Genomic DNA, 144,179 nt, shown 5'->3' on the forward strand with positions numbered 1-144,179 from the left:
AAGGAAGAATATTATTGGGCATACTGTTCTGTTATATTAATGTTGGATTCTGATATCTAAGCTGATGAAAAACCTTGCTTTTCTCAGTTTGATCTGTTAAATTGATAGGACCCTGAGGAGTTATGAAGCTTTTTATATCAATAGACCAGAATCTCACCACAGAGTAATACTGAGGTAATTTTGCATTGTCAAAAGTTCCAGTCTTTGAATGAAATGTTACCTAATGGCTCAGCTCTGTTTTGAAGATTAAAAGTAAGTAAATGAGATGATGGTGGACTTAAATGAAATGATGTGTGAAAATGTGGGGAATGAATGTTTGCGATGGTTGATGGGGTACTTTGAAATAGGTTACTTTGTCTGGATGGTACTTTGCACCAAGTTATCGCAGCTGTGTGGATGCAGGTATATGCAGAGTATTTCATTGTGACCGTACACTGTTCATTGTCAAAAGACTAAGATCTCAGGAGGTGAGTCCCTTGCCACAGGATACTCAGCTACATTTGTGGCTGCTGTTTATGTAGCAGATGCATTTGGGTTGCTGGTCAATGATGACCCCATGGAATTAATCTTCGGAGTCTCAATGATATTTATGCACTTGATTGCAAGAATAGATGGTTAGACTTGGCCTTGTGGGAATGGTTATTGTTGACACACTTGGCTAATTGTTGACACATTTGGTCAAATGCTGCCTTTATGTCAACAAGAGCAATCACTCTCGCCTCACCTGCACAATTCAGCTCTTCGATTCATGTTTGGATGAAGGTTGAGATGCGATCTGCAGCCGAGTGTTTCTGGCAAAACCCAAACTGAGCCTTGGAGAGCAGGTTTTTGGTGCATAAGTACCACTTGATATCATTGTTGACAACAACTTCCAGCAATTTGTTGATAACTGACAACAGACAAACCAAGGTAATTTCCCCTATTGTGAATGAAGGAACTGCAGATGCTGGTTTCAACTGAAGATAGACACAAAATGCTGGAGTAACTCAGTGGAACAGGAGAGAAGGAATGGGTAACGTTTCGGGTTGAGAACATTCCGTGGGACAAGATTTAATTGCATTAGGAAAACAAAGATTTATTATGATAGACGGGTCTGAAGAAGGGTCCCAACCTGAAACGTTACCCGTTCCTTCTCTCCAGAGATGCTGCCTGCCCCGCTGAGTTACTCCACCATTTTGTGTCTATCTTCCCCTATAGTGAGGTGGACACCAGTGTTGTAACCATATTAGAACAACTTGGCAAAAGAGGTTGCAAGTTCTGGAGTGCAATTGTAATGTAATCTGGTAAAATTACCTTTACTGATGTTCCAGCTGTTTCTTACTATCACATGGAGTGAATCAAAATGGCCTAAGACAGTTTCTATGATGCAGAGATTGCAGTAGTCAGGATGACTCATCAAAAAGCATTTTGACCTTTCCTTTGTCCACTTAGCTCTATCAAATTGCTTAACATTTGTAACTGCTGAAAAAAGCTTGAAGTTTATTAGTTTTATTACATCCATAAGGTCATTCTTACAATCTTCAAAAGAGTGAAACAACATTGTGGGAGGAATTTCCCATATATACATATATGAAATGAGTTCAGACAACATTTTTAAGAGCTCTTTAAAATGGTTCACAAGGTACACGTTATGTACATGGACATATTGTAAATCAAGGCATGGAAGCATTAAGTGGGAACGTTGTCATATACTCATTACCACGCAGTAACAAGCTGCTATGGGCATTGCTTATAGTCATTTGCAACAGTCATTTGTCCAGATTTCTAGCTTCTCTTTCCAATGCAATGTATGGCAACATTTTCCTTTTCTGTTATGGGTAAAATTCAATTTCTGGGGATGCAATAATGCAAAATTCAGGCGCTTGGCATCACTGAATTAACTGAAATTTCATCCCTCTGGATATCCCTCATAAAAGGGAGAATTGAAGTGGACTTGTCTAGCCTAATTTTGTATTTATGTTTCTGATTTTTATTGTTTTGTGGATTGTTAATACACACAAATATATGTTGTAGAATTATACACCTATTTCATTTCAGTTATACATCTCTGCTTTGAAACAACCTGCTCAGTCAGGTAGTTAAAATGTCAAAATCACAAGGTTTTATAGCATGCCGTTGCATTCCTATCCAGTGGCCTTTTAGTTCAGAATAATCATTGTTCATAGGTTTTTTTTAAGTATCTGAGGGCTTCCATAATTTTAAAAGTCACAAATGATTGATGCCATCAGCCTTGTAAAGCAAGTTTAACAAAACAGATCAGGTGAGATCATGGGCAAAGCATTAATTATAGAGGCCAGGGTAACTTTTTATAATTGCTATGAGGATTCCTTGTGCTCATGCTTTGGGTATTGCAAGATACCTCTTAGTCTCCATGGTCCCAAGTTTGCCTCTCTCTCAGCTTTGTATTGGCAACCACGCTTTGGTTCCCAGCACTCGCGTAATTATCTGCATCCGCCTTCTGCCTTTTACTGCATTCCTGCTGGCTTTGGGCAGAAGCCAATTTGATATAATTCAAGTGATTCAGATCTCACACTTAACTCTCCAACAGTGTTTCCTGCTTGTTGCAAACTGAAGCCCAGCCTAAATAAATGCTGGAAAATTGACAAAGAAGAGGCTCAACGTGCTTAATGATATATACCTCACTGCAAAGGACATAGTGATTAGGGCAGATGAACTGAAGGCAGTGTTGGAAGCACGAGTATGGTTCAATGGTCCGTTATTATCGCGTGTACCATTTAAGGTACAGTGAAATTTGATTTCCCATATAGTCATACCAGAAAAAAAGCAACAAGACACACAATTACATAAAAGTTAACATAAACATCCACCACAGTGGCTCCCCCACATTATTCACGGTGATGGAAGGCAATAAAGTCTTATTTTCTTTCCTCCTTATTCTGCGATCAAAGCTCCCGCAGCCAGCGATTGAAACTCCTGCGATCGGGGTAGTTGAAGCTCCCCCAGCTTGCAGCTCCCGAAGCCAATCCCTGACAAAGGGACCGCCAGCTCCACGATGTTAAGTCTGCAGGCTCCCGCGGTTGGAGCTCCCAAAGTCGATCCCCAGCAAGAGGCCGCCAGCTCCTCGATGTTAGGCCGCAGCACGGACGGAGATACGATTCGGAAAAAAACTCGCATCTCTGTCGAGGTAAGATATTTTTTAAAGTTTCCCCCAACCACCCATCCCCCCCACCCCCCACATAATACAAAGCTAAAAATACACTAAAACACACATTTAACACATACTAAAAAACACCAAAGAAAGAAAAGGACGAGACAGACTGTTGGCGAGGCTGCCATTGTACTGCGCCACCTTTGGCGCTACTAAAACATGGCTTAAAATGCAGCCGGAAAGGCAGCTTCATTTTTAAGATGAGACTAGACCAAGTGGACCCGTTGGGCCCATTCCTCGTAGAGGGGGGACAGGGAAGGGGAGAGGGTGTCGTCACTGAGTGAGCCCTATTCCCCCCTCCCCGTCTCCTGATCCCCACTTCCCTCCCTCCCCCCCACCCCCATTTTCCTCTCCCTCCCCCCACCCCCACTTTCCCCTCCTCCTCACCCCCACTCTCTCCTGTCCCCCACACACACACATAGTACACAACCACAAAAACACGACATCACATCTACAATTAAGAAAAAAACAACAACAAAAACACAAAGACAAATGGACCGCAGGTAAGCCGCAGCTGCTAGGGCAGCGCCGCCATTTTGAGCAGGCGCTCAAATTTATAAAATTTATGCTTTGCACAAACACACATACACACGGACAGAGAGTTTTAGTAATATATAGATGGAAGAACTGAGGATAAAATATAGACAAACTATTATGATTGGGAGAAAAAAAATGTTAGAAAGATCCTCAATCTGTGCCAAAATATCTCGATTCCATGTTCTGTTAAACTTGCTTTGTCATCTTTTGTGCGGTACTTAAACCCTACTGAAAGTCCATATACACCAAATTTGCTCGTTTTGCTTATCTAACCTGTGAAAACTCAACTTCCCCAAATCCATGGTGAACTCTGTCTACTTCTATTATTATTTTCACAGTGCTCTTTTATCATTTAATAACATTTTTGCTTCTGCTGATGTCACGTTAACTGATCTAATAATTTCTCTATTTGTGAAACCATTCCAAAATCTGTGGAGTTGTGGAAGATGACTGAGCATCAGCATCTGTAAAGACAAGGCTTTCAAACATTTTGGTATGCAAGTCATCAATTCCCAGGGATTTATCGAATTCAGTCCAATTAATTATTCTAATACTTTTTGATGACTTATGCTAATTTCTTCCAACTCTACATTCTTCCTAGACATGTTGTTCTCTACGACTTTCAGAAGATTTTTGTGTATTTATTCAGTGAAAACAGGTCAAATATTTGTTTTAATTTCCCTGCCATTTCTTCATGCCTCAATAGCAGTTCTTCTGTTTCAATCCCGTCATGGATTCTTATTAACGTTTGCTAATCTTTTCATCTTTAGATATCTTCAAAATCTCTATGGTCTATTTATTTCTTGCTAAATTAGTATCATATGGAAAGGAATAAATGCAATATCAAGTAAGCGAATATATCACCAGACCAGTGAAAGATGAGAGCAAAAGTAGGGGATCTGACCATCAGTTAAGGGAGTTTTATTTGAGGATCAGACTGCTAATGTATTATTTTTATCAAAAATAAACAAAATAATTACTTGTCTATTAGTTTCACTTTTGTGAGCAAGTTATTAGAATCGGTTGTGAGAGATTTAATTGATTGATACTTTATTGTCATGTGTACATGGTACAGTGAGATTCTTTGTTTGCGTACTGTACAAGCATGCAAGAGTAAAGGGCGCTGACAAAGTTACAAAAGTATTCAATATAGTCCCTCCCTTTTCTCTCCCCCCCCCCCCCAGTCCCTCTTTGTTCTTGCAAGGCCTCCCCATGCTGGGTCCTGTTTGCTCTCGAGCCTCCCCCCCTCCACACCGGGTCCCTCCTTGTTCTCGGCGGCGTGTTCCTCCACCGACCACCGGGACTCATGCGGACCTGTCCCCAGCCGATCGTCGGCACTCACGCGGGTGAGGGCTCTCCACTTGCACACGGTCCCTCTTGCTCGCCAACATCTCTCCTCTCCTCACCGGGACTCACCCTGATCAACTCCGCGCCAATGGCCGGGACCATTCCTGGTCAGCTCCTTGCCAGCAGCTGGGTTCAGAACCAGCTTGAACGGGTGATCGATGATGGGCATGGACTAGGTGGGCCGAAGGACCTGTTTACATGCTATATCTCTGTAGGCTTTTGGATAGGCACATGGAAGTGCATGGAATAGAGGGATATGGATCTTGTGCAGGCTGATGAGATCAATTTAACTTGGCATCATGTTCGGCACAAATATTGTGGGCTCGTTCCTGTACTTTTCTGTTGTATGTTCACTTTAGACTTTAGCGATACAATGTGGCAACAGACCCTTCAGCTTACCGAGTCTATGCCGACCAGCGATCACCCCGTACACTAGCACTATCCGACACACTAGGGACAATTTACAATATTTACCAAAGCCAATTAACCTACAAACTTGTACGTCTTTGGAGTGTGGGAGCAAAAACCTGAGCACCTGGGAGAAAACCCCAAACGTCACGGGGAGAACGTACAAATTCCGTACAGACAGCAACCAGTCAGGATCGATCCCGGGTCTCTGACGCCGTGAGCCACCAACCATGCTTTACAGGCAAGCATTGTTCTATGAAATAATGCCAGGGAACAGTCTCAGGTAACCAATTATCCAAACCGATTTGATCTAACTGTTCAGCACCACGGTCTTTATTCACAAGGAACGGATCAGAGGAATGGATAGGAACAATTGTTTGTGGAGGACAGGGTACGTGGAGAGGGAAGCTGCCAACAGCCCAGGTTCACAGCATCAACCTTTGTTTCTAGATTGAGCAAGGACAATTGGGTATGGATGTGCTGAGGCAAGGTTTATGAGTGATTGGTATAGTCAAGTCAAGTTTACTGTTATATGCACAAGTACAGTGATGAACAGGTACAGTGGGAATCTTGCGTGCAAATGCATCATGGCGGATTGATACAAACAACACACAAATATATATATGATACATAATATTCTACAACACAGTACAAAGATAAAAAACTGCAAAAAAAACAATACATTCGTGCAAAATACAGTGAGAAAACAAGTCCATGATAGTGTAGCAGGTGTCATAGTGTTCCTTAGCTGAAGTAGGATATGGTTGTGCAGATCGGATCGGTCGTAGGAGAGTAGCTGTTCCTGAACCTGATGGTGTGGGACTTTAGGCTTCTGTACCTCCTACCTGAATAGCAGCGAGAAGAGGGCATGGGTCGGATCATCGCAATCCATAATCATGATGTATTCAAGAGAGAGTTGGATATAGCTCTTAGGACGAATGGAATCAATGGATATGCGGAGAAAGCAGGAACGGGGTACTGATTCTGGATGTTCAGCCATGATCATATTGAATGGCAGTGCTAGCTCAAAGGGCCGAATAGCCTACTCCTGCACCTATTTTCTATGTTCTATGTTTCTATGTAATGATAACTGTAAGATATTACGGCTTCAGCATGTAGATAGAAACAAGCACTTGTTTTCAGTACGCGCTGTTGCCAGTGTGGGTCTTCTTTTTTTCCACAAAAGTACACTGTGCATACTCACACATATTCACGAGACTGATAAGATACAGAATATATCACATGACACAAATCATACCATTATAGTACTGTTCTTAAAGTTACAGTTACCATTATATACACTATACTGCTCTCCCCTTGTGAATTAGACAAACAAGAATAATTTTAGAAATGTAATCTAATGGCTGGTTTAGGCACTCTTTCTGATCTCCTGAGTGGTTTAGGGGGAGTGTCAGGTTGTGGTTCTAAAGGAGAGTCAAGTTCAGGATCATTTACCTTTGTCTCTACTTTCTTTGGAGATTCTACTCTTACATCTTAACTTGGAATAATACCAAGTCTGACAGATTTGCTTCTTCGTCTATGCTTTGCCCTTGCTGGAATCATATGGTTATATGCACACTTCTAACACGTCCTCCAATTTCTACCAAATACCTCCGGGTACCACACACTTCAACTACTGTTCCCACCTCCCATTTGCTTGTTTTGTAATGGGGCTGAGAACACAAACCTGATCCTGTGTATTGAACCTATGCTCTTTTTGACTTCCACCATAATGACATTTCTGATCAGATTGTTTGTGTTCAACCTTAGGAGATAGGTTAAGTGGAACCAAACTCAGTCTAGTTCTGAGCCTTCTTTTCATGAGAAGTTCAGCAAGCGTATACCATGTGGTAGTTGTGGCATGGTACGATATTTCAGTCAGAAACTAGTTCGCCGCTGTGACATTCTGATTTTGAATTCCCTTCAAGAACTAGTTTCTTGAGAGCTCCTTTGACGATACTGACTGACCTTTTGGCTGCGCCGTTAGATGCCGGATGGTAAGTTGGCACAAAGGTATGCTCGATATCGATACCATTTAGCTTTGTGAAAGTTTGGAAGAGTGCAGCACGAAATTGGGGGCTATTGTCAGAGACAAGCTCTTCAGGTAATCCGTGGCACGCAAAGTCAGACCGCAATGCGTCTATTGTTCTTTCTGTTGTTGTGTTTGTACCCATATGTACCACCTCAATCCATTTTGAGTGGCTATCTACCAAAACAAGAAAATTATTATTCCTATGTTCTCAAAAACCCACATGAACCCTCTGAAAAGGTCTAGTAGGCCAAGACCATGTTTGCAAAGGGGTTTGGGCAGGCCTCCTTCTACAATTCTGACAGGTGCTACATTTGCTTGCCATTGCTTCTATGTCACTGGCCAATACATGCAACCTCTAGTTGTAGACCTCATTCCCACAATACCTGTGTGTTCACGATGGAGTTTTTTAAGTAATCTTTGCTTTAAACAATTGGGTAATACTTCTCTGTGACCCCATTTAATACACCCTTGCAATGCAATACAATATATCTTTATTGTCATTGTACAAGTACAATGAGATTAAGAACAGTTTATGTTGTCTATTGTGATAAGGTTTTAGTTCATTAGTACATGGTTTTATTTCTGACCATCCACAGAAAGTTTTTTCGTATACTTGTTTTAGCACTGTGTCCTTTTGAGTTTCAACAGCAATTTCAGCTGCTGTGTCTGGCAAGTCATTGTCCACTGCATCTGTGATGTTGATAGCACCTTCAGTGCCCACATCTGATCCTTCATGAGGCAAATGCGACAATGCATCAGCGATAGCATTTTCTTTTGAGCTGCGGTACTCAATGCTGTAGTCATACTGTGCCAGGAGAACTGCCCTTCGTTGAGTCCTCAAGGCTGTCATTGTAGGTATTGCTGACCGAGGACCAAGAATAGCGAGAAGTGGCTTATGATCAGTAACCAGGGTGAATTTCCTACCTAACAGATACTGATGGAATTTCTTGATCCCAAAAATGATACTAAGGGCTTCTTCCTCGAATTGTGCATAATTGTGCTCACTCTTGGTGCGTGCCTGATGAAAATGAGATAGGCTTTTCTTGTCCATATTCCATTACATGTGAAGTCACAGCTCCTACCCCACAACTAGATGCATTACAAGCTAACTTTAACTCGTGATTTGTATCGTAGTAAGCAAGTAATGCATCACTGGTCAAGCTCTTCTTACATACATCACAAGCATTTTGGTGCTCTTTGGACCATTCCTATTTTTTTAATCATTTTTCAACAACTTGTGAAGAGGAGCTAGCTTTGATGCTAAATCGGGTAAGAAGCGTGAGTAATACTGTATCATACCCAGGAAGGAGCGGAGTTGAGACACATTCTGTGGTATTGGTGCGTTTGCTACAGCTTCAATCTTTTCCTTCATTGGTTGTAGTCCATGTTGATCCACTTTCAAACCAATATACACTACTTCAGTCTTTAAGAATGCACATTTGCTTTTCAACTTTATATTGTGATCATCGTGCCGTTTCAACACTTCACTGAGTATCTCCAGATTCTCCTCCTCAGTAACAGTCGCAATCAGCACGTCATCTTGATTGCTCAAACAAAGTGATATTTCTTGCAGAATCTTGTTCATTGTAGCTTGGAAGATTTTTGGTGCTGACTTCACACCATAGGGTTTTGTGTAGGAATACAGCCCTGTGTTTATCGTGAGGTACTGCTGGCTCTTACGATCAACATTTAGCTGAGCATATGCATATGACAGATCTAGCTTAGAGAATACCTTGGAACCAGCAAGTTCAGCATAAAAATCATGTGAGGTTTGTAGTGGATACTGTTCATCATCCACAGTAATGCCTGGTTGATGGTCACTTTGTAGTCTCCACACAATCTCACTGTGTTGTCTGCTTTCGGAACCACTACTATTGGAGTAGCCCAATCACTGCGATCTGTTTTAATCAGTACACCGTTTGTCCAACTTTTTGATTTCAGCTTCCACTTTACTTCTCAGCGAATATGGCACTGGTCGCAATCTACAGTAGACAGGTCCCACATCGGGCCAAATCCTGACGTGTGCTTGCTCACCCTTCATGCCATCGTAGCTGTCATTGAACATAGCAAGATGTTTCTGCATCAACTGATCCAGTTGTGTTTGCGCTTCGACTTGGAGTACAGATTTCTAGTCCACTTTCAGTAAGCAGAGCCAATTTTTGCCCATCAACGTTGGCCTACTGACATAACTTGCCTTCGTGTGGTACATCACAAACCATCTCTCCACATATCTCCAATGCTTCTCCAGAGTACATTTTCAGCTGAACATTTGTTTCTGTGATAGGTATATTACTAATGTTGGATTCATAGATGTCTTTGCTTATAATTGTGCAATCAGCAGCAGTATTAGCATCAACAGTACACATAGTAATGTATTGATTGTTTACTTTGACCTTTGTCTGAAAGTCTTCTTTTCCAGACCCACCATTCAGTGTATAGATGCCGTACAGTCCAAGTTCATTACTCTCTGAGTGTTCTTCGAGGTTGTGAATCACACACATTTGGTTTTCTCGAGCCTTTTGTTTTGCTTTATCCTGTGATGGTGCTCTGCATGCTGATGCAACACAGCCTTTCATTTGACAGTTATAGCACTTAGAGTCCTTGAACTGGCACTTATTTGCTTTGTGTTGACCATTGCATCGTTAGCACATATCTGTGCTTTTCCCAGAACTGGTGCGAAGACCTTTTCCCTGTCTTGTCATGCTTGGGTTTTGGAACTGCCTTTTGACTGTTAACTGTGCCAGCATGTGTTGGACAAAACCCATGTACACTTTCATATGCCATCTCCATGGCCAAAGCAGCTTTGCATGCAAAATTAAAGGTAAGGGCTGGTGTGTTCAGTAATTTTAATTGAATTCGCTCATCCAGCATTCCACATACAAATCTATCAAGCGAAGCTCGATCTAGAAATGTCGCAAAATTGCAGTGTAGTGACAACTTCTTCAATAATATAAAGTACTCACCCACAGTCTCACCAGACTTCTGGTTTCTTGTGTGAAATTTGTAATTTTCTGCAATATCTATGGGATTAGGGTTGAAGTGAGCATCAAGTTTTGAAAGAACTGTCTCAAATGAAACATTCCTTGCTTTCTCTGGGGCTAGGATGTTGGTGAGAGTTTCATAAACTTCAGGACCAATTTCAGTTAATAGAATGACTTTCTTTTGTTCCTGGATGGTCTTGTTTTGTGCCCTTACCTGCACTTGATCATCATCCTCTGTTTCTTCAGCTACAATAATGTAATTTGCAATATAAAACATTTCCATTTGCTCACAGTACGAGGTAAAGGCTTCACGATTCTTGTCAAAAGTCCCTAGTCGGCCTATGTATCCCAAGGACGCAATTTTGCCTCGTAGACACAACACAAAGATAGCCTGACAAACTCTAGATGATTTGTACAGCTGCTTTAAACTACAGTCCCATGCATAGAAGGATCTGCGGCCTATCGTGGCCTGTTCACAAACAACTGCGACACAGCTTTGTATTTGCTGTTTAAAATGTTAAAACAATACTGCATATTGCAAAACAGTCCTGTACTGTATTTAAAGGTTGAGTTGACAAACTCTATCCGATCCTCGTCGCCATTGTAAGATATTACGGTTTCAGCATGTAGATAGAAACAAGCACAGGTTTTCAGTACACGCTGTTGCCAGTGTGGGTCTTCTTTTTCTCACAAAGGTACACTGCGCATACTCGCACATATTCACAAGACTGATAAGATATAGAATATATCACATGACACGAATCATACCATTGTTCGTAAAGTTACAGTTACCATTATATACTCTACAATAACGCTGCCTTTTTGAGGCAGCACCTCGTGCAAATATTTTTGATTTTGGGAAGGGCTGTGGCTATGATGTCTACTACTCTGTGCACCCTCTTGCATTCCTGTGCATTGGAATGGCCATATCAGGCAATGATGCAACCAGCCATCATGAGAATGGACCTATACCCACATACAGTGCCCTCCATAATGTTTGGGATAAAGATCCATCATTTATTTATTTGCCTCTGTACTCCACAATTTGAGATTTGTAATTGAATAAATCACATGTGATTAAAGTGCACATTGTCAGTTTTTAATAAAGGCCATTTTTATACATTTTGGTTTCACCATGTAGAAATTACAGCTGTGTTTATTCATAGTCCCCCCATTGCAGCGCACGATAGTGTTTGGGACACAGCAATGTGATGTAAATGTAAGTAGTCATGTTTAGTATTTTGTTGCATATCCTTTGCATGCAATGATTGCTTGAAGTCTGCGATTCATGGACATCACCATTTGCTGGGTGTCTTCTCTGGTGATGCTCTGCAAGGCCTGTATTGCAGCCATCTTTAGCTTATGCTTGTTTTGGGGGCTAGTCCCTTTCAGTTTTCCCTTCAGCATATAAAAGGCATGCTCAGTTGGGTTCAGATCGGGTGATTAACCTGGCCACTCAAGAATTGACCATTTTTTAGCTTTGAAAAACTGCTTTGTTGCTTTAACAGTATGTTTGTGATCATTGTCTTGCAGTAGAATGGACTGCCGGCCAATGAGTTTTGAGGCATTTGTTTGAACTTGAGCAGATAGGATGTGTCTATACACATCAGAATTCATTATGCTACTACCATCAGCAGTTGTATCATCAATGAAGATAAGTGAGCCAGTACCTTCAGCACCCATACATGCCCAGGTCTTAACACCCCCACCACCGTGTTTCCCAGATGAGGTGGTATGCTCTGGAACTTGGGCAGTTCCTTCTCTCCTCCATACTTTGTTCTTGCCATCACTCAGATATAATTCAATCTTTGTTTCATCTGTCCACAAGACCTCTTTCCAGAACTGTGGTTGCTCTTTTAAGTACTTCTTGGCAAGCTGTAACCTGCCATCCTATTTTTGCGTCTAACCAGTGGTTTGCATCTTGCAGTGTAGCCTCTGTATTTCTGTTCATGAAGTCTTCTGCGGACAGTGGTCATTGACAAATCCATACCTGACTCCGGAAGAGTGTTTCTGATCTGTCGGACAGGTGTTTGGGGATTTTTCTTCATTATAGTGAGAATTCTTCTGTCATCAGCTGTGGAGATCTTCCTTGGCCTGTGAGTCCCTTTGTGATTAGTAAGCTCACCAGTGCTCTCTTTCTTGTTAATGATGTTCCAAACAGTTGATTTTGGTAAGCCTAAGGTTTGGCTGACGTCTCTGGCAGTTTTATTCTTGTTTCCCAGTCTCATAATGGCTTCTTTGACTTTCGTTGGCACAACTTTGGTCCTCATGTTGATAAACAGCAATAAAAGTTTCCAAAGGTGATGGAAAGACTGGAGGAAAGACTGTGTACTGAGAGCTCTCTTATACCTGCATTAAGGAGGCATTTAAACACACCTGAGCAGTTACAAACACCTGTGAAGCCATGTGTCCCAAACATTATGGTGCCCTGAAATGGAGGGACTATGTATAAACACAGCTGTAATTTCTACATGGTAAAACCAAAATGGATAAAAAATACCTTTTAATAAAATCTGACAATGTGCACTTTAACTGCATGTGATTTTTTTTCTATTACAAATCTCAAATTGTGGAGTACAAATAAATAAATGATGGGTCTTTGCTCCAAACATTATGGAGAGCACTGTATATCATTGCATCTGACCCCAACCTATTATAGACATTCCCTTTCCTCTCTCCACTCCCTCTCTTTCGCAATGTAAAATATTTGATTCCTAACTTTTATCTGTTCTGATGAAAGATCTTTGACCAGGAATATTAACTTTGTTTCACAGTCCACAGATGCTGACCAACTGCTGCATGTTTCTATATATTTTGTATTTTTATTTGAGTTCATGAAATAATTGTGTACAGTTGGGTTGCAGCTTCAATCCTTAAAATATTACTTTACAAGAAGGAAGTGATTGAATGCAGATAATGCAGAAGGGATTTATAGGGGTGGTGCCAGGACTGGAAATTATTTTATTTGAGGAAAGTTTGAATAACTTGGGATTGTTTCCTTTGGAACAGAGAAGGATGAGGGGTGTTATGAGGCTAACATAGAGTCAACAGGAAGGATCTACTTTTCTTAGAAAAGGGATTAAAAAAAATCAGAGGGGCATATATTTAAGATAAATTGTTAGAGCATTAGGATAGAGATGAGAAATAAAATTCACCCAGGTAGAGTCTGGTGCTCTGCCTGATATGGTGGAAGAGACAGAAGTCTTTACTATGTTTCCAAAATATTTAAATGTTCACTTGAAGAGCCCTGACTGAGCAGCTAATCCTGGCCAGTTAGGTTGTGCTTTCTTGTCCAGCATGGGGCATAAGCCAAATGATCTCCCTCTGTTGTTCATTTTCATTGAATCTATTAAAGCACTTTCTATTCTTTACTACATTTTATATGTATAAAAAAATGTTTTAGAATCTTTTTATTATTTTTATTTTGTCTGATTATAATTTGACATATTCTCTGCTTCTAAATAACTACCACTTTTGTTAAACTCCCTTTGATTATTTTCAGTCTATATCCTGTTTGAACATTTCCCATTGTTTGTTTTATCTGATCATTTCTCTCATTTCCTTTCCTTGAAAATTCGGCCATAATTTTGGTTATTTGCCGGTCAAATACTTTTATCTTCAACTAATTTCAAAGGTTCAAAGGGCATTTTATTGTACTAATTTCTCTCTTATTCAAATTTTATTTAAACCTGCTTAATTATGAGTTCTCATTCCTACATGTTTCCAAAACTTTACATCCTGTTATTTCCGCAAATAAATATCCATCATTTAACCCTTTCTAGTTGGACTGAAAAAATACTCAATCTGGAAATTACTCTGAGATGCATGAGCTAATTAACTTTTTATCTGTTTTTCTGTAAAGATTTATATTTTACCTAATCTTATCTTCAACATCCTTTTTAATTTATTAGAATTTTCTACACTCAGCTCCTGCTGCCTGCTCCATTCCTCATGGAAAGGATTAGAATCTGCTGAAAATGTGTCTGGGGTGTTGGTGTAAAGGGCCTGTCCCACTTAGGCGATTTAAGGCGACTGCCGGACACTGTCAAAGTCGTAGCAGATCGCCAAACTTTTCTTTTACCCGACGACAATGACCACGACAATGCGAAGTCAGGTCAAGATTACACCGTCTTCGGAAACATCGCAAAATTCCCACGCTGTCAATGCTTCTCCGGCGTCCTAATTTTCGCTGAAATCACTGACAAGTCGGTAAGTACTTGAGAGTTTTGAACTATGACATCTTGTATGAGTTACTTAAAAACCAAGCATCACTGTAACAAGGCATAAACTGGATTTACTTCCAGTTTACTAATAGCTGTATTAAAAATAATAATTTTAAAAGTGGTTAAGTGGATTTTTGTGAAAGGTATGTGGGCATTCTTTGAAAATGTACGGGAGATGCATATCTGGTTTCTGGGTTGCATATCTGGGTTGGGAGCCCACTTTAAATGTAATGGCTGATGGCCATAAACATCGCAAAATTTTCACGCTTACCTGACCGTCAAACTATCGCCTCAAATCTACCTGTCAAATGTCCTGATGGTAAATAAATTGGTTAAACACAAGCATTTTATGGTATTTTGAAATGACTTTACTTATTTTAATATAATGTGCTTCTAAATGCATCTAAGAGAACCTAGCAAACCTGGGGACAGCAGGCGACAGCGCCCGCAATAAGCAACGATACCTGGCAACAAACCAGCTGTCGCCGAGAAATTTCACTCTGGATGATTTCTCAGCGACGTGCTGAGATCCACTACGATTCTTGGAAGACTCCTCACGATCATGCCCGCGACACCCGGCGAACTGTCGGCGACTAAAATCGCCTAAAGTGGGACAGGCCCTTAAGTCAGGTGGGATGATGGATTCCCTTTCCAGCAATTTCTTCGCTCTTTGGGCTTCTCTGGTTCGAAACGTGAGATGAACCCGGTTTGAGTGTACTAGTGAGACCATCAATGAACCACACCTAGGTTCTGACAGTAGCATTGTTCTTACATACAACAAGCAGATTGTAAGACGCAAAGTCTGCTTCTATCATTTTTCAATCTATCCCTCATCTGCCACCCTAATCGGGCCAAGAACCAGAGGTGTAATTAGTTTCTTTCTGAATGAGGTGAAATATGGTTTCATAAGTTCACAAGACATAGGAGCAGAATGAAGCTATTTGGCCCATCGAGTCTCCTCCTTCATTCAATAATGGCTGATTTATCTTTCCCTCTGAACCCCATTCTCCTGCTTCTCCCCATAACCTTTATCACCTTACTAATCAAGAACCTATCAATCTCCGCTTTAAAAAGACTTTGACTCCACAGCCATCAGTAGCAATGAATTCCATAGATTTACCAACCTCTGGCTAAAGAAATTCCTGCTCATTTCCTTCCTAAAGATATGTCATTTTATTCTGAGGCTGTGCCCTCTGGTCTTAGACTCTCCCGCTAGTCGAAACATCCTCTCCACATCCATTCTATCCAGGCCTTCCATTATTCGGATTTGAAATACACTGTCTGAAATCCCACAAAACCATTTGCACCTGTTCTGCTGCATTTCCACAATGCTGTTGAGAACACCGATCGATCATACTCCAGCACTTTGTGTCTTTTATTTGTTAATAAGCATCTGCAGTTCCTTGTTTCTACTTGAAAATGCAAATATTACTCTGTCTTATAGATGACATGCTATTTTTGTTGCTTTGTCTCCCTTTACATCCTCAACTATACAATATGCAGTGGGAGAATCTGGAGTCATATGTAAGTCTTTGAAGACTACCAATCCGAGACCCTAGATTTTCCTAATTTATGGCACCCAACCTGAAACAGTACAGCTGAAATTGGCAACTCTTGAGTTCCAGGATGACTGGATCTGTAACCCACCATTTTATGATAGATTAATTCAGTTGCATGCTCCTCCTTATGTTTTTAACATCACATTACAGAGAGAGGCTGGAAGTAGCTCCACTATCAGGTATGGTACCTTTTCACAGCTAACTTGGAATGTTCCTGGAAATAAAGTCAAGAATGTAACTGTCTTACAGTTCTGGAATTTGCTGGCTGTTGTCCAAAACCAACTACAATGTACAACAACCACAATCTCATGTTCAAAGTTGGTCAAGAACTACGCATCTCTGATTCTTTACTAGATAGTATGGTAGGTAAGCAAAGGCTTCAGCATAACACAAAGGAAGGTTACCTGGCATTTCAGACAGTGTGTTCAAAATCACAATAATTCACTTTATTTGGTAACTTCACCTTACTTCTCATCCTTTTCTAGATCACCCTCTATCATCTAGTTAAAGATCAACTTGCCAGTGAAATTTTTTACTATTTAGTCTTTTTGAATCGTTCATAGTTTTAAACCCTTGTTGAAATTGTTATGAACTTGAGGAGATTAATTCTTGTTTTTCCAGTTCACTGAAATCCCTCCTGAGCATAATAATATTCTGGCTGAATCACAATCATCAATTTAAGGTTCAGTGCTACTTCCTTGCCAGTATATTACACATATAAAGCTATAGATCCTTTGTCCTTTAACAGTTTAGTTTGTATCAGCTTATCCAATCTCTTTCAATACTTTGTGTAAGTGATATCCCTGACTTTTCTAGCCATAGGAATCCAGAATACAGGAGCACCTGTAGGCCAATCAGCCCTTTGATCCAACTCTGCCATACATTAAGTGCACACCGCCTGGATAACGGGCCTTCGTGGCCAGGTTAAAAACTCAACACCTATAACAACTGGGACTTGACAACTGGCCCGTTGCCCTGGCAGCATTGCAGGGTTGGCCTGGCCATGTGTAGCCATTGGCATCCTCCTGCGCTGCTCCACTGCTCTGTGCTATGGCAGGCCGTATCTAGTCCACGAGCTAGGCCTCTTGGAGAGGCACCCAGGCTGCTGCAGGCCCTCCAACCGCCGACTCCGCCGTCGAGGTGAACTGCACAGCCTCCCGCAGCCCATGCCCTTACTGGCCTTCTATTCCCAATTCCACGGCTGACGTCATATCACCACACTGCAGGTTGTGATCGCACTAGAGAGGATGTAGATGAGATTTATAAAGGTGGTTGCCAATACTGAATTCCAGTTATAACATGTAAAGGTGCTGCCTTTTTGAGGCAGCAGCTCGTGTGGATGTTTTTGATTGTGGGATGTAGCTGTGATGGACCAGGTCGAGTCTACCACTCTGCGCATCCTTTTGAAACTGAGATCTAAATCTGTTTTACTTAAGGAAGAAGAATTTAAGAATTTAAATTTGCATCCCAGGGTGTTCTGTGGAAATTCAGCCTGGTTGTTAATAATCTACGTAGTGTTACTTGACCTGTGGCAACAACTTCATAGTAGGTTAAGTTATGACAGCGCTTGGGTGACGAAAACTGGTTAACTATTACATTCACAAATGCAGGATTACCAGTCGGTTAAAGTACAATAGGGTGTCAACAGCTGGAAATCAGTATCTGGAGGAAAAGTCAGCGTATTGCAGAGAGGAAATAAAGAATTTGGGGAGTTGGCCTTCCGATAGTCGTGGGAATAAAAGGCCAGGAAGGGATAGGCCACAGAGAGAAATGTCCATAATGTTAACACTTGGAGAATGAGGTAGTATAGCATAAATCTAACGCTAACAAAACTTCAAGCATCCAAAGTCTGATAGCTCAAAACAAATCTTAACTTTGGATTAATAGTTTGAAACCCCAGCTCTACTGTTTCAACAACCATTATTTTTCCAGAGGATATGTGTTTGGGCTCTATTTCTTGATATGAGTTGTGGTATATCTCTTTACAGTCCATAAAAAGGCTGATATATGTTGAAAATAAACTTAGAGAAGCTGGGAATTTCAAATGCTTTTCTTGGCAAAGTTATGCGGACTGTGAAATGTGTATTCCTATGACCAATGCAACATCATGAAGTGAGTAAATGGTCAGCAGGTGTCATTGAAGAATAGTGTGTATTAATATTACTTTACAATGCATCGGGACTGTACTCAAAAACAACTATATACAGTATATCAAACAAAATCAAAGAGACACAAAGTAATGGAGTAACTCAGTGGGACAGGCAGCATCCCTAGAGAATATGGATAGGTGATGTTTCGGGTCGGGACCCTTCTTCAGATTGATTGTTGGGGGGTGGGGGCAGAGATAGTGTAAGAGGTGAAGATAAGTGACGGAGTGTTTTGGTAGACAGATGGCTGGACAAAGGTCAGGGATAAAAGAATAGGTGTGAAACAAAAGGATTGAAATGTTGTGAATTGTCAAGCCAGAGGAAGGAATAAAGATGGAGGGGGAGAAATGGGTGCAAGTCCAGGTGGGGGGGGGGGGGGCACAGGGGAGGGGGGCAGAGGAGAAAGAGGGTGTGTAAGGGAGAGAGGGGGTGGATGTTAGAGGCCCTAAAGTTGAAGAATCTAATGTTCATACTGCTGGGTTGTAAGCTGCCCAAGTGGAATATGAGGAATTGTTCCTCTCGTTTGCGTGTGGCCTCACTCTGGCAATGGACGAGGCCCAGCGCAGAAAGGTTAGAATGGGAAGGGGAGTTCAAATGGTTAGCAGTGGGTAAAATGGGTATCCTGTGAGCCTTGACATATTGAGTGCAAGTGCTCAGTGAAACATTTACTGGTTTCGCTGATGCACACAAGGCCACATCAGGAACACTGGAGGCAGTGTCCTCCCCTTCCCTTTCTCCCCTCCCTCGCCTCCCTACCCTGTGCCCCACCTGGACACACACCTATTTCTCCCCTCCCCCTCGTTCCTTCCTCTGGCTTCACAATTCCCAACTTTTCAGTCCTTTTGTCTCACACCTTGTTTTTTTCATCTCTGGTCTTTGTCCAACCATCTGCCTATAAAAGCCTCCCCCTCCCCTCTCCTGTGTTCACATTTTTTTTTAGATTTAGAGATACAGCACAGAAACAGGCCCTTCGGCCTACCGGGTCCGCGCCACCCAGTGATCCCCGCACACTCACACTATCCTACACCCACTAGGGACAATTTTTACATTTGCCCAGCCAATTAACCTACATACCTGTACGTCTTTGGAGTGTGGGAGGAAACCGAAGATCTCGGAGAAAACCCACGCAGGTCACGAGGAGAACGTACAAACTCCGTACAGTCAGCGCCCGGAGTCAAGATCGAACCTGAGCCGCCGGCGCTGCATTCGCTGTAAGGCAGCAACTCTACCGCTGCGCCACCGTGCCGCCACATATTACCTGCCATGATTTGTCCTGCCCCTCCTTTCTTCCAGCTTTCTTTCCTTCCCTTCCCCGCCCCGACAATCAGTCCCAACCTGAAACGTAACCTATCCATGTTCTCCTAGGATGCTGCCTGACCCGCCAAGTTACTCCAGCACTTTATGTCCTTTTTTATAAACAAGCATCTGCGGTTCCTTGTTTCAAAATCCGAGAGACATTACAAAATGTATTTCTGTTTTAGAGGAGTTCAGATTTATAACACATAAATTTAAAATAAAAGGTCATTTAAGTCATGCCAGAAAGACATTACATATACAAACATTGGGAAACTGTTTTTCCCAAAGACAATTTAAGACAAATCAGTTGATAACTGAAATTATTTTATTTTATTGGATAAAAGCATTAAAAGTTAGAGAACCGAGGCAGGAAATGGAGGCTCAAAGGACTGTTGCATAAAGTCAGAGCTTATGGGATCCTTGGCAAAATGGCATATTGGATCCAAACTCAGCTTGTAAATTGGAGACAGTGTAATGGTGAGGAATTGCTTTAGTGATTGGAAGCCTGTGATCAGCGGTGTATGACAGGGATCAGTTCTGGGACATTTTCCAATTGTTATACACATTAATGACTTGGACATATGTGTGGGAGATATGATTACTAAGTTTATAGCTAGCACCAAAAATGGTGTTGTGGATTGTGAGGAGGATAGGCTTCCTGATTTGATCAGCTAGTAAATCGGACAGAGCAAGAGCAGATGGAATTTAATCCTCTCGCGTCAGGGTCCGGCAGTAGACAATAAAGAACACAAGACACACATTACAATTTTTAACACAAACAGCCATCACAGTGATTGCTCCAGGCACACCCTCACTGTGATGGAAGGCAAAGAAAAGTCTTATCTCCTCCTCATTCTTCTCCCGTGGTGCCACAAGGCGATCGAGGCTCCCGACTTTTGAAGCCCCCACGCAGGGCGATAAGGGGCCTGCGAGCGGGTCAATCAAACCTCGCACTTCGGGGTGGTCGAAGCTGCTACGGCTGGAGCTCCCGAAAGCCGGTCGCCAGCCAGGGACCTGCGAACTCCAGATGTTGCGGTCTGCAGGGCGCACGGCCGAAGCCTCCGAGATGGTAAGTCCAGGCCCTGCGACCGGAGTCTTCAAGGTCGATCCCAGCTGGAGGCCGCCGACTCCACAGTGTTAGGCCGTAGCACGAACGGAGACACAACACGGTAAAGGTCGCATCTCCGTTGGGGAGGAGATTGGAAAAAAAGGTTTCCCCCACCCCCCCACCACCCCCCACATATACAGAGTTAAAAATAAATCAAAAGAAACATTTAAACGATAACAAAGACAAAAACAAAAAAAAGACAGAGAGACTGCCGGTGAGCCGCAGCTGCAGAACGCAGCCACGCCCCCACTATAATATCCTAGTTTGTCCTTGATGTTCTTCTTAAACAAAGGCTATTTTCCAGTCTTCAGGGACCTGGTCTGTCGTTAAATAGGATACAAATATCTCTGTCAAAGCCCAACAATCTCCTCCCTTGCTTCCCTCAGAACTCTGGGATAGATTCCATTGGGACCAGGCGACTAATCCACTTTTATGTTTCTCAATGCACCAAACACCCCCTCGTTAATATTGACATGTCCTAGAATAATCAACATACGCAAATCTTACCATCATCTATGTCCTTAGTCTCGGTGAATATTGATTAAGGATCCTGCCCACTTGTTCTGGGTCCATGTATAACTTCCCTCCATTAACTTAACCCTTTCCCAAGCAACCGTCTTGCTTCTAATTTACATATAAAATGCTTTGGGATTCTCCTTAATCCTATTTACCAAGGACATTTTATGGTCCCTTTGATTTAATATAAACATAAAAATAAAAAGACAAAAAAAACAGGGATAAGCGAATTAAATAACTGGAATACCGATCAAAAAGTAAATTTAAAGAGGTTTGGAATATAGAAAAGTATTAGCAAGCAGTGACATTTAAGGAGAGAGTTATTGGCTCGATTGAAGAGCAGCACAACTTCAATTGACACCCTCACCAACTATTTGGGAACAAACATGGCACTGATGTTGATTTTGCAACTACTTAGCACTTATGTCCATTGCTGCCAGAGTTGTGATGTGGACCTCCAAAACATATTGATATCATTAATGGAATACTATGTCAAGACCACTAACCCTCCAAGCAAGCTTTATTTTAGAAATCCTCTGCGGTCGTTGTTTAAAAAAAGTAAACAATATGTTATTCCATTTAGTGAAGAATAAGGGGTGGGCCATTTAGAACGGAGATGAGGAAAAACTTTTTCACCCAGAGAGTTGTAAATCTGTGGAATTCTCTGCCTCAGAAGACAGCGGAGGCCAATTCTCTGGATGCTTTCAAGAGAGAGTTAAGCCCCTGTCCCACTTAGGCGATTTTTTAGGCGACTACAGGCAATTAGGCTGTTGCCACATGGTCGCTGGCGTGTCGCATGTATGGTCGTGAGTAGTCTCCAAAGAGTCGTAGCATTTTTCTGGTCGCCGCTTGATTTTGAAATGTTTAAAAATTTTCAGCGACTGTTGGTTTGACGCCAATGAGCGTAGCTTGACGTATCCTGACTTAGGTGCTGTCGTAGGTTGTCGCCAGGTGATGTAGGTTGTCGCCGGTGCTGACTTTGGTGAATTCCATTGGCGATTACCTACATCAACCTACGTCAACCGGCGACTGGTACCGGCGTCAAAACCGGAGACGAAAATGACGTGAATTGTCTTCAGTTGTCGCCGACAGGGTCGTAGCTTGTCGCGGATAGACGTAGATTGACTTCAGTTGTTGTAGGTTGTCGCCTGCGTGGTCGTAGGTTGTCATAGGCGTGGTCGTAGGTGGAGATCCTAAAGTCGCGACGATTGGGTCGCCGGTTGTAGGTAGCTTGCCGTAGCTTGACGTCGACTAGGTGGTAGGTTGTTGTAGCTTGTCGTAGACAATGTCGTGGGGGGGTCCAGTTGCCGTTTTTTCGGCGAACTGCTACGACTATCGCAGTCGCCAGCAATCACCTAAAAAAAGCTTAAGTGGGACAGGCCCCTTAGGCAGACCTCTTAAAGATCTCTTAAAGGCATGGTGGCGCACCGGTAGAGGTGCTGCCTTGCAGCGAATGCAGCGAATGCAGCGCCGGAGACCCGGGTTTGATCCCGACTACGGGTGCTGTCTGTACGGAGTTTTCTACGTTCTATGGGGAGAAGGCAGGAATGGGGTACTGATTGTGCATGATCAGTGATTGGCGGTGCTGGCTCAAAGGGCCGAATGGCCTACTCCTGCACCTAATGTCTATTGTCTATTGAAGGCCTTACAGGAGATATCAGGAGAAAGGAAGGACTTGATCGTGGGTTTGGCTTGATCAGGAGGTCAAAAGAGAGAAGTAGGAATATGAGTCCTGCCAGAGTAACATTGGCTGTTTCAGGAAGTATGACAGGAGAACAAGGAAGCCTTGTGACTACAGAGCATGGATTTCCAATGGTGTATTTGAGAATCTGTACATCCTCATTGTCAGGCCATGGAGTTTTAAGTGTGCACAACAATCAGAGGCCCCAGTAATTTTCAAGGAGTATTGCATGCATTTCTGGTCACACCATAACAGAAAAGATGTGAACGCTTTGGAGAGGATACAGTGGTTTACTGAATGCTGCCTGGATTAGAGGGTTTCAGCTATAGGAGGGTTTGGATAAACTTGGATTGTATTCTCTGGAATTTTGGAGGTTGATGGGAAACTTGATAGAGGTGTATCAAATTATAAGAGCCGTAGATAGGGTAGACAGTGAGAACCATTTTTCACAGGGTGAAAATGTCCAACACTAGCTATAAGGTGAGAGGGGGGAAGATAAATAGGGGGGGGGGGCAGGTTTTTTACACAGAGAGTGGTGGGGGCCTGGATCACATTGCCAGGGGAGGTGGTGGGCAGATACGATAGTGGTGTTTAAGAGGATTTTAGATAGGCACATGGAAGCGCAGGGAATAGAAAGATATGGATCATGCACAGGCAGATTAGATCAATTTAACTTGGCATCATGTTTTGGCACATGCATTGTGGGCCCCTTTCCTGTCCTGTTACAGTTCTATGTTCTATCAAGCTCATGAACCAGTGAGTTTTGGGGTAGTGTGGGATTTGGGCCCCAGTGAGTTCTGGGGTGATCCGGATGTCAAACTGTCAGGATTTCCGATTTATTGCAAAGTTGGCATTTTACTGTAGATTAGAATACTCTCCATAAATCTGCCACTGATACAATTGTAACACCACAAATGCTGCTCAGGCTGCAATACGGGTCAGGCTGCATCCCTGAAGAACATGGATAGGCAACGTTTTGGATCGGGACCCTTGATACAAAGGTATATGTGACAGTGAAACTGTCAAATTACTATTAAAACCTGATGACTAATGTCCTGCATGGACAGAGATGTCTGGACTGGACTGAATCTGGCTTATACTTGACACTCAATCCATTCCAATGTGGTTAACTATTAACTGTTTTTGTAGCAGTGTTCAGAAGGTCCATATTCTTGTTGGCAAGGTTACTGCTTGTAACTGAGCTCTAATGTGCTTCTATTAGTCTTGCAAGGCCATTTTCGAATCTGAAATGTAGGCAATGGAATCTAACTACAAATAAGTAAGCCATTTATCTGTTATGTGGATTTTGCATTTGACCCACAGCAAACTACCTGTAATGCAGCAATTACAATTTGCTCAAAATACTCTATTGAACTTCTGCTTGCAGACATTATGGCATCTTGCAATGTCACTGATCGGGTAACTGTAATGTCATCTGTGTCTTCTAGATCCAAAAGATGTGAACCCTTGGGTTGCATAACGACAGAACCTGGGAAGACCCACTATGGATACCTCTCAGCCTTGCTTTCTCCAATCAAATCAGCTCACGACTACAATGAAAAAAAAGCATCCTGTGTAAGTTAGCATAAGATGGCAAAAAATACTGAGAGCCACAGTCCATGCATACCTCAAAGACTGGGAAATCAATATGCAGGGAAAACCGGCAGGGTGCCTTGAATACCATGGGAATAAATGAAAATGTGGAAGAATGCACACTACATTGTATTTGCAGCGCAGATGGTGACAAGGAATTTCAAATAATCCTTTAAATAAATGGTCTGAGTATTATGATGCAGTATGGTACTGTAGCAGAATGGGATGAGAAACCTTCATCCAAGTTGTAATCTACTGTATCCAAGTTCTGTTGCCTAGGAGCAAAGCTGTACTATACATGGAATGTAGAACAGTACAGCACACAAACAGGTCCTTTGGTCCACCATGTCTGTATCAAGATAAAGTGATCTCATCTGCCTGCACATTATCCAGATTCCTCCATTCCCTACATATCCATGTGCATGGACAGGAGAAGTGCCGGAAGGAGAAGTGTTGGAAGTACTAGGAGAAATGGGTAGACAAGTGAGATGGTGAGAAATGTATCCCTCTGTTTGTGAAGAGAGGACATAGGCTTAACATAAAGATTGGTGATTTGAAAAGATATTTGTTTCACTCTGAGAATGGTGAAATCTGGAATGAACTGACCAAGGGGTGGTGGAGGCTAGTACTCTCACAACATTTAAGAGGTATTTAGTCGAACACTTGGCACAGAAGGTTACAAGTTACACAGCGGCCCACTTGATAAACACCCCATCCACAACCATTCACTCCATCACTGACGCACAGAAGCAGTAGTTTGTATCATCCACAGGATGCACTGCAAAAACGCATGAAGACTCTTTTGACAGCATCTTCCAACCTCATTACCTCAACCAGCAGGAGGGACATGGGTAGTGAAAGCATGGGGATAACACTACCTAGAAGTTGGGCTCCCAATCACACATCTTTGGCTCACCATGTCCATGTCAATCATCAAGTACCCGTATTTACTAATTCTGCTCAAGAAGGCAAAGAAATTAATCTGCATGCTATTCTATATTCTATGTGTCTGGTATATTATCATGGAGGGCTACACCAGAAATTGGCAGTGCAGGGTCATGATCAGAGCACTGGGACAAGCACATTCTGTTTAACTACTACATCCATTTACAAAGAAGTTGAGGACAAATAAACAGGTTCTTCCCCCTCCAGAATTACATGCTCCGCCTCTGATTTAGCACTCTAAAGCGAGTTATGGGATAGCTGCCCAAGTAAAAGTGCAACATAGAAAGATTTGTAAGCTGCCTGTGTGGTTCAAAAAAGCATCACAAAGTCCCTCATAGGGATGTTACAATAAATGGTATGCATAATATGGAAACAATAAGTGCTATGAAGACAAGTGGAGCAGACATTATGGTGGCTACTTAAGAAAGTGAAGAACATGATGACCACTGCACCGCACCTGAGGACAGGCACCAGAAGTAGAAAACAATTGGATTTGATGATGATAATGTAATTTCCAAAAGGATGACAGGATGATCATGGTTTGAAATCATTGGGAATCTGGATGAAGATGCTTTCTGCAATTTGAATTGACACCAGCTTTCTAGAGGTGATGGACCTGTTTTCTAATTGTGTTGTGCACTAATTTGAGTTTGAAAATATACAGCTGGAAACAAGACCTCCAGCCTACAGAGTCCATGCCGACCATCGATCACTAGTTCGCACTATTTCTATGTTATCCCACTTTCTGAGAAAATGAGCCATAGAAGGGATAAGCAGTCAGAACTTTTTTTCCCCCCAAGTTGGAAATGTCCAACACTAGAGGACATAGCTGTCAGGTGAGAAGGGAAACGTTTGATGGAAATGTGCAGGACATATTTTTTTACAGTGAGTATTGGGGGCCTGGAACATATTACCTGGGATGGCGATGGAGGCAGATATAATAGTGCCGTTTAAGAGACTTTTAGATAGGCACATGGAAGTGCAGGAATAGAGGGATATGGATCATGTGCAGACAGATGACATCACTTTAACTTGGCACCATGTTTTGGCATAAACATTGTGGGCAGAAGGGCCTGTTCCTGTGCTGTACTGTGCTATGTTCTCAGCTGCTTCCTACACACTCGGGGACAATTTAGAGGCCAATTAACCTACAGATCTGCATATCTTTGGGATGTGAGAGGAAAGCAGAGCATCTAGAGAGAATCCACATTGTAGCGGCCAGCTTCTCGTCTATCTCAATTAGCTCCCAAGCTGGCACTTGCATAGACCGGGTCAGCGATAAGCGTAATAACTCGAACAACTAATAACAGAGATCCTCCTAGACGTTTAATAGTCTTCTTTATTTGAAGGTGCAATAAACATATTGGCATATCTCTTGTCATCGACTGGTTATTAATTGCTAGGTAAAATTCCATATCTTGCCACAGTCTATGCGATCGTTACGAATTGCCAGATATAACTTCGACACAGTTTGTATTAATCTTCTAGTTAATAACACTTACAGGCGATTACATCATGGCTGATAAATCTTTTGGCGGAGCTTCTAGCTGACCCTCTGTCAGCACCTCCCAGCTCACACACTCTGCCAGCAAGTACCCAACTGCCTGTACTCTGGCTCCACCCAGCCCCTACGTAAGCATTGCATTAACTCTATAGTGTCCAAACTACAGCAGAATCCAAGGTAATAATATTAATAAGCAAATATAACTAATAACTGCAAAATGGCTCCTACACACGTGGTCACAGGGAGAACATGCAAACTCCATACAGCCAGCACCAGCGGTCCAGATCAAACCTGGGTTTCTGGCACCATGAGGCAGCAACTCTACCGGCTGCGTCACTGAGCCGTCCTAATGTTTTTCATTTGCAGTCTTTAGGTCTTGTTGAATTTATATGTAATTTATGTACAATTTATGTTTATGTGTGTTGTCTGAGTCAATGTGTGAGTGATGCTGCTGCAAGCACAATTTTCTTTGTGCCTGTACCTCACCATACTTGTGCATATAACAATAAACTCAACTTGATTCAACTTGATTAAGCTTGTCAATGTTTTGGGTTGGTACCCATCATCTGGACTGAAAGAGTAGAAGGGAGAAGTTCAGTCTAAGAGGTGAAGGACAAGCAGTAGGTGGATCCCATGGAGAGGTTGACAGATGGAGTCAGGTGGTGAAGGGATGGGTGGAAAAAGGGACAGAGGCTGGGAGACGGTAGGTGGAAGCAACAAAGGGCTGCAGGTGATGAAATCAGACAGAGATGCATAAAGGAGATGGGGTGGGTTGATGGGAACAATATGAGGAAGGGGCCAATGGAAGAGGGCTTAGATTTAGTTTAGTTTAGTTTAGAGATACATCTTGTAAACAGGTCCTTCGCCCCACCGAATCCACACAGACCTTTGATCACCCTTACACTAGTTCTATGTTATCCCATTTTCGCTTCGAGGGTGTGGGTGGGGCACTCTCTTCATCACCCATGGATCACCGTTGATGATTAGGAAGGATGGTTTACAATCAGGAAATCCAATTTGAAACCAATGATGTATAAAGGCAGATTTGCATTGTTCTCTCTGGTGGGTCAGAGAGTGAGGGGAGACCTGATAGAAATATATGAAATATGACAGGCGTAGAAAGACAGTCAGAATCTTTTTTTTCCAGGGAGGAAATATCCAAGACTAGAGGACAAACCTTTACGATGAGAGGGCAAAGTTTAAAGGAGATGCATAGAGTAGATTTTTACAGAGTAGTGGATGCCTGGAACATGTTGCCAGGAGTGGTGGAGGCAAATACTATTGTGCTTTTGGATAGGCACATGGATATGTAGCAAAGATAATAGAGCAGAGCAAGATAGACCACTCGACTCTAAAAACCGTAGTGTGTCATGGCGACATTTTAGTAGGCAGAAACTTGCAGAAACATTTTTAAATAATTTTTTTTTAAATCTGTGAATTGATAGATGAGATATATACTGCATTTTTATGGTATCATCACACATACTGTTCCTCCAAAACACTGATTACACTGCGAGAGGCATAACGGACGGCAGGTTTTGCCCACTAAAATCGCGGCCGTTCCGCTCCTTTGCGTACACCAGTATACGCAATTTCGACGGAGTGGTTCATCTTGCTCCTCCAATATCTTTGATATGTAGGGAATGGAGGGATAAGGATCACATGCAGGCAGAAGGTATTAGCTTGACATCATTTTTCTTGTAGATATTGTGGGACAAAGGGCCTGTCCTGTGCTGTACTGTTATATGTTCAATGGGAGTTGTTGGGGAAGCATTGGTGATATGGGGAGGATTTTGATCAGATACTGGTGCGTGAGAAGTTGACAGGCAATTATTAGGGGTTTAGTTGAGTTTAGAGATATAGCGTGGGAACAGGCTTTTTGGGCCACAAAGTCCACGCCGATCAGCCATCACCCATATACTAGTTCTATCCTATTTATTACGGCCAGCTTCTCGTCTTTCTTATAAAGCCCAAAAGCTGCCGTTGACGCAGGATAGGTGAACGATATCTTCTTGTCGCAAATAACCAACAATAAAGAGATCTCCACGACGTTTCAGTTAGTTAGTCGTTTATTTGAAGTTGCAATAAATACATTGGCATATCTCTTGTCATTAAACTGTTATTGATTAGTTTGGTAAAAATCTAATATCCTACTGTCGATCCTTCGTGACTTGTACGAACTACCAGACCTTATATCCAGTAGGCACTTCTTGTATTTTCTTTGGCCACCAAAATCTCATTATGTTAGTAAGCTCTTATAGTTAAAATCCTTCTTGCCGATCTTCCATCGGCAGGTTCTTGGTGTAAACTGAAACATTACATTGGTGCTGGATGATCTCTGGCTCCGCCCAGACCATACGTAAGCATATTATTAACCTCTTAGTGTCCAAAAATACAGCAGGATACAAAGTAATATAACATACTAAAATAACTAATAAACGCAAAATGGCTCCTGCACACCGGCCCCTAATTGTTCTAAGTGTATAACGCAACAATTACTAATAAACATTAAAAGGAGCCATATAAACTTCATACATAATCAAAAAGCATGTACTATATATTGGCATCTAATTTACTATAGTGATTCTTCATTCTTCAGGATCACCAGTCTTTGCGGTACTCAGGTATCAACTTCCAGGAGCAGACATATCTTGGTTATTGGTCTTTCAAAGATGTTGCTCTTAGTCTGGAGAAGAACTGTACGCACAAAACCTTGTGCGTCTGGTATAGTCTCCAATACTCTGCCCATTAGCCAGGAGCTATGTGGTGCAGTAGAATAGACCACCAGAACAATGTCCTTTGTGCTAACATATCTCTATTGTGATACGTCAGTAGCATCCCTTATGAAAGAGATTCTGTTTGCTACAAATGCTTGAAAGCGTTTGGTTTCGTTGTTGATGTACTTAAACACCGTTATGCTATCGGTCCAGAAGACAGATTTGTCCAGTTGAAGCTGTAATTCCCTATAAAAGGGTTTGTACAGTAGGGTTTTCAATCATTCTGCATCTTGACTATTTGAAAGTGATGCCATGAGAAACTACTCTGAAATACAGAGGGTCATCACGACGGCCCAGAAGATCATCGGCTGCTCACTGCCCTCCCTGGAGCACCTGTTCAGCCTACGCTGCCTCAGTAGAGCAGGCAAAATAATAAAAGATCCATCCCACCCCGGCCACCGTCTGTTTGTTCATCTGCCCTCTGGTCGACGTTACAGGTCGATCAAATCCCGAACAAACAGACTTAAAAACAGTTTTTACCCCAGGGCCATACGAGAACTGAACACTACCTTTGCACTAGGCAACACCGTTAAAAAATCTTGTACTTAATATAATTGTATTTAATTGTATTTATGTATTTATTTGTTTTTGCATTTATTGCATATATGTTTGTACGCACCGTCAGGATTGGCTATTTTTTAATTTCGTTGTACTCGTTGCAATGACAATAAATGAATATTATTATTATTATTATTATAACTTCATACATCAATTTTCCGTCAAAATGTCAAGAATTTCCTTTATTGATATACAAACAATTTTTTTTAAAGGTTGATAAGAACATACAACAGTGCATACAAAAAAATTGTAATAAATTTCAATAAATTTCAATAAACTTCAAACTTTAAAATTCAAACTTTAAACAGAATATAAGTACAAAAACGTACAAAACCTAACATAATTTATGGACACATTACACTGATGGATGATCAGATCAACTCCACACTTGGAATTCGCCAAAGTCAGCACCGGCGACATCCTTAATCACCTGGCGACAACCTACTTCACCAGGCAACAACCTGGTGACAACCTACGACAGCGCCCACGTCAGGAGACGTCAAGCTACGCTCATTGGCGTCAAACCACCAGTCGCCAAAAAATTTAAAGCCACAAAATCCAGCGACGACCAGAAAAACGCTACAACCCTTTGGAGACTACTCACGACCATGCCCGCGACACCCCGGCGACGACAGCCTAGTCGCCTATAGTCGCCTAAAAAATCGCCGAACTGGGACAGGCCCTGAAGTTTCTCGCTTGTTCTTTTGTATATTGTTCCAGGAAATGATAACGGTCACTGTCATCATCAGTCTTTCTTTCTACTCCTCTTTCAAATGCCTTGATAAAAAGTTGATACTGCAAAGGATCACCATCATACACAAGAATGTCTCTTGGTGGTAGAGTGGAAGATTTTGTTTAGTCAGAAGAAAGGTGATTTCATATTGCCTATGCCATACACATCACCTCGGTCTCCATCATAATGTTCAGGGGGTCTAATACGAGCATGCCCCTGCTCACCTCTTTGTTCCTGAGGCCTTGCTCTGGCCCCTTCTATTGCCAATTGTCTTCTCTTCTGTACTTCTTCTTCTTTCCTCCGCTGGTGTTCCATCTAATTGGCTTCTCTTCCGTTCTTCTTCCATTTCTAATTGCTGTGCCTCAATCTCATGCCTCTGTTCCATGAAGGCAGCTTGCCCTGCAAGAACAGCCAGTTCGACCTCAGCCTCCTTACGAGCAGAGCGCGTTGAAGATGCACGAGATTTGATGCTCAATTTAGAGTTTGAGATATTTGAAGCACTATCTTCAGGTCTGATGGAGTCTACGTCTACACCACTCTGGCATGAGGCGCTCTCGACATTGGAGGGTGTGGTCCTATGACCAACTTGGCATATCCACGCATCAACTTCCTGATCAAATTCATCGAGGGCGTCCCTTACCTGGTGCATCCATTTGTCTTGCCTTTCAAGTTCTCCCGCAGATGGTTGTAATAGTCTCAATGCTTCATATTCTTCATTGATTTCATCCTTGAGGTGGTTAAATTGAATTATGTTGAATCGTACATAATGTACCTTTTCAGCTGATTTCATTAGTTCTTTAGTGCTTTCCATTAACTTGTCAGCTTGTTTATATTTACTTCTTTTTTTCATGTTTTTCATAGGCTAAATTCAGACCTAATAGAGATGTAAGTTTAGAGGCTCTTTTTTCCACTTTAGGCCTTGTACCGATGTCGCCACCTTATGACTGAACATCAGATTTAGTTACAGGCATGCTGTCCTTCTTGAAGACGTGCAGCTGTGTTCTTATCTTCAATGGAATGCCAAAGAAGACTGATAACTAGCCACTCTTTGTGGCTCGTATTCCAAGCTTTTTAATACCAGTTACGGAAAACAGCTTTCCAAAAAGGCTTACTGCAATTAACAGGGTTTCTTATAAACCAATTTAACGCAGATATCGATTTCGTATCTTCAAAGTTTTAGCGACATACAATCCTTCTAGTTTCAATCGCCACACAACTTCAGTCTCTTTGCGAGCTAATAAATTTCAAATCACTCCAGAGACAGATTTATGTTTCAGTCACTGAGGATAGCTGGTTCTATTCTTCAGTTGAGAAACTTTAGCAAAAAATCCCTCCAGGTCAGTAAGCTCTCACGCTTCATCGATTCTGAATAGTAAATTCAAGCTGAATCACTCCAGCTAAGGTAGATTTTGATGATATTACAGCCAGCTACTCGTCTTTCTTATAAAGCCCCAAAGCTGCAATTGACGAAGAATAGGGGAATGATAACTTCTTGACGCGAATAACTAACAACAAAGAGATCTCCACGACGTTTCAGTTATTTAGTCGTTTATTTGAAGTTGCAATAAAACATATTGGCATATCTCGTCATTTACTTGTTATTGATTAGTTTGGTAAAAGCGTAAACTGAAAAGATCTCTGGCTCCGCCCAGACCATACCTAAGCATAGTATTAACCTCTTATTGTCCAAAAATACAGCAGGATACAAAGTAATATTATAATAGACTAAAATAACTAATAAACACAAAATGGCTCCTACACTATTAATTAGGGATAATTTATAGAATCCAATTAACCTACAAACCTGCACGTCTCTGGAATGTGGGAGAAAACCGAAGCACCAGAGAAAACCCACACGGTCACAGGGAGAATGTACAAACTCCATACAGACAGCGCCTGTGGTCAGGATCCAACCCACATCTCTGGCGCTGTAAGGGAGCAAATCTATTGCTGCATCACTGTGCCGCCCAATGTTAGGGAGGTTTTTGTAAGATACCAAGGAAGAGGGTTGCCTATCAAGAGCAGGGGCCTCCAAACTTTTCAGCATGAGAGCCACATTATATATTTGGCACATTTTTGCAGGCCGTAGGAAAAAATAAAGAAATGTCAGTTTTAGAAATTTAATGAACTCAAATAAGTAAAACAAATGGAAGAATTTCAAGCCATCTGGAGTACATGGCAGCTTCCGGCACATGCTAGTAACACATGCAACAGGTACATTCTTACCTTAAAAAAAACGCCAAAATGGTCAATTTTTGTGCTGTAAAAAATGGGGAAGAAGCTGGAGGATCCAGGAGAGGAAGAGGAACCGGGAGAAGGGCTGCAAAGCCCGTGGACACAAGAAGCAGCATGGAAGACGTCTGGCCAGCCGGTGGGAGGAGAAAATGCGACTGGGAAGGGAGGCAGAAGAGCAAGGTCGAGAAAAAGAGGGCCGCCGACCGGCCGGCGGGGGGAGAAGAAGAGGAGGAAAGGAAGGGGTTGAGCGACCTGGGAGAGGAGCAGCAGGCAAGACCCGAGCCGAGGGGCCTGGAGGTCTACAGGGGCAGAAGCAGCGAGCGCTGGAGGTCGGCGACCCACCTGAGGACGAAGGCCCCAGGCCGTGCTCGACGACCTTGGAGGAGGAGGCGGTGGAATAGGTGGTGAGGAGAAGAGGAGCCGGGGAGAGGCCAAACGGCAGCGGAGACTGAGCAGCAGTGAGAGCTGGGCTAGGCGCTGGGAGCCATGGCAGACCAGGCCACGGCTCTGCTCGGCGGCCCCAGCCTCGAGGTGTTGAGCGCGGGCCAAGTGGAAATGAAGCCCGGCAGCCCGGCTGATGGAGATGGCGAGCGGGGAGAAGGGCTGGAGGGCCAGCAGGAGCGGCGAGGATCCGAAGAGCCGCAGGAAGCGAGGCGCAGAACAGGGGCGCTGAGCCTGGAGGAGCGAGGAGCGCAGGAACAGGGAGAGGTGTCGGGAGACTCGGAGCGCCAGGCGGGAGCCAGAGATGCGCTGATGGAGAAGACGGGGGAAGCCAAGTTGCAGCACGGAACGTGTTAAAATCTCTTGGCGGACCGGATAAAATCTCTTGGCGGGCCAGATATGGCCTGCGGGCCATAGTTTTGAGACCCCTGATCAAGGGTATTGGTCGTAAAAGGTTGAGGTTTGCTAGCAATTAATAGGGTTGGTGATGGGTGCTGGAAAGGTTTGATTTGAGAGGACTGGCCATCAGGTGGAGGGAAAACGATGATCAGCAGGGAATTAGTGGGGTTTGGATTAGGTGGTTGAGGCAGATCTGCTGATGTGGAAGTTAGTAGGGAAGGGCAAAGTGGGGTTGGGCAGCCGCCAAACTCGAGGTAACTGGCAAATCTTAAATTAGGGGTGCTGTTTGGATATATTGGCAAAAAAGGACTGGTGATTTGGTAGGTTAATTGGGGAAAATTACTGAATAGTTGGAAGGCCGATTAATCGTAAGGATAGGGGATGAGGCTGGTGTTCTGGGCCTTCCTAAGATTACACCATATATCAGTTATGTGGATGAGGCTCGACCGAATCGCCATCCACTTACATGATTAATTCCAAAAATATTTTGGAAAGCTTTAGTCATACTTTCAGTCATTTAGTACAACTCAGTCGCATTGCTGCCACTGTTCTAACAGGCTTGATGTTAGACACAAAATGCTGGAGTAACTCAGTGGGGTTGGGAGCATATCTGGAGAGAAGGAATGGGTGACGTTTCGGGCCGAGACACTTCTTCAGACTGACTGACTGAAGACTTGATGTTACCTGTTTAACAAAAACAAAGGGCTGGAGGAATTTGGCGGTTGAGGCAGCATCTGGGGAGTGAATTGATACTAGAGTTCCTCTAGCACTTTGTTTTCTAAAAATTCCAGCATCTGCAATCTCTTGTGTCAACATTATCTCTTAAAATACATTTTGAACCCAAACTGAATAGAATAATTCCCAAACCTAGTGTCAGTGTCTTCAATGTCAATTTTTCCGCACACCACCAGGCGACCGGCGCAGGGAGGATCAGCACTTTAAAAAATATATAATATTCCCCAAAATAATTTTAATCAATTATTTACGAAAATGATATGTACAATACAAAATACAAACAAACCCACCACTATGATACCCCGGAAAAGGGGCAGGCAGCCAGCTCGGGCAGAGCCCTCTTCCGTCTGGCACCGTGACTCGCGGATGTCCAGCTTGGCCAGGCCTTGGAGCAACCAAGGGAGGATCAGCACTGGGATGAACAGCACTGGGAGGACTGGTACAGGAAGGATCAGCACGGGGACTAGCGATGGGAAGACCAACAACACTGGGATCTGCTATGGGAGGATCAACACTGAGAGGACTGAGTAAAGGTGTCAGGGGTTATGGGGAGAAGGCAGAAGAATGGGGTTAGGTGGGAGAGATGGATCCGCCATGATTGAATGGAGGAGTAGACTTGAAGGGCTGAATGTCCCAATTCTACTCCTGTCACTTATGACATAATGCGGGCCAGCATTGGGAGGACCGACGCTGGGAGGACCGTCGCTGGGAAGACCAACACCGTCGCAGAGAGGACCGACGCCGACGGCGGCGCGTCCAGCGTCACCTCTCGCCTCCCCCCAATCGTTGACCTCGCTGGTTCGCGCGGTGCACTCCGGGAAAGGGGAGCCGCCATGTTGCTTCCGCAGATTCGTCAGAAAGTGAAAAAATATTTTAAATGTTTTAATATAATGACACCTCTTCGAGCAACGCCAAAATACAATTAGAATTACAATCACATGCATTTATATCGAAACTCATGGATCACCGAACTCCAGGTGAGAATTGGCGACCGAGTCATTTTCTGTTTCTTCTCTCCTTTTTGAAAGGTAAAAGTAGCGCGAGCTCCCGACGCCGGAGTTCGGAGCAAAAAATCCCCCGGAGCCGCCAAGAAAAGTTGGGATTAATTGTTTGCATTGACTGGCGATACATTTTAAAAAGTAAGAGTTCGGACGAATATATGAAGAAAGCGAAGTGGACGAAGGCCTGTGGCCCCGGGCCGCCAGACCCGCTATGTCCAACACAGGGACAGGACACGCAGATGCTGGAAACCCGAGTGAAACACCAAGGGCTGCAAGACTCAGCGGGCCAGGCAGCATCTGGGGCGGGAGAAACAGAGTTAACGGTCCACACTCAATGCCTTTCAATAGATTCTGTTTTCAAAATTTTCTGGTACCTGCAGTTATTATTTTTTTTATCGATTAAAGTTCTTAAAATGTTTAGGCGCAAAATGCCGGAGTTAGACACAAAATTATCTAGGTCCAAGGGACAATAAACTATCATCATCACTGAACGAAACTTTTTATGAGTAGGAAGGAACTGCAGATGCTGGTTTACACCAAAGACAGACACAAAATGTTGGAATAACTCAGCAACATCTCTGGAGAGAAGGAATGGGTGACGTTTTGGGTCGAGACCCTTCTTCAGACTCCTTTAACGTGTTGTTTTGCTGTTCATTCCCACTCCAGTCCCACATTGCCGATGTTGTCATGCTCGCAAACCCTTGTCCTAGCTAACAATTATCTACATTTTTCTTGATCTCTCGTCCCTTTTTATCTCTCATTTTCACACCTTACCCTTTCATATCTCTAGATTCCCTCTCCCCTGACTCTCACTGGAGAAGGGTCTCGACCCGAAATATCACCCATTCCTTCTCTCCACAGATGCTGCCTGCCCCGCTGAGTTATTCCAACATTTTGTGTCTATCTTTGGTGTAAACCAGCATCTGCAGTTCCTACTCATAAAAAGCTTAGTTCAGTGATGATGATGATACTTTATTGTCCCTTGGTAGAGAAAAATTATTCGTTTTTGCATACAAAGTACACAAAAGAGTCGCCAGAAAGGCACGGATAGTTACAAAAAGTACTCATCCCATCGGAAAGCCATGAGTTTAATTTGCATAAATCCTCTTTAACATAAAATCAGATCAAAATTTGAGACAGGGCCATGCAGTTGGAGATTTTCAGCCAGGTGACTTATAACAATAGAAGAAAAGGCTTCAGGAAACTAAGGTGGAGAAATCCAGCCAAAGTTGCAGAACTTGATAGCTGAAGGCATAATTGTCAATGGTGAAGAATCTAAAATTGGGGAAGGCAGCAGTGGTAACAGTTAAAGGAAATTTGCTGTCTTCAATAGAGGTGGAATAAATGACAGATTGGATAGAAACAAGTGAGGACATTAAAATAGAATCATAGATAAAAGAAGAGCTAGAGCTGATGTAAATTAGTAAACTGAAGAATGACAGTGAACAAAACATGGTACTTCACATACAAGCAGTGAAACACCTCCCGGGTGGAGGAATAATCGACATTCCAGGTCAAGACTGCACCAATTTCTGCCCCCAACCCACCCCAGTAGATGCTGCTCGGACTGATGAGTTTCCCCTGCAGTTTTTATTCGCCCCAGATTCCAGTATCAGCAATCTTTTGTGCCATAGAGTCAAACGGCACAGAAACAAGCTCTTCGGCCTAAATCATCCTTGTGATCAACATACCCCACCTAAGCTAGATCCATTTATCTGCATTTTGTCCATATCTCTCTAAACCCTTCATATGCATGTACCTGTTCAAATGTTTCTTCAATGTTATTATACTTGGCTCAACTATTTCCTCTGGCAGCTTATTCCATATTCTTAGCAAACTATGCCTGCTAGATGATTCTTCTACTCTGAGAACAAGACTCACAGTACCTCAGTGCATTCACAGTATCTGTTCCCCTCTTGAATATTTATACCTCTTGGCTGACGAGAGAAAAAGAAAGAAATAGAGGCATCGATTAAGAATGAAAAGGAAGCATGGGACAGGTCTAGGCAGCTGGGATCAAGTGTATCCCCGGAGGAGTTTCGGGACCTAAGGAGCAAAGTAAAAAAGGAAATCAGAAGGGCAAAAAGGGGCCAGGAGGTAGCTCTGGCAGATAGCATTAAGGACAACCCCAAGAGATTTTCTAAATATATAAGGGTGAAAAGGGTGACGAGAGAGAGTGGGACCCCTCAGGAATCAAAGCGGTCAACTCTGGAGCCACAGGAGATGGGCAAGGTCCTCAATGAGTATTTCTCCTCTGTATTTACCGAGGAGAAAGACACGAGGAGGAACTTAGGAAACCAGAAAGGAAATTGCGGGAGCTTTGGTTGAAATGTACGAGTCGTCTTTAAGTACAGGAGAGGTGCCGGAAGACTGGAGGATGGCAAATGTGCCTTTATTCAAGAAGGGCTGCAAGGAAAATGCTGGGAACTATTGGCCAGCGAGCTTAACATCTGTGGTTGGAAAGTTACTAGAGAATATCCTGAGGGATAGGATATACAGGCATTTAGACAGACAAGGACTGATTAGGGATAGTCAACATGGTTTGGTATGTGGGAGGTCATGTCTCACAAATCTGAGTTTTGTGACGATGTGACCAAAAAGGTCGATGAGCTCAGAGCTGTAGATGTATATATGGACTTCAGTAAAGCATTCACAAGGTTCCTCATGGTAGGCTACTCTGGAAGGTTAGATTGCATGGGATCCAAGGAGAGATAGCTGAATGGATAGTAAATTGGCTTCATGGAAGGAAGTAGAGGGTGAGGGTGGAAGGTTGCTTCTCGGACTGGAGGCCTGTGACTAGTGTGCCTCGATGTTCGGTGCTGTTTGTCACCTATATCAATGATTTGGATGAGAAGATTAGCATGTTTGCAGATGATACAAAAGTGGGAGGTTTTGCAGATAGTGAAGATGGTAGTGAAAAATGGCAGCATAATCTTGATTAATTGGCCAAGTGGGCTGCGGAATGGTTGATTGAATTTAATGCAGCAAAATGTGAGGTGTTGCATTTTGGGAAGTCTAACATGGGCAGAACCCACATAGTGAATGGTAGAGCTCTGGGAAGTGTGGAACAAAGGGATCTAGGAGTGCGGGCACATAGTTCCCTGAAGGTGGAATCGCAGTAGATCGGCTGGTCAAAAGGGCTTTTGGCACATTGGCCCTCATAGGCCAGAGTATTGAGTATAGAATTTGGGAGATCATGTTGCAGTTGTATAAGATGTTGGTGAGGCCACATTTAGAGTATTGTGTTCAGTTCTGGGCACTGGGTTATCGGGAAGATGTCGTCAAGCTGGAAAGGGTACTGAGAAGATTTAGAGAGGGTCTGAGCAAAAGGCAGAGGTTGAGTAGGCTGGGACTCTATCCCTTGGAGCGCAAGAGGTTGAGGGGTGATCTTATAGAGGTGTATAAGATCATGAGAGGAATAGATTTGATAGATGCACAGTCTTTTGCCCAGAGTAGGTGAATTGAGGTCCAGAGGACATAGGTTTAAGGGGAAGGGGAAAATATTTAATAGGCATTTGAGGTGTAACCTTTTCACACAAAGGGTGGTGGATGTATGGAACAAGCTGCGAGAGGAGGTAGTTGAGGCAGGGACTATCCCAACATTTAAGATGCAGTTAGACAGGTACATGGATTGGACAGGTTTGGATGCATATGGACCAAATGCTGGCAGGTGGAACTAGTGTAGCTGGGACATGTTGGCTGATGTGGGCAAGTTGGGCGGAAGGACCTGTTTCCATAAAGTATCACTATATATGACCTCAATATGATCACCCCTCATCCTCCTGCGCTCCAAGGAATAAAGTCCTAGCCTGCCCAACCTCTCCCTGTAGCTCAGGCCCTCAAGGCATGGCATGATCATCGTAAATCTTCTCTGCACTCTTTCCAGCTTAATGGCATACTTCCTGCAGGGTTAGTTTAGTTTAGAGATACAGCGCGGAAATAGGCCCTTTGGCCCAATGAGTTTGCGCTGGCCAGAAATCCCCTCGCTCAAACACTATCCTTCACACACTAAGGACAATACAATTTTCAAAAGCCAATTAGCCTACAAACCTGTTCGACTTTGGAGTGTGGGGGGAAACCGAACATTCAGGCAAAATCCTTGCAGGTCACGGGGAGAACGTACAAACTTCGTACAGACAGCACCCGTAGTCAGGATCGAACCCGGGTGTCTGGCTCTGTAAGTAAGCAGCAACTCTACTGCTGTGCCACCGTGCCCCAGACTGCTACAGGCCCCAAAAGACCACCTCAATCAATGGAACAATCTGGAGGTGTCGACCCGCAAACGCACATCCTCACCACAAATGGCCTCTGTACTCCTGGACGCGAGAGGCAAGCCCCTTCCCCAACCCGCTCACCAGTATCATTCCTTTCCTCTCTCTATTTTCTATCCCTGGATGGAAAGATCAATTACTGAAGGATATAGCTTCAAGGAGAGAAAGGCAAACTCTAAAGCAGACGAGTGGTGCGTTTTTTTTTACACAGGGTGGTGAGTGCTTGGAATATGCCTCCGGAGGTGGTGGTGGAGGTAGATATATCAGAGTTGTATGTAAGATTTTTGGATAAGCAGGGGATGAAGGGATATGGATTATGTGCAGGCAGTTAAGAATTGGTCTAGACTTCGTCTTCGGCACAGACATTGTGGACCGAATGGCCTGTTCTTGTGCTGTACTTTTCTATGTTCTATGCACAAGTGCAGTGAGGTATAGGACTATTGAAGTTTTGGTTGCAGCAACATCCCGGGCACATGGACCAACACACAAATACATAAATTATACATAAATTGCATTAACATTATGCATTAAATTGCATTAACAGCAGGATAGTAAAAAGAAAAAAAGGCAGTAAAAAAACATTAATGCAAAACACATTTAGAAAAATAACAATAAAAAGATGGCAATACATCTTGTGTTAATTTTGAAAATATACCAAGGCATTTTTAAAAAGGCAATTGTACACCATGAGGTCTCTACACTTTGCTGGATTTCCTCAGTGCGATCAGTTTGTCAGAACGGTCCTGTCTCCATGTCGTTTGACGGTGCTTATCCTTTCCCTTTATCGTTGATCTAGTCATTCACCACCCAGGCACATGACTTTATCTAAATCCTTTGTGGTTTAAAACACCTCTATGAAGTTTCCACCTGGTTTTCTCTGTTCTCAAGAAAATAAACCCAGCTTCTGTGGCATCTCCATGTAACTAATCGCAGAGCCCTAGAATGAGTCCAAAATGCTACTCTGGTTCAAAACTGTATAATTCTTAAATGAGCATACAATCCTCCAGGTGCAGCTTATAGGGTTTTGTCTGCTATGCTTCTGATTGCCATGCCGAGGTACCATTTGCTTTATTAAAGTTTAAAAAAAAACTATCTTCCATCTTTAAAGAATGTGCACAAACAGGATTTCTTCCACCCTCTTTAAAATTCATTCATTTAACTCGTTTCGATCCCCCATTTTCCCAACCAACATCATTTAATGTTGAGTTTTTGAAAACAACCTGGGCTTTTTAAAAACAACAATCTGCTGATTGGTAGATGTCACCAACCTGCCACTTTGCGTTGCATCAAATATTAATATTAGTCCCAATGTTCTTCAGGAAGGACGAGAAAAGCTCACCCAGCATTCCATAATCTTGGAACACATTATTACTTTGGTCCCATTGTTATGGATCTACATATAAAGATATGTAAAATCATGAGGGGAGTAGATAGGGTGAATGTCATACTCAGGGTAAGGGGAATTAAGTGCCAGAGGACAAAGGTTTAAGATAACAGGGGAAAGGTTTAATAGGAATCTGAGGACAACTTTTTCACTCAGAGGGTGGTGCCAGAGGAGGTAGTTGAGGCAGGTATTATAATAGTATATAAAATATACGTGGACAGGTACATTGATAGAAAAGGTTAAGATGGATATGGGCCAAATATGGTGAACTGGGACTAGCAGAAATGGGGCATCTTGGTCAGCATGGCCAAGTTGGGCTGAGGGTTCTGTTTCCGTGCTGTATGACTATTGATTCTAACATGCTGATCACGGCTCTTAGTGGCAGGAAAGTGAAGGAGTTATGAATGGAAAGCTTCAAGCTGAGTTTTCTAGACAGCTTTTTAAATATTTTTTAGTGCATAAAGGGAAAGATGAGGGAACATGCGCCTATCTTGCAGGATGGTGGGGGAGAGTCAATAGCATTAAGTTCCTGGGCATGTACATTTCTGATGATCTGTCCTGGAGCCACATTGATGCATTCATAAAGAAAGTTCACCAGTGCCTCTACTGCCTCAGAAATCTGAAGAGACTTGGCATGTTGCAAGATATTCTATCGAACTTCGGCATGTGTTCGATGAGAAGCAAAGTGACTAGTTGCATCACAGCCTGGTTTGGAAATTTGAACGTTTGGAAATTTGAACGTTTGGAAATTTGAACGTTTGGAAATGAAGGAGGCTGAGAAGATGATGGACATTGTCTTGTCCATCACTGGTACTGATCTCCCCACCATCAAAGGGACTGACAGAATGCACTGCCTCAAGAAAGCAGCTGATGTGACCAAAGCCACACAGCGCCTTAGCCATGTTCTCTTCTCTTTGCTATCAGAAAGAAGGTACAGGAGCCTGTGAACTGTTACCTCCAAATTCAAGAACAGCTTCCCATCAACTTTTGAACCACCCTGCACAATCCAGATCACAACCCTACCTCAACCTGACCAAATCACCACAGACTTTGCACTACTATGGTTGCTCTGGATACTTTGCATTTTGCGCTATCATGATCTATTTTAGAGTAACTCAAAATTATTTTGTATTGATTGCGGTTGTTGCATTTCATGTGGCTGTAAAACTACAGCAAGTAAGAATTTTACTGTTTCAGTTCATATCTGCTGCATATGACAAGCACTCTTGACTCTTGAAGTTCACAGCTAGATTTCCAGACAATCTGGATCTCCAAATAATGTGAAATTACTCTTTAACAAAATAATTGATAACGAATCTTAATATTCTCTGACAGTTAACAAATGTTTACTTTTTCTTTTGCATTCACCTTCCCACACTATTGTCCAGAGCCGGTTTCAATCTTCATGTGCAAACTATGCAACTTGTTCTCCCCATGTCAAGACGAGCTGTTGACTCATGTCTCCGAGAAACATGCAGAGGAAGGGCATGCACCTGATGATCTCATTGTCCCATTACGACCTCTTCTGTCATCTGAGAAGGCTGAGAGAACTGAAGGAGGTAAGATCCCAAAGTAATCATGTCTCACTGTGTTCACACAGTATATTTACTCTCGAATAATACTTAATTTCTCAACGTATTAAGGCTGCAAATAATAGAACCAGTAGATCATGAACTCTGTTAAATCAATCAACCTGCTGAGTTTGGAGTCCCAACACTAGATTAAAGAATCAAAGGCAATTACAAACCAATACAGTTTTCACTTACTGTGAAACAATTTATATCTTCTTAGAATACATACCTACAAACCTTTCCTATCCATGTCCCCTGTCTTTTAAATTTTGTTATAGTACCTGGAAACTTGTTCCATAAATTTTGTTATAGTACCTGGAAACTTGTTCCATAAACTGCATGTAAAGTCCTATTAATTTTTTCCCCCTTACCATAAACGAATGCCCCCCAGTTCATGATTGCCCAATCCTGGGGGTAAGATTATGTGCGTTCACCCTATATATGCCGTTCCTGATTTTATTCATCTGTTTAAGACCTCAGTCTCCTATGCTCCAACGATTGAAGTCCCAGCTTGCCCAACCTCGCCTTATAATTCAGTTCATTGAGGGCTGGCAAACTTCCTTTTTTACACTCTTTCCAGCTTAATGGCATCTTTCCTTTTGCAAGTTAACCAAACCTAAACACAATACTCCAAATGCAGTCTCACCATCATTTTGTACAACTGCAACATAATGTTCCGATTTCTCAGTAACCTAATTTAGTGTTTAGAAATATAGCGCGGAAACAGGCCCTTCGGCCCACCGAGTCTACGCTGACCGGTGATCACCCCTTACACTAGCACCATCCTCCACACTGGGGACAATTTACAATTTTTTACCAAAGCCAATTTAAACTACAAACCTGCACATCTTTGGAGTGTGGGTGGAAACCGGAGCACCCGGAGAAACGCGGGTCACGGGGATAATAAACAAACTCTGGACAGACAGCACCCATAGTCGTGATCGAGCTCAGGTCTCTGGCGCTGTAAGGCAGCAACTCTACCGCTGCGCCACCATGCTGCCCATGATGAAGGCTAATGCACCAAAACCTTTCTTCAGCATCCTGCCTATTTCTGTAACACCACTTTCAGGGAACCATGTACATGTACTCCTGGATTATAGACAATAGGTGCAGGAGTAGGCCATTCGATCCTTCGAGTCAGAACCGCCATTCAATGTGATCATGGCTGATCATTCACAATCAGTATCCCATTCCTGCCTTCTCCCCATACCCCCTGACTCCACTATCATTAAGAGCTCTATCTAGCTCTCTCTTGAAAGCATCCAGAGAATTGGCCTCCACTGCCTTCTGAGGCAGAGAATTCCACAGATTTACAACTCTCTGACTGAAAAAGGTTTTCCTCATCTCCGTTCTAAATGGCCTAGCCCTTATTCTTAAACTGTGGCCCCTGGTTCTGGACTCCCCCGGCATTGCTCTGCTCGGCACCATTCCTGAGGGTCCTATCTTGGGCCCAGCACCAACTGCTGAGGCACACAATTGTCACAGGCCTTCACTCTATTACCCTCTGTTTTCTACAATCAAGGCAAATATGTACCCACTTAGCTATCTCCCTGGATCCCATGCAATCTAACCTTTGTGAGCAGATTGAACTGAAGACCCATATGCTCCCTCAGATGAATGAAAATATTTCATTGCATTATTTCAAAGAGATAGCACCTGTGGCACAATGGTGCACAATAGTAATCAACTGTGTCCGATCCTGCCCTTGGGTTCTGTGTGGAGTTTGCACGTTCCCCCTGTGAGTGTGGGTTTCCTCTGGGTGCTATGGCTTCCTCCCACCTCCAAAAGATGTGCGGGTTTGTAGGTTAATTGGCCTCTGTAAATTGTCCCTAGTGTGTAGGGAATGGACGAGAAAGTGAAAGAACCAGCATGAACGGATGATCGATTGTTGACATGGATTCGATGGACCAAAGGGCCTATTTCCACACTGAATCTCTAAATTAAGCAGTTTTTTTTTAAGGTGTCACAAAATGCTGGAGTAACTGCAGATCAGGCAGCATCTAGGAGAGAGGGAATGGGTGACGTTTCGGGTCGAGGCCCTTCTTCAGACTGATGTCGGGGGGGGGGGGGGAACAAAGACAGGATATAGGTGGAGACAGGAAGATAGAGGGAGAACTGGGAAGGGGAGGGGAAGAGAGGGACAGAGGAACTATCTAAAGTTGGAGAAGTCAATGTTCATACCGCTGGGCTGCAAGCTGCCCAAGCGAAATTTGAGGTGCTGTTCCTCCAATTTCCGGTGGGTCTCACTATGGCACTGGAGGAGGCCCATGACAGAAAGGTCAGACTGGGAGTGGAAGGGGGAGTTGAAGTCCTCAGCCATCGGAAGATCAGGTTGGTTAAGGCGGACTGAGTGAAGGTATTGAGCGAAACGATCGCCGAGCCTGCGTTTGGTCTCGCCGATGTAGAGAAGTTGACATCTAGAGCAGCGGATACAATAGATGAGGCTGGAGGAGGTGCAGGTGAACCTCTGTCTCACCTGGAAAGACTGTTTGGGTCCTTGGGTGTAGTCGAGGGGGGAGGGGGTGGTTTGGGTAGGAAGGGATAAGTGGACCAGGGAGTTACGGAGGGAACGGTCTCTGCGGACCGCAGAAAGGGGAAAAAAGGTTTTTATTAAGATTGGTTATTGTTTGAATTATCTAGTTGCTCCCCAATTCCCAAAGATGGTCCAGATAATTCCTCGCATAAACCCCTGTTTGGCCACCTGGGGAGTTCAGATTAAACAATTCAGGAATACGACCTTTACTAAGGATTCCCTCTTCTATTATTTGGCTACCTTGTCCCTATAGTGGATTGTATTTATCCCATTGCCACACCAACAGTTAGTATATTACAATTTGATATGGGTCAGGTATTTTTCCTGGGACATTATTGGCAAAGCATTAAGCTGGTGTGGGTGTCTACTTTAATTCCATTGATGTTTAACGGCTAAGAAAAATGTATCCACTTAGAGGGATGCAAAAGGTAGTGAACTTAGTACCTAATAAGGCAATGGCCTTGCATCGATGTCACAATCAGCATCGAAAACGATGACCATATCTGGACCCAAAAACGGTCCGTGTAACCAGGTTCAGCTGATGTCACAATGAGCAGCTGGTTTGTATTGTAAGCTATATAAAGATGCAATTTACCTCAAAATGCACACACTGTGAACATCAAGCTTGAACGTAGCGATGGGTTGCGGCAAGCCACGGCGAAGAACAAGGCGGGGCAGGAAAGCAGCAGGAGGAGGAGGAGGAGCTAAGTCAGCAGGACGTAGGGCAGGAAAATCGGCAAAGATTTGTGTGGCTGCGGGGGGTCGATCACGTGGCCGTCGCCGCCGTGGCGGCGGCGGCGGCGGCGGCGGCGGCAAAAGTGCCAAAAGCAAAAGAGGAGGCTGTGGTGGAGGTGGAAAACCAAAACGAGTTGCCAGACGAAAAAAAGCAAGTCGCAAATGTTGAAAAGATGGAATAATTGTAAAAGGCCCAGAACAAGAAATATAAACATGAAGCAGAACTGACTGTTATAAGCAAACATCTACCGGCCTAGAAGACAGCCCATCATGACTTTTACTGTACCACATCAATGTACAGAAAAATAAAATTCTCAAGTAGCTTGAGAGTTCAAAATGGATATTAGTTTTGTGTGTTTCATGGTATGAAACTATTTAACCAATGATTCTCTATTTAGCAAGCAAAACATATTCATGTATAACGTGAGATTTTACTTTCAAAGTGCTCGCATGCAGAACGGCTTTTCTTTACTCCTGAGATGCAAGTTGGCAGTGGCATGGATGACGTGGGATAATTGGGGTACAATTGTTGGTGGTATATTGACCATCAAAATGAATACTGTGGAATGCCTCTGGTCAGAAAGCGAACAACTTTAAGTAGTTGGGGCTGCCATTAATATGAGTTAGATATAAAACACACATTAACCGATTAACAAAATGGTGGAAAGCACACAAATGTACACAGCATTACTATTGTGCTCTGCTACACAATTTCTCAGAAACTAATTCATTACTTTTAAAAGACAACATGCAAAAAAATCCAAATGCCGATCTCTCTTTACACCAACGACTCCAAAAACACTCCACAGACTCCTGTCAAGCTTCTCAAGTTTGCGGATGGCACAACCCTGATTGGACTGATCCAGGATGGGGGATCTGCCTACAGACAGGAAGTGACATAACATCCAGGTTGTTGCGATGGCATCCTGGTGCCATCGCAACAACCTGGAGCTCAATGCTCCTAAGACAGTGGAATTGATTGTAGACTTTAGGAGAACTCCCCCTCCCCTCCCCCCACTCACCATCACCAACACCACAGTCGTCACATCTGTGGAATCACTTAAGATCCTTAGAACCATCATCTCCAAGACCCTTAAATGGCGGGCCACCATCGACTCCACAGTCAAAAAGGCGCAACAGAGGATGACTTCCTGTGGCAGCTGAGGAAACAGGCAATGATGGTCCAATTCTATACTGTCATCGTAGAGTCTGTCCTCACCTTCTCCATTATGGTCAGGTTTGGCTCAGCCACCAAGCACGACATCCGGAGGCTGCAACGAATCGTTCGATCAACTGAGAAGTTTGTTGGCAGCAACCTTCCCCCCATTGACGCACTGTACACTGCAAGGGCCGGGAAGCGAACAGGCAAGATCATCTCTGGCCCCTCTCACCCTGGCCACAAACTCTTTGAAGCACTTCCCTCTGGAAGGCGACTCCGGACTGTCAAAACAGCCACAGCCAGACATAAAAACAGCTTTTTTTCTGCGAGTAGTACTACTACTTAATAACCAAAAATCTGGAGTCTCTTTTTGTTCTGGTTTATTTCACTCACGTGTTTAAACTGAATGGTGTATTCTTAATGTTTTAATGTTTTATGCTTTACTTCTTAATTGTTTACTGTACGTCCATGTTGTTACTTGCGAGCGGAGCACCAAGGCACATTCCTTGTATGTGTACATACTTGGCCAATAAACTTCATTCATTCATTCATTCAGAGCTCCAAGATGAATTGTCCAATGTTGGGTAACTAACCAAAACAACACCCCCCCCCCCGACCATCATTTTTCTCCCTCTCTCTTGTGCCCCCGCGCACCCATTTCTCCCAATATTTCATCTGCCTTTACCTTTGTCTTACATTGTCAAGCTTATTTTGAATCCAATCAAAATCACCATGGATCCCATATGACCTGATAGTCTAGCCTACCACAGGGGTCCTTGGCAAATACCTTAGAAGTAGGGCATAACGTCAGAAGGTTATGCTTTAGTTGCATAGGTACTTTGTGGGATCTCACCTGGAGTACTTTGCAGAAAATTGTGATGCAGGCTTTTTTTACAGGAACACCACCCCCCTCCAACCCCACCTCTTCTGGCTACTCAGGAGTGGTCTGTAATGTTTAGCTGTGTATATTGTTTCTAGAATCATCTTATTCATGGTGGCATGAAAATGTTTGCGAATATCTATGTAATCCTGGCCAATTCTGACTATTTTGTCTCCTGTGTTAATATATAGTAACAGTAACTGCAAAGAGAAAGAGGGGAAGACCCAAAGGATCAAAGAAGAAATTCTACGCTGAAACAGAGGAGTTAGGAGATGCCAGTAACTGTATTCTGAGTACAGTGGGTAAACTGGACCAAGAGGGGGAAGACTTGGAAGGGTCAGACAGTTTGGATTGTAGGAAGTGCAGTCGGAAATTCTCGAATAGGAGGCAGCTGCGGAAGCATCGTTGCTTTGTTGTACTGAAGGATGACGGAGGGGAAGAGGATGATACTGAAGATGGTAACACTTGTTTATGATTGATTTCATATTTTACATTTACATTGTAGGATTTCTGTTTTAATTTTTTTACGAGATATGTTTTGATTTTATTTGTCACTAGACCAAGTGGATCCATTGGGCCCAAACCTCTTCTGCATTGGTGCAGCACCCTCTCCCCCCTCCCCTGTCCCCCCCTTCCTTCCCTCCCTCCCTCCCCCTTCCCTCCCCCTTCCTCTATCCCCTCCCCCGCTCCACCCACTCCCTCCCCCCTGCCTCTTCCCCTTCCCCTCCCCCCACTTCATTCCCCTCCCTCCAACCCCCCCTTCCCCCCACTCCATCCCCCTCAACCCCCCTTATCCCCCCCATCCCCCTCTCCATCCCCTCCCTCCCCCCCTCCCTAGGAGATAGATTTAAACTTTAAAATGTGAATAACTTTAAAAATATAACACCGATTTCAAACTTCTTCCATTAGCACCAAAGAGACGACGATGAGTAAGGTGGGCCTAAAATTGTCGCGCTATCCTGCACCGTTTTGGCTGTAGTTCAGGAACAAACAAACAAACAAACAAACAAACAAATGAGAGTTTTAGTATATAGATTTAGAGGTGTGAAAGATGGAACAGGAAACTCTACATTTTCACTTTGAGAAATAGTTGAGTTAACTAATTGTAACAACTTCAAGTCTCATTTGAAAATCTTCTCCACTTAACTATGTGAGTGCGAGAATCCCAATCTAACGACCCATGTTCTTGAGGCTTGCGGGTACTTGTAAGACATCCAACCAAAATTAGGTTAATATCTAAATCACCGTTGGCTTTTAAAAATGTGAAAGTTGAGATTGTTCTGCTTCCCCTCAATAATAATTTGATTGTAATAAGCAAGGCAATCATCATGATTATGATCATTCTTTTTCTTTGAACTTGCTTTTATACCATTGCTGAGAAGGAAAATTACTTAGCTTTTATAGAGTCAGACAGGCCCTTTGGCCCAACTTGCCCACACCGACCAACATGTTCCATCAACACTAATCTCACCTGCCTGTGTTCGGCCCATATCCCGATAAACCTGTCCTTTCCATGTACCTGTCTAATTGTTTCTTAAATGCTGCAATAGTCCCTGCCTCAACTACCTCCTCTGGCAGATCGTTCCATACACCCACCACCCTTTGTGTGAAAAAGTTACCCTTCAGATTCCTTTCCCTCTTTCCCCCTTCACCGTAAACCTATGTCCGCTGGTTCTCAATTCCCCTACTCTGTGCAAGAGACTTTATGTGTCTACCTGATCTATTCCTCTCACGATGTTATACAGTTCTATAAGATTACCCCTCATCCTCCTGCGCTCATTGCACTTTGTGCTTGTAAATGCTGTGAGCTGTGTGTTAAAGCATGGCAGGGATCTGCAGCCTGCACAAATGACCATTAACACTTGGCCTGCAAATAATTTGATTGCAGAGGCAGCATAATTTCCACAACTTTTATATTATTCCTTTCTGTGAGGCATGGGTGCTTGCGCAAATTGTAACATCTGTACATTTACCTCGCTTGGGACATTGCTGAAATAAAAAACACTGTTACATTTCAACATGAGGGTCATTTAACTATTTGACCAACTCCTCTATTATGCTTCAAATATACTTAAGTTCTAGGGTACAAAATGGTTAAGCAAAGATATGAAGCATAAGATTGTACCTCTTTTGAGGAAATTCTTGTCTCGTAGTAAGTTCCCATGAGCTGTGGAAGTCCTTGTGTGTGGCTGGTCTATGAGGACTTGGCCATGCTTGGTTTTGCTCTCATTTAGAAAATGTGCTTGTTCTCTTGGTTTGTGTACAAGCCAAGTAATTGAGAGCATGATCAGAAGTGATTAATGGTGAGTAAAAGGGAAAATGAGGGAGGAGAAACAAAAAAAAAAACGGTAATTGCTCCAAAGTAACATGGGACATAAAGACAAATTCGACTTCTACATTATGGAGAATGCAAAAAATTGTCAAGATTGTCATGATCAAGATGAGAATTTGACACACTCTATTGCTATCTCCCTCTCTCCCCAAACCCCCCAACCTGTCTTTCTTTGTCTCCCTTTGTCTCTCATTGTCCCTCGCTGCCTCTCACTCTCTCTGTTTCTTTCGCTATCTCTTGTTCTCTCGCCCTCTCTACCTTTATCGGTATATTGTAAATAGCTGCGGTCTGTGGAATTCTCTGCCTCAGAAGGCAGTGGAGGCCAATTCTCTGGATGCTTTCAAGAGAGAGCTAGATAGGGCTCTTAAAGATAGTGGAGTCAGGGGGTATGTGGTGAAGGCAGGAATGGGGTACTGATTGTGAATGATCAGCCTTGATCACAATGAATGGTGGTGCTGGCTCGAAGGGCCGAATGGCCTACTGCACCTATTGTCTATTGTTTATTGCTCTCGTGCTCTCTCTATCTCACTGCATCTCTCTTCCCCAACCCCCCCATTCCTAGACAAAATGGACCCTGAAGTAGAGTTGGCTGATGAAAGAGAGAGGGCAGTAAAGAGATCACGTTGGCATAAAAGTGAAAAGTTGACATATAAGGATACTGATCAAAACGCGGGAGGAAAGAAACCAATTATCAGCGTGGTTCTCACAGCACATGAAGCTATTCCAGGTGAGCAGCAGTGAACTATTTATGAATCCCCTTGGCTTATCTCTGTATTTTCCTTGCATAATGTATATTGTATCACAAAATGCTGGAGTAACTCAGCGGGTCAGGCAGCATCTCTGGAGAGAAGGAATGGGTGACGTTTCGGGTCGAGACCCTTCTTCAGACTGATGTCAGGGGGGGGGCAGGACAAAGAAAGGATATAGGTGGAGACAGGAAGACAGTGGGGGAATTGGGAAGGGGGAGGGGAAGGGAGGGACAGAGGAGCTATCCAAAGTTAGAGAAGTCAATGTTCATACCGCTGGGCTGTAAGCTGCCCAAGCGAAATATGAGGTGCTGTTCCTCCAATTTGCGGTGGGCCTCACTATTGTATAATGTACATTGAATATCACATCTCTAAAAGCCTAATTTGAGATGGTCACGGTTATAATGTAACCGTTAGTGGTAATCCTTGCAATAGCCAAAAATGCAATGCTATTGGTGAGTGATGGATGTGGAAATATTCCAGCTACAGCCAACACCTAACCTATAACTCAAGGACTAAGACCTTTTCCTTTGCTGAGACCATGGAGCTTGTTGGGACACAAAATTATGAACATGGAACAAAAACAAAAAAACACAAATAGAAAAAAGCCACAAAATGGTGAAGTCACTCAGCCGGTCAGGCAGCACCTTTGAAGATAGCTGATGTTTCAGGTCAGGACCTTTCCACAGACTGATTGCAGTGGGGGTGAGAGAGCTGGAAGAGGGACGGAACAAAGCCTGGAAGGTAATCGGTTTGATACATTCGGGGGGAAGGAGGGGTTCATAGGCAGCTGGTGGAGATGAGATGACAAAGTGTGACACAAAAGGATTGAAAAGTGAATTGTGAAGCTAGAGGAAGTAATGTAAGTGGAGGGGGGGGGGGGGAGGTGCGTCCAGGTGGGGCAAGGGTGGCGGGTGGAACCTCCCCCCCTGTGTCAACCTAATACCTTCCAGCCTATTGCCACCTCTCTTTGAGATGTCATCTCCTACAATCAGTCTGAAGAAGGGTCTAGACCTAAAACATCACCTATCCATGGTCTCCTGAGAGATACTGCCTGACACAGAGTTACTCCAGCAATTTGTGCCTTTTTTTGTAAACCAGCATCTGCAGCTCCATGTACCTACAATTGGAAAAAACATGAATTGTGATTTTTGACTAGATTTATGTATATTCCCATGTGAAATTTTGGTAACATAACAATTTTAGAGAAAGGAAAGTGAATTAATATGTAGGTGCTTGAATGTCTGGAATGACTGTAAGTGGTTTGCAGTGTGAGTTTTGTACATAGTTGAGCTCTTTATGTTTAAAGAATGAGAAAAGCAATAAAACAATCAAATGGGAGTAAATACTCCAGAGGCAATATGACAAAGGCTATTCTGTACAGCTCAACAATCCCTAGAATCCTCAGACTGCATTTGATTCCAGAATTTTTGTCTCATAAAATTTCAAATCAGTAGGACTTCAAATGTTGACTGCTGTGTTTAAAGGAGTACACCATGTTTTCTATTTCATTTTAAAATCTGACCTTGGATGGAGAATGCCTAAATTTAAAAGAATCGGTTAACAATAATGGAAATAAAAGAACATAGCTCCCAAAGATCAGTTGATTTCCATTCCAGAAAATTTTAAGAAACTGTTAAGAACATTGCAAACTCCTCATTATAATCTCCCAAAATTCTCAATTCAGGAAATGTTATTTAATTTGAAAAATTGCCCATATCCCTTAGTTATTTAAGAAAGCTGAGCAAGGGAAGACTGGGAATTAAAATCAATTCATCTAACAGCTGTTGTTGAGAAAATGTTTTTATAACTAAGGATTGAATAACTGAATATACTCTACATGTTCCCAGAGCCAGCATAGATTTGTAAACTGTAGTCAAATTAAAATGATTTTCTTTAAAGAAGTGCCAGAATGTTTTTAAAGAAGGAACTGAATTGATAAAGGACTATCCAGGGATGGTATTCATATTGACTTCTGATGCATTCATTTATTTTCTTTTAAACAGTGCTAACTAAATTAGAAGCTCATGAAATTGAAGACAATTGCAGGGCGGAATGGTGGCGCAGCAGTAGAGTTGCTGCCTTACAGCGCTTGCAGCGCCAGAGACCCGGGTTTGACCCCGACTACGGGTGCTGTCTGTACAGAGTTTGTACTACTCCCCGTGACTGCGTGGGTTTTCCCTGAGATCTTCGGTTTCCTCCCACACTCTAAAGACGTACAATCGTTAATTGGCTTGGTATAAGTGTAAATTGTCCCCAGTGCGTGGAGGATGGTGTTATTGTGCGAGGTTTGCTGGTCGGTGCGGACTCGGTGGGCTGAAGCACCTGTTTCCGCACTGTATCTCTAAACTAAGCTAAATAAATGTGATGATCAGCACGATTCAAAGAGTAAATACAATGGGCAGTTTTGCCTCATTAGCAGGTGAATAGTGGGATTACACACATATTTATGTTGCAGCTGGAACTATTCATCACATCTGTAAGTAAATGAGATGATCGTAAAGATGGGATACTATTACGTAGTGGCAGAAATTATCTGATTAAATGAATAGTAAAGCTGTATAACTGATTTGCAATGCAAGCAAGTGTGAGGTCATCCACGTTTGGCTGGGTCAGACCACAATACAGTTGATATCCAACTGTGTGCATAGTTAATTAAAATGAATTATAGAAAAGACGAATGAAATGCTGGCCTTCCCAGGACAGTTTGGTTTAGTTTAGTTTATCATTGCCACACGTACCGAGGTACAGTGGAAAACGTTTTGAGGTGTGCTATCCAGTCAGCATAAAGACTACATGATTAGAATCAAGCAGTCCACAGTGTACAGATACAGGATATAGGATGTCACGTTTAGTGCAAGATAAAGGCCAGTAAACTCAGATTTATGATAGTTCAAAGATTTCCAATGAGTTAGCGCACACCGTGAATGTGCTGTGAATAGTTCTCAGCATAACACTCTAGATCAAACTATTTGGCAGATGCATAGGATCGGTTTAATAGAATGATACCTGGGCTGGAGTGAAATTATGAGGAGATTTTTAATGTTTTCACTGGAATTTATATGAGTATGGGATGACTGGCTGTTTAAAGGAATTGACAAGATAGATAACTAAAAACTATTTTCCCGAGCAGAGATAATTTTGTGATTGAGACAAAAATTTAAGCCAAACCTTTTCAGGGATGAAGCTATGAAACACTTCTTCACGTGAAGAATGGTGGATTTCTGGAACTCTCTTATTCATTTGCAATTGAAGCTGTATAAACTGTTACATTTAAGTTCAGAAATGGTAGATTTTTATTGGCAGAACTAGAAGTGCTTTGGGATGTGGGGCCAAAGGCTAAGTAATGGCACCAGGCCACAAATCAGCCAGCACTTCACTGCATCATGCAGACTGATTTGAGGGGATAAATGCCTATTGCTGTTCTTCTATCCTGAAAGTGCTATGGCCAAATTCTTGCCTCGCCTTGTAACTATTAAACCTTGTAGAATGCAAGAAAAAATACAATTTTTCTGTATTCCAGGTGCCACAAAAATTATTCCCATCGAGGCTACTCCAGCTGAGAAAACTCCAGCAGCTGAGCCTGAAACGATTGGCCAGGACACAGCTCTGCGGAAGGGTTACCAAGAATATGCTATCCAACAGACACCTTTGGAGCTGACCCAGAATTCTTTCAGGCGAGTCCACTTTGCAGATAAAATAGTTTTGGATTGCAAATACCATTTACCTCAAATAAGTTTACGTCTTATCCACTTTTCATGAAATTAACCAGAAAGGACCACAGCCAAGTCAGCTGTGTACCCTGTCTGTACTCAATCTTCCTAACTCCAGTATGCATTGATGGGTGTGGGAAGGATTAATGGAACTTTGCTGATGTTGTTGATGAGAGGGGAGATGTAGAAGAATGGGTCACTGATACTGAATCCCAGGGAGAATGATATATACAGTCCACGTTTAATCATTCAAATCATAAATTGCAGGAAAGAACTTTATAAAAGAAAACAAATTGTCCAATGTATACAGCTCATTGGTGAAGAAAAGATGATTGTGGTCCTTGTTCCCAAAGATCATCATCTTGGTTTCCTCATGTCATATCAAAACTTGTTGTACATTAATCTCATCCTTATAGGATGGGTAAAAGGTAGCCAGTTCGTAGGTTCCTTAAAGGAATCCATGATAAATCAGATGGGGCTTTAGTTGGAACACATATGGTACTACTGTAGTTGATAAACAATTCGGCTAGGCTTCTGATAGAATTATGTGTTCAGAATTAGCTTTCCACATTTGGAAAGGATGTAGAAGATGCCCACAAGGTTGATCTTCAGTTTAAAGTTGTACGGTTACCCAAACAGTTTTGAAGAACTGAACATATGTACTCCAGGGGTGTAGACTTCGAGATGTTCAATCAAGTTTCTAAGATAACTAAACCAAGTGGTCTAGTTTGGTTGGACCCAAACCACTCCTGCATTGGTGCAGCAACCTCTGCTCCCCCACTCCCCCCTTCCCCTCTCCCCCCACACACCCCTCCCCTCTCTTCCCCTCCCTCCCTCCCCCCTCGCCTCCCTCCCCCTCACCCCCCTCCTCCCCCCCGTCCCCGCCCTCCCGGGAGCAACCCGCGGTTGCCATAGCAACCCACCTGCCGGCCTGGGCGGCCACTATTGGTGGAGCGGGGGGGGGAGAGTCCTGTCCCGTCCCGGTGCGGGGAGGTTCAGTGGTAGACGGCGGTGGCTCTCCCATTATTGCTGAGCCGCTGAACTCTGGGCGGCGTGGGGAAGGTGCTGAGCTGGCCGGGGAGAGGAGAGGAGATGGGGGATCCGAGGGCAGGCCCAGGCCTCGGCCTCCACCAACGCCCGGCCTCACTGCTGCTGCTGCAGCCTTTCCCATGGCCCACCTCAGTCTTGCGGTTACCCGGTCACGTCCAGGCCCAGGCTCCGGCTGTTTCCCCCGGCACCAGGCCTGGCTCTTCCGCCACCAAGAGACAGGAGGCCGAGCCCTACTCAACGGGCCCCAACTGCGCAGGCGTGGACGCGTTTGTTCTGCGCATGTGCGGATGCCGTGGCCATCTTACATAAGTACCAGATCAACAAAGCCCCAACTGCGCATGCGCGTTTTTTTAAACTATAAAATGTGAATAACTTGTAAAAATGTAACACCGATTTCAATTAAACTTCTTCCATAGGACCATGGGACGAAGGTGAGTAAGGTGGGCCTAAAATTGTCACGCTATCGTGTACCGTTTTGGCTGTAGTTCAGGAACAAGCGAACAAATGAGTGTTTACTATATAGATTTGACGGCATTGGGCCTGTACTTGCTGGAGTTTAGAAGGATGAGGGGGGCTACATTGAAACTTACTAAAGTTTCAGTAAGTCAGTGGATATTTTTAAGGCAGAGATAGATAAATTCTTGATTAGAACAGGTGTCAAGGATTTTGGGGGGAAGGCAGGAAAATTAGATTAGGAGGCAGAGATCAGCCATGATTGAATGGCGGAGTAGACTCAATTGGCCGAATGGCCTAATTCTACTCCTATAACTTGTGAACTCTTGTGCTTCCATCACCATCCCCAGAAGTGCGTTTTAGGCACCCAGCACTCTCTGTGTAAAAAAAACATGCCCCAAGCATTTCCTTTAAGTTTTTCCCCCTAACCTTAAAGCTATGCCCTCTAATATTTGACATTGCCACCCTGGGAAAAAACGTTATGATTGTCTAACCTATCTATGCCTCTCATAATTTTATAAACTTCTATAAGGTCTCACCGCATCCTCTGATGCTCCATAGAAAACAATCCAAATTTGTCCAGCCTCTCCTTATAGCCGGCTTCCTGATAAACCTCTTGTAGCCCCTCTCCACAGCCTCCACATCCTTCCTGTAAAGGGGCAACCAAAACTGCACACAATGAATAGTGTGGGGGTGGGGGACAGAACTGGACACAATATCTTGAATATTTTTGAAAAGTTTTTAAACTGAGCAGGAAGATGCAGATTCATGCTGTTATATGGATTTAGAAATGCACGTGATTAGATTTTCGAGGGAATTGAAGGTAACCTTGTAACATTCTGGCAATTAGTTGAAGGCTTGCATGCTGTCGCCTTCTATAAGTGGCAATAATGCAAACTTGCAAATGAGATCAATGCATTTTAATATGCTTTGAAAGGGAGAACTGGGACACACCTACATGAGCCGCCACAGCCACAGAATACCCTGATCTCAGAATCTGAGGCCGACATCATCAAGTGGGTGAATTTAACAAAATTATCGCATACATCAAGCGGGTGAATTTATCAAAAGCGTCATGCTCGGGCAGCATGACTGGTTTAGTATTGAGGACCTGTGCAGACCAACTGGAAGGAGAATTGAAGAAGATTGGCTCACAGCACCAGAGACCTGCGTTTGATCCTGACCTCGACTGCTGTCTGTATGGAGATTGCATGTTCTCTCTGTGACTGCATGGGTTTCCTCTGGATGCTCCATTTCCCCCCCACATCCCAAAGATGTGCGGGTTAATCGGCCTTGTGAAAATTGCCCCTAGTGTGTAGGGAGTGGATGAGAAACCAGAATAACATAGAACTAATGGAAACGGGTGATTGATGGGTGGCATGGACTTGGTGGGCCGAAGAGCCTGTTTCCAAGCTGTATCTCTAAAATTAAAACTAAAAACTAACATCTGCAACTCTTACCTCTGTGGTCTGATGTTCACACCTGCTTCGAAGACTACTGTCCCCCGCAACAAAGTGCTTTGAGTGGTTGGTTATGACGCGGATCAACTCCTGCCTCAGAAATCACCTGGATCCACTTCAATTTGGCTAAAGCCACAACCAGTCAGCAGCAAGTAGTATGTCACTGGCTCTCCACTCTACTCGGACCATCTGGATAACAGAAACACATAGGTCAGGCTGTTGTTCATTGACTCCACTGTAACTGCAACTGGATCGTTGACTTCCTCAGTGGCAGACCTCAGTCAGTGCGGATCTCTAACAACATCTACTTCTCACTGACTATCAACACAGGTACACTGTTACACTGGTAGACCCATGACTGTGCAGTTAAGCACAGCTCCAATCTACACATCTGTTGGCGACACCACTGTGATTGGCCTATTCACGGCTGGTGATGAACCAGCATGCAGGAGAGGGATAGAACACCTGGTTGACTAGTGCTACAACAGCAACCTCTTACTCAATGTCAATAAAACCATGGAACAAATTGTTGACTTAAGAAATGGGAATTACTGCATTGTGTCAACTTATAGTGTTTTTTTCAACATCAGCTGTCAAATCTAGAATGTTGTCTGTGCAATAGGCCAATACCTGTTGCCGATAGTGAACAGCACTACTAACAAGTTCCACTCCCATCCTGATTTGGAAATTGCTTGTCGACCACACACTCCAAATCCTGGAGCTCCTTATTTGACATCTGCCAGAAGTAGTTCAAATAGTGATTCATCATTAAATCATTAAGCTTGGAAAGAGCACCAGGAAGATTCACGAAGGTGTTGCCAGGACCAGAGAGCCTGAGCTGCAAGGAGAGATTGGGCAATCTAGGACTTTATTTATTTGGAATGCAGGAGGCCACGGAGTGATCTTATGGAGCCACATAAAACCATGAGAAGAATTGATAGGAGTCTTTTACCCCAGGTAGAGAAATTAAGAGCCAGTGAACAAAGCCAGAGGGGATTTTTTTATTTGGAACCTGAGGGGTATGTGGAATGAGCCACCAAAGGAGGTAGTTGAGGCAGGCACATTAAAAGAATTAAAAGACACTTGTATAGGTAACTGGATAGGAAAGATTTAGAGGGATATGGGCAAATGGGACTAGCTTAGATGAGGCATCTTGATCGGCACGGGTGAGTTGGGCCAAAAGGCCTGTTTCCATGCTATATGATTCTGTTCTGAAAGGCATGTTTGGACAAGTGATAGTTATACCTCCTGCTCATAAATAAATAAGACATTAATTTATAGTTGTGAACTGATGGATTGGATTGTGCCAAATCCAATCTGTTGCTCTAGCCTATAGTCTACCTGTTCACATTAGTCTGTTATGAATTTGGTGGTCGACCACACCAGATTGCATCCCTTGGGGTGGAATAGGCTCCGTACCATAAATAAGCTTCAGGCTTTTGGAGCTATTTTGAAATATCACTGATAGTTGGGGCATTTAAAGATGATTCAAATAAATATACATTACCATGTTTAAAAAAGTAAAGAAATTCAATAGTAACTGTAATTGGAACACACCTTAGCATGGTAGTAAACAATGAATAACACAAAAGTAAAGTAAAATAAGTCAACTTTTTCAAAGGACCACTGATGTGTTCATTTGATTGAGGCTTGTGATCCTTCCTTCAGTGAACCCTGATGTAAAACTGACAGTCAAATGCAAAGTATATCTAGCCCCTCTTCTCCACATGTCAGTGCTCTGATAGCAGAGGAGTGAGTTTGGATACATTTGTTCTAGCATAAGATCTCCCGTTCATTTTTGGCATGTGCAGAAGAGAGATAGCTGCTGAGCAGCATACTGCAAAGAAATGCCCGTTCTTTGCAATCACCAGGTTAAGCTGTCTCCAGCCCAGTGTTTTCTCTGCAGCTCTTTCAGGTCCAATGTCTTCTTTACAGCAGTCAGCAAGTTTACAAGTGATCTGCTCTGGAACCTGCTGATACATAATGTGTAAATAATAGTATCAAATACTGATGATAACAGTTTTCTAATTTTTCTGTCTTTCAGACAAGGGACAACCCAGCTGAAGATATTTACCTGTGAATATTGCAATAAAGTATTTAAATTTAAGCACTCACTTCAAGCACACCTCAGAATTCATACCAATGAGAAGCCTTACAAATGTTTGCAGTGTGACTATGCAAGCACCATCAAAGCCAACCTTATAGTTCATATGCGCAAACACACTGGGGAAAAGTTCAGCTGTGACTACTGTGCCTTCACTTGCCTCAGCAAAGGGCACCTGAAAGTGCATATTGAGCGGGTGCATAAAAAAATCAAACAGCATTGCCGCTTTTGTAAAAAAAAGTACTCCGATATCAAGAATCTCCTCAAGCACATCCGGGAGAGCCATGACATGGATGAGGAGAAAGTCAAAGAGGTCTATGATGAGCTGCGCCTATTGACTAGGGAGGGAAAGCGGCAACTACTCTATGACTGTCATGTGTGCGAGCGCAAGTTTAAAAATGAATCGGACCGTGACAGACACATGCTGGTCCATGGTGATGACCGTCCATTCGCTTGTGAGCTCTGTGATCATGGAGCCACGAAGTACCATTCGCTGGAAACACATGTCCGCAAGCATAAATTTATCTACATTTGTTCTGTGTGCACAAAGAAATTTGTCAGCTCAGTTAAGTTAAAGACACATGTAAAGGATGCTCACAACAACTTGGGGGAGGATTTAGTATTTAATAACTCCATTAATCAGAGCTTCTATCTCCTGGAACCAGGTGGTGACATGCAACCAGAAGCCTTGGAGGACTCTGCTGGGAATACAGGCTTCAATGGCTCTGAGCAAGATCCACAAGGGCATCAGGTTCTTATCGAACTTGAAAATGAAGGAGCTCACATTCCATTAGAGAGTCTTACTGAACATGAAGAAGTTCTAGATAACCCTTCATTTCATTCTGGGACCATACAGCATAATGCAGTTTCTTTGGATCAAGGCAATATACCTGAGACAAGCGACCAAACATCTTCGGATAGGTGTGGAGAGGAAGTCTTACCAGCTTTGTCTGTCAACAGCGATGCCATGGTAGATTCTGAAAGCACAGAAATGAACCATTTGTCTAATTCTGCGGACCAGGAGGGTGCTGACTCCCTCAAAGTATGTGGATCTTGTGAGGCTCAAAATGAAGACCCATTTGAAATGGTTCATCTCGATGATGGTGTTAAAGAAATTCCGTCATCAACAGAAGTTCAAAAAGATGACGTGGACCTTGGAGCTTTTCAACAAATTCTTGACAGCTTACAGAAGAGACAACTGAACGTTGGCCTGTTTGAGAAGATCAGGAAAGTCTATGGAGATTTGGAATGTGGATACTGTGGTAAGAAATAGTCTATACTAACATTGTTCCATTCATTTTATTTTTTTAAGAGAAAAGTAGAATCACCCAGGATGTGATCTTTAAATGGTTGTGTGATCACAGAAATGAGCTCTGTGAATCGTTCATGGTTCATAGGCAGTGAATTGTTCATACTTATTGTTCTGGGGTTTCTGGTCAATTTGGGATTCAACCATTTGCTTGGTTGAATCTTAACACCTTAAAGTGTGTAATTAAGAAGCAGACGTTTGAGGCGCTGTTTTGACTTTTGGGTGAATGACAGGAAGATTGCTATTCAGAGGCACCAGTCTTGCTAATATCAGATCACAGCCTCTCAGTAGCAAGCTGTCCTCTTGCCAGTAAAGTAATTCTCTAAACTAGATAAAAATAATTCAGAGGTTCTCTTAGTTAGGTTTTTAGAGTCATAGAGTGATATAGCGTGGAAACAGGCCCTACAGCCCAACTTGCCCACACCGTCCAACATGTCTGGGCTACACTAGTCCCACGTTTGCTCCATATCCCTCCAAACCTGTTCCATACATGTTTCTTAAATGTTGGATAGTCCCTGCCTCAACTACCTCCTCTGGCAGCTTGTTCCATACCACCCACCACCCTTTGTGTATAAAAATTACCCCTCAGACTCCTAAATCTTTTCCCCTTCACCTTAAACCTATGTGTCCTCTGGTCCTCAATTCACCTTCTCTGGGCAAGAGACTGTGCATCTACCCGATCTATTCCTCTCATGATTTTATACACCTCAGTAAGATCCCCCCCCTCATTTTCCTGTGTTCCTGGGAATCGAGTCCCAGCCTACTCAACCTCTCCCTATAGCTCAGACCCTCTAGCCCTGGCAACATCCTTGTAAATCTTCTCTGTACCCTTTGCAGCTTGACAACATCTGCCCCGTAACAGGGTGCCCAAAATTGAACACAACACTCTAAATGTGGCCTCACCAACGTCTTATACAACTGCAACATAGAAACATAGAAAAATAGGTGCAGGTGTAGGCCATTCAGCCCTGCGAGCCAGCAGCGCCATTCAATATGATCATAGCTGATCATCTAAAATCAGTACCCCGTTCCTGCTTTTTCCACATATCCCTTGATTCTTTTGGCCCAAAGAGCTAAATCTAACACTCTCGTGAATTGGCTCCACTGCCTTCTGTGGCAGAGAATTCCACAGACTCACAATTCTCTGGGTGAAGAGGTTTTTCTTCATCGCAGTCCTAAATGGCCTATCCCTTATTCTTAAACTGTGACCCTTGGTTCTGGACTCCCCCAACATCGGGAACATTTTTCTTGCATCTAGCCTGTCCAATCCTTTAAAATGTTTATATGTTTCTATAAGATCCCCTCTCATCCTTCTAAATTCCAGTGAATACAAGCAGGGCTGTGGAGTCGATACCCAAAACACCCAACTCCGACTCCTTGATTTCTTGTGTATCCGACTCCAACTCAGACCCCGACCCCTAGGTGTAATAACTTACCTTTACTAACTCACTTTAGTAGTCTCTATTCATTGGTAATAATTTAATAATTTGAGGAAACATGTTTTAAGGGATTAGGGGGATCGAGTGGGGCACAGCCTCCCCATTAGTGTAGGTTAGGTTATAGGGGGGGTCAAGGGGACACAGCCCCCCCCTGTTAGTGTAGATCAGGTTGAAGAGGGGGTCGAGGGGGGTGCAGCCCCCCGTCAGTTTAGATTAGCCGGTGTTTACTACACTTTTACCTAAATGAGCCCTAACCTTTTTTTTCCTTCATTACCCAATCCCTTACTAACCTTTTAACCTAGAATATTGTGTCAAGCATCCCACTGAAAGCAGAAATTATGGTTTGTATTGACAAAAAATTTACGATTTATGTAGTCTCTAAAATTTATGTTGAGGTTGGATTCGGGTCTTTTTTACCAACTCCGACTCCAGCAGCACCAAAATTGCTCTGACTCTACCTCGACGACTCCGACTCCACAGCCCTGAATACAAGCCCAGTCGACCCGTTCTTTCATCATATGTCAGTCCCGCCATCCCGGGAATTAACCTGGTGACCCACGCTGCATTCCCTCAATAGCAATAATGTCCTTCATCAAATTAGGAGACCAAAATTGCACAAAATACTCCAGGTGCGGTCTCACCAAGGCCCAACATGACCTCCCAACTTCCATATTCAATACTCTGATTGATGAAGGTCAATGTGCTAAACGCCCTGTTGACCACCCAATCTACCTGCAACTCCACCTTCAAGGAATCATGCACCTGCACTCCTAGATCCCTCTGCTCTACAACACTCCGCAGAGCCCTACCATTCACTGTGTAGGTCCTGCCCATGTTAGACTTCCAAAAATGCAACACCTCACATTTCTCTGTATTAAATTCCATTAGCCATTTCTTAACCCACCTGGCCAATCGATCAAGATCCTGCTGCAATTTTTCCACAATCATCTTCACTATCTGCAAAACCACCCACTGTTGTATTACCTGCAAACTTGGAAATCTTGACATGTATGTTCTCATCCAAATCATTTATATAGAAGACAAACAGTAATGGACCCAGCACCAAACCCTGAGGCACACCACTATTCACAGGCCTCCAGTCTGAGAAGCAACCTTCCATCATCACCCTCTGCTTCCTTCCCTGAAGCCAATTTTCTATCAATTCAGCTATCCCTCCTTGGATCCCATGTGATCTAACCTCCCAGAGCAGCGGAACCTTGTTGAATGCTTTGCTGAAGTCCATATATACAACATCTACAGCTCTGCAGCATCTACAGATATTTAAAGATGACTCTGATCAGGCCCTGGAGATTTGTCTACCTTCATACGCGATAGTACCTTCAGTACCTCTTCGACCATAACACTGACTGCTGTCAAGACACTTCCATTGACTGCCCCAGGTTCCTCTGTCCTCCTGTCTTTCTCCTCGGTAAATACTCATTAAGGACCTTGCCCATCTCCTATGGCAATTTTTTTTGTTTTACCGTTCTTTTTTCAAAATTTGAATATGTTGCTATCACTTGTGGCTTGACAGTACTAATGTTAACAGGTTGGTCACCAACCTCATTAAAATCATCTAAAGTGAAAATTGATACTTTCTAAAATCTATCCCAATAATGCTGTCAGATTATTAGTTATTAAGGTATTCCAAACAGTTTCAGTGCTAACAAAGTAACCATTGCCCTTTGAATAATAATGCTGCCCTTTTCCTCATCCTTAATCCATAATGAATATTGTAATATTGTAATGTAATAGAGTCTCCATTAAGGTGAGATGGTTGAGTGCTGGTTTTGTTTTTGTTCTTTTGCAACCACTCGTGAATCAAATACAACTTGCATTAGATGCAATGACCTAATACCCATTTTTTAATAGGTTTGAGTCTGCCAATAATCTGCTTTCTAACCAGATTTTATTTGCAGGGTAATCGTCAATTGAAATCAGGCAGCGGTACCTTGCAGCAGAGATGATGCAGAGATATGTCGTATTTGAATCATGAAATTTAACTTATTTGTAATATTTCAAAAATGGAAGGAGACCAGTTTAGGATTTTAAAGTCCACAAACTTTAGAAACATAATCTGTTTAATACTTACACTGGATTCACTCACTTTTTCTTTGTCTTCACCAACTATACAGTATACCTTTTACCATATTCTAAACACTACTTCATTTATCTTTTCAGCTAAGGAGACAAACTGTGCCTTGAAGCTTGGGCCTTCACTTTTTTTTAAATTTATAGACATGCAGCACATCCTTAAAAATCATAGCTGAGAATAATCAATCATACCTTATAATATTCACGCGATTTTAATATTCTCAACAAATGATCATGAAAAATGGTGGCCACATTTGCAAGGCATTCCTCATTTAATTTCTTAAAGCAAATATATACCTGTGTTTATAAACCATCAGGCAGTGGGGATCAAGCAAATCCCTCCACGAGTATCGGAAGTGTAGGATTACACTTGAGGGAAGAAGGGAAGAAAGTAGACATGAGATGGATCTGGCAAGCAAGGTAAAGGAAAATCCTGAGAGATTCTTTGGTGTATGAAGGTTAAAAGGGTGGCTAGAGAGAGAATAGGTCCTTTTAAAGATTTGCATGGTCATCTATAAGTGAAACCACAGAAGATGGGTGAGATTTTCATCATAATTTCTCATCAATTTTTGCTGAGGTGTAGATAATGGAAGCTAAGAAACAGGTAACTGGGCTATGATGTCAGGGACCATGTACGACTGATCAAATAGGAGACAATTGATGTCTGATTTATTGTAGACATCAAGCACAATAAGATGGATAAATTCTCAGGGCCTGACTAAGTCCATTCTCTGTCCATGTAGAAAGCTAAGGAAGCAATTGCAGAGGTCATTTTGGATGAAATTGTACACGACATGGTTAGTTAACAGGTGACATTAAAATAGGTATCATAGACAGTGAAGATGGTCATAAAAATTTGTGGTGGAATCTTGATCAAAATGAGCTGATAAATGGCAACTGGTGTTCAGATTTACAAAGCATTGCATTTTGGGAAGTCAAACCAAGGTTGGACTTTGACAATGAACGATAAAGTCCTGGGGAGTGTTGCTGGGAATAGGGACCTAAGAGTATAAGTACACAGTTCCATGAAGATGATGTCATAGAGAGACAGGATGATGAAGAGGCATTTGTCACTCTCGTCTCTGAGTACTGAAGTCGGGATGCTATGTTACAGTTGTACGAGGTGATGGTGCTTCTGTACTTGGAGAATTGTGTATACTTTGCTTTAGGAAAGATGTTATTAGGCTCGAAATAATGCAAGGAAAATTTACAAGAATGTTGCCAGGACAAGTTTTATGGAGAGGTTGGGCAGGCGAGGACTTTATTCATTGAGCATAGGAGACAAAATGGTGATCTAACAGAGGTGTGTAAAATCGTGAGGGGTATAGATCAGGTGAATGCACATGGCCTTCTCCCAGAGAATGAGAATCAAAAACTACATGACATAGGTGGTGATTGGGGAAAAATTTAAAAGAGACCTGAGGGGTAACCTCTTCACATGGGATGGTATGCATCTGGATGAGCTTCCAGAGGGAGTGATTGAGGCAGTTACAATAATGACATTCAAAAGACATCTGGACAGATATATGGAAAGGGACGAATATAGGCAAATGGCTTAGTACGGCATCTTGGACGACTTGGGCCAAAGGATTGCACTCTGCATTTTTCTATGACAAAAGTGCAAATGGAGGAATCGTGAACATTAAGAATTCCTTTGTTAATACAGTATCACCAACAGTAATTCTAGAGTTTAGCATTTTGTGTTTGGATAACTTGACCTTTATCAAGTGCTACAAATGATAAATGCATAACTAGCTTATTTGGATCAGCACACTTAAAGATTAATATGTGATTTTGGAATCAATAAATTTTAATGAGATAAAATTATTTAAAGGGATAATAAATACTAAGAAGAAAATCTGCAGATTAGATCGTCTAGTGTTTTGTAAATAAGTAATTAAAGAATGGGTCCGATCAATTTATTGGAAATAAAGGAAATAAAGAAGCAGTGAAAGTAGTTAAGGGCCTGTCCCACTTTGACGATTTTTTAGACGACTGCCGGCGACTGTCAAAGTCGTAGCAGATCGCCAAAAAAAATAACCGTACGACAATGTCCACGGCAATGCCCCGCGACAAGCTAAGACAACCTACCACATAGGCTACGGCAAGCTGACGAAAACCGGCGACTCAAGGGCCTGTCCCACTTAGGCGATTTTAAGGCGACAGATGGCGACTAGGCTGGCCCCACAGTTCGCCAGGGTGTCGCTGGCATGATCGTGGGGAGTCTTCAAAGAATTGTAGTGGACCTCGGCGCGTCGCGAAGATTTCAACCGGTTTGAAATTTCTCGGTGACAGCTGGCTTGTCGCCCGGTACCGTTGCTTATTGCGGGCATTGTCGCATGCTATCCCCCAGGTATGCAAGGTTGTTGCCTGTACTTTTTCATAACATGTCATTCACAGATTCTATTAGCATTCATTTTGACCATTAAAATCAAACGCTGACACACGCACTGCGCTATGAGAACTCTTTATTTGTTTAGATCAATGAGGCAAGCACATACACAGGCATTTCACGAGGTTTATTAAAGGCCAAAGCTCAGACATAGACAGACACTACTAAAAAGATACACTGAGTTTTACTGCTGTGTTGTTTGTAGGGGAAATGCACACCTGACCATGAGGACAGCAAGGTCCGGCCAGCCCTTTTCACACATCAATGCCGCCTCCGAGCATGACATCTGTGGTCTAAACCCGTCCACTGAAAAGCAGCTGCAATAGCCAGGTGTGGATTGTGGGCGGAGTCCGCGATACATGCAGTTTTACATCTTTCATAGGAAAAAATTGTGTTGAATAAAGTTGATCTTGGTGATTTAAAAAAAAACAGGAGTCGGAATTCATTGACTTTCTAAGTACTTTATCATGACATGTCATTCACAGAATCTAGTAGCATTCATTTTGACCATTAAAATCAAACGCTGACACACGCGCTGCGCTATGAGAACTCTTTTCATTCACAATCTAAATGAATGAATGAAAAGAGTTCTCATAGCGCAGCGTGTGTGTCAGCATTTGATTTTAATGGTCAAAATGAATGCGACGAGAATCTGTGAATGACATGTCATGAAAAAGTACTTAGAAATTCAATACATTCCGACAGCTATTTTTTAAGAAATCAACAAAATCAACTTTATTCAAAAACAACATATTCCTATGAAAGATGGGTAATTGCATGCAAAAATCTTTTTTTTTTTTAATGGGCACTTCAAACAAATGCAAAATATACCTAGACATTTCACTGGACGGACCTTGCTGTCAGTTTGTTCACGTGTGAGTTGTGCTTGTGACACCTCCACATAAGTGCAGGTTTTCGTTGGTTGTCTTGCTTGCCGTGGTCCCTGTCTTAGTGGACGTCCTAGGTAACGAAGACTGAGTCGCCGGTTTTCGTCAGCTTGCTGTCGCCTATGTGGTAGGTTGTCTTAGTTTGTCGCGGGGATTGTCGTGGACATTGTCGTACTGTTATTTTTTTCGGCGATCTGCTACAACTTTGACAGTCGCCTAATAAATCGCCAAAGTGGGACAGGCTTTATTTTGCTTTAAGATATGGTAAAAGAGAAAAAGTGATCAATGATCTCTTCTTGATCTTAACTCTCAGATCGAGCCCGTTCTTCTGACAGTCTGAAGAAGAGTCTTGACCTCAAATGTCATCTAACCATGTTCTCCAGAGATGTTAGACATAATTTGCTGAAGTAACATAGCGGCACAGGCAGCATCTCTGGATAAAAGGAATGGGTGACGTTTTGGGTCAAAGTCTAAAGATGGGTCTCAACCCTAAACGTCACCCATTCTTTCCATCCAGGGATGCTGCCTGTCCTGCTGAGTTACTCCAGCATTTTGTGTCTATCTTCGGTTTAAACCAGCATCTGCAATTCCCTCCTACACGATTCTCCAGAGATGCTGCTGACCTGCTGCGTTTTTCAGCACATTGTGCATTAACTAACAACTGCAGTTCCTTGGTTTCCATATAAGAAATCTACAACTTGCATTTTGGTGGTTCTATTGCTCAGTGCTTAACTATATCATTATATTTATTCTCTGATTATTTGCGATTGTATGTTATTCACCAGAAGAATATTTTCATTGATGTGAACGGGAGAATTGCAGCATGATAGATGAGAGACAATTTGCCCTCAGTAAACTTATTGAGAGGTGATTGTTTACTGAATCCAGTTAGTAAGATTCCATTTTATGAAGTTACCATCGGCAACAGCAAATATTCTGGTCATTCCTTTGTACCCTTTATGTTTTGCATTTTATCCTTTATCTATGCACTGGACAGCTTGATTGTAATCGTGTATAGTCTTTTATTTGAGCACGCAAACAAAACCTTTGCACTGTACCTCATTATACATAACAATAATAAATTAAACTAAATTAATAAAAATATTTCTGATACTTAGCAGCAAGGGATGTGCCTGCTGGACATGCAGTGCCATGGGTTGCAAATGTGGAAACTTTGCTGGAGTTTAGAACGATAAGGGGGATCTCATTGAATCTATTGAATAACGAAAGGTCTAGATACAGTGGATGCGGAGAGTATGTTTCCAGAAGAGGAGGAGTCTAGGACAAAAAGGCACAGCGTCAGAATAAAAGGACGTATCTTTAGAATGGAGATGAGCCAGTGGATGGTGAATCTGTGGAATTCATTGCACAGACGGCTGTGGCGGCCAAGTCATTGGGTATTTTTTAAGTGGCTTTTGAAAGGTTCTTGATTAGTAAGGGCATCAAAGGTTACAGGGAGAAGGCAGGAGAATGGGGTTGAGAGTGAAAAATAGATCAGTCATGATTGAATGATGGAGCAGACTTGATGGGCAGAATGACCTAATTTTGCTCCTATGCCTTATGGCCTTATGAACCTTTTAGACCCATGAACTTTGGATTTACCATGTGTATTACAAGTTCACAAGTTCTTGGAGTAGAATTAGCCCATTCAGCCCATCAAGTCTACTCTGCCATTCAATCATGGCTGATCTCTGCCTCCTAATCCCATTTTCCTGCCTTCTCCGCATAACCCTTGACACCCATTCTAATCATGAATTTGTCTATCTCTGCCTTAAAAATATCCACTGACTTGGCCTCCACAGCCCTCTGGCAATGAGTTCAACTACCCTCTGACTAAAGACGTTCCTCCTCACCTCCTATCAAAAAAGCTGCCTTTAATTCTGAGGCTGTGACCTCTGGTCCTAGACTCTCCCATCGGTGGAAACATCCCTTCCACATCCACTCTATCTATGCCTTTCATCATTCTGTAAGTTTCAATGAAATCCTCCCTCAATCTTCTAAACTCCAGCGAGTACACTCCCAGTGCTGTCAAATCTCATCATATGCTAACCCACTCATTCCTGGAATCATTCTTGTCAACCTCCTCTGGACCCTCTCCAGAGGCAGCACATCCTTCCTCAGGCATGGGGACCAAATCTGCTCACAGTACTCCAAATGCGGCCTGACCAGCGCCTTATTGAGCCACAGCATTACATCTTTGTTTTTGTATTCAAGTCCTCTTGATATAAACCTTGAATTTACCTTCCTTACTACCGATTCGACTTGCAAATTATTTTTTTGGAAGTCCTGCACCAGCACTCTCAAGTCCCTTTGCATTTCCGATTTCTAGATTCTCTCTCCATTTAAAAAATAATTCACACCTTTATTCTTATTACCAAAATGCATGACTCCGCACTTTGCTATACTGAATTTCATCTGTCACTTCTCTGCCCACTCTCCTAACCTGTCCTATTAGCAGGATACAGCTGGATGTTTCAGGTCTATGGGATTACTGTTGGACAGCTCTAGTTCCTCGTCATGAGCTCCTTGGAGCAGTTTTTAGGGCATTTCATTGGCAGAGACCGTTAGAATATATGCAAGGGAAAGGACATGGCCCAAGATACTATTCGACCCTCGTTATGTGTGACATTCTAAGCAGAATAATGCCTGAAACCTGAGTTTCACCTTCTTGCAGCATGCTAAACATGTGTGATATGTACTGCACCATATAAGCAGATGGTTGGACAATTGCCAGAGATGAAAAGTATGAGATAAGGATTGAAGAGACACATTTCTCCTCTTCCCCCATCACTTCCACCTATGTTCCTTACTCTGGCTTCACAATTCACAACTTTTCTATCCTTATCTCACACCTTTTGTTTTTTCCTCTCGGGCTTTTGACTAACCATCTGCCCTATAAGAATTCCACTTGCCTGTTCCACCTATTACTCGCCAGGCTTTGTCCTGCCACTCCTACCTTCCAGCATTCTCCCCACCGACCACAGTCAGTCTGAAGATGGGCCCTGACCTGAAATGTCCCAATCCATGTTCCCCAGCGATGCTGCCTGACCTGCTGAGTTACTGTAGCACTTTGTGTCTTTTTTTAACGTACAAGTATGTTAATGGATGATCAATGGTTGGCATGGACTCAGTGGGCCGAAGGGCATGTTTCCATGCTGTATTTCCAAACTAAACTAATTGATTTCATCAGACTGAGGGAAGTTGCTCAAACGACTGACATCAAACTATCATTTTATTAACTAACAGAAACTTTTTCCATTATTACAGCAAGCACAGTTGACAGGATGAGATGTTTCTGGACTGCCATGCTTGCAGCATACACAATTGGGTTAATTAATTTCTTCAGAGGTGAATGGCAGCTGCAGTTGGTGCTTTGTTAATTGGGAAGGAGGGAACTAATAGAATGTATCAGGATTACTTATGAATTGAATAAAAACTAAAGTTATTTATTTTCCTGGATGTGCCATATGTTTAACTGTACTCTGATATTTGCCACAGTTCCAAACTTTTTTTTTTGCAGCTATGTTTCTGTTCAATTTATGTATGTCCATTGTTGTCAGTGATGATCCTGACACACTCCCTGACACCTGTTATTTACTTCCTCTCCACAGAGGAAGAAATCAAACCTATATCTTTATGAACTCAGGAATAACAAAATATTTTACAAGTTAATCTGCACGCTTCTCCCTGCATTTCCCCCATAAAGATTCCCCACAGCTCAAATAAAGTTAGCCAGCATTCTAGTGCTACTTATTTATTTTACAGTACCCTCCCGAACCCATCACCCTGCAATCGCTCCCTGCCTATCCTACACCCCAAATGCCTTGTCTTTTTTAACCTATCCAACCCCCTCCCTTCCTTAAAGGAAAATTATACTGGTACCAAGTCCATTATGACATGCACATTCGAACGCACACCAGGGAGCACCTTTACTACTGCTCTCAGTGCAGCTACTCCTCCATCACCAAGAACTGCCTGAAGCGTCACGTTGTGCAGAAGCACAGCAACATCCAGCTGAGGTGCCCAGCCGAGGGATGCTGCTACACCACCGCGGACAAGTACAAGCTGCAGGCACACCAGAAGAACCATGGTGAGCTGGTAAGTTTAATTCCCAAACATGATTATCCGTGTCAATGTTTGTGGGCGGAAGAGTGGCACAGCGGTAAAGTTTGTACATTCTCCCTGTGACCATGTGGGCTTCCTCCCACACTCCAAAGACGTGCAGGTTTGTCGATTAATTGGCCTCTGTAAATTGTCCCTAGTTTGTAGTATCAAGCTAGTGTATGGATGATCGTTGGTTGGCGTGGACTCATTGGTTGGTGTGGGCCAAAGCGCCTGTTTCCACGCTGTATCTGTAAAAAAAAGATAATGTGTCAAGGGCAATTGATTTCAAAATTATACGGTCCACATAGGGTTTCACACCAGGTCAATTTTATTTACTTGTTTGTGTAAACTAGCTAATCTTTTTTTCAAAAAAAGTTAAATCAATCATCAAGTAGAACTGGTAATATGAGGAACTGCAGATGCTGGTTTACCAAAAAAATAGACACAATGTGCTGGAGTAACTCAGCGGGTCAGGTAGCATATCTGGAGAACATGGATAGGTGATGTCAGAGATGCTGCCTGCCCTGTTGTGTTACTCCAGTGCTTTGTGTCTTATCAAGTAGATCGTTTTCCCAACCCTGGATATATTATGTCGCATAATGGAGAGGTTTTTAAAAATGTTTTTTTTCATAACTTGTTGGCATTGCCATACATTTTCATCCACATTGGTTCTTGAGTCAAATGGCTTTATGGATTTCTAAGGAAAGCTAAGAATGAACCACATTGCTCTGGACCCTGATGACATGAATAGGCCATGCAGCTATGGAAACACTGATTCTTTTCTCCCTACATTACCAAGCTTCCTGAATCGCCTGAGTCTTACCAGAACTTTCATGGCCACCATAATTAATATGTTTTTTTAAATTGCAGTACTATTTAATGTAACTGAATTTAAGATGATCGGATTCCTTGGCAAGGTTTGATCATGTCAGCAGATCATTAGTCTCAGTCTCTGGGTCACGAACATGGTAACACAACCACGATGCTACCTTTTCCCTAATACTATTTGTTACCCATGGTTTAACAGTGACTCATGCGAGACTCATGACTCGCAGGATATTTTGAGCATAATCTCCTTTTAAGGACTTGGGTGTACAGTTTACACACAAGCATCAGTAAATGAGTGCTTTATTGTAGCAGCTGCTCTTTATTTGGACGAGATAAAGGGAGCTTCTGTCTAATTGTTTTGATGAACCTATACGATTTCAGAGAACAAATCAAGAAAGATTTCTCCTGGTTGTCATTTATTCTTCAACTAATTCTGCGAATTACCTCGTCATACTTTCATGTTGAAAATTGCACACATCGGCCGCCGCCTACAACTGCTTAACAACCATGAAATCCAAAGTAATTAATTGGAGTGTAACTCTTTGGAAAGTAAAAATCCTCATATAGCTATCGGATAATCGTTTGCTGCAATCCCTCCTAGTGTTCAAAATACAATAATTAAGCATTCACCTACCCAGATTTACCACTTCAATTAGAGAGTTTCAGCTACAGGGAGAGGTTGGCTAAACTTGGATTGTTTTTTCTGGAACGTCGGAGGTTGAGGGGTGGCTTGATAGAAGTATGTAAAATTATGAGAGGCACAGATAGGATAGACAGTCTCAACCTTTTTTCCTAGAGAGGAAATATCCAACAATAGAGGGTATTGCTATCAGGTGAGAGAGGGAAAGTTTAATGGAGATATGTGGGGTAGGTTTTTTTAACACAGACTGGTGGGGGCCTGGAATGCATTGCCAGGGATGGTGGTGGAGGCAGATACAATAGTGGCATTTAAGAGGCTTTTAGATAGGCACATGGAAGTGCGGGGAATAGAGGGATCTGGATCATGTACAGGCAGATGACATCAGTTTAATCAGGCATCATATTCAGCACAAACTGGGCCGAAGAGCCTGTTCCAGTGCTCTACTGTTCTCTGTTCTACCCTCTTTCCTTCAAATCTACTTTACAATTGGAATGGGGTCATTGACAACTCAATGTTGTGTTAATGAATTGCCAAAAGTACCATATTTTGGATGGGATAAACTGAGGTTCTATCCTGCTTGAAGAAGTGTTTTTTTCTGGTGTCTTAGCTGGTATTTATCCTCCGAAAGATACTGAAAACATATTAACTTACTATAAGCATTTTTTTAAAACTCAACTTTGTAATTTTGAGTTCTTAATATCCAGAATTAACTTCATTAATCATTAATTGCCTTCCTACAGTTGGATGATCTGAGCTCCACCAGTCTTGCTTATAGCTAAACCATGCTGGTTGTGACTGTTTCCATTCTGTCTTAACATAAAGTGACCGTATAACAACCAGAGCTCTTACTCGGGTTGTTTGCCTTGGTTATATTGATGGCAAACAATGCTTCAGCAGGAGGCTGCATGGTGGGCTCAGTGGTAGAGTTGCTGCCTTACAGCACCAAAGACCCAGGTTCGATCCTGACTATGGGTGCTGTCTGTACGGGGTTTGTACGTTCTCCCCATGATCACGTGGGATTTTCCCCAGATGCTCCAGTTTCTCCCAGCACTTCAAAAAGGTATGTTTGAAAGGTTAATGGGCTTTGGTTTTTAAAAGTTGTAAATTGTCCCGAGTGTGCGCTAGTGTAACAGGGATCGCTGGTCGGTGTGGACTCAATGGGCCGAAGGTCCTCTTTCCCATCGTTATCATCTCTTCCCCAATTAACAGTTGGCCATTGTGGGCTCCACCCTTCCTTGGTCATCTGTTGCGGCCCTGATTTGTTCTGGCCTTTTCCTTCCCCCAATCCCCAGCTCCCTCCCCCCCCCCCCTCTACTTTCAGTTCTGTAGAAGGGTTCTGACCCAAAACATTACCCATCCTTTTTCTGAGTTACTCCATTACTTTGTATCTATCTTTGGTATAAACTAACATCTGCAGTTCCTTCCAACACACTTGAAAATGCTGATGGTTTCTAAGGCTTTTAAATTATTCTCAGAATTTCATATCCTCCACGGCATTAGAGGCTTAGGAACTTTCCTCCTTTGTCAATTTAGTGGTGGGTGACTAGCAGACCAGCCCTTGCATTCTCAGATTCTCTTCAAGTATCATCTGCATTTCTTAGATAATATTTCAACCTCCTGAATTTGATTTCTTGTTTATATTCTTTCAGTAGATTAAACAAGTCTGGTAAAAAAATGCGTCTCTGGTTACCTCAGTTTCCAACTTGAACCATTATTTTTCTCATTTCTGCAGACGTCTATTTAATTTTGTAGTTGCCCATCAGATGAACTTCATGTGTTAAATTTATGTGGCTTGCAGAGTGTAGTATAGTTATATGTGGTGTGCTTTCATCACAGCATTGCAATCTTCTTTACACAGTACATTTTGGTATTCTAAGCAAAGCAGGTGTCTACCTTGTCAGAAGTAGAAAACCATGAATTTTCTTACTTTGAATGTAAAAGGATTGTATGATCTTGTTTGCTTTGAATATGAAAAATTAAAGGTGGCGTTATCTGGAATACAAGAAAAATCCAAAGTGATGTGTGGCCAAGAATCTTCAGTGGACAAGTGCTTCCTACTGCTGGATTAAGTAATCAGAAATGGGAGATGTCAATCTGTTGGAGATTTACATATTCAGGGAACTAAAAATATTCTATCATTTTCCTGAATTGTACTTTGTGGTCAGTGCAATAGATACCCGGGAGTTGGGAGATTAATATCTTGTAGCAGAATATCAACCATTGACTTCTTGTTATAGTTATGGCACTTATGTGGCTATTCCCATGAAATGTACTGCCAATGTATACCTGATATATTGATGATGAAGGATATGATGGTATTGCTATTAAATATCAAACAGAGATGGGTTTGATTTCTACTTGTAGGTGACTGCATTGTGTGATGCAAGTCTTGCTTGCCACTTCTTATTCCTTGCCTAAATGTTGTCCAGGTCATATTATAGGAGAGTATAGACTGCTGCATTACCCGAAGACTGGATCTGAACACAATCAAACATTCTTACTTGTGACCTTACCAAAGCTCATTGATGTCTCACTTGGTCAAATGCTACCCTGTTCTCAAGGGCATTTGGTTTTGTGATCCTCAGATAGAGATGGTTTTGAAGGAAGCTAAACTGAACACCTATGAGCAAGTTATTAATGAGAAAGTGCAGCATAAAAGCACTGTTGCCAGCACATACAATGTACTTACAATTATACTTTGATGATTATTGAGAGTAGAACCCATTTAAATATAATTAATTCAGGAAGACCACATTTAGCACAAACATCAACATGCATTTGCACTCATGTAGACATTTTTAATGGACTGAATGATTAGGAGAGAGGTTTATCCGAGGTGGCATCATCTTGAACGAGAGCCTGCCTGAACCCTTCCTATTTACATTTTAAATCTGTTTAATTATGATTAAGGAACATTGAGGCCTTATGAGGCCATCCAAGATGCCTATCTAAGCAAATCCATTACCCGGGTTTAGCCTATATTCCTCAGAACCTTCCTATACATGTCCAAATGTCTTTTGAATGTTGTATTGTATATGCCTGTACCATTTCCTCTGGCAGCTCGTTCTATAAAACCCACCACCCATTGTGTGAAAAACTGCCATAAAAATGTTGCAGTCTAAAACCTTTCTCCTCAAATTCCTTTTAAAACCACTTCCTCTCACCTTAAGCATGCTCTCTTGTTTTTTGATACCCCTACGATGGGGAAAATGATTTTGATCATTTACTCTTTCTATGCCTCTTATAATTTTGAAAATCTCTATCATGTCATTACACAGCCTCCTTCACTCCAAGGACGTACCTCAGTGTTTTTCACTGATGTCTGAGGAGAATATTGCAGCATATGGAAATGATTTTTGCAGAATCTGCAGCCAAAGCATCGATTGTCCATCCAGGGCTTTAATTTGTATGTGGATGCTGACTGCCTACAGGGTCTTCCGCTCATTGAACTGGTAGCTAAAAACAAAGGTCGTACATCATGACTGTAGTTCCAGCATAAACAAGCACAACAGACATTGATGATCTAATTACACGTGCAAGTGGCATTTCAGAGAAAGACATCCACACTCAGGAGTCTTGCGACAGAATTAACAATTCAATGAGTAGGTAATGGGCTAAAATGTGAAATGTATTGGCAAACATCCTTCACAAGGTTCCATGCAGGTAAAAAAATAAATGGCAAATGAAACATGGTTATTTTGATAACTTTCCCATTCTGTTTTCCAATGCTTTCATTCAGGATAAGAAAACATACACTTGCCCTGTCTGTGAAAAATCCTTTACAGATGATCGACTGATCAAGTCTCACATCACCACATATCATCCTGGTGAGTATCTGGATTATTACACCCTTATCCCCATCTGCCTTGTTACACAAGTGAAGGATAAGGTTGTCCGTCAGCTGAAGTGAATTACACCTTTTTCTTGTATGGTTAATTATTTGAGAGATTAGAGAGAGTTTGTGCAATTTTTATGATGTACTTGCCAAGTTTGAAAATCGTTTGATACTATGTGTGCATAATGGACACTTGAGGGGGTCCACACGTCGTGTAAACACTCTGTTTAATCATTAACCAAATACAGTTCCGTCGCTCACCCGCGCGTGCCCGTTCAAATCCCATCTGCCAAATCCTTTGTTCTCCTGGCACACGACGGCCTGCCGCCCTGACCTCGTGATTGATCGGCCTAGATCACGCCCGGTCCACACGAGAGTTCGAGCCCGACAAACGAAGATTCGATACCAAAGTGGCTCGGCCTGCCACATGACCGCCCCAGAACCGGAGTAATGGAGGCGGTTTGGCTGACCAGTGGCCTGATCGCGTGTACACGTCTCCTATGTTCAGGGTCGCAGCTGGCAGGGTGGATGCCCTCTGCGGTGGGGGTGTGCCACCTGCACTGGTTGGTCAATGTCCAAGTGTGCCGGCTTAAGGTGGTGCACGGAGACAGTCTCGTGCCTGCCGCCCATGTCTATGACAAAAGTCATGGCACCATGTTGCAGTACCTGGAAGGGTCCCTCGTAAAACCTTTGCAGTGGCGTACGGTGGGAATCGCGGCGATCGAAAACATACTGGCAGTTTGTGAGGGCCTGTGGTTCGTACGTGGGGGCGAGTCCATGGCGGGACATCGGGAAGGCAGGGAGCGTGCCCACCTTCTCCCAGAGGTAAGTCAGCATTGCCAAGGGTGGTTCCTGATGTCCACGTGCTGCCGGGAATCACCTGGGACCGTAAGTGGGACGCCGTACACCAGCTCGGCCAAGGAAGTTGCCAGATCCTCCTTTGGGGCAGTGCGTATTCCCAGCAGTATTCACGGCAATTTGTCCATCCAGTCCAGGCCCGCGAGCCGTGCCTTTAAGGATTCCTTCAGGTGACAGGGAAAACGTTCCACTAGGCCGTTGGCTTGCGGGTGGTTGGCCATAGTGTGGTGCAGCTGAGCGCCAAACAGCCGGGCCATTGCTGACCACAACTCGGAGGTAAACTGCGCACCTCTGTCAGAGGAGATGTCCACCGGCACACCAAAACGGGCAATCCAGTGGGCAGTGAGGGTACCTGCACATGTCGCAGCGGTGGTATCTGAGAGCGGGACGGCTTCCGGCCATCTCGTGAATCAGTCCACGATGGTGAGAAGGTGGGTGACACCTCTGGATGGAGGCAGCAGTCCCACGATGTCGACGTGGAAGTGGTCGAAACACGTGTGGCAGGTCGAAATTCTGCAACGGTGCCTTGGTGTGACGCTGAACCTTTGAAGTCTGACAGGGAATGCACACTCTGGCCCAGTTGCCGACCTGCTTGCGCAACCCGTGCCACATGAACTTGGCCGCCACCAGAGCCATTGTTGCCCCTATGGAAGGGTGAGCCAAACCATGAATCATGTTGAAAATCCGGCGGCGCCAAGCTGCGGGGATGATGGGTTTCAGCTGTCCCGTAGACACGTCGCAAAGGAGCGTGGTGTCAACAGGCCCAAATCGCATATCCTCCAACCACAGGCCTGAGACGGCTGTGCGGTAGGCTGGCATCTCCTCATCCTCTCGCTGTGCGGCCGCCAGGGCCGTGGAGTCGACACCTAGGGTTAAAACGTGGATGGCATTAATGAATGCAAGTCGTATACTCAGAGATGTAGGCCAAGTGACGCTGCTGCCAGGATGACCAGGGATCAGCCACCTTCACAAAGGCAAATGTGAGTGGCTTGTGATCGGGAAAGCCATGAAATCCCTGCCCTCGAGGAAGTAGTGGAAATGCCGGATGGCCAGGTAGAGCGCCAGGAGCTCTCGGTCAACAGCGCTGTACTTCTGCTCAGGAGGTCTCAGGTGACGACTGGGGGGTTAGGATGTCGGGAAAATCGGCCAAGATGCGGGCGTATTCGTTATCAGAGGAAGTCACGGAGCCGAGATGCGGCGCAGTCAAGTCAGCAAGGCGATCGACTCGAACGTCTCAGAATGAACGAGACGGTATCCCTTCACGTTGACCAGCAGGGAGTGAGCCCGGAGGAAATCAGTGCCCAGCAACGGTTGGGAGACGTCGGCGATAGTGAAAAGCCAGTTGAAGTGACAGGAGCCGAAAGTGAGTGGGATCGTACAGACTCCGTACGTCCTGATGTTGCTGCGTTGACGGCAGCCAGAGAAGGTCCCCTCTTACCAGAACGAGTGTCGGCTCCCGATGGGGGCAAAATGCTGACCTCCTCTCCCGTGTGCACCAGAAAACGCCGCCCTGAATGACGGTCCCAGGTGTAGAGGAGGCGGTGCTTCTGGCCGGCCAAGGCGTTTCCCAGATTTTTCGCTGGATGGTCGGTATCGGTAGGCCTCAGAACCTCTCCTTTGGTGGTAGTAGCACCACGTACCTTTGCTGTCATCGCTCGTGTCCAGCTTCACTGCCGCACCTTCGGTGGAGGCTGGGACCGGCCACTTGACCCGCCGAGGCCCCGCCGCCACCCAGTTGATGGTGACGCCACCCTGCTGTTTCGCCTGCCACAGCACGTCAGCACAGGCAGCTACCCGGCGCGGGTCGGTGACATCCTCGTCCGCGAGGAGCAGGTGAATGTCAACAGGCATCTGTTCGAGGAAAATCTGTTCAGCAAGGCGGGTAATTTCGCTCATAAGCACGGACGGCTTGCAGTCACCGAGGCCGTCCATGTGAAGGAGTTTGGCTGCCCTGTCGCAGTGGCTGAGACCGAAAGTGTGCAAAAGGAGCGCTTTGAGGCCCTCGTACTTGCCTGTAGCTGGTGACTGGCGAAGGTAATCGATTATGTGCCCAGCGGTGTCCTGGTCCAGCGCACTGACCACGTAGTAATATTTTGTGGCATCGACACTGATCTGTCGAATGTGGAACTGGGCTTCAGCCTGCTCAAACCACAGTTGGGGCTGTGATGTCCAGAGAATGGGCAGTTTAATGGAAACTGCATTCTGCTGGGCCAGGTTGCCGGCTGCAAACATGGTAAAAATCCAAAATAAGCCGTTTTGGATCGTCGGGGTCCACTGAGGAGGTCCACACGTCGTATAAACACTCTGATTAACCACTAACCAAATACAGTTCCGTGGCTCATCCGCGCGTGCCTGAGTCCTTTGTTCTCCTGGCACACGACGGTCCTCCCCCCTGACTGCGTGATTGGTCGGCCCAGATCAAGCCCGGTCCACACGAGAGTTTGAACCTGACAAACGAAGGTTCGATACCAAAGTGGCTCGGCCCGCCACAAGGTGCTACATGAAAAAATTATTTGTGTATCCTATCTTTATTAGTCCTACAAAATCAAATACACAATACATGTATTGGGTGTAGGATGGAACTGCAGATGCTGGAGTTTACACTGAAGATAGTCACAAAATGCTGGAATAACTCAGCGGGTCAGGTAGCATCCCTGGAAAAATGGAATAGATGACATTTTGGGTGGAGTCTGAAGAAGGGTCTCGACCCGAAATGTCATCTATTCCTTTCTCCAAAGATGCTGCCCAAATATACTGGATGTATTGGGGAACTGAGGCATAGAGATCCCAAAAGGCAGGTGGGCCTAAAAGGCCTGTTTCCGGCTGTATATATATGATGATGATGATGAAAAGGTGCTGAAGAAGCCATAGGGGATGCTTGCCTTCACTACCCCCAGCATAGAACTTTGCATTAAGGTCATGGATAATAAAGATGTACAGAATTATGAATGGCACAGGTAGAGTAGACAGAGGAAACTTTCCTCCATGGCAGAAGTGTCCAATCAAAAGCCATATGTCTAAGGGAAAGGGTAAGAGGGTTAGAAGTGATCTGAGGGAGAATCTTTTCTCTGGGTAGTGGATTCAGGTATCCTCGCAACATATTAAATACAGGCCCACTACCAATTTTCCTGCACCCTTCATTCCAGAGCCTTGCTAGATTATCTGTTTTGCCGAGATCAGTCGAACGGTACGGGCCACCTAGGCCAGCAGGGAGCCAAGATACTGGCCCGCAAAGTCGGCCTCGGAAGTCGATTATGGGAACAGAGATGCCAGCTCCGGCCGGGCCAGTGTACAAGAGCCCCGGCCGCAGAGGGCAAATTCGACTTGCTGATTGGCTGCAGAAGTCGGCTATGGGAACTGTTTTGCCATCTCCAGCCAGGCTAGAGTTCCAGAGCCCTGGTCGCAGGGGGCAAATTAAAACCGCCGATCGGCTACGGAAGTCCCGATGAGATCGCCCGCCTTGGGTGGCTGAAGTGCCACTTTTTTTGTGAGGACTTCCGGGGGCATTTCAAGTGCCCGCTCATAATTTTGTCCGGATTACAGGAGGTGCCGGACCTGCAGTTACCAGAAAATTGGTGGTGGGTCTGTACTTGACGTTTGGAACACTCATTTTAACAGCCATTGTTGAGCATCAACCAGCAACAAAATTCTAATTTAAACTGTTAATTATCTATTTGTAGAGGTACCCATGAGCACCATCTCTGAAATTCTGGGAAAACGTGTACAGCTTAAAGGATTGATTGGAAAACGAGCGGTAAAATGCCCTTACTGTGACTGCTACTTTCGGAAGAATGGCACTGACCTACAGCGCCATATCTGGGCTCACGAAGGTATGAATACTCAATTACATAGATAACTACATCTTAATGTAGATTTGTTTCCATCCCTAGCATCCTACCTTTCTCCCCAAATAGTCAGTAGCTGACATATTAACTTATTCCCTACTCAAATGGGGCTGCATATACTGATTAGTCAAAACATTATGTCATCGGTGTCACTCTGACCGGTCTGCAGCTACGCAGCCCCATACGCAGCAGGGTGCGATGCACTGTATATTGTGACACATTCCCCCCATGACCACCATTAAAATTTTCTGTGACCTGTGCCACAGTAGACCCTCTGTCGGTTCAGACCAGGCAGGATAGCCTTCGTTGCCCTCGCACATCGATGAGCCTTGGGCACCCAACACCCTATCACCGGTTTGTGGTTTGTCCCTCCTCAGACCACTGTCGGTAGGTACTCACCACTGCTGACCGGGAGCATCCCACAAGCCTTGCCATTTCAGAGATGCTCTGACCCAGTCGTCTGACCATAACAATTTGGCCCTTGTCAAAGTCGCTCAGGTCTTTACTCCTGCCCATTTCTCCTGCATCCAACACATCAACTTCAAGAACTGACTGTTCACTTGCTGCCTAATATATCCCACCCCTTGACAGGTGTCATTGTAACAAGATAATCAATGTTTTTCACTTCACCTGTCAGTGGTCATAATGTTTTGGCTCATCGGTGTAAATTAACACCAACACGGCCAATAGCATTTGATAATTATTAAAACAAGGTGTTGTCCGCCATGTTTAAATCTGTAATTCCGATTTATATTAACTAACTCTCTCACTAAGATACAAAATTAACTATGGTCTGTACTAGTATAGCTAATTAACCCACTTCTTCTTTCATGTCTATCATTCAAATGTTACATCACTGTCATCGTCTGTCCTGAAAAGGGCGCAAGCTTCCGTCGACAATCAGTGGGAGCCTCACTTGTACAGTAGACAATGGTGGAAGCAGAATTAGCTCAGGATACTTCCAGTTTCCAGCCTCGCGACGTGGACGCTTCTGTTATGGGGCCATTAACCCACTAGTGCAACTTCATAAGTTCATAAGTGATAAGGGCAGAATTAGGCCATTTGGCCCATTAAGTCTACTCCACCATTCAATCATGGCTGATCTATCGCCCCCCTCTTAACCCCATTCTGCCTTCTCCCCATTACCCCTGACACCCATACTAATCAACTTTTGTGATCTCAGCCGAAATTGTTTCCAACTTATAGGGAAACAAGATTGAGGACAGTTCTCAGAACTCTTACATGACTCAGAGTGTCTACACTTAAAAAAGATGGTTCTCCTCAGAGGACGATGATCCTGGGCATGTTCTGTGGTTCAGATTTTTTGTGGTCCTCCACAAGTCAAGTCCCAACGGTGCAGACTGGAGAGTTTCATCTTGTAGATGGAAATAGTTATTTCATTAGAGAAAACAGTTTTTAATTAAGTTATATTATTAGAATAGCAGCAAAGCAGTCATGAATGCAGAAATGTAAAGTGTTATGTGTATGTGCATTAAATGCTGTTTATGATTTGTTTCATTTCCAGGACTGAAGCCCTTCAAATGTTCAGTGTGCGACTATGCCACACGTAGTAAGAGCAACCTGAGAGCCCACATGAATCGTCACAGCACTGAGAAGACCCACCTCTGTGACCTGTGTGGAAAGAAGTTCAAATCAAAAGGCAGCCTTAAGAGTCATAAGCTGTTACATACTGCTGCTGGTGAGTAACAACATTCAGCAAAACCTGTTATTCCTAATTAAAATCAGCAATGACAAAGACAGGACACTTTTAAGTGGCTTTGCGTGCCAAATATAATATTGCATGCAGGAAAAGACAAGCATATCATTGAGATATTACAGCTTTGAGTTACCTAAGAGGTTGGAGAAGTTGAACAGCTCTTTGGGTTGTTTCAGCATATCTGATGGCATTTGGGTGGGAACATTTTTGTTGGGCCATCCACAGTGACTCCTGGTAAATTCAGGAATGAATATCTTCTTTAAAAAAATTACCTAAGGCCAGCAACCAATGGAGTTGCATGGCATCCCAATTGCTACTGCATTTATTGAACATAAGAACATTAGAAAAAAAGAGCAGGAAAAGAGCCTGTTCCACATTCATCAAGATCATGACTACCTCAGTACCATTTTCCTCGATTACTCTCATATCTAGAAATCGTTCAATCTTTGGAATGAACAACTGAGTCTCAAGGCATTCATTCTAAAGTCTCACTACCTTCATATGCGACCCCTAGTGTTAAACTCCTCAATCCAAACCTAGAAATAGGATATCTGGTTCCCTCAGATATTTCATTTATATAGATTGGGACTTAAGCATTAATTTATCTCAGTCACCAAGTTAATTTCAAATACCAATGAATAAACTTTTGGATATTAAGGGTATCGAGCGATATGGGATTGAGCAGGAAAATTGTATTGAGGTAGAAGATTAACCACAATCTTAAATTGTGGAATTAATTCAGAGGGCCAAGTTGCCTATTCCTGCTTCTATTTTTTATGTTATTATTCCCAGTTTCTCATTGATTATTTTAGGCCCAGATCTGAATTGAAAGGGAGGATTTTGATTAGGGTTTCAAAATCAGTGGTATCAGGAAGGAAATGAATACCTGGATATGGAGAATGAGGGGCAAGAGACACTGCTTTAGCTGACATGGTTGCAGTGTTGAAACTTAAATGACTCTTACAATAATGAAGGCATTCTAGCTTCCTGAGAATCGATCTGAACAGATTGTGCTCCTCTCTCTTCCTCTGAGTTATCTTGTCCCATGTAGATCCAAGCCTCACATTTACACAATGTTTAGAAAGTAGAAACAAGAACTGCAGATGTGGTTCACATACAAAAGGACACAAAGTGCTGGACTCAGCTGGTCAGGCAGCATTCATGGAGAACATAGATAGGTGACGTTTTGGGTCAAAACCCTTTCTCAGACTTGCACAATGTTGTTGGGAGTATAAAACCTTTCCTTTTCTGGTAACCTTGGCTGATGCATTATCAACATGCTGGCAACTTGATAAATCATTCGACTAATGGTGATATGGCATTTGTTGTAGCTTAGCTGGACTTTACTGCTTATGCTGCAGAAGTTATCCCTTGTTGCCCAACAGTCCAACTTTGTCACTATCTCAATCAATCACCACCCTCATCTGTATCCACCTACCACTTGCCAGGCTTTGCCCCATCCCAACTCTCATTTCCAGTTTTCATCCCCCATCCCATCAGTCTGAAGAAGAGTTCCAATCCAAAACATGGTCTGTCCATTCCCTCCACAGGTGTTGCCTGACTTGCTGAGTTGCTCCGGCACTTGGTTTTTGGTTAAGATTTTGACACCTGCGGTCTCATATTACCAAACCTGTGTAGTTAGTGAGTCCTGTAACAATCCCACACTCCCCAAATAATCTGTGCACTGTGCTGTTGCCTGATGTTGCAACGTGCGATTGCAGTCTGCATCTCAGATGTACAACTTGTTTAAAGATGTCATTAACTTGTACTGCAAGTCTGACGGCATTTTCAAAAGGTCCGCAATATTTATTTCTACATATATTTTATTTTTGTTTTTATTAAGTTTGCACATTAAGATTATCATCTATATTCAGTCTTTTTGGATGCCATTTTGGTTAAGTAAATATTAACTATATATATATTTCCCAAGCTTATTTTAAATGCTTTCTTGCCCGCAGGTAAACAATTTAATTGTACAGTGTGTGACTACACTGCCGCTCAAAAGCCAAACCTCCTTCGGCACATGGAGCAGCATGCCGCCTTTAAGGCAAGAATTAAATGCCTAGAATAAAGACTTAGAAATACATTTGTGTGAAAAGTGATTATCACTAGTTCCACTGAAGACCGTTGGGCCTGAGAATAAGAAATTAATTATAAATTGCAAAACAGTTGCGGAGGGATAGTAATAGCTGTGACAGGATGGGACTAGTGTTGCTCTGGGGAGAGGTTGCAGACCTTCTTCTGATTCATGGAGGGATGGGTACAATTGGGGAGCAAATTAGATCATGTGCAAGCTATCAGTTAGAAGAATGAGAACATCAACAAACGAATGTGAAAATGTGTGAAATGTGAGGTTGCCGATGGTGACAGTGATATTCTTTTGGAAATATTTTCATGGATGGTGGTTGTTATGCTTGGTTGTGTTCACTTTCTGATTAGAGAGTCATAGAGTCATAGTGTGGAAATAGGCCCTTCGGCCCAACTCGGCCACACCAACCAACATGTCCCATCTACACTAGTTCCACCTCCCTGTGTTTGGTCCAAACCTGTGCTATCCATGTACCTGTATAATTGTTTCTTGAAAGTTGCAATAGTCCCAGTCTCAACTACCTCCTTTGGAAGCTCGTTCCATACACCCACCACCTTTTGTGTGACATTATTATCCCAAATGTGTCCTGAAGAACTCTTGGTAATGTATGTTGGTGCTGCTGTCGAGATATTGATCTATTCTTATTCTTTATTGGAAATGCATTGCTGCTATTTATTGTTGATACACACACGTACATTGTATTTTTTTAGGTAATTGTGTGGCTTATTGAATACATTTATTTGCTTGAAATAGATATGGTAAATGCACAGAGTCTTTTACCCAGAGTTGGAGTATCTAGAACCAGGTTTAAGGTGAGGACGTAGGTTTAAGGTGAGGGGGGAAAGAATTAGTAGGACCCAAGCGGCAACCTTTTTTGCACAAAGGGTAGTAGATGTATGAAACGAGCTGCCGGAGAAGGTATCACAAAATGCTAGAGTAACTCAGCGGGTCAGGCAGCATCTCTAGAGAGAAGGAATGGGTGACTTTTCTTGTCGAGACCCTTCTTAGTTGAGACAGGTACTATCACAACATTTAAGAACCATTTAGACAGGTAGATGAATAGAATAAGTTTAGGCCAAACACAGGCAGATAGAACTAGTGTAGATGGGTTATGTTGGTCAGTGTGAGCAAGTTGAACCAAAGAGCCTGTTTCTACATTGTATGACTCTATTGACTACTCCAAAAAATGAATTGAGATCTGAATGTGAAAATAGGCAAACTGGTTTATGGAAATTTAGAAGTCATAGCACACTGAAAATATGTAGCATGCAGTCTGAGTTGAATAAATTTGGCCAAGAATTATGATTTTTTTGTTAAAATATGGACAGTATTGGCCTAAACATTCCCCTTCAGTTTCTATAATTCTGATTGAATGCTGTATTTTTTGAAGATGTCATCTTTTGAAAGAGCCTTTTGTTCTCTCTAATATGTGTAAACGATGCCAGAGCATGATTTCAAAAAAGACTAGTGGTGCTCTCCATCTGCCAAAACATATCGCTCGACCTCTGGAACAAATTATAAGGCTATTATGATATTGCTATCTGTGAGAACTCACTGTGCGCAAATTGGCAGCTATTTCCCATATTAACTAGTACAGTGAGAAGTGGGGTGTTGGGGTATAGGGTGGGGGGAAGGAGCAGATAGATGTGTTTGTGCCCAAATTAGCATATGTTAAAGTTTGTTCTTCAGTTACTTTGATCTCCTTGTCACTGGGCCAAGACCTTGCTCTATCAAGTCCAGGTATGGCTACTGTGCAATGGTCATTTTGCCCTTGAAGGAATCACACACGGATAGTTTATTCCCCGTGGGGAATGGATAATTGACACAGCAGAATTTCAGGAGAATAAAAGGGTTAATATAGGTTTTGTCTGAACGGATAGTTGATGGTCAGTATGGGTTTGGTGGGCTGAAGGACTGTTCCCCTGTTGTATCTCTCCAAGCTAAAGTAATAGCAAATCATCCTCAGCCCTGAAGAATTGTAAGGAATAACAACAGTTGTGGTGTTTGTTGTTGCAGTTCATGTTAATGTCATCTGTTAAGGATCAGCTGGTGCTATGATCAGTACAATGTTCTTTTATTTATGTTGTTGATAAAAATATTGCACTTATCCTTGTTTTTATAAATACTCCTATAATTCCATGATATTATTGGATGGTGTCATTCTTCTACTTTTTAAACAGGTCAAATTACCTGTTTTTGAACTAGACACTCCTGCTTTTTTACTGTTGATATTTTGCTATTGTCCCTTCTGTTGCTGCTTTGCCAGTTGTTGTAACAAGTAATTCTGCAATCTATGTTGTTTGGTGTAAATGTTGCTTCTATTTGGGGCTGGATTGTTTGCTGCTCTGTTGATGAAATGGTTATTTTTACATGTAATATTTTCCTTATTTACCACAGCCTTTCCGATGTGCATTGTGCCACTATTCCTGTAACATGGCTGGATCATTGAAGAGACATTACCACAAGAAACATCCCAATGATGAATATGTCAATGCTGGGACTGGTGTACTAGCTCAGGAGAGTGTGGCGCAGCAAGGTAATAAGGGTATAATTAAATTAATTGAATATCGGGTGTTATATAGCTTATAATATTGTGGTTCTGCAGTCAAAGATCAACGATACTAGAGGAACAAGATAGACCACTCGACCCTAAAAGCCGTAGTATGTCATGGCGCCATTTTAGTGTGCAGAAACTTGCAGAAACATTTTAAAAGAAAAATAACAAAAATCTGTGAATTGATAGATGAGATATATTCTGCATTTTAATGGTATCATCACACATACTGTTCCTCCAAAACACTGATTACACTGCCAGAGGCATAGCGAACGGTGGGTTTTGCCCACTAAAATGGCAGACGTTACTCTCCTTTGTTTACTACACTTCAGTATAGGCGATTTCAACGGAGTGGTCCATCTTGTTCCTCTAGTATCTTTGCTCAAGATGAATATGTACTTCATTATCTCAAGGTATTCAGGCAACTTCATCAATTTTGTAAATGGGAAAATATATTAGACCAATTTATTGGAGTTCTTTGCAGAAGTTGAAAATTATGTGTGTAAACGGGGGTCTGATGCATGTGCAATACTTAGACTTCCTAAGATCATGATGTAGGACATAACATATTGGCATAGATGAAAGATTATAGGCATATATAGGGTTGTTTTTGGTAGTGAGTGGTGTGCCACAGGGACTAATACTCGAGCCTAAACTTTTTACACTGTATATTAATGATTCTGCTGAAGCCAACAGAGATGTGGTTGCCGAATCTGCTGACAGCACACAGATAGGTAGGAAAGTAAATAGTGTTGCGGTCTTAAGGAGGCTAACAAAAAGAAATATAGATGGATTGAGTGGGTAGGCTAAGATCTGGCAAATAGAAAAAGATAAATTACCCCATTTTGCCAGGAAGAATATAAAAAAGCTAATTGTTTAAATAGTAAGAGATTCCAGAGCTCTGAGATGCAGAGGGTTCTGCTCGTGTCCTCGTACATTCTTCACAAAAGATCTGGACACAGCAAGTAATTAGGAAAGCAAGCTGAATTTTATTGGCTTTTTTTTGCTGAGAAAATTGCATACACATGTAGGGAGATTATATTTCATGTATATAGGGCGGTGATGACAATACACCTGGAGTACACTATTGATCTCATTACTTAAGGAAAGATGGTAAAACACTGGAAGCTGTTCAGAGATGGTTTACCAGACAAATATCTGGAATGGGATTGCTGCTTTATGAGATAAAGTTGGATAAGCTAGGTTTATATTTTCTAGAGTTTAGAAGAATGAGAGGGTATTTGGTTGAAACATACTAGACCCTGAGGGGTTTTGAGAATGTGGAAAGGATGTTTCCTCTTCTGGAAGAATCTAGAATCAAGAGCCGCCAAGTGATTGCCCTTTTAAGACTGAGTAGAAGCAATTTTCTTTACTCTCAGAGTGTTGTGACTCTTCGGAATTCTTTTCCTCAAAGTGCAGAGGAAGAGGAGTCTGGGAATATTTTTAAGGCAGAGGTAGATAGATTCTTGATGGGCAAGTTAATGAAAAGTTCCTGTTAGTCAAATTGACCATAACCTTATTAAATGGCTGAGCAGGCTTGAGGGGCTGAGTGGCTGACTCCAGCTCTAAATTTATATATTTGTATGTGTATGTGACCTATTTCTGTGATCCTTGCCCACAGCCAATTCATGGTTCTACCTTTGAACAAAATGATTTTGGCCTTCATACTGACACCCCAATATTGTGCTGTTGGGGGGAAAGTAGAAGTTCTAGATGAGATTTTAAACCAAGATGCTCTTATGATTCAATAAGATATTAAATCACATATTAGTTTTAGGACAGCAATTTATCCAGGCGCAGAGGGCAGTACAGAGGTGCAGCGTACTTACGTTAATCTCATTTGCCCTCATTAAGGCTAAATCCCTCTGTACCATTCCTCTCCAAGCACCTGCCCAAATGCCTTTTAAATGTTGTGATTGTATCTGTTTCCTCTACCTCCTTTGGAGGTTCATTCCAGATATTCACCATCCTCTGTTTGAAAAACTTAACCCTCAGATCTTCTTTGAATTTCACCTTGAACCTGTGCCCTTCAGTTCTAGATTCCACTTCCTGTGGAAAAAGATTCTGACTGTCCTTTATAGGGCTTGACAATTTTATGAACTGCTATGCGGTCACCCCTTAACCTCCTACGTCTAGAGAAAATAACCCCAGCCTATCCAAGCTATGACTACAGCCCTCCATTTGTGCAACATCCTTTCTCCAGTGTGGTGAGCAGAGCTGCACACAATAGTCTAAGTATGGTCTAGCCAATGTTTTGTAAAACTGTAGCATTTTGTCCCAACTTCTATTCTCAACGCCTGAAGGCAACCATACTGAATGCCTTTTTCATTACCATATTCAGGAAACTTGACAAATGGGAAAATAGGCTCACATGGTCAGATAACATTACTGTTCCTTGTGTGCATATGATCTGATGAAGTTTGATTTGACATTTGATTTGACTTTCAATATTTAAGATCACAGGCGGATGATGATTTGATCAAAGTAAATGGTTAAGAAGCACAACAGCAGGATGGATGTTTTGAATGTGCACAGCTGATGCTTGATATCCCGTGGTCTACATGCACATGTTTGTTTCAATCCCTTTGAGGATTTTATCTGCCATCAATCCTGAATAATACTTATAAATAAAACCGAGAGATCAGCTCAACATTACCATGGAGATAATTCTAAAAGCTTATTGCTTTCTTTTGGGAGAGGAAAACTGGAATCCTTGCACGGTTTCACCCACGTAATACCTCAGATCCACGCTCTCCGTTAACTTTTAACTTTTCTTTGAATAATAATTTTATTAATCACAGGCAGAAAACAGAGCATCACACTCTACCATCTTTTTTTTAGTCTCCATTATATGGATTATCCATGGTTTCAGGAAACCCACTCCTCACAAATTCTGCCCTGTCTAAGCTTTTGTACTAAGATCCTGCCAATATTGGGGAAGTTAAAGTTGCCCAATGCGACAACCCTGTAACTTTTAATTTTTCCTTCTACCTTAACAATTCTACTCCATGGTTAATGGTGAAATGACAAACGGACATGATACAGACTGCTACCAACAGTGTAATAGATCTCTGTTGCCCCAAAGCTGGTTACATTCGCAGTCATTTTGTGTGTGGTATTGAAAACATTTCATTATTTAAATCAGGATGCGCAAACCTCGGTAATCTTGGAGTTCGAAATCAGTCAGGGACACATCAGATTTCTTTAATAAAAATATTTTACTCTCTTTTAAAAGGTGGTGTAAAGTGTCCAGTCTGCAGTTTTGTGTATGGTACCAAATGGGAGTTGAACAGACACCTGAAAAACAAGCATGGACTGAAGATTGTGGGGAGCATAGAAGGAGAAGCCATAGAGCAGGTACCTACTTTCCTCTCATCTATAGATTCTATATGTTGCTGTAATCTAGATTTTGTGAGTGATTTTTGAACACAAATGTTATAAAATGAAGTTCATTTATTTGAGTTTGGGGGTGCTCGCAAAGCCAGCTTCTTGAACTATTGTACTCCTTCTTGTTTTCCCATAATAATGTTGTGAAGAGAGTTCTAGGATTTATGCCCAGCATTAATGAAGGATTAGTGATGTATTTCCAAGTCAGAATGGTGTGTAAACTTGAAAAAGAGCCTAAAGAGATTGGCATTTCCTTACTCCTGAAGCCACTGCCCTTCTTAGCGGTGGAAGTTCTGGGATTGAGAAGTACTTTGTGAGTATCCTATGTGAGTAACTGCAATACAATTCTGGTGGACTGGTGGGGTTAGGAAAAGAACACAGTGGGGTTAGCTGAAATTGGAAAAGTCAGAGTTCATACCATTGAGTTCAAGCTACCTAAATGGCTACCCATTGTTTCAGTTTGCATTTGGCCTCAACTAGGCTGTGCAAAAGGTCAAGGACAGACAGGTCAGTGTTGGAATGAGAAGGGGAGTTGAATTGGAATCTCAAGATGGCCATTGCCGACAGAGCACGGGGTACTCCGCCAAGCAGTTGCCTAGTCTCCACTTGGTTAATCAAAGAAGCAGCGTCGTGAGCACTGAATGCAATAGACTAGGTCTATTAGGGGTCTGGATGGTGGGGTAAAGGTGAAAGAATAAGTGTTGCACTTCGAGTTGCAGGAGAAGTTGTAGAGACAGGGAGGCTTGGATGGGAAGTAATGAGCAGACCAGGGAGTCACAGCGAGAGCAGTACCTGCAGAAGGCAGGATAGTGGGGAAGATGTGACTAGTGCCGAATCCTGTTGGATGATATGGAAAATAGACACAAAAAGTGCTGGAGTAACTCAGTGGGTCAAGCAGCATTTCAGGAGGAAAAGGATGGGTGACGTTTCAGGTGGGAACCCTTATTCAGACTATCCGAAGTCTGGTTCTGACCTGAAACGTCACACATCTTTTTTTCTTCAATGATGCCACCAGCACTTTGTGTCTATCTTCGGTATAAACCAGCATCTGCAGTTCGTTTCTACAACCGATGGATGATATATTGAATGAGGAGGCCAGTAGGGTGAAAGGTGAGCAGCAAGGGACCTTTATCTCCGTTCAGTCTGGGAAATATGAGGTGAAAGCAAGCGATTGGCAAATGGAGGAAGTGTGTGTGGGGGCTCCATCAACTACGGAAGAGAGAAAGGTACATTTCCTGAAAAAGGTGTACATTTCAGAAGTCCTGGAGTGGAAAGCCTCTTCTTGAGAACAGATGAGGAGAGAGAGAAGCTACAAGAAAGTGCGTGACCCCTGCAAACACCACTGACTGTACCTTTAATTTATAGAAAGTGGGAGGGATTGAAAGAAAAGTTATTGAGCGTAATAAATTCTGGCGGGTACTGAAAGTATCACAAAACAAAATAAAACAACATCTTCTAATTACAACCTTTTTCAGATAACCCACACCCCTTGTTTTCTTTCCCCAGACCCATTTGTCCACCCAGGCTCCCTTTCTCTTTTTGTTTACCATATCCATCCCTCCCCACCCCTTCAATACCAAGACTCATTACCCAACCCCACCTGTCCACCACCCACATACCTATCCACAAGAGTTTCTTCTCCTTTATTTTATCTTTCATATCCTCTCTCCCACGTGGCTCCATCAGGTCATCATTTCCCCTCACTCCTAATCTGGTTCCATCTAACAACCAACCCCTGTCTCACCCCTTCCCATCATCTCTGTACACTGGCTTTCTTTGACCTGCACTCATAGTCTCTCAACCAAAAGCATCAACCATCCATAAATATTGCTTGGCTCACTGGATTCCTCCAGCAGTTTATTTTCTGCTCCAGATTCCAGCGCCTACAATCTCTTGTGTCTCTATGGTCTTTAAGCCTGCACTGCCATTTAATGGAATTTGAGACCATTTTTTTTCTGGCAACCAGGAATGAAAAATTTGCTGATTAGGTTCTTGTTTGTGGTAATCTTTCAACAGAAGCTCTTCATGCAATAAATTTATCTAAACACAATAAAGCCACAAAATGGATAGGAGAACAAAACAAAACATAGAAATTGGGTTGACAAGTAGGGTTGGATATAGATAAAGCAAGTGTGTGATCCAAAGGATTTTAAGGATGGATATCGATGGAGAAGAAACCATGATACTTTATTGTCACATGTCCCTAGGTACAATTAAATTCTTTGTTTTTGCATTCAATACACAACTAGTCGCCACGTTTCTGGCGCTGACAAAGTTACAAAAGAACTTATTAGAGTCATGTTAGTTAGTCCCTCTTCACTCTCGGCAAACCCCCCACCAGGTCCCCCTTTGTTCCCGGCACTCCCCACCGGGTTCCCATTTGTTCTTGGTGGCCCCCCCTCCGGGTCCCTCTGTGTTCTTGGCGGTGCGGCCAAACCGCCTCTCCGTGGCCATTCCTCAGCCTAACCGCCTCTGAACATCCCGTCCTCGGCCCCACCTCCTCTCTGCGGCGCTTGCCAGGACTTTCCCTTCATTTGGAGGTTTTGAAGATGTAATGCATGGAGACTGATTGCACTTGGACAATGTTGGAAATTGGGGGAAAGGATATGGAGATTCTGGTATACAGGAAAGAAAACCTAAGCCTAGAGATCCAACACCAAAGTGACCAGGGTGTGGCAATCAATGGAACAAATGTACACTAATAACTGAAAAATGATTTAAATGGTTATGACACATTATTTCTCATCCCGGGATCACTATTTATAACTTTCTCATTATAGTTTAATAGTTTTCTTCTCAGTTCAGCCATTAGTAATACATGACGAGAGTATGAAACTGTCTGTACATGAGATAGGGTTAGGTTTAGGCAGTGTGATATGGCCACGGTACAAATATGTAGTCTCTAATTTGACAGTACTTAATGCTCACAGTGAGAGCTTGCAAATTGCCCTTCATGCCCGTCAGCAGTAAATAGAAGTGAAAATCGGTTTTAGAATGATGAAACACGCAGTTTGAAGCTTAATCTAAACGAAAATTACAACGAGGTAGCAATAATAGTTCAATCTGCCTTTATTCTGAAAGTTATCAAGGAAGAAGAAATGTAAAAAAACTTTTCTCTGTTCCCGTCCTTAGATTGCAATATGTTAACGCCGAGTATGAAAATAAACAAAAATGTGATATTCATTTACGAACAATAGCACTGTTTTAATTGAATAAAAGAAACTTTTTATATTGAAATAAGTGATTTTGCATATATTTATGTTTATGTGCAGCAGGTTCTTGAAGCTCCTGCAGAGCAGACTCAAACACAGTACTTTCATATAGCAGAGAGTGAAGAGGATGTCCAAGGTGCCCAAGCAGCAGTGGCAGCTCTTCAGGACTTACGGTACAATACAGAGAATGGTAAGTAAAACGGTGTAACTGTGGAACTTTCCTGTTGTAGTTATACAGCAGAGAAACAGGCCCTTTGGCCCAACTCATCCATGCCGACCAAGATGTCCCATATAAGCTAATCCCATTTGCCTGCACTTGATCCTTATCCCCCTAAACCTTTCTTATCCATGTACCAGTCCAAGTCTTCTTTAAATGTTGTCATTATGAACATAGAGTCATACAGAGTGGAAACAGGCCCTTCGGCCCAACTTTCCCACACCGACCAACATGTCCCATCTACACCATCTACACTACTTGCCTGCGTTTGGCCCATATTCCACTAAACCTGTCCTAACCATGTACCTGTCTAATTACCTCTTAAACGTTGTGATAGTCCGTGCCTCAACTACCTCCTCTGGCAGCTCGTTCCATACACCCACCACCCTTTGCGAGCTATAGTTACTACTCAGATTCCTATAAAATCATTCCCCCTTCACCTTAAACCAATACCCCTGGTTCTCAATTCCCCCACTCTGCCTCAATCCACTCAATCTATTCCTCTCATGATTTTATACAACTTCAAAAGATCACCCCTCACCTTCCTGCGCTCCAGGGAATAGAGTCCCAGCCTCCTCAACTCTCCCTATAGCTCAAATCCTCCAGTCCTGGCAACATCCTTGTAAATCTTCTCTGCACCCTTTCCAACTTTAAAACATCTTTCCTATTACAGGGTGCCCAAACTGAACACAATACTCTAAATGCAGCCTTACCAACATCTTCTATAACTGTTACATTTCCTCCCAACTTCTTTACTCAATACTCTGACTGATGAAGACCAGTGTGCCAAAAGCCTTTACGACCACCCATCTACCTGTGACGCCACCTTCAATTTACCTGCACTCCTAGATCCCTCTGTTCTATAACAGTTCCCAGAGCCCTACCATTCACTGTGTATATCCTGCCTATGTTAGACTTTCCAAAATGCAACACCTCACATTTTTCTGTATTAAATTCCATCAACCATTCCTCAGCCCACCTGTCCAACCGATGAAGATCCTGCTGCAATTTTTGACAACCATCTCCACTATCTGCAACACCACCCACTTTTGTATCATCTGCAAACTTGCTAATCTTGCCATGTACATTCTAATTCAAATCATTGATTTAGATGGCAAACAGTATGGGCCCAGTCCGAGAAGCAAACTGCCACAATCACTGTCTGCTTCCTTCCATGAAGCTAAATTTCTATTCATTCAGCTATCTCTGCTTGAATTCCATGCGATCTAACCTTCCAGTGCAGCTTTCCATGTGGAACTTGTCAAATGCTTTGCTATGAATGACATGTATGACTATTGTCTTACTTTAACAATGTTTATATTAGAGAAACAATGTAGCCAATGTTTTTTAAATTAGTGTAATCCATCTAAGAGTTTAAGAGTATGTTATTGACTAATAATATGCAGATGCAGTTTAATGTGGATAAGTGTGAGGTTATCTACTTTGGTGGTAAGATTAGGAAGGCAGATTATTATCTGGATGGTGTCAAGTTAGGAAAAGGGGACGTACAACGAGATCTGGGTGTCTTAGTGCATCAGTCACTGAAAGGAAGCATGCAGGTACAGCAGGCAGTGAAGAAAGTCAATGGAATGTTGGTCTTCATAACAAGAGGAGTTGAGTATAGGAGCAAAGAGGTCCTTCTGCAGTTGTACAGGGCCATAGTGAGACCGCACCTGGAGTACTGTGTGCAGTTTTGGTCTCCAAATTTGAGGAAGGATATTCTTGCTATTGAGGGCGTGCAGCGTAGGTTTACTAGGTTAAATCCCGGAATGGTGGGACTGTCATATCTTGAAAGACTGGAACGACTAGGCTTGTATACACAGGAATTTAGACGGATGAGAGGGGATCTTATCGAAACATATAAGATTATTAAAGGGTTGGACACGTTAGAGGCAAGAAACATGTTCCCAATGTTGGGGGAGTCCAGAACCAGGAGCCACAGTTTAAGAATAAGCGGTAGGCCATTTAGAACGGAGATGAGGAAAAACTTTTTCAGTCAGAGAGTTGTAAATCTGTGGAATTCTCTGCCTCAGAAGGCAGTGGAGGCCAATTCTCTGAATGTATTCAAGAGAGAGCTAGATAGAGCTCTTAAGGATAGCGGAGTCAGGGGGTATGGGGAGAAGGCAGGAACGGGGTACTGATCACATTGAATGGCGGTGCTGGCTCGAAGGGCCGAATGGCCTACTCCTGCACCTATTGTCTATTGTCTATAAGAACATATGATTGAGTAACATGTATTGATCAGGATTGGTTTATTGTTGTTACATGTACCAAGACACAGTAAAGAAAACCTTTGCATGCTATCCAATCAAATCATGAATACGAGCAAACTGTACCTTTCACTGTACCTTAATTGGTACATGTGACAATAAACTGACCTTGAAACCTTGAAACTACACAAGTACAACAGGTAGGGAATGGAGAAAAATAACCTGAGTGCAGAATATAATGTTGCAGTAACTGAGAAAATACACATAAAACAAAAGTGCAAGGGCCACAATGAAGCAGATTGGAAGACCAGGACTAGACTCTTAGCTTATGTGAAGTTTGTTCAGTAATTTGTTAACAGCAGGGAAGAAGCTGTTCCTGAATCTGCTGGGACATGCTTTCAAGCTTTTGTGCCTTCTGCCCAACGAGTCACTCGTTCAAAGATACCATCACAGTGACATCAATCAAGTATAAGTCGCACACACACCATATAACCTCATTTTTAATTAATTTAATTGTTCATAACTGATTCTGTATCAATTAAATTTTAAACAGGGAAAGGTGCATTTGACAGCCATCTAAGGTCATTAGGGATATATTGCAGGTGGGACCTCAGGTTTGACCAGCCAAGGCCCTTGCACCATTCTGATCCCACAGCCATTGGGCCTCTTGCCAGCAGTGGATACCCTGAGTTCATTCTGATACGCGACTGAAAGTTAGGGTGGTGCAGTGGTAGAGTAGCTCCCTTAGAGCATCAGAAACCGGGGTTCAATCCTGACCATGGGTGCTGTCTGTACAGAATTTTCACATTCTCCATGTGAGCAAGTGGGTTTTCTCTGGGTGCTCCGGTTTCCTCTCACATTCCAAAGACATGTTGGTTTGTAGGTTAATTGGCCTGTGTAAAGTGCCCCTAGTGTCCAGGATAGAACCAGTGTATGGGTGATTGTTAGTCTTTAGACTTTAGAGATACAATAGACAATAGGTGCAGGAGGAGGCCATTCGGCCCTTTCGAGTCAGCGCCACCATTCAATGTGATCATGGCTGATCATTCTCAATCAGTACCCCATTCCTGCCTTCTCCCCATACCCCCTGACTCCGCTATTCTTAAGAGCTCTATCTAGCTCTCTCTTGAAAGCATTCAGAGAACTGGCCTCCACTGCCTACTGAGGCAGAGAATTCCACAGATTTACAACTCTCTGACTGAAAAAGTTTGTCCTCGTCTCTGTTCTAAATGGCCTACCCCTTATTCTTAAACTGTGGCCCCTGGTTCTGGACCCCAACATTGGGAACATGTTTCCTGCCTCTAACATGTCCAACCCCTTAATAATCTTATATGTTTCAATAAGATCCCCTCTCATCTTTCTAAATTCCATTGTATACAAGCCTAGTCACTCCAGTCTTTCAACATATGACAGTCCCGACATTCCGGGAATTAACCTAGTAAACCTACGCTGCACACCCTCTATAGCAAGAATATCCTTCCTCAAATTTAGAGACCAAAACATACAGCGTGGAACAGGCCCTTTGGCCCACCAAGTTCCTGCTCACCAGCGATTACCCTGTACAATAGCACTATCACTAAGGACAATTTAAAATTTACAAAAGCCAATTAACCAACAAATCTATATGTCTTTGGAATGTGGGAGGAAATTGAGTACTCGGAGAAAGCCCACGCGGTCATAGGGTGCAACCTCCGTACAGTGAGCATCAGGATCGTACCCAGGTCTCTGTTGCTGTATGGCAGCACTCTACCACAGCGACACTGTGCCACCCCAATGCGTTTGATGCAGACTCGCTGTATCTCGAAAACTAAAAACTAGTGTACCATCACACAGGAGGTAAATACGGAGATTTCCCTCAGGGGTTCAAGTTTCTCCCACATCCTAAAGCTATGTTAGTTGGTAGCTTAATTGACCAAAAATATAGATAAGTGGGTGTGGGAGGATTAGGGCAGAGTTGATGGGCATGTTTAGAGAATAGGTTGTAGGTAGACTGTGAGGTGATGGAACTACTCTGAGAGCCCAGCATAGACTCAGTGGGTCAATTGGTCTCATCATATGTCATGGAGCCATAAAATATGAAACATCTGCAACTGCTGTTGCCTAATCCTGGTTTTCCCAGCAAGGTGGTGGATTGGGAATCCTGTTAGGTAAGTCCCTTACTTATCTTACACCTGTTTCTCCACCACTAAACAGCCCCAACCAGAACTAGTCCCACATTTCTATCCTCCTCTTGCTCAAACACTCCAATTGTCCATCTTTGCCCCTGATTCAAACCCCCTCGAAATTCCTAAATCATCCACTACTGAGCTCCAGGCCTCCCCACCCAATCACCAATCCCTGGGTCCTGATGCTCTTCCGTGTATCTATCATGGCCGCTGCCCTCCCTGTCCCTGCCCAAACCTCATGTTGGGGTCATGCACTGGGTGGCACAACTCAAATGCATCATTTCTGTTAATGCTTACCATTGTAGATTATTCTGAACATTTCTAGTTTAATTTTGGCACAATGTAAAGAGAAAATTGTGCAGTGAATTGCGTGGATAAGAAAGGTTGAGAGAGATACTGGCAAAGTATAGATAAATTGAAATAGCTTAGATGAGGGATCTTGGTCAGCCTGGATGAGTTGGGCCGATGGGCCTGTTTCCCTGCTGGTTGACTCTGTGACTCCAAGAGTTACTTAAAGCCTCTGTCCAAGCTCCATTATTTATATTATCATTTAAAACAAAGTTAAATTTGTCAGACCGGAGGACATAGTTTACTAGTTTTATATAAAATCATAAAGGATTGGAAATCTGAACGTCTTTGTGTAAATCATCCTAATTGAAGATGAAGCATTAGATGCTGGTTCTGACTTGTGTTAAAGACAGTGGCTGGATGCTACTTATCACCTTAGTCCCAGAGTGCTAAAAAGGATTAGCATTTGGGTTCACGGGTGTAAAGCTATATTTAAAGAAAAAATAGGTGGAAGGGGGAAGTGGGTGAGAAACACTTCATTGAATTTCACAAGTTCACGTTATAGGAGTAGAATTAGGCCATTCGGCCCATCAAGCCTACTTTACTATTTAATCACGGCTGATCTCTGCTTCCTACTCCCATTTTCCTGCCTTCCCACTAAAACCATTCTTATCAAGAATTTGTCTATCTGTGCCTTAAAAATATCCACTGACTTAGCCTCCACACCCCTCTGTGGCAATGTTCCACAGATTAACTACCTTCTGACTAAAGAAGTTCCTCCTCACCTCCATTCTAAAAGAGCACCCTTTAATTCTGAGGCTATGACCTCTGTCCTAGACTCTCACACCAGTGGAAACATCCTTTCCACATCCACTCTATCTATGCCTTTCAATTTATCCCTGTTGTTTCTTATTCTAGGAGATAGAATGGACTCAACAGCTGTGAACATTTTCCAGCAGATCATCGGTTTAACACCTGAGCACCACGATGGTGCTGTGGCTTCTGTAGTTACTATGGCACCTGGCACATTAACAGTTGTAGAACAAGTAAGTTCCCAATGTCCTTAATCTGGAATTAACTATCACTGCACTGTAATGTCAAATATAAAGTTCCATTCTGTCTCAATCTCAGAATGGTACTAATTGTTGCTTGAAAGTAGCATTTTTGTGACACACCAATGTGTATGTATGTTTATGTATATGAATGGTTCTGTAGCTTTTTTTAACTTTAATGGCAGTTTGTGTGATGCAAATATGTAAGCATGGTGAACTGAGATGGATCTGACCCAAGTGATTGGATAGCAGAGACCGTCTTTGTTTAGTTTAGAGATACAATGCGGAAACGGGCCCTTCGGCTGACCAGTGATCCCCGCACATTAACACTATCCTAACACACTAGGGTCATTTTTACATTTATAGCAAGCCAATTAACCTACAAACCCGTAAGTCTTTGGAATGTGGGAGGAAACCAAAGATCTCAGAGAAAACCCACGCAGGTCACACAGATAACGTACAAACTCCATACCAACAAGCGCCCATAGTCAGGATCGAACCCGAGTCTCTGCCTCTGTAAGGCAGTAGCTTTACCACTACTTCACCCTGCTGCATTGATCTGGACCGGTTTGAGGCTCTTATTACAGGTTTGCTATTGAGGGAATGCAGCGTAGGTTCACGAGGTTAATTCCCGGGATGGCTGGACTGTCATATGTTGAAAGAATGGAGTGACTGGGCTCGTATACATTGGAATTTAGAAGGATGAGAGGGGATCTTATTGAAACATATAAGATTATTAAGGGATTGGACACGCTAGAGGCAGCAAACATGTTCCCGATGTTGGGGGAGTGCAGAACCAGGGGCCACAGTTTAAGAATAAGGAGGAGGCCATTTAGAACAGAGATGAGGAAAAACTTTTACACCCAGAGAGTTGTGAATCTGTGGAATTCTCTGCCTCAGAAGACAGTGGCGGCCGATTCACTGGATGCATTCAAAAGAGAGTTAGATAGAGCTCTTAGGGCTAGCGGAATCAAGGGATTTGGGGAGAAAGCAGGAACGGGGTACTGATTGTAGATGATCAGCCATGATCACATTGAATGGCAGTGCTGATTCGAAGGGCCGAATGGCCTACTCCTGCACCTATTGTCTATTGTCTCTCTTCCCCCCTCTCTTTCTCTCTCTGCTTCATCCAAACACACCATTTCTTGGCTATGTGCCCTCTCCCACATTCACTCGGCCCCCCTTCCTTTCTTTGTTAAATGTATCAACTATCCCACTTGTTTACAATCTCTTTCTCACACCTCATTCCCTCACAAACATATTTTATGACTGCACACACTGTCATAATCTGTACCACATTCCTCCATGCTGTCTCACATTTCCTCACACAATCTCACATTCCATCATCTGCTCCTGCCCTCTCTCGTACCCTCTTGTGTGCTCTTGCATGCTCAAAGGCACACTCATATGCCTTTGCTGTCCCTCAAATCCCTTTATCCACATTCTTGTACGTCTCTCTTTCTCATATGCTCACTTTGTCACACTCATGCCACCTTGGGCAACCATTTTCTCTTACACACCCACACAAACTGTAACATTCCCTCTCCTACCCCTTTCAGTCTATCTTGCACTCTGTCACACTCTCCCATACATTTGTACACATAAACTTGCGATCTCGCATATATTTTCATTTAGTCTCTTCAGCATTCTCTTGCACTTTCTTTGTCTCTCATGCTTTCTCCTTTACTCGTTCTCTTACAAATTCATTACTTACAGTTATGCATTTCTATGCATGAAGTAATCTGCTGCATTATATTACTTTACCTCTATTTTTATTAATAAATTTTGACCAGAGAGTGGAAAGAAATAAGATTTGCTATCAAAATTGTAAAGTAAAAAATGAGGATTGTATCACTAATCTGTTCTGAATCTGGCAGAAATACTGCTCCATATGTTCTTTACAAAGGCAATTGCTCTTGTTAAAAATCAGTGTAACCATGATAGCATCTTCTAGAATAAGGAAAAACAAACTGGAAAATAAAGGTGGAGAGAGAAAGAGTGCAGAGTCAGGGACACAGACATTTATAAAGAGCCAGTAGCTCTACAAAATGACTTAAGCAAGTTTGCAAGTGTGTGGGTAAATAAAGAATGATCTATTCAAGTAAGTATGGCGAGTCTGAAGGCTTGTACTTTGTTAAAGAAGTTTATTGCGGTAGCAATATTCAATTACAAAGGATAACAACCGAGATTACAGACGACCATTAACTCAAACTATTCACATCAAAGTTCTCTTGGTTTTGGGCGTCAAAACCACCACGTGACCTTGCTGGCCAATCCGAGGGTTCGACTCTCAGGACCAATCCCTATGGTCGCTACATGACCTCCCCCCAGAACCCGAGGTACGGAACCTAGCAGGGAGCCGGATTTCGCGACCAAAACAAGTAAGGAGAGGAACCACAGGAGCAGGAGCAGGAGGCCCCGGGTCGGGGGGAATGGCAGGAGGAAGGCCCCGCCGAGGCGGTTGACCGACCAGGACAGGGCGGTTCTGATCCAAGTGTGCAGGTTTGAGCCTGGACACAGAGACGAGCTCACTCCTGCCTCCAACATCCAAGGTGAAGGTGACCGTCCCTTTACGCAACACGCGGAACGGTCCTTCATAGACCCTCTGCAACGGGGAACGATGGGCATCCCTACGCAGAAACACATATTCACAGTCCTTCAAGGCAGGCGGTTCATGCACCATGGAACACCCGTGACGCGAAGTAGGAACCGGAGCCAGGGAACCCACTCGCGCCCGGAGTGATGCTAAAACCGACGGAACCGAGGGCTGCTGACCAGAGGACTCCGGAAGGAAATCCCCGGGCACTCTGAGTGGCGAGCCATATACCAGTTCCGCAGACAAAATTCCGAGATCCTGCTTAGGAGCAGTACGGATGCCCAAAAGGACCCAGGGCAGCTGATCTACCCAGTCAGGGCCGTCCAGCCGCGCACTGAGGGCCGCCTTAAGTTGCCGGTGAAACCTCTCTACGAGCCCATTAGCCTGTGGGTGGTATGCCGTGGTCTGCTGCAACCTGGAAACGTACAGCTCCGCTAGCGTAGCCCAAAGGGTAGAGGTGAACTGGGACCCCCGGTCGGTCGTAATGACGAACGGAACACCGAAACGGGCCACCCAATGGAGGGCCAGGGCCCGGGCACAAGAGGCGGCGGAGGTGTCGGGCAACGGGAAAGCCGCCGGCCAACGGGTAAATCTGTCCACCACCGTGAGTAGGTGAGTGTAGCCCCTAGAGGAAGGTAAAGGCCCAACTAAATCAACGTGAATATGGAAAAAACGGACCGCAGGGACCGCAATCTCCTGCACCGGGGTTGGACATGCCGGTGAACTTTGGCGGTCTGGCAGGGAACACAGGATCGGGCCCAAGCGGCTACTTGCTTCCACAGGCCATGCCACATAAACCTAGCGGCTACTAAGGCAGAGGTGGAGCGAATGGACGGGTGATATGCTGAGGCAGTGTCTGCCAAGCGCTGTGCCTCCGCAAGCTCCTGGAAATCTACCTCGCATTCCACCGCTGAAATTGGGGAAATGGCTGGCCTGGACAGGGCATCAGCAACAGCATTAAGCCTACCCGCGACGTGGCGGACATCTGTGGTAAACTCTGAGATGGCAGTCAGGTGCCGCTGCTGGCGGGCCGACCATGGGTCGGACACTTTCGAAAAAGCAAAAGTCAATGGTTTGTGGTCAGTAAAGGCCACAAATGGGCGGCCTTCTAGAAAATACCTAAAGTGGCGGACAGCTAAATAGAGAGCCAGAAGCTCTCGGTCAAAGGCGCTATATTTCAGCTCAGCCGGATTAAGCTGTCGGCTGAAAAACGCCAAGGGCTGCCAACTGCCATCAACATGCTGTTCCAAGACCCCTCCCACCGCCACGTCCGACGCATCGACCGTCAGGGCCGTGGGGGCGGAGGTGCTCGGGTGGACGAGCATGGTGGCGTCTGCCAGAGCCACTTTAGCTGCCTCAAAGGCCGTCTCAGCGGCCGCGGACCACTCCAACTCGACAGGTTTGCCTGCGAGGCACTGGAAGAGCGGACGCATGATCCGTGCCACTGCCGGCACTAACCTGTGATAGAAATTCACCATCCCCACAAACTTCTGCAACCCCTTTACCGTGGTGGGCCACGGAAAGGCACTAACAGCCTCCACTTTGTCCGGCAAAGGAGCGGCACCGGCCGAGGTGATCCGGTGTCCTAAGAAATCAATAGAGGGGAGACCAAATTTGACACTTTGAGGGGTGAATGATGAGCCCGTGGTCTTGAAGCCGCCGGAACACGGTCCGTAAATGGACCAGGTGTTCCTGCTCCGAGCGACTGGCGACCAGGATATCATCCAAATAAATAAAAACAAAAGACAATTCCCGACCGACATGGTCCATAAGCCGCTGGAAAGCCTGCGCCGCGTTTTTCAAACCGAAAAGCATACGCAACCATTCGAACAACCCGAACGGAGTGATCGTGGCAGTCTTTGGTACGTCTTCCGGATGCACAGGAATCTGGTGGTAGCCCCGCACCAAATCAATTTTGGAGAATACCGTAGCACCTTCCAGCTTAGACGAGAAATCCTGGATGTGTGGTATGGGGTAGCGGTCTGCCGTGGTGACGGCGTTAAGACGTCGGTAATCTCCACATGGTCTCCACCCCCCAGATGCTTTGGAGACCATATGCAACGGAGAGGCCCACGGGCTGTCGGAACGACGGACAATGCCCATTTGTTCCATCTTCTGAAATTCTTCACGCGCTACCATCAGTTTTTCCGCCGGCAACCTCCGGGCCCGAGCAAAAACGGGGGGCACCTCGGTGGAAATGTAATGGACAACGCCGTGCCTTGCAGAAGGGGCGTCGAAACGCTGAACGAGCAGCTCCGGAAACTCAGCCAGGACCGCAGTTTATTGCGGTAGCAATATTCAATTACAAAGGATAACAACCGAGATTACAGACGACCATTAACTCAAACTATTCACATCGAAGTTCTCTTCCCACTGACTGGTTTTGGGCGCCAAAACCACCACGTGACCTTGCTGGCCAATCCGAGGGTTCGACTCTCAGGACCAATCCCTATGGTCGCTACATGAGGGAGATAATATGTTTGATGGACAAATCTTGGTCAAAGAAGGCGTTTGAAGAACAACCATGAGGAGGGAATGAGAAGGGCAAGGCATGGAATTCCAGAGCAAGGGACAGAATTCCTTTAATGTCAGTAGTGAGGCACTAAAATCAGATTCTGCTTTCTCAATTTGTAACAGTGAGCATTGAGATCACTGTCAACCGATGTTTAGAGAATTCCACTTTTAAGCAAATCAGTTTTCAAAACAAAATTGGCATTCAGTGGGGAGAGTCACCAGGAAACTCGTTTCTGAAGCACTCTACCACAAGCACACACCCTTTACACACATTCTCCAATTGTGTGAGACACAATTCTCCAATTGTGTTGTACACACCAACTCACACACTCATTCTGTCTAGTGCACAGACACACTCTGCCTCACGCACACACACTCTCTGCCTCATGCACACACTCACTCTATTTCACACACTGTCTGCCTCACGCACACACTCACTCTCTGCCTCAGACACACACACACACTCTGCCTCAAGCACACACTCACTCTATCTCACATACATTCTATCTCACGCACAATCTCACTCTCTGCCTCAAGCACATACTCACTCTCTGCCTCACGTACACACTCTCTGCCTCAAGCACACACTCACTATCTCACATACATTCTATCTCACGCACACTCTCACTCTGCCTCATGCACACACTCACTCTGCCTCACGCACACACTCTATCTCACGTACACTATCACACACACACTGTCTCACGCACACACTCTATCTCACGTACACTCTCTATCTCACATACAAACTGCCTCGCGCACACACTCACTCTCTGCCTCACCGCAGACTCACTCTCTCTCCCTTACCCATAGATCTGACAGGTAGTTTCCTATCAGTCATCTAAAGGTATTTAATTTGTTGCTATCTTTGATTGCTGAAGAATAATAGCCACTTAACTGAAGTCCCAGACCGCTGCTACTGCCCAAAGATTTGAAAAAGCCTGCACCTTTAGAAGAGTAGGAAGCAAAGAGAAGAGAGTGAACAGATGGCTTTTATGTTGACATGCTCTATATTAGAAGATATCTTGGTAACTTACACGTATTTTTTTCCTTTCAGGCTGAAGATGAAGTAGCAGGCAATCACACGGTGATGATTCAGCAAGCCTTGGAGCAGGCATCCATGGAGCTTGGAGAAGGGCATCATCTTGTCGAGCAAGTGGTCGTCTCCTCTGATGATGTGGAAGGGATTGAGACAGTAACTGTTTACACTCAGGGTGAAGAGACATCTGAATTTATTGTTTACGTGCAAGAGGCTGTGCCAGCAGATGAGCAGGCGATGGAAAAAAAGGTTGAGGAATTGTAACAATTCCTATAATCTTCAACCGGAACTTTAACTGCTTGGAGCAAGGAGGCAAGAAGTTCTAAGTTTCTGGTTTGCATAATGCAGTATCCATGTGATCAATGAACTCTGTTCAGCTGAAGAACGGCAGAAAATAACCAAATAGCAATGCTCCAGAAAAATGAATAGTTGAGGACAAGTTTCCTTCAGTTACTTCACTTTAGAATTTGTCTTTTTTATTTGCAAGCCCACATGCCCCCTTCACTCAAGTCAGCTTTCCAGATCTATGCTTCCCTTTAAAGTGAACAGGAATAATAACATGGCTCAGATCGCCATGGTTACCACCCATGGTTGACCTCCTAGGAGCCAGGGTGGAAGAGCGCAAGATAGTTTACCCGACACCACATCATGTACGATGGTCTAAGGTGGGAGGGGAAACCCAAACTGGATAAGCTCAGGAAGCCCAAATTTATGGAACACCTGACAATTTTGTTTTTTTCTTGCAACGTTATCTTAAAATAAAATCACTCAGACTAGTATCTCTATAAGGGATAAGTCTACTTCACTTACAGATCAAAAAAAAAGTGGGAGTGCAATTTTTTTTAAATTTATTCAATGTTAACAGAGACTGACCTACTTTGAATTGTCATATATCCTAAGCAACAGTTAAACTGTTCTATAGCATTAGATCACGTAGGTAGGAGTTAAACTGATTAATATTCCGTGACACTGTCTGTAAAAGAAGTGTTAGCACATCAGGTACACTTAATTAATAGACTATTTTTGAATTTTATGAAGAAATTGATGATAAAAATGCATAAATATATAACAATGCATGGATTTAAAAGAAAACTTCCAAATGCAGGAGTTCTGAAATAAAACCAAAATTCCTGGAAGTACTGAGTAGAACTCAGTAGAACAAGATGTGCATCCCTTGGCCAAATCTAGAAAACGAGAGCTAAGTATGTTTCTTTATTAACCTAAACAAAATAATGTTGGAAATTGAGAAAATAAGGAATAAAAGACAAGTTACTCAAGAAAAAGAAATAGCTTTAATGTAAGCAGCTTTTTAAATAGTTAATGAGCTTAATATTCACAACTCACCATGGACCAGGCTGGCTTTCTTCCCTAAAAGGTTTAACAGCTTTGTGGTCCATGCTCTCTTAATGCACCAGAATTTGCAGGCATTGTTCAAGAAAACAAAGGAGAAATGTTCTTTTCATAACAGACTTAATTCCAAACAATTTCCTGGTTTCATTCCTTTTGAAGTAACGGCACTCAATATTCACCTGTCAACAGTTGCCAACTGGGTTACTGAATAGAGACATTCTTGTCTGATCTAGCGTCATGTCCTTTATCACAAGAATGTGGACTCTTTAAGTATTCATTCTGAAGAATGTTTGCCAGGTGCAGGAAATTTAAACTTGATTTTTAAATAATATTGGGAAGTGATCAAATTGGGAGATAAAGTTTGAACTAGAGACAGGAAAAAACCCATTATAGTCTCCATTACTATCTTCTGAATTAATGAGACTGCAAAAAATACCTGAATGAGATTGCAAAAAATACCTGAAAAATATCTGTAAGTATCATTTACAGCTTAAATTTTACTGAAAACCTGTATAGCTACCCTGTGTATTGGCGGCCACGTCCGCCGTAAAAGGTGTCTGGCAGGAAGAGACAAAGCATTCTTTCCTCCAAGAGTGAGAATATAAAGTTTACAAAGCAATGCAGCAAACGATATCGTGACCTTGCAAGATATCATTCCACAATAAAACACGCACACACCTTCTCAGACAGTCTCTTGCAATCTAAAATGAGTTCCTTCCATATTTTCCGAAGTAACATATAAAGGCTATGCAGAAGCAGCATGAATAAGGAAAAGGATACTTGATGCAAAGGGGGAATGGTTGTTTCTAGGATCTTTCTGATATTTCCCCTTGACCCTCACTTACTCTTGACGGTCAAACATGACCTTGTGATGCCTTCCTGAATGCTCTTGCAATCCATTTTAAATCCTGTCCTCTGATGCAGTCACTGTGGAGTTTGCAAGTTCTTCCTGTGCACACATGGGCTTCCTCCAGATCATCTCAGAAATATGTGGATTAGTAGGATAATTGGCTGTTGGAAATTGTATTGCAGTTTATTTTATCGTCACGTGTACAGAGGTGCAGTGAAAAGCTTTTGTTGCATGCTATCCAGTTAGCGGAAAGACAATACATGATTACAATCAAGCCATTTACAGTGTACAGATACATGATAAGGGAATAGCGTTCAGTGCAAGGTAAAGCCAGCAAAGTCTGATCAAGGATAGACAAGAGGCACCAATGAGGTCGATAGTAGTTCAGGACTGGTCTCTAGTTGTGGTAGGATGATTCAGTTACCTGATAACAGCTGGGAAGAAACCCTGAGGTGTGCGTTGTCACACTTCTATACCTTTTGCCTAATGGGAGAGGGGAGAAGAGGGAGTGATTATGTTGCTGGCCTTGCAGAGGCAGCGTGAGATATAAATGGAGTCAATGGAAGGGAGGTTGGTTTGTGTGATGGTCTGGGCTGCGTCCACAATTTGCTGCAATTTCTTGCGGTCTTGGATGGAGCTGCTCCCAAACCAAGTTGTGATGTATCCTGATAAATGCCTTCTATGGTTCAGCTGTAGACCTTGGTGAGAGTTGTAGGGGACATGCCGAACCTCCTAACTTTCTAAGAAAGTAGAGGCGTTGGTGTGCTTTCTTAGTCGATGTTTCAATATGGGTGGTCCAGAGGTTGTTGGTGATATTGACTCCTAGGAATTTGAAGTTTACAACCATCTCTACTTCGGTGGCGTCAATGCAAAATAGGTATGTGGGGTATGTGTGTAGGTGGGCATAGAATCTGAGAGTTGATAAGAATGCGGGAAGAATAAAATGGGATTAGTGTAAGGTAAGTATAAATGTTAGGTGATCAACATGGACTGCTGTGCTGGTGGGCTTTAATGTGTTGCATGACTCTATGATTCTAACAACTATTATCAGAGGGGCATAGAGAAATGTTTGTCACATCAGACACATCAGATACTTTTGCAATATTTGGTGCAGGATATGGGTATTGGTTAAATTGGTAGTTGAGGCAGGCACTATAACAACATGTAACAGACCTTTGGACAGGTACAAACCTAAGAAAACGATTAGAGGGTTAGAAACAAAAGGCTGGAATAACTCAACAGGTCAGGCAGTATCTCTTGAGACAATGGACAGGTGGCTTTTTGGGTCGGGTCCTTTCTACACGTTTAGAGGTTTGGAGGGATGTAGGCCAAACACAGGCAGGTGGGACTAGTGTAGATGAAGCATCTTGGTCAGCATGGGGAAGTTGGGCTGAAGAGTCTGTTTCCATGCTATGACTATGATAAGGAAATGGGTGAAGTTGAATTCTATAATGGAGTTGAGAATTTTAAATTAAAGAATTTAAATGTTTCACTCGTTTCCCTCTCATAAACCTTTTCTCAACAGCATTGACTGACTTAGAACAGAAGGAAAACAGTCTTTTTTGTGCACAGAACAGCTTGGATAAGCTTTATTGAGGAATATTGCAAAGAATAACATACAAAAGCATGTTTATAACTTGTCAAACAACAATTGTAGTTCTAAAAACGACCAAGTGATCGAGTAACTCAATGGGTCAGGCAACGTTTCTGGAGAACATGGATAGGTGATGTTTTGGGTCGGGATCCTTCTTCAGGTTCAGAGATACTGCCTGACCTGCTCAGTTACTCCAGCAATTTGTGTCTTTTTTTGTAAACTAGTATCTGCAGTTCCTTGGTTCTAAATTGTAGTCCTAAGTTTGACAGACGTGTGCCTTTCTGATAAATGAACAATCTCAAAGTAAACAATCTCTCGATTGATTGAAACCAATTTCTGACAGGTAATGCAATATTTTTCAGGTAATAGACAGTGTCACGGTGCATGATAAATGAGAGTTTTCAGTTGAAAAGTAATCTGGTCAATTGAAAAGTGGCATTCCTATGATTTGATAATAAAGATTATTTTCTTTGTGCAGATTTCTTTTGGCTTCAACTCTTCAACTGTCTGTGATAAACACTTGTTGTCAGGATACAGTCCCCACAAATCATTTTCCTTATGTCTCTTTCAGTCTTCCCACAGTTGGAAAACATGCTATACTGTTGGGGTCCCCACCCCCCTCTTATTCTACCCATGGTCTTGTGTTCTAGATCCCTTACTTTATTGACTAGGGAAAGGGAACTTATTCAGAGAGGTGTTATTTTAAGCAACCACTACATTCACTGTGTAAACATTCTTTAGATCTCTATGACTCATTGAATTTGTGAAGGACACAACTGTCCATTATAGCTCTCACGTGGTCTTTCTTCATCCTATTGTCATCTGCGGGATGATATTTTAATGCAGGCTTACTATGTTTATATTGTACAAAATATATATCAGGACTATAAGCAAAATTGATGTTCTTGTTGCACAAAAGCTGTGGGTTGTAAATCAGAAGGTAGTCATCCGATGCCTTGTATAAATGTACATCACTGTGGAAAGATACGAAGCTACTATTTTACCTGTGAACTGATCTTTCATTCAAGCGCTTTAAAAGCATTTTGGGTTAATTTCCATGTTCTAGCATTCACTGTCTCGCTGTTCCTATGGTGGCCCATCACCTTGGTTGAACGAGTGCATGCATGAGTTCTTAAAGTGGCCCATCATTTAAGTGGATGAGTGCATGATTTCAAATCACTAGATCATGGCTCCAAAGATTCGCTATAGTTCTCTTACGATCCAGAAACCCAGCAGCATACTAGTTATCTTACACACTGAGATGGATATATGGGCCTTGCAGAGCCTCATAGTGATGGAGAAAAGAGCACGGAATATCTTGTCTTTTTTACAGAGCATCTTTTTCACAGTGAGTTGGGGAACTTGGAGACGGTGGACCAGGATCATCAGAACATGATCTATTTCCCCATTGTAAAAAGAGGGATTTTAGTAACTATCCTAGAGGAAGAAAGTCTATTTACTCAGCCAATTGTAACGATACACTACACAAATTGAAGTCTACCAATGAACTACATCTTAAACACTGCACCAGAGTAAACAAAGTCTACTGACTTAGCAGAAAGGTTCATTTAGACAGATTACCAATGCAACAAACAGAGCTTATGACAAAACTCAAACAAAATCTGCCAACGAAAGAAGGGATATTCTTTCAGCAAATTTGCGAGGATTATATAATTACATAATATTATTTATAGATGAAATGTCAGTTTCTAGTACCAAGAGGTAATGTGGTGGCTAAACTAGATTGAAGGAGAACTACCCAATTATACAGCCGGGAGTTCTAATGCCATTGTGCGTGGCCATTCAGCAAAGAGATCTCTTACATAATACCTTCCCTGTTCCAAACACATTGACAAATATTGGATGGTCTATAATTATCTATCTTGATAATAGACCAGATCATGCCAGAGGAATTGTTTGAGGGAAGTACAATAACAATTAAAAGTCATTTCAATAGCTACTATATTAGGAAAGGTTTAGAAGGTTATGGGCTAAACTCAGGCAACTAGGACTAGCTTAGATGGGGCATCTTTATCGACGTAGATAAGTTTTGACCAAGGGCCACTTTCCGTGCTGTATAATTCTATGATGAAGTTTGAAGTGGTTCCGATTGGAACTGCTGCCATTCAGCCATTTAAATGGGTGGAAATCCTGGACTTCCACATGTGCTGTAAAACTTGGGGGTTACTGACTGATTCGGAAGGCTGAATTATGTCGAGGGATGTCCATCTGGGTGTGACAACAGCTCAGCCTCTTCCACAAAATCCAAAGCTCCATTAACTTCAATAGCGATTTTAGATCTATAAATGTGGGCGCAGAGGGAAAGTTGACAAAAATAGGAACTGCTAGAAAAGCCCAGCAAGTCGGGGAGCATCTGACACAACGTTGCTGACTCAAAACAGTGACTCTAGTTATTCTACAGTCATTCTACAGATGCTTCCTCATTTGCTGAATAATTCTAAAATTTTCCATTTTTGCTTTAGGTTTCTAGAATCAGCAATTTTTTTCTTTTTTTCATGGAGAAGTTATGTTACATTTTTATATCATTATTTTACTTTAACTTTCTAATTTTTTGATATTTTATTTTTTAATAGATTTTAATTTCTTTAATTTAAATTGTCTGAAAGAGTGTGTTTAACAGGGTTTTTTACAGCTTTTGCAGCTGGCAAAGTTCTATCCCCCAATTTTGCCAACTTGTCACAGGCTGTCAAATGCCTTCAGGGGGAAAGGGAGGGGTTCTAGAAGAACCTAGTTATTGACTTCAGGAAACATGTCTCCTCCAATCAGCATCAATGGTGCTGAAGTGGAAATGTATGAGAGCTATAAGTTCCTTGTCATTAATATCACCAACAGTCTGTCGAGGACCAACCGCATGGAATATCTAACATAGCTAAGAATGCAAACCAGTACCTCTACTTCCTGAGGAGATTGAGGAAATTCAACATGTCTTAAATGACTTACACAATCTTCCACAGATGCACCATAGAAAGCACACTGTCTGATGCATCATTGCTTGGTTTGGGAACAGCTTTGCCCAAGGCCACATGAAATTGCAGAGAGTTCTGGGTATTGCCCGGTCATCAACACAACCGTAAACCCGACTCCCCACCATTGATTCCATCTGCACTTCACGCTGCCTTGGAAAAGCAGCAACATAATCAAAGACTTGTTCTCCTATTGGACGGAAGATACCAAATTTTGAAAGCGCGCATCATCAGACTCAGGAAAAGCTTGTTCACCTCCATAATCAGGCTTCTGAATGGTCTTTCCATAAGCTATAGTATTGCCCGATTCACTTGCACTCCATTGTAAACATTGGACTTTGTCTCTGGAACTAGTGCACTACAATACTGAGAACTATAATCTGCATTCTGCATCTTCCCCTTTCATTGACCTATTGTACTTCAGTTTGGCTTGATTGAATAAGTTTGAATGAATGAATGAATAAGTTTATTGGCCAAGTATGTGCATATACAAGGAATGTGTCTTGGTGCTCCGCTCACAAATGACAACACAAACATACAGTTAACAACTAAGAATAAAGCATAAACACATCAAAACAATAAGGGTACAATATTACAGTCTAAACATGTGGGTGAAAATAAACCAGAGCAAAAAAGAGACTACAGATTTTGGTTATTGAGTAGAACTACCCGTGGAAAAAAAGCTGCTTTTATATCTGGCTGTGGCTGTTATGACAGTCCGGAGTTGCCTTCCAAAAAAGGGAAGTGCTTCAAATATTTTGTGGCCAGGGTGAGAGGGGTCAGAGATGATCTTGCCCGCTCGCTTCCTGGCCCTTGCAGTGTGCAGTTCGTCAATGGGGGGAAGGTTGCAGCCAACAACCTTCTCAGCTGATCGAACAATCCGTTGCAGCCTCCGGATGTCATGCTTGGTGGCTGAGCCACACCAGACCATGATGTAGAAGGTGAGGACGGACTCAATGATAGCAGTATAGAATTGGGCCATCATTGCCTGTGGTAGATTGTGTTTCTTCAGTTGCCGCAGGAAGTACATCCTCTGTTGGGCCTTTTTGACTGTGGAGTCGATGGTGGCCCCCCATTAAAGGTCCCTGGAAATGATGGTTCCAATGAAGTTAAATGACTCCACAGATGTGACTGTGGTGTTGTTGATGGTGAGTGGGGGGAGGGGAGGGGGAGCTCTTCGAAAGTCTACAATTAGTTCCATTGTCTTAAGAGCATTGAGCACCACGTTGTTGCGATTGCACCAGGATGCCAGCTGTGTCACTTCCCATCTGTAGGCAGATTCCTCCCCATCCTGGATCAGTCCAATCAGGGTTGTGTCATCCGCAAACTTGAGCTTGACAGAGGAGTCTGTGGAGGTGCAGTCGTTGGTGTAGAGAGAGTAAAGGAGAGGGGAGAGTTTGCAGCCTTGTGGTGCTCCTATGCTGAGGGTCCGCAGGTCCGAGATGTGCTTTCCCAGCCTCACATGCTGCTTCCTGTCTGTCAGGAAGTTGATGATCCACTGACAGAGGGGTTCAGGCACAGTCAGCTGGGAGAGGTTGTAGTGTAGTAGCCCTGGCACAATGGTGTTAAATGCAGAGCTAAAGTCCACAAACAGAATCCTGGCATAGGTCCCCTTGCGGTCTAGGTGCTGGAGGATGAAGTGCAGGCCTAGGTTGACTGCGTCATCCACCGATCTATTGGCCCTGTATGCAAACTGCAGAGGGTCCAGCAGGGGGTTTGTGATGTTTTTCAGCTGGGCCAGCACAAGTCTTTCAAAGGTCTTCATGACTACATAGGTCAGTGCGACAGGCCTGTAGTTATTAAGACCAGTGATCCTTGTCTTTTTGGGTATAGGGACAATAGTGGAGACCTTGAAGCAGGCAGGGACAGTGCAGGTTTGCAGAGGTTGGTTGTATTTGTATTTATGTATAGTATAGTATTATCTGATTCGATTGGATAACATACAAAACAAAGCTTTCCACTGGACATGTACATGTTGCGACAATAAACCCAAACCTAAACCTAATGTATGCCGCACTGACTTGGTTTCCATTGGGACAATGATTGATTTACACAGAAACAGTGAGTATTGACCCTGGGGAGCATTGGTGTGGAGAGGGATATGAGGAGCAACTTCCCTGAAATTATCAACACAAATAGATAGGGTGGCAAAGAAGGTGTATGGCACGCTTGTCTTCATTGGTCAGGAAGTCATTTTGCAGTTTTACAAACTTTAGTTTGCTGCATTTGGAGCATTGTATGGAGTTCTGGTCACCACATTACATGAAGGATGTGGAGCCTTTGGAGAGAGTGCAGAAGAAGCTCACCAGGATGGTGTCTAGATTAGAGAATTCGCTATCAGGAGATGTTGGACAAACCTGGATTGTTTTCCATTAAGGTGAGAGGAGGGAAAAATTTAAGGAGATTTATGAAACAAGTTTTTTTACATAGAATGTGGAAGGTGCCTGGAAAGCACTGCCTGGGGAAGTGGTGTAAGCAATGTATTAGAAGCATTTAGACAAGCACATTAATTGGCAGGGAATGGGGGGATATAAGAATAGTTTCAGATTGGCATCATGTTGACCGATGGGGCCTGTTGTTTTGCTGTACTGTACTATGTTCTATAATATAAAGCGAAAGAGGTTCAAGACACTAGTTCTAGATTATTCTTCCACCCACAACTTCCTACTCCTTGTGGCCTTCTAGAAATCTGCTTGTTTCCTTCTTAAAATATATTCAGTGAAATGACCTCTGCCACCATCTGTGGTAGAGAATTTCATTGGTTCACCACCCTAGGTGTGAAGAGATTTCATTGGTTCACCACCCTAGGTGTGAAGAGATTTCATTGGTTCACCACCCTAGGTGTGAAGAGATTTCTCCTCATTTCAGTTGCTAATGCATTTATCCTGTAGTCTGAGATGGTAACACCTCATTCCAGAATGTCCCAGCCAAGAGAAACATCTTCCTCATATCCAGCCTGTTAAGCTGTGCCAGAATTTTGGAGATTTCATTCCGTTCTCATTCTTCTGAACTCATTACTGGAAATATATTTTATTTAATTGTAGTTTTCTCTCTTTCTCAGTTCTGACAGTCTTTGACCTGAAACATTAGCTTTGTTTCTCTTCCCATGGATATTGCCTAACTTGCTGGGTGCTTTCAGCATTTTCTATTTTTATTATAGTGAAAAGAGATTTCGTTGGGTCAAGATATGTTGGAAGGAACTGCAGATACTAGTTTGGAGGAACAGATCTTACATTTCGCTTGGGCAGTTTACAACCCAGTGGTACAAATTATGATTTCTCTAACTTCAAGTAACCCCTGCACTCTCTCTCTCTCTCTCTTTCTTTATCCCACACCCACCCAAGTCACACCAAGTTCCTGTTCTCACCTAACAGCTAACAATGGCCAGTCTCCTTTATCATCGTTACTTTTTTTGCATATCTTTCATTCTTTTGTTCTATATCTCTCTATATCACTCTCTATATTTCTCGTTTCCCTTTCCCCGACTAGTCCGAAGAAGGGTCTCGACCCGAAATGTCACCCATTCCTTCTCTCCAGAGATGCTGCCTGTCCCGTTGAGTTACTCCAGCATTTTGTGTCTATCTTTAGTTGAGTCATACTTTCATACCTCTAGTTTCCATCTCCCCTGACTCTCAGTCTGAAGAAGGGTCTCAATCCAAAATGTCACCTATTCCTTTTCTCCAGAGATGCTGCTAAGTTACTCCAGCATTTTGTGTTTATCGTCAGTTGAGTCAATCTCCCCTTCATTGCACACATTCGTTTAGCATGTATTCTTTCTTTGATAAGATTTACTGACCACTGGTTATGGCAGGGTAGGAACGTTGCATTAATGCCAACATAGTCACTATAAAGAGTGGGGACAATAGTCCAAATGCAAAGTTGTGAATATTTCCCAAAAGTTGGAGGCAGTTTTTGCTTTCCGCAGATAGAGGCAGTCATTGTTTCCTACAGAGGTAGGTCCACGATGAATGTTGCTGCCCCATGGTGTATGTCTGCAGCAAAATGTATTTCATCTGTCCTTGGTGTCACTGCAAAGTGATAATGTCTGCAGATTACAATTCTCCTTGTGTGGAATACTGTGAAGATTTGAATCATGTTTATTAAAAGTGGCTCTTTGTGGTTAACTGTAGCCAAATTTTGGAGAATGATGGAAACAAAAGAGCTTGTGCAATTTACCCCAAAGTCATAATCATGTGATGTTTTAGAGGCAAAAAAAATTACTTGTGCCTCTGGTGTCTGTAGTTTTTGTATGATGATTAACCATTAAGTTATTCAATGTTTCCTATTTTCTTTTTAACATTTAGCCCATCAAGTTAATGCTTGCTCCCGAATGAATGTGGGTGTGTAGGAGAATTTGTGCTAAGGATCAGGGAGACCGAGACAGACTTTTGTAAAAGAATATCAGTGGACGCAACTTTTTGTGTGGGAGCTACGGAGACTCGATAGTGCTGAAAGCCAAAAGTTGTTCGGATGATCGCCGTGACAACATGAGCGCAGTCTCTGAATGTATGTATTTTGGGGAAGTCTGCACTGTAGATCAATCCCTCTGCTGCTCCTGTAAGCTGAAGAAAGGGGACATTAAGTCACCTTGAGTATGGAATGTAAGTGACCTTCTTAATGCAGTAATAAGGAGTAAATCTGAGATATGGTTGAGATCAGCAACAGTAGCTTGAGGTGATCCTGATGTGAGGAAGCTGAGTGATTATGACACTGACTTCAATGGGCAATCCAAAAGTTCAAAGGTATTTTATTGTCACGTGTACCAATGAAACAATGAAACTCGATTTACCATACAGTCATGCTAGAAAAAGTAAGACAAACAACTACATAAAAGTTAACATAAACATCCACCACAGCGGATTCCCCACATTCCTCACTGTGATAGAAGACAATAAAGTGTAATCCTCTTCACTCTTTATTCTCCCGCAGTCGGGGCAGTCAAAGCATCTGCAGTCGGGGCGATCGAAATTCCCGCAGCCAGCAATCGAAGCCCCCACATCGGGCCGGTCGAAGCTCCCGCGATCGGGGCAGTCAAAGCTCCTGTGGCCTGGAGCTCCCGAAGTCGATCCCTAACCAAGGGACTGCGAGCTCCTTGATGTTAAAGTCCACAGGCTCCCGCAGTTGGAGCTCTAAGGTCGATCCCGATAGGGATTGCCAGCTCCACGATGTTAAATCCTGCAGGATCCCAAGGTTGGAGCTCCCAAATTCGATCCCCAGCAAGAGGATGCCAGCTCCTCGATGTTAGGCCGCAGTGCGGACGGAGATACAATAAATTCTCTTGATGAATAAAGACATATGACCAGCCAGTTTCAACCTCCTTTTGAGTGACATTGTTCAAATGGTCACAACAGCAGCAATAGAGCGCACAGTTGCGGTTCATCTGAATGTTGCCTAGAATGAAGGGCTGTAGTTATTAGGAAGATCAGATTGGCTGGCTTTATTCTCACTAGAACGTAGGAAACAGGACTGGCCTTATGGAGGGTTATAAAATTATAAGGGGCATATATAGGACAGATGGTCAGAGTCTTTGTCCCAGGGAAGGGGGAGACAAGAACTAGAGGGCACAGTTTTAAGATGAGAAGGGAGAAACTTCAAGGAAATTTGAAGGGAGGTTTCTTACACATGGGTTTGTGGAGCAAGCTGCCGGAGGAAATGATAGAGGCAGATACAATTATAACAGTTAAACGGTGTTTAGACAGGAACTTGTATAGCGAAGGCGTTGAGAGATACAGTCCAGCCGCAGGCAAATGTGATTAACAGATAAACAACATGGTTGCGTGAAAGAAGTGCACAGATATAGCCTATTTCTGTGCCATGTTTCTATGATTCTCTGAATTACACAGAAAGGGTGATGAGTTCATGTAGGTGGGTTTAGAGGGCTAGGAAAGTGGTTAGAAAGGGAACTTATGGTATTCTTCAGATTACTATCAGTACCATGTTCTTATGCAACTGTTTGCAGGCAGCATGCAGAAGAAATGTTTTATTCACAAACTGACCTTTGAAATCAATTGAAAGTTGAAATCAGCAGTCAGAGGTACTGTAGTAATGAACTAGTGTTTAAGCCATTTAAATGCATAAGCGATCCTATGATCGCCCTGTTCACTCCATGGACCCATCCTCCTGGAACGCAAGTACAGCAGTCTCCTTGATAAACTGATCGTTGGTGTAAAGTGAGTAGACCAGGGGGCTAAGCACGCAGCTTTAAGGTACACCTGCGCTGATGGTGAATGAGGAAGGGATGCTGTTACCAATCCGCTCTGATTGACGTCTGTCGATGTGGAAGTCGGTGCAAAGGGACTAACAGAAGCCCAGATCTCTGAGCTCGGAGATATGTTTTGAGAGTACGATAGTGTTGAACACCGAGCTGTAGTCAATGAAAAGCAGCCTGAATTATGCGTTTCTTATCAGACTCCCTGTGTGGAGATGTCGTGGACATTGTACCATTCTAGGTTCCCTGGAGTTAGGATGGGCTGCATGCTGCACTGCATCTCCCTGAGCTGAGGTGAGTTGGACTCTGGACTTCCCTTGTTGTCATTGTGTTGGAGATTGCAATGCTCCTGGATTCCTAGGCATGGACTGAACTGGCTACAGTATGACTTCCAGTTTCCAAAAGCTGAAACGAACAAGGCTCACGGGCTGTGAATAAATCTGATAGTATTAATGCATGTTCAGACCGTGCCTCACTATCTGACCTCACTGTCCAAGCAGACAAGAATGCTTAGAGGTCGGAGAGGAGAGGAAAGAATGAAGGATGTGAATAACAAGCTCCTTTACCTTGCTGTCTTTGAGGGAGAGGTCATTGTCTTGACACCATATTACTAAGTGCTCCATCTCATTGCTGTACTCCTTCTCGTCAGGTTCAAGACTCAAGACCCACTACTGTGATGTCATCTGCAAACTTGTAAATGGAGTTAGCGCAGAACTTGGCCTCACAGTCATGAGTACAGCAAGGAGCTGAGAAAATATTCTTGTGTGTCACTGCTGTTGTATGTATATGGACAGGCAAATTATTGATGCATGTTCAGACACTGCCTCTGGATCTGACCCCAATAACAAGGAGACAAAATATGCTTTGTGGCCTGAAACGAAAAGAAAGAATGCACACTGTTTGGCAAAATGATTCTTTAAGATCTTTCAGGTTCTGTCAAGAATACATAGATACATAGACAATAGATGCAGGAGTAGGCCACTTGGCCCTTCGAGCCAGCACCGCCATTCAATGTGATCATGGCTGATCATCTACAATCAGCACCCCGTTCCTACCTTCTCCTCATATCCCTTGATTCCACTAGCCCTAAGAGCTGTATCTAACTCTCTTTTGAATGTATCCAGTGAATCAGCCTCCACAGCCTTCTGTGGCAGAGAATTCCACAAATTCACAACTTTCTGTGTGAAAAAGGTTTTCTTCATCTAAGTTCTTAATAGCCTACCCCTATTCTTAAACTGTGGCCCCTGGTCCTGGATCCCTCCAACACCGGGAACATGTTTCCTGCAACTAGCGTGTCCAATTCCTTAATAATTTTATATGTTTCTTTCAAATCCCCTCTCATCCTTCTAAATTCCAGTGGATACAAACCCAGTCACTCCATTCTTTTACCACATGACAGTCCCTCCATCCCGGGAATTAACCTTGTTGCACTCCCTCAATAGCAAGAAAGTCCTTTCGCAAATTAGGACACCAAAACTGCACACGATACTACAGATGTGCTCTCACCGGGGCCCTGTACAACTGCAGAAGGACCTCTATGCTCCTATACTCAACTCCTCTCGTTACGAAGGCCGAAATGTCATTAGCTCTCTTCACTGCAGTCAATAGCAAGCTCTTCTATCTTGCTGTCCTTGAGGGAGAAGTTGTCGTCTTGACACCGAATTATTAAGCTCTCCTTCCTGCACTCCTCGTTACTGTTCACGGCACGGCTCACTACGATGATGTCATCCGCAAACTTGTAAATGGTGTTAGAGCAGGACTTGGCGGCAGAGTTTTGTGTGTATAAGGTGTTACTCCAGCTTTGTGTGCCTTTTAAAACAGCATCTGCAGTTCCTCCTGATACACCTAATCATGTAAAGAGTTTGCTATATTTATGTGAATTTGAAGGTACATATTTTCAATAGAAAATGTTCTTTGAAAACAAACAGATCGGTTTGACCTCTACAATGACCTTCAACCACTCATGTTTCTGCGCTGTATCTCTAAATCTAAAAAAAAATCTAAAATCTAAATCATCCTAGGAGATAAAAGAAGCTGCAGGTGCAGGTGTTCATTATAATGAAAATAGAGCCAATTTACCACAAAGCCCAGCAGCAATTCACCCCTACTCAGAGACTGGCTGGAGTTTGCAAAGAGTGGCCCTTCTCACTCACCCCCGCCCCACCCCTCTGCAATCACCAATTTGCACATCCTCACAGAATGACTCCAGTCCGGTGCGGCCTGCAACCACAACAACCTGACTGCGGGCGAGGACAGCAGGAGAAGGGAAAGACATTGTGGCCTTCCATCACAGTGAGGAGAGGACTGGAGGAGACTCACTGTGATGGATGTTTCTTTGATGGATGTTTCTTTTTTTGTGTGTTTTTGGGGTTGGGTAATTTTAATGCCTATTTAATGCTTTTATTGTTGGACTGTGTTTTGGGGGTTTTGGGGTTGTGTAATTTGAATGCCTATTTAATGCTTTTATTGTTGGACTGTGGGTGACCGAATTTCGTCCAATATTGGATGACAAATAAAGCTATCTTGATCTTGATCTTGAAATTGCAGAGGTGGAGAAGAGCTCAACACCCAAGGACGTACACGCCACTGGAAATAAATGGGTCTACTGTGGATAGGTGAGCAGCTTTAAATACCTGGGAGTCCACATCAAAGAGGATCTGACATGGACAACGCACATTGCCGCGCTGGTGGGTAAGGCAAGGCAGCGCCTTTACCACCTCAGACAGCTGAGGAAATTCAGAGTGTCTCTGAGGATCCTTCATTGCTTCTACTCTGGGGCTGTAGAGAGCATCCTGTCCGGCAACATTACAGTCTGGTTTCGGAACAGCTCTGCCCAGGACAGGAAGGCCCTGCAGAGAGTAGTGCGTTCAGCAGAACGCACCATGGGAACTACACTCGTCCCCCTGCAGGACCCATACATCAGGAGGTGCAGATCAAGAGCAAGCAAAATTATGGGGGACCCCTGCCACCCCAGCAACAGACTGTTCCAGCTGCCACAGTCAGAAAAATGCCTCCGCTGTCATGCTGTGAAAATGGAAAGGATGAGATGGAGTTTCTTCCCACAGGCCATCAGGACTGTTAACTATCATAACTCCAGGGACTAAACTTTTTTTCTGTATTAACTTTAATTTATATGCTGTAATTGTAATTTTTTTTTTGCACAATCCGCAGGCATTGCCAATTTCATTTCACTGCACATTGTGTATGTGTATGTGACAAATAAACTTGACTTGACTTGATTCAGAAAACAGAAAAGCCGGAAATCTCCAGGACCTGACAATATTTCCCCCTCCACCCTCAAGCTCTGTGCCAAACAATTGGCACCAATCTGCACAGACATTTTCAACCAGTCCCTGCAAACCTGCACTGTCCCTGCCTGCTTCAAGGTCTCCACTATTGTCCCTGTACCGAAAAATACAAGGATCACTGGTCTTAATGACTGCAGGCCTGTCGCACTGACCTCTGTAGTCATGAAGACCTTTGAAAGACGTGCTGGCCCAGCTGAAAAACATCACAAACCCCCTGCAGTTTGCATATAGGGTCAATAGATCGGTGGACGACGCAGTCAACCTAGGCCTGCACTTCATCCTCCAGCACCTAGATCACAAGGGGACCTATGCCAGGATTCTGTTTGTGGACTTTAGTTCTGATTTTAACACCATTGTGCCAGAACTACTACACTACAAACTCTCCCAGCTGACTGTGCCTGAACCCCTCTGTCAGTGGATCATCAACTTCCTGACGGACAGGAAGCAGCATGTGAGGCTGGGAAAGCACATCTCGGATTTGCTGACCCTCAGCATAGGAGCACCGCAAGGCTGCAAACTCCCCTCTCCTTTACTCTCTCCACACCAATGACTGCACCTCCACAGACACCTCTGTCAAGTTCCTCAAGTTTGCGGATGACACTACCCTGATTGGACTGATCCAGGATGGGGAGGAATCTGCCTACAGAGGGGAAGTGACACAGCTGGCATCCTGGTGCCATCGCAACAACCTGGAGCTCAATGCTCTCAAGACAGTGGAACTAATTGTAGACTTTCGAAGAGCTCCCCCTCCCCTCCCCCCACTCACCATCAACAACACCACAGTCACATTTGTGGAGTCATTTAAGTTCCTTGGAACCATCATCTCCAGGGACCTTAAATGGGGGACCACCATCGACTCCACAGTCAAAAAGGCCCAACAGAGGATGTACTTCCTGCGGCAACTGAAGAAACACAATCTGCCACAGGCAATGATGGTCCAATTCTATACTGCTATCATTGAGTCCGTCCTCACCTTCTCCATCATGGTCTGGTTTGGTTCAGCCACCAAGCACGACATCCGGAGGCTGCAACAGATCGTTCGCACAGCTGAGAAGGTTGTTGGCTGCAACCTTCCCCCCATTGACGAACTGTACACTGCAAGGGCCAGGAGGCGAGTGGGCAAGATCATCTCTGACCCCTCTCACCCTGGCCACAAACTCTTCGAAGCACTTCCCTCTGGAAGGCGACTCCGGACTGTCAGAGCAGCCACAGCCAGACATAAAAACAGCTTTTTTCCACAAGTGATAGTTCTACTCAATAACCAAAGTCTAGTCTCTTTTTCACTCTTGTTTATTTTCACCCACATGTTTAGACCGTAATGTTGTATCCTTATTGTTTTGATGTGGTTATGCTTTATTCTTAATTGTTAACTGTATGTTTGTGTTGTCATTTGTGAGCGGAGCACCAAGGCACATTCCTTGTATATGCACAAGTGCTGTTGTGCACTGCAGTTTGATGACTGAGGGTGGAGTAGAGTTGACGCAGGTTGAACAGTGTCCTATTTGTCCTGTGGATTAGCTCCACTTCAGCAGATGGCTTGTTAAAGATAAAATGCAGCAATGCGGTTAGAACAATTGAGGAAAGTTTTGGGTCAGTGACTAATCGTGTCATCAAACTGCAGTGCACACAGCACTTGTGCATTTGAGGTCAAGCTTCAAATCATCATTGATGTTCACTGAAGCATAAAGAGAATAGGCTTTACATTTAACAATGATTGTTTGCTAACCTGTTCACATTGCATATGATTGCTCCCTCTCAATAAATAAAGTTGCACAACCTATCATGTGCAGTGAAATGCATAAAATTAATTGCGCAAACCAGAATATCTGCAATAAAGCAGAACATGCTGGAAACACACAGCAAGACTAGAACCTCTGTGGAGGAAGAGCAGCTTTAGTATTTCAGGCCCAATGACCTCTTACCTATTGAAAGGACATTGATCTGATACATTAGCTCTGTGTCTCTTTCCAGAGACACTGCCTGACTGACTGGATATTTCCAGAGTTGTTTATGATTTCAGATTCTGGCAGCTACAGTGCTTTTTATCGCACGGTTCCAGTATTGTATTGTTTATTCTCCGTTCTCATTCATTTCCTTCTAATTGCATCTTCTCCACACATATCATCTGTGATTAATAAGACTTTAGTATTCTCCCTCAGTCAGTAGCGCCACCAGTTGCATCAGTCAACGTCCATTGCTCTCTACCTTAATACAGGCACAACCTCTGTTCTCTCCACCCTTCCATCTTTGCAAGTTAAATTATGCTCAATTTCTCACTTTTCCTAACTGTTGAAAGGTCATCACCCTGAAAATCTAACCCTGGTTTTCTTTCCTCAGCGGCTTCCAAACCTGCTGAGCAGTTTCAGCGTATTTTGTTTTAGTTTGGCTCCTCAGAGTATCAAGTGACAGAGAATAATGGTGGCTTAATAGGGTTGAGCTACAGGTCAGGTAATAATGGCAGAACAGGTTTAAGTATCACTTTATTATGTACTGGTGGGGAAGCATGACCAAGAAGTACTGCAGCTTGTTCGGATACAGTTTCTTTCAACAAAGGGACTAGCTGACTGGGAAAGAGAAGAGTACAATCATTGAAACTGGCCACTAATTGTGATTACAAATTAATTACTTATCTTCAGCCAATAAGGTAAAACATTGAAAGCAGTGACTGTGATCTGAGACTTCAAGCGTGGTGAATTCAGTGTGTAGGAAACATGACCAATGATCGACGTAAGCTATGGAAATCTTAATTGCATATCCATATGTATACAACCAAATTGCCCATCAAGGACATTTTCTCAACCTCTTATTATACTCCCTACGCACTCATGACTGCGGCCAAATTCTACTCCATTTACAAGTTTGAGATATCTTGTGTAGGACTGAATGATTCTGCTCCTCTTAGAGAAAAGTATTTGTTGTAACTCTTGCATCTTGTATCTTGTATCTCTTGCATCTTAAGGGGTAGTGTCCCTTTAAGAAGTTGTTGGAGGGGGGGGGGCTCTCCAACCCATTTATATTTTATTGTTTGGATATTTGTTAGAAGTTTTCAATGTGGAAACATCTAAGGGAAAACACAGAGAAGATACAGAGAATGGCAACAATGCTCAAGACATTGAGTAAGACAGAAGAGGAAGCAATGCAAATACTTCTTAAGGAAGTTAAAATACTCAAACCGTATGAGGGAACAATAAATAGAATGTTAGAATGAGTAATATTTCTCATGAAGAGCATAGAAAACAGGTGTGTGGTGTTTATTCCAACCGGCTAATGTCTCAGGCATAGGGTAGCATTCCACAATTGGCCAACCACCAAGTCCCCAATTGAATATCAACTTAACAGCTGAAGCAGTGGAGTCAAGACATGCACCCTGATTGTCACCTAAGATTGATGATAATAGCTAGTCAAGTGGATCAGATTTCCCAAGATGCTCAGGAACCATATATTATTGGACTAGTTCTCCATGCTCCATAGCACCTGAACAATAAGACCTTTGCCCTATACCAGGTGCATAATTAGGGGATTGGACACATTAGAGGCAGATAACATGTTCCCAATGTTGGGGGAGTCCAGAACAAGGGGCCACAGTTTGAGAATAAGGGGTAGGCCATTTAGAACGGAGATGAGGAAGAACTTTTTCAGTCAGAGGGTGGTGAAGGTGTGGAATTCTCTGCCTCAGAAGGCAGTGGAGGCCAGTTCGTTGGATGCTTTCAAGAGAGAGCTGGATAGAGCTCTTAAGGATAGCGGAGTGAGGGGGTATGGGGAGAAGGCAGGAACGGGGTACTGATTGAGAGGGATCAGCCATGATCGCATTGAATGGCGGTGCTGGCTCGAAGGGCTGAATGGCCTACTCCTGCACCTATTGTCTATTGTCTATTGTCTATAATATCTATATACTAAAACTCTGTTGTTTGTTTGCTCCTAAACTACAGCCAAAACGGTACACGATAGCGTGGCAATTTTAGGTCCAACTTACTCACCGGCGTCTCTTTGGTGCTAATGCTAGATGTTTCATTGAAATCGGTGTTATATTTTAAAAGTTATTCACATTAACTTTTTCACATTAAAAGTTTAAATCTATCTCCAAGGGAGGGAGGGAGGGGGGGAGGAGGTAGGATAAGGGGGGTTGGGGGGATGGAGTGGGGGGGAGGTGAAGGGGGAAGGGAAGGGGATGGAGGAGGGGAGGGGGAGGTGGGTGGAGGGAGGGGGAGGGGGGAGGAGGTAGGATAATCGGAGTTGAGGGGGATGGGGTGGGGGGGCGGGAAGCTGGAAGGAAAGGGGGAGGGGAAGGGGAGAGGAAGGGGAGGGAAGTTGAAGGAGGGGGAAGGGAGGGGGGGGAGGGGGAGGGGGAGGGGAGGGTGGGGGGGATGGTGGGATGGTGGGAGGGGGAGAGGAGAGGGTGCTGTACCAATGCGGGAGGGGGAGAGGGGGGTAGGAGAGGGTGCTGTACCAATGCAGGAGAGGTTTGGGCCCAACGGGTCCACTTGGTCTATTTGAACAATATAGACAGGGAGCTTGGATAACAGCACACAATGCTCCTGACCATGCTGTAATAATTGATGAAGAATCATGGGGCATCAGATTGGACAAATGTCATTAAAGAGGGAATTGCTGGGCCTGCCCAGAAGAAATTATAAACATGATAGATGCTGGTTGTGGATTTACACATTAAAATAACTATAAGCTTGCGATTGATGTAAAACCTAACGCTTCTTTTGCAAGTGATGCTCTATCTCAAGGCAAATATTATGTCTCTACCTCTGCTAAATGGTGTGGAAAGAATGGCTGGAAGAGTACTCAACCTGGTCATAATGTCATAATCCTGACAAGACACATCACTATCGGAGACAAGGAATTGATGGAAAATTCGATAACAGTAAACTTGGTTACAGTACGAAATGACTCGGATGAGACGTTAAAGAGGTTTATTGCAACCAAACTTCCACCAATACCATACCTCCATGTTGTTTGAAAGGCACTGATAAAGGAGGGTGAGACGGTTGTTCATCATTGAATGGTCCAAGAACACTAAGACTATTTGGATGGATGGCAAAGAAGGAAAGGGCATTTTGAAAAATGGAGTTGGTGGGAAAGAGCGTAGGACTGGGGACTAAATGCTAATGTATACCCATGGATTCGGATTTTATCACATGTATTAGTATTTGCACAGTTTAGGATTGTTATTGTTTTGATCTTCTTATTGTGGTATTATAGGAAGCAATATCTATATACTAAAACTCTCGTTTGTTTGTTTGTTTGTTCCTGAACTACAGCCAAAACATTACACGATAGCTCAACAATTTTAGGCCCACCTTATTCACCATCGTTCTTTTGGTGCTAATGGAAGAAGTTTCATTGAAATCGGTGTTATATTTTTTAAGTTATTCACATTTTAAAGTTTAAACCTATCTCCTAGGGAGGAAGGGGGTGGTTGGAGGGGAGGAGGGAAGAGGAGGGAGGATAAGGGGGGTTGAGAGGAAGGGGGAGGGGAAAGGACAGAGGGGAAGGGGAGGGGAGGAGGGATGGGGAGGGAGGGGGAGGAGGGAGGGAGGGGGAGGAGGGGGTGGGGGTGGAGGGAGGGGGAGAGGGGAGGAGGGAGGGAGGGGGGAGGAGGGAAGGAGGGGAGGGAAGGGGGAGGGAGGGGGGAGGGGGGAAAGGGGAGGGAGGGGGGGAGGAGAGGGTGCTGCACCATTGCAGGGGACGTTTGGGCCCAACGGGTCCATTTGGTCTCGTGATAAGTTAAAAACCCTGTTATTGGTCAAGCTGGTGGGAAGAGAGAAAAATAGACATCAATTGGTACCAGAAGGTATATTAGATGGCATTAATTAATAGGGCTTACTTGGGAAAGAGGGGGAAATGGTGTTGGAAATTTTCGAAATTATAAGGAAGATGAGTAGTTTATAATCTGTTTAACCAAGATCTTGCATACTGGGGAAGCATGATCAGAAAAATGGGCAGTGTAAGGAACTTAAGGATGTTAGTGAGACAATAAATAGATAAATTGTGGTAGTTAGGCTCCACAGCACAGCTAGTTTAGTTAAACTAAACATTGGAGATTGTAAACTAAGCTGAGGGAAATAAAAGTGTTCAATGGGTACTGATATTTACTGCGCCCATTTGATATACATGGGAGGGTGGTTTTGCAACTAATGGGGAGCATAACGTTAAAGGTAACTAAGGGGAAAGACATGGATGAAAGGTTACAAAGACATTGATCAACGATGCATTATTTCAAAAAGGTAGAATCCATGTAACCATTGTGTCATGAGAATATAAATATGCTGTAGGCACTGTGAATCTTTAAAGTACTTTGGATTCTCTCAGATTGTTTCCCAGTGAATGCTGTTAATCTCAATAAACCAACTTGTTCAAGAAACTCAACACTGATCCATGAGATGTTTTATTTTGTGTCTATTCCTATCTGAGCTGGGACCAAAGTAAAGCCAGATACGGGGTACAGGTGTAACACAAAATTCCCTCCTACAACACCTGTAAGGAGGAGGAAGATGGAAAGAAAGAGATCTTTGTATATGAGTGCATAAAACTGTGGAAAGTGCTGGAACATGTGCTAAAGCAGTTAGTCATGCGTAAAGGCACAGGATTTAGAAACATGAGACATGAAGTACAACAGCAAAAAAGTTGGAACAAACCTTTCTAAAACCCTTGTTCATCTCTCACTGGCATTTAGGAAGGTTTCAGAGTGGGTGCAGAAGAGATTGATTAGAATGTTTAGGGAGATGGAGAATCCTTATCTCCCTTCAACCAGTGGCTTTTTCAGGACTGAGAAACACAGTCAGTAAGTTTAAGATGAAATCTTAGGCACATACTTTTATTAAAATATTTAAATGCGTAATTGCTTTCTTGTCTGTTAAAAGTAGGTAAGTTACATTTGTGACCGTGACAGGCAAAATATAGGTAGGTTAGCATAATTTACATTATATTTACATTACATAAATTAGTCTTTAACATTTATACATTATATGTTATAACGCAGCTGAATGTCTTGAACTAATTTAATCTCAGCTCAACAACAAATACAGCCTCCTCACCATAAAGTTTTCCCAGAGATTGCAGGGTAGAGGCCTTGTTAGGGGTAATCCTGGACATGAAACCTGTTTCTGGCCGTTCCCAACCCCTGTTCCTCAGTGAACAAAGCAGAGGATGCTTTACTGTTTCCTTGCTCTGTTTTTCTGTGATATTTGATCCACCACTCACTTCATTGGGTTATTTACTTTGAGTTGTCATGTGAAAGGGATTAAAAAGGCTGATAAAAAAATACTCAGTGACAAGCTGAATGAAACCTCTCTGGCAGACTGTCTACTGTTTATCATGCACTGCTTGTTCCATTTCCATGGATTATCCACTGATTTTGTGCTTTTCAACTAAAACACAGTAATCAGCTGCCTGCCCATCTGTTAGAGCCCGCAGTAAATCCTGTAAAAGATTGTTCATGTGGCTCACACACTATTCATCTCACTGCACCGGAGTTACCACCATACACACGGCAACAACAATCAAATAGAACTATTTATTTGCATGTTAGGATATTGATAACTCTGTAATGGAAAATGTAGTTGTCCAACTATATGTGAAGCAGAATTGATGTGATGCATATAAATGGTGCTGTGAGCTGATGGTTACCGACACATCAGTTGTACACAGAAGGCACCATTAAGACCATCTCCGCAATTCTGTTATTGGGGACCTGGGCTTCATTGGTAAACAGCGAATGGGGGGAGGATGCTCCAAAGACTGTCCCATCCCCAACATTCCCAATTGCCCTTGAGGAGATGGTGTTGAGCCAGCTTCTTCAATTGTTGTGGTCCTTCTGGTGAGAAGGGAGGGAGCTCCAGGATTTGTTCTGAGCCCGAGTAAAGGAACAGTTGGATATTTTCAAGCCAGGATGGTGTGCAACATGAAAGGGGAACCCGCACGTGGTGGTGCTCCCATGTGCCTGCTCCCTTTGACCCTCTTTGTGGCAGATGATTTATTTATGACTACAGCCACGAACATCTTTCTTTATACGAGATATGACTCCAATTATTGGAGTGACTTACCTTTGACACTCATTGACTGTTTTATGTGCACCTTCAAGTCATAGTCCTCCAACCAGGTCAAAAAGTTTTCTACCTCATGCGACCTATATTTTCATCCAGATTGTTAATATATATGATATATAACAGGGGCTTAGTGCTGAGCTCTGAGGCACACTGCTGGCCACATTCTGAAAAACAGCCCTCATGTACCACCCTCGGACTTTTTCTACCAAGCCAATTTTGAATCCAGTTGGCTATCTCACCTTTGATCCCATGTGATCTAACCTTCTAGCCTCCCATGTGTGACTTTTTCAGAGGCCTTGTTAAAACCCATGTAAAACAACATCCCCACCCTGCCTTCATCAACCCCCAATTCTCCAATTTAACCTACAAACAACCTTCCCCTCTCTCCTTTTTAGACCATAAGACAGAGGAGCAGAAATAGGCTATTTGGCCTATCAAATCTGCTCCACCATTCAATCATGGCTGATCTATTTTTCTCTCTCTCCCATTCTCCTGCCTTTTCCTCAAAACCTTTGATACCCTTACTAATCAAGAACCTATGAATCTCCACTATAAATATACCCAATGATTTGGCCTCCACGGCTGTCTGTGGCAATGAATTACACAGATTCACCACTCTCTAGCCAAATAAATTCCTCCTCATCTCTTTTCCAAAGGTACGTTCTTTTATTCTGAGGTTGTGCCCTCTAGACTTGACTCTCCACATCAACTCTATCTAGGCCTTTCCCTATTCGGTATATTTCAATGAGATCCCCCCTCATCCTTCTAAACTCCAATGAGTACAAGCCCCGAGCCATCAAACGTTCCTTATACATTAAGTCATTCATCTCCGGGATAATTCTCGTAAACCTCATCTGGACCCTTTGCAATCCCAGCACATCCTTCCTCAGATATGGGGCCCAAAACTGCTCACAATATTCCAAATTTGGTTTGACCAGCACCTTACAAAGCCTCTGCATTGCATCCTTGCTTTTTATATTCCAGTCCTCTCGAAAGGAAAGCATTTGCCTTCCTTACTACTGACTCAATCTGCAAATTATCCTTTTGGGAATCTTACACCAGCACTCCCAAGTCCCTTTGCACCTCTGATATCTAAATCCTCTCGTCATTTAGAAAGTTGCCTATGCCTTTATTCCATCAACCAAAGTGCATGACCTACACTCTGCTACGCCGCATTTCATCCTCTACTTCTTTGCCCACTCTCCCAACCTGTCCAAGTCCTGCTGTCTCAACACTATCTGCCCCTCCTCTTATCTTCGTATCATCTGCAAAATTGTCCACAAAGCCATTAATTCCATCATCCAGATCATTAACATATAAAGTGAAAAGTACTGGACCCAATAACGAACACCACTGGGCATTGGCAGCCAACCAGAATCAGCCCCCTTTATTCCCACTCTTTTGCCAATCTTCTCTCCATGCTAGTACCTCTGCCTATAATATCACAGGCTCCTATCTTCTTTAGCAGCCTCATATGTGGCACCTCATCAAAGCCCTATGAAAATTCAACCAAACAACATCCACTGGCTCTCCTTCATCTATCCTACTTGTTACTTCCTCAAAGAATTCCAACAAAATTGTCAGGCAAGATCTTCCCTTCATAAAACCATGGCGACTTTGGTCTATTTTATCATGTGCTTCCAAGTACCCTGAATCCTCATCCTTGATATTGGACTCTAAGATTTTACCCACACTGAAGTTAGGTTAAACAGTCAATAATTTCCTTTCTTTTGCCTCGCTCCCATCTGAAACAGCGGACTTACATTTGCGATGTTCCCATCCTCTGGGTCCACTCCTGACTCTAGTGAATCTTGAAAGATCTCTACTAATGCCTCCATAATCTGTAAAGCTACCTCTTTCAGAACCTTGGGGTGTAGTTTTATCCACCTTCAGACCTTTCAGTTTCCCAAGCATTTTCTCCTTAGTAATAGCAACTCCACTAACTCTGCGCCCTGACTTTCTTGAATTTCTGCCACATTGCTGGCGTTTTCCGCCATGAAGATTGATGCGCAAAACGAATACAATTCACCCACCATCTCTTCGTTCCCCATTACCTCTTCACCAGCATCATTTTCCAATGGTCCAATGTCCACTCTTGCTTCTCTTTATATATCTGAAAATACTTTTGGTATCCACTTTTATAGAGAGAGTCAAGAGTCAAGAGTGTTTTTTTGTCATATGTCCCAGATAGAACAATGAAATTCTTACTTGCTGCAGCATAACAGAATTTGTAAACATAGTTAACGATATGATAAACGAGAGGAAAAAAAAGTTCAGTGTGTAAATATATACATACACACAAGTACACACACACACACACACACACAAATACACACACACATATATATATATATGTGTGTGGGGAAGAGAACCGCAGATGCTGGTTTAAATCGAAGCTGGACACAAAAGGGTAACTCAGCGGGTCAGGCAGCATCTCTGGAGGGAAGGAATGGGCGATGGTTCGGGTCGAGAGCCTTCTTCAGCCTGATGTCAGGGGAGGGGGCAGGACAAAGATAGGATGTCGTCGGAGACAGGAAGACTGAGAACTGGGAACGGGGAGGGGATAGAGAGGGAAAGCAGGGACTATCTGAAGTTAGAGAAGTCAATGTTGATACCGCTGGAGTGTAAACTACCCAAGCGAAATATGAGGTGCTGTTCCTCCAATTTGCGCTGGGCCTCCCTCTGATTTCCCAGTGGCTCAGCACTTCAACTCCCCCTCCCATTCCCAATCTGACCTTTCTTTCCTGGGCCTCCTCCATTCAGAGTGAGGCTATATATATATATGATGATGAGGATGAATGTTTATTGGCCAAGTATGTGCATATACAAGGAATATGCCTTGGTGCTCCGCTCACAAATGACAACACAAACATATAGTTAACAATTAAGAATAAAGCATAAACACATCAAAACAATAAGGATACAACATTACGGTCTAAACATGTGGGTGAAAATAAACCAGAGCAAAAAAGAAACAACAGGCTTTGGTTATTGAGTAGAACTACCACTCGTGGAAAAAAGCTATTTTTATGTCTCGCTGTGGCTGCTTTGACAGTCTGGAGTCGCCTTCAGAGGGAAGTGCTTCAAAGAGTTTGTGGCCAGGGTGAGAGGGGTCAGAGATGATCTTGCCCGCTCGCTTCCTGGCCCTTGCAGTGTGCAGTTCATCAATGGGGGGAAGATTGCAGCCAACAACCTTCTCAGCTGTGCGAACGATCCGTTGCAGCCTCCGGATGTCGTGCTTGGTGGCTTAGCCAAACCAGACCATGATGGGGAAGGTGAGGATGGACTCAATGATAGCAGTATAGAATTGGACCATCATTGCCTGTGGCAGATTGTGTTTCCTAATATATATATATATATATATATATATATATATATACTCAAACATACTCAAACATACTCAAAAAATAAACAATAGCAGTGCAATAATAATAATAATAATAATAAAAATCTAATGTAGTTCTGTGCTTATTTGAGGTTGTAGTGTTTAATAGCCTGATGCCTGTAGGGAAGGAGCTATTCCTGAACCTGGACGTTACAGTTTTCAGGCTCCTGTACCTACTTCCCGATGGTAGTGGTGAAATTAATGTGTGGCCAGGATGGTGTGGGTCTCTGATGATGCTGGCTGCCTTTTTGAGGCAGCAACTCCGATAAATCCCTTCACTGATGGGGAGGTCAGAGTCGGTGATGGACTGGGCAGTGTTCACATCTTTTTGCAGTCTTTTCGGCTCCTGGACGTTCAAGTTGTCGAACCAGGCCATGATGCAGCCAGTCAATATGCTCTCTACAGTACACCTGTAGAAGTTCAAGAGAATCCTCTCTGACATACCGAATCTCCTTAATCTTCTCAGGAAGTAGAGGCGTTGATGTGCTTTATTTATAATTGCATCAGTGTGCTGGGTCCAGGAAAGATCTTCGGAAATATGCGCGCCCAGGAATTTGAAGTTGTACAATACCCAATCACATCTTCCATAACCCATTCCCGAAAATGCTGTCACATACATTTATTCTTAACTCTACCACAATTAGTTATCCCATTTATGTACTGTAATACTTTTTTGCACTACTTAGATTGCACCACAGTCTTGCAATCTTCTGCTGTTTTACAATTGTCGTCACAGTTATTTTGGTGTTTATCATTATTGTTTGAATAGTTCACTCTGTGAGCTCCACGAGAACAAGGAATTTCATTGCACTCTGATATACAGCTGTATGGCAATAAAGTAAACTAATCTGAAGTCTTGTCTTTCATGGTTTATATGTATCGTGAGTGCATTATAAAAATGATGTGTTTGAAGAGGTGCGGTTGGGATTAAGGTTGGGAGGCTCATAAATCTAAAATAAATATTAGTGTCACTCTAATAGTTGAAAATGCAAAGAATTTGACAACATTTCTTTGAGATCAGGCAAGAGAATGTTTGAGATGTCCTTTATTATCAAGATATGTTACATTTCACAGGGGCTCTCCTGGTAGAGCTATTTGTTCACAGTTCCAGCAACCCCGGTTCAATCCTGACCATGTGTGTGAAGCTTGCATGTTCCCCTTGTGACCATGTGGGACCGCTCTGGCTGCTCCAAGTTTCTTTCCCTCATCCCAAAGACAGGTAGATTGGTAGCTTACCCGCCTCTTGTAAATTGTAGCTGAGAGGTAGAATCTGCCAGGAGTTGATGGGGATAATGGAGGTCATATCGAGAACGAAGGGGGGACCGGTGGGGAGCCGCCTGATGTCATGTACAGCAGAAGGCAGAAGATAAGGACTGCTCTGTGAACTTTTGTAACTTTGTCGGTGCCAGAAACACTCCCTCTTCTCCCCTCTCCCATCAGGCAAAAGGTATGGAAGTGTGAAAATGCACACCTCCAAATTCAAGGGCAGTTTCTTCCCAGCTGTTATCAGGCAACTGAATCATCCTACCACAACCAGAGAGAAATGCTGAACCACTATCTACCTTTTTGGTGACCCTCAGGCTCCCTTTGATCGGACTTTGCTGGCTTTATCTTGCAATAAATGTTATTCCCTTATCGTGTGTCTGTATACTGTACCTCGGTATACGTGACAATAAACGAAACTTACTAACACTGATACCAATTACACGGGAGTTGGAAAAGAGGTTCAAAAGCAGGGCCTCGCTGGTGCTAGTTTCTGGATTAATCCCAATGCCATGTGCTAGTGAGGGCAAGAATAGGTGGATAAGCGAAATGAATACATGGCTGAGGAGCTGGTGCAAGAGGCTATTGTTCATGCCTTTGGATCATTGCAATCTCTTCTGGGGCAGAGGTTATCTGTACAAGAGCAATGGGTACCAATATCCTGTTATGGAGGTCTGCACCTGCTACTTGGGAGGGTTATGCAGGAAGGAACTGAAGATAGACATGAAAAGCTGTAGTAACTCAACGGGTCAGGCAGCATTTCTGGAGAAAAGGAGTAGGTGACATTTTGGGTCGATGCCCTTCTGCTAATTAGATTGACAGGTGCAAAAGTCTGAGAGCAGAAAGGAGGAAGGTGTAAAGATTGGAGCGAATACTGTAATTAAAGGGAGCAAGGGCAGCAGTGCCCGGTAAATAGAGAGGAAAGACCAGTAGGTTAATCCGTATTTATTTCCATGCTTGAGTCTCAACAGGTAAAGTGGATGAACTCAGGGCGTGGATTGGCTCATGGGACTGGAATGTTATAGCTATAACAAAACTGTGGCTGAGGGCGGGCAGGGCTGGCAGGTTGTACAGTGTATACTGGTTGTAGATCTCCAGGCTGTGGATGCTGCTCACATGATAGAAAAAAAGACACAAAGTGCTGGAGTAACTCAGTGGGTCAGGCAGCATCTCTGGAGAACATGGATAGGTGATGTTTTGGATCGGGATGTTTCTTCAGACGTGATAGTAAGAAGGAGGTGAGGGGGGAGGGGTTGCCTTTTTGATCAGGGAGGACATAGAAACATAGAAACATAGAAAATAGGTGCAGGAGTAGGCCATTCGGCCCTTCGAGCCTGCACCGCCATTCAATATGATCATGGCTGATCATGCAGCTCAGTAACCTGTACCTGCCTTCTCTCCATACCCCCTGATACCTTTAGCCACAAGGGCCACATCTAACTCCCTCTTAAATATAGCCAATGAACTGGCCTCAACTACCTTCTGTGACAGAGAATTCCACAGACTCACCACTCTCTGTGTGAAGAAATGTTTTCTCATCTCGGTCCTAAAAGACTTCCCCCTTATCCTTAAGCTGTGACCCCTGGTTCTGGACTTCCCCAACATCGGGAACAATCTTCCCGCATCTAGCCTCTCCAACCCCTTAAGAATTTTATATGTTTCAATAAGATCCACCCTCAGTTTTCTAAATTCCAGCGAGTATAAGCCTAGTCTATCCAGTCTTTCTTCATATGAAAGTCCTGCCATCCCAGGGTTCAATCTGGTGAACCTTCTCTGTACTCCCTCTAAGGCTAGAATGTCTTTCCTCAGATTAGGAGACCAAAACTGTACACAATACTCCAGGTGCGGTCTCACCAAGGCCCTGTACAACTGCAGCAGAACCTCCCTGCTCCTATACTCAAATCTTCTTGCTATGAATGCTAACATACCATTCGCTTTCTTCACTGCCTGCTGCACCTGCACGCTTGCTTTCAATGACTGGTGCACCATGACACCCAGGTCACGTTGCATCTCCCCTTTTCCTAACTGGCCACCATTCAGGTAATACTCTGCTTTCCTGTTCTTGCCGCCAAAGTGGATAACCTCACATTTATCACTCCACCATATTATGGTCACTTTTGCCCAAGGGGCCTCGCACAACAAGACTGCTAACTAACCCTTCCTCATTACTCAATACCCAGTCTAGAATGGCCACAGTGCTCTGAGAGAATATCAGGGGAATCGTCCAGTGAGGTGATATGGCTAGAACTTAAAAATAGGAAAGGGATGATCACTTTGATGGGACTGCATAGCAGGCTTCACAGTTTTCAATGTGAATTAGAAGAGCAGATGTGCAGGGAGATTGCAGGTAGCTGTAAACATTATAGGGTACTATTAATGAGAGTTTTTAACTTCCTTTGTGTGGCCTGGAACATCCATGGTGTAAAGGGCGTGGTCAGGGTGGAATTTGTTAAATGTGTCCAAGAAAGCTTCCTTAGTCAATATGTTACATCCTCTCTAATAAGACCCTATATATTTTTTTTTATATTCCTTAATATATATTTATATATATATTGCTTGGACAGCTAACACTCCAGCGATATGAAAATCGACTTCTCTGACTTCAAGTAACCCTTGTTTTCCCTCTCTCTCCATCCCTCCCCCTTCCAAATACTCCAAACAGTATTGCTGTGTCCAACAACATTTTATCTCTGTTTGCTTTGTGTTACCTTCTCCCAGCTAACACTGATCTATTCTCCATTTTCCTTGATCTCATTAAAAAAAAAAGAAAAATATAAAATAGGTGCAGGGGTAGGCCATTCGGCCCTTTGAGCCAGCACCGCCATTCAATATGATCATGGCTGATCATCCAGAATCAGTACCCAGTTCCTGCTTTTTCCCCATATCCCTTGATTCCTTTAGCCTTAAGAGCTAAATCTAAATCTCCCTTGAAAACATCCAGTGAATTGGCCTCCACTGCCTTCTGTGGCAGAGAATTCCACAAATTCACAACTGTCTGGGTGAAAATCTTTTTCCTCATCTCAGTCCTAAATGGCCTACCCCTTATTCTTAAACTGTGATCCCTGGTTCTGGACCCCTAAAATCAGGAACATTTTTCCTGCACCTAGCCTGTCCAAGCCCTTAAGAATTTTATATGTTTCTATAAGATCTCCTCTCACCCTTCTAAATTCCAGTGAATACAAGCCCAGTCGACCCATTTTTTCATCATATGTCAGTCCCGCCATCATGGGAATTAACCTCGTGAACCTACGCTGCACTCCCTCAATAGCAAGAATGTCCTTCCTCAAATTTGGAGACCAAAACTGCACACAATACTCCAGGTGTGTTCTCACCATGGTCCTGAACAACTGCAGAAGGACCTCTTTGCTCCTCTACTCAAATCCTCTCGCTATGAAGGCCAACATGCCTTTGCTTTCGTCACTGCCTGCTGTACCTGCATGGTTATTTTCAGTGACTGATGTACAAGGACATCCAGGTCTCGTTGCACCTCCCCTTTTCCTAATCTGACACCATTCAGATAATAATCTGCCTCTTGTTCTTGCCACCAAAGTCGATAACCTCACATTTATCCACATTATACTGCATCTGCCATGCATCTGCCTACTCACCCAACCTATCCAAATCACCCTGCAAACTCATAGCATCTACCTCACAGCTCACACTGCCACCCAGTTTTGGGTCATCTACAAATTTGAAGATGTTACATTTAATTGCCTTATCTAAATCGTTGATATATATATCATAAATAATTGGAGTCCCAGCACTGAGCCTTGAGGCACCCCACTAGTCATTCCTTGCCATTCTGAAAAGGACCCGTTAATTCCTACTCTTTGCTTCCTGTCTGCCAACCAGTTCTTTATTTATGTCAATACCCCACCCCCAATACTATGTACCAGAAGATTAGTCAAGCATGATTTCCCCTTCATTAATCCATGCTGACTTTGACCGATCCAGTCACTGCTTTCCAAATGCGCTGCTATTACATCTTTAATAATCAACTCAAACATCTTTCCCACTACTGATATCAGGCTAACTGGACTATAATTCCTTGTTTTCTTTCTCCCTCCTTTCTTAAAAAGTGGGGTTACATTGACCACCCTCCAATCCACAGGGACTGATGCAGAGTCGAGAGAACATTGGAAAATGATCGCCAATGCATCCACGATTTCTAGGGCCACCTCCTTGAGTACTCAGGGATGCAGATCATCAGGCCCTGGGGATTTATCTGCCTTCAGTCCCAACAGTTTACCCAACTGCATTTCCAGACTAATGTGAATATTCTTCAGTTCCTCTATCCCACTAGTTCCTCAGTCCATGAGTATTTCTGGGAGATTGTTTGTGTCTTCCTGAGTGAAGACAGAACCAAAGTACTTGCCATCTCCTTGTTTCCCATGAAAAAATTCACATGTTTTTGACTGTAAGGGACCTACATTTGTCTTCACTAATCTTTTCCTCTTCCCATATCTAAAGAAGCTTTGACAGTCAGTTTTTATATTCCTCGCAAGCTTTCTTCCATGCTCTATTTTCCCCCTCTTAATTAAACCCTTTGCTCCCTGTTGAGTTCTAAATTTCTCCCAGTCCTCCGGTTTGCTGCTTCCTCTGGCCTCTTCCTTGGATTTAACACTATCCCTAATTTCCCTCGTTAGCCATGGTTGATCCACCTTCCCCATTTTATTTTTATGCCAGACAGGGATGAACAATTGTTGTAATTCATCCATGCGATCTTTAAATCTTTGTCATTGTATCTCTACCGTCAACCCTTTAAGTATAATTTGCCAGTCTACCCTAGCCAATTCCCGTCTCATACCATCAAAGTCACCTTTCATTAAGTTCAGGACCCTCATCTCTGAATTAATCGTGTCACTCTCCATCTTAATGCAGAATTCCACCATATTATGGTCACTGTTGCCCAAGGGGCTTTGCACAACTAGATTGCTAACTAATCCTTCCTCATTACCCAATACCCAGTCTAGGATGGCCTGCCCTCTAGTTGGTTCTTCTACATATTGGCTTAGAAAACCATCTCATATTCACTCCAGGAAATCTTTCTCATCAGCATTGTTACCAATTTGGTTGGCCCAATCTCTATGTAGATTAAAGTCATCCATGATAACTGCTGTACCTTTGCTACATGCACCCCTAATTTCCTGTTTGATGTAATCCCCAACCTCACTACTGCTGTATGATGGCCTGTACACAACTCCAACAAGCATTTTCTGCCCTTGGCTATTTCGCAGTTCTACCCATACAGATTCTACAGCATCCAAGCTAATGTCTCTCCTTACTATTGCATTAATCTCCTCTTTAAGCAGCAATGCCACCCCACCTCCTCTTCCTTTCTTTCTATCCTACCTGAACATTGAATACTCCTGCATATTGAGCTCCCAGCCTTGGTCACCCTGGAGCCATGACTCCTTAATTCCAACTATACCATATCCGTTAACAACTCACTGCGCATTCAATTCATCCACCTTATTACAAATGCTCCTCACATTAAGGCATAAAGCTTTCAGGTTTGTTTGTCTTTTCTCCCTTCTACCTTTTGCTTCTGCCCTCATTTAAGTGCAGGAGTAGGCCATTCGGCCCTTTGAGCCAGCACCACCATTCAATATGATCATGGCTGATCATCCAATATCAGTACCCCGTTCCTGCTTTCTCCTTTTATAAGTGTAAAATTAGTATGTGTTGGATATTGTTAATATGCGGGGATCGCAGGTTGGTGCGGACTCGGTGGGCCAAAGGGCCTGTTTCCGCGCTGGATCTCCAAACTAAATTAAACACAACACACCACAACACCACACAACCACACACACACACACACACACACACACACACACACACACACACACACTGGCCACAAGGATTTTTTTTAAATATCAAAAAATACACTGTTAAGAATATTTCAGACTGGTATGGCAACTGATATTGACTGGATCCACCATAGTGTAAATGGCTTAGACTGGATGGAATCTGCTAAATGTTCACATGAAGGCCTCCTTAATCAGTATATTGAGGGCACTACACAGGAGGGCACAACACCCGTTCCCCTCTTAAGAAACGAGATAGGGCAAGTGACTGAATTGTCAGTGGGGAGCTCCTTGAGAACAATTATCATTATTCTATTAGCTTTGAAGTAATTGTGGGAAAGGATAGAACTAATCCACGTTAAGTTTCTAAATTGGGGCAAGGCTGAAATTTGTGGCATTAGGTATGGACTTGAGGAAGTAGATTGGGGAAGTCTGTTTGCAGGTGAGGAGATGGCTGGTAAGTGGGAGGTTTGCAAAAGTGAGAAAACAAGAGAACAGGGGAATAATGGTCCTTTTAGAGTGAAAAGCAAAGCTGGCAGGTTTAGGGAACCCCTAGTAAAGAGAGATGCTGAGGTTCTGGTCAGAAAAAAAGCAGGAGGTAGATTTATGCGGTCAGGATCAAGCAAGTCGCTCAGCAAGTATAAGAAGTAGGAGTACATTTAAGAAGGCAATCAGGTAAAGATAGGGCATGAAATGGATCTGGCAGGCATGGTAAGAGAAAATCCTAAGAGATTCTACAGGTATATTAAGAGTAACAGGGTGGCTAGAGAGAGAATCAGTCCTCTTAAAGATCAGAATGGCCATCTTAGTGTAGATAAACAAAGAGCATTGCTAGTGAATGCAAACGCAGCGCTGTATAAACTGTGTGTACGTATTGGGCAGAACTTTATGTAACTCTTTCTAAACATATACATGTAACTTAATGGCTAATGTAAACTGAAACAATGGTTGATAAATGATTAAATGAAATGAAAGAAATTAAGAGTTGTCTGAACTTCTGTACATTTACTGATTGAGTTCTGGATTTCAGTTCATATCAAACCTGGTTAAACATAAAGTTGAACTTCTGATTAAAATGATCTGCAAGTGCAACAACATCTCATTTACACACCAATGGAGGCAGTAAATTACATAATGCTGCGTAGACGGTGAAAATATCATCAATATGCGGAACTAAAGTGATGGGTAAAGTGTTTCTTAGGATGTTAAACCACTTTAGATGACCTATGGCCTGTTCAACATGAATACGGACTTTGGCAACCTGCTTGGTTTTGTGTACTGTTTCTCTGGTCATTTGATGATAACCACTGCTGGGAGGGGGAATCTCTAAATAGGCTTGGCGAAACATCGTCTTCTTGAATGGGAAATCCTCTATCCGCCATTTTGCAATCCCCAGGATCAACTAAGTTCAAAAATCCACTCTTCCTAACAATGTGTGCATCAGATGATCGCCCATCCCAAGCTTTTGATAAGAATGTGATCATGCTGTTTGGGGCAACTCCAACCAATAGTTTCACAGTGTTGTGTTTCTTGTAGTCGGACCATGTCAAAGCCTGCAACTGTAGATGCCGTAAATATCTCTGTGCAGTCGAGAATGCATCTCAGTGCTGGGCATTTATTTATTATCTGTTTCGGCTGCTTAGACCTTATCAAATCACGATCTGTAAGCATGCCATTACAAGTTACAATGCAAAAGAAAATGGTACAAGTATATTGAACTAATTTATACAATCACAAGGTTATAACTGAAAATTAGAATGTCAAATACTGATTAAAATTATCCAAT

General features: G+C 43.2%; 1 protein-coding gene and 1 long non-coding RNA gene across 4 annotated transcripts; both read left to right on the forward strand.

The window, feature by feature from the left end:
• The first annotated feature begins 3,059 nt into the window (after positions 1 to 3,059).
• LOC144592703 (uncharacterized) lies at positions 3,060 to 27,482 on the forward strand. The gene is made up of 3 exons (XR_013547171.1): positions 3,060 to 3,145; positions 14,386 to 14,683; positions 24,453 to 27,482. It is a non-coding gene; the product is annotated as an uncharacterized LOC144592703 (long non-coding RNA).
• Positions 27,483 to 35,757: 8,275 nt separating this feature from the next.
• On the forward strand, positions 35,758 to 111,812 carry zfat (zinc finger and AT hook domain containing). Of its 3 annotated transcripts, none has more exons than XM_078397576.1 (16): positions 35,758 to 35,901; positions 42,969 to 43,139; positions 48,650 to 48,916; positions 51,353 to 51,517; positions 55,060 to 55,213; positions 60,257 to 61,578; positions 72,303 to 72,535; positions 77,749 to 77,836; positions 82,383 to 82,532; positions 84,073 to 84,246; positions 86,223 to 86,311; positions 88,751 to 88,889; positions 92,143 to 92,264; positions 95,567 to 95,696; positions 101,305 to 101,432; positions 107,606 to 111,812. In XM_078397576.1, exons 1-16 carry the CDS (start codon positions 35,883 to 35,885, stop codon positions 107,849 to 107,851), a joined length of 3,597 nt encoding a protein of 1,198 aa, XP_078253702.1. In that variant the 5' UTR covers positions 35,758 to 35,882; the 3' UTR covers positions 107,852 to 111,812. The 3 variants fall into 3 exon arrangements, with proteins under 3 accessions (XP_078253702.1, XP_078253703.1, XP_078253704.1); XM_078397577.1 differs by having other exon boundaries at positions 95,570 to 95,696; XM_078397578.1 differs by lacking the exon at positions 101,305 to 101,432 and having other exon boundaries at positions 107,606 to 107,686.
• The last annotated feature ends 32,367 nt before the right edge of the window (positions 111,813 to 144,179 follow it).

Source organism: Rhinoraja longicauda, chromosome 4 (genome assembly GCF_053455715.1).
Source record: "Rhinoraja longicauda isolate Sanriku21f chromosome 4, sRhiLon1.1, whole genome shotgun sequence".
NCBI lineage: Eukaryota > Metazoa > Chordata > Chondrichthyes > Rajiformes > Arhynchobatidae > Rhinoraja > Rhinoraja longicauda.

What these genes read in the sequence shown, in the direction of transcription:
- zfat (XM_078397576.1), top strand. An exon ending in CTGACCCAGAATTCTTTCAG is followed by an intron (nt 55,214 to 60,256) that starts GCGAGTCCACTT and finishes TCTGTCTTTCAG; the next exon opens with ACAAGGGACAACCCAGCTGA. An exon ending in AGAAGAACCATGGTGAGCTG is followed by an intron (nt 72,536 to 77,748) that starts GTAAGTTTAATT and finishes GCTTTCATTCAG; the next exon opens with GATAAGAAAACATACACTTG.